Source organism: Blennius ocellaris (genome assembly GCF_963422515.1).
Source record: "Blennius ocellaris genome assembly, chromosome: 3".
NCBI lineage: Eukaryota > Metazoa > Chordata > Actinopteri > Blenniiformes > Blenniidae > Blennius > Blennius ocellaris.
This window is the reverse complement of record NC_137652.1, coordinates 21,388,521-21,530,098: the sequence shown is the minus strand read 5'-3', so window position 1 is coordinate 21,530,098 and position 141,578 is coordinate 21,388,521. Positions and strand designations below refer to the sequence as shown.

Sequence of the window (141,578 nt, the reverse complement as noted above, 5' to 3'; positions counted from 1 at the left end):
TAGTGTGACCTGCAGTAATGCAGTTCAAACTATGGCCCAGGAGCAATCCGCAGCCTGTGATTTATAGCTCATTGGCCCTGAGCAAATACCAGGCATTATGTAAATACTTCTGATTTGTATAACGAGCTTCGTTACACTACTTTAGTTTTGTGTATTGGGCCTTTTTGGGCGATCAAAAATCTGTACTGAACAAAACAAACCTCAATAAAATGTTCTCAGATTTTCACTCAGAATCACAAAACTGGTGTTATATTCATAACACATTTGTGGATCAAGGTGATGTAGAGGTTTTTCCACAAAGCCGTGGTTTTGTGTCCATCTCTGAGTGATGTTTGTGTGATTTCACTGGGTATTGAACTTTCCTCCCGCTCGTCCATAAACATTCTATTGAGGCTACTTGGTGACCCTAAATTACCTCAGGACGGTGGAGTTGAGCTCTGCTGCAGCAGCAGAGAACTGTGGGATTGAGCTGATTGAGCTGGGAGGGCACGCCGTCCTGGCGCCCATTAACTAATCACATCGCACCACTTACGTATCTGCAATATAATAATATACGCTGGCTGGACCAGGAGGGGCGACCGAGAGGAAGCTGAGCCTGCTCCAGCCGGATCCAGCCAGTCAAGTGTGCTGCACTGCAGCGCTGATTTTAATACTGTAAAGACCCGTGAGCTTGGAATGGCCATATACATCTGTACCCTGGGGACTCGGCAACGGAACGTTTTACAGTATGAACGTGTGCATGTCTGGTTCTGTTCGTCCTGTGCTGGAGGGCTGATCCGTCACCTGAATTCACTCGTCAGCTGCGATCGGCTTCAGTTCTCCACCACCCATTTCATGACGTTTTGCACATCACGAGAGTCAAATTAATAGCACTTGTCTAACTCGCCGTCCGTCAATATATTTTCATATTTTTCAGCTCTTTTCTAAATGAAGGTGACCTTTGGTGGAGCAGATTGCTGCTGGCTATGAGTGAGGACCAGATACACACTGGACGGATCTCAGTCCATCACAGGACAAACGCATAAAGAAATGCACACACACGTGAATTCAGACCTACGGGTCACTAATCAGCCTCAAATGCATGCTTTTCAGACTGTGGGAGTAATCTGTGTGTCCAGATTAAGCTCAGTCCCTCACAGGTAGAAGTCTGAAAACTCCACATAGAAAAATTCCATATCGTGAACTGAACCAGGGGGGGAAGAATGCTAACCACTCATCCACTCAACTACAACGGTTGAATTGTTTTGTCCTGCAGAGATACTGACGCTTGTGAGCTAATCAGCTAAAAAAAAAAAATTGTTCTGACTTGTAATTCCACCTTCCACCATCAGATGGTGTCATGAGCTACTGTAGCATTTAGTTAACCTCTGAATGCATACAAGCAGCAGTGCATGAATGGAACATTGAAATTGGCTGTTTAATAACTCATCCAAAAACATCGACGGATGTTTTGTGCTCAAAGAGCAGCTGAACTATCTCATCCACCGATAACATGAATGCAGCTGTTGTTGGAGTTGAAAGGTCACATCAAACCAATCAGGACTGAAGCGTCAGTCGCTGTCTATGACTGTGAGGTGAGGACAGTTTTAGCCATCAATCATCGCTCTCCTACCCGTGTTAGATCTTGACGCTCTCAATGCCGTAAACGTTGTAGCCCTCTTTATAGGTGGCGTAGTTTGGCTGGTGGCTGGGGGACAGCAGGTTGAAGTTGGGGGCGTGTTGAGGAGAAGACAGAGTGTGTGTGTAGTTTCCTGTGTGCTGGGGTGACGACAAGGTGTTGGCTGCCACCTTTACAACAAAAATAAAGTCATCGTTACAGTCGGCAGCCGCGTGTGTCGCTCTGATTCTTGGTTCAAGCGACAGCAGGAGGTGGAAAGCAAAGTGCAGAAGCCAAATCATATGTGTGTGCATTACAGCAGAAGGAGAGAGAGAGAGAGAGAGAGAGAGAGAGAGAGAGAGAGAGCAAGAGAGCGAGAGAGAGAGAGAGCAGCCTTGAGCCTCAATGGCATGTTGGAAAAGAAGATAATAGCAGTTGCTTAATGTGAGGTTGTGTTCACACTTGTGCGATTTCCAGAGGAGTGAGTTGGAAAAAAAAAAAGATCTCGTTTCAATTGAAAAACTAAACCAACTGCACATTTTTAATGGTTAGGATTCTGTATTTGTGTTTCAACAATATATCATTTCTTGTTATATTCCTTTACCCTACAATTCAGTCCTTTCAGATTTCCTGTCCTGTCCTTTTTTTCAGATTTTTCTGGGAGTATTTTTTTTGTGTATAGTATAGATTTATGCTTCTGCCTCACTCTGACTGGTCTGTTGCTGTGCAACATGTCTGTCCTGTCTTCTGTTTGATGATTGTAGACGTGTGTAAACTGCACTGTGTTCAATAAAATGACACGGAAATCCAATAAACTTATGTGCAAGTCCTTGTCTCTCTTTTTTCCCCCTCGCTGCTTTTCTTTACCATCAGTGTTAAATACATGTTAAATACATTTCCTTTTGCTTTTGGACTGAATGATAATAGAGCCTCCTTATGTCCTCATTTGGAAGTGGACCGGACTGCTAATTTTAGGACTTTGATGGCAGCGTTCGAGATTTAACTAATGATGCACAGCAGCTGCTCATCGAAGCTCACCTGCCAAGTGTGAACACACCCAGAGAGCGAAAACAGCATAGTCAGAGCACATGACGCCATAAATGTAAAAAAATGTAAAGTATTAGCATATTCCACACAACAGGAAGCACAACAAAAAAGCACAATAATAAGAAGATCCAAAGACATTTGAACACAACATCCTGGAGTGGATCCTGCATGTGCGCGTGTGTGTGTGTGTGTGTGTGTGTGTGTGTGTCTGCACTGGACACTTTAATGAAATAAAACCTAAGTGATCAGCTGCCGCCCATCTGGAGGCTGACAGAAAGGCGCGGTAAGCTGTGAAAAGTGAGTCTGAACTTGAAGCTTCCGGCTGAGGCACCATCTGCAACTTCAGCGAGCTGAAGAGAAACCAAACAAGTTCCCCCACATCCAGAAAAAGTAAGGCAACACAGGAGGCGAGCTGCTGGCTCCACACACTGACAGCCTGTTTCCTCCTCTGAAAGGTGTTTTAGAAACTATGTTCCTGTATGAAGGTATAATTCTGCTGAGACACTCAAAGAAATCACTACCAGATATTATTTGATTGTTGAAACGACGGTGGAATGTTGCGAAAAGCACTTTTTCAAGATTGCGATCGAATATTTTCACATGACTTTATGTTGCAGTGCTGGAAAAACATGCTGATTATGAAACCAGTGGAAGATTTTTTATCTACCAGATGTATGTATATATATTCACAGGATCCTGTGGTCGTTTATTTACAGTGGGAAGCTGCAGGTTTGTTTCATCAACATCACCAGGGACTGACCAGTCAGATTAGTTTAGTCGCTGAACATGGATTGTGTGAAGTCAGCGTGTTGCTAAATGACCCAGTAATTATAGCTAATTAACTGAAATTAATTCTTAAAGACTCCTTTCAGTCAGCAGCTTTCCTCAAGTTAACATTAGACAACCTGGATATACAAGTAAATCAATTAGAAATAGATTGGAACAATTTGAAAATCTAAACATTACTAAAAATCTGTTGGATGGTGTAAAACTGGCCAAAATCACATTGTATTTAAAGGTGATGATTGAAAAGAAAATCTGCAAATAGGCTAGAAATTCTCACTGAATGTCTTTAAAAAGCTTTCACATTCCTGTTTCCCACATGGTATCAAAGTTAGTTAAGAGTTAATAAATCTGTGAAGCAAGAGAAAATACTGGGTTTTAAGAGTAAATGCAATGAAAAGAAACTAAACTACTCTGGATGATGAAACATAAATTAAACATTCTCAGGTGACAATGTCACTGTTGAAAACGCATTAACCCGGAGGACAAAAGCACCCATGATTTTCAATGAGAATGACAAAATTGATTCTTCTCTGAACACTTTTTAACTCTGTCAGCTCATCTTAAAGGTCCCATACTATACAGTTCTATTACAAATTTCACAGAGGTGTCAGAGGGCCAACAGCATTGTATTCAAAGTGTATTTCCCCAAATCCAGCCTTGGTCTTGAATTCCAGGCAGTCAAACAGTCCCTCTAGTGAGTTCTGAGAACAGGCTGTTTCTGTGTCTGCGCGTTTACTCCTATTCCAGGCCCGTCTCAGGGAGAAAAATCAATGTTGCCAGGTCGGGCGGATTGCCACTCAGTTGGGCTTGTTTGGGAGCCTGTTTGTGTTTCCTTTTCCTTTTTGTTTATTTAGTGCAGTTATGTGTTTATGGTGTGTTTTATGGCTTTATTATGACTTTCTAAAGAAGTTGAGATCCAGGCTGGTATTTAGAGGTGGGTGGGTTTTTACGTTGTGTTTTGGCCTGAAAACAGCGAGTCAGATCTGGCAACCCTGAAAGATACAAGGCTTTCCGGTACCATGTGCCGATGTTTATGGTGGATTTATTGCTATGTCATGTAGAAATGCTGATTCAACCAGATTGAAACAGAATTTGAGCCAGAAGTAATCATTAGATTCCTCCTCTTTCTATCATTGGAGGGTTTTTATCTCCCTGCCTGAGGGTCAGAGTGAGTATCACTACCAGAGGGAGTGGTTATTTCCTTGCAGGACATCGTCACAATCTCTGATCATCTTGTATGAGCACACATTCACTCAAAAGTGGAGCAACAAGTGAGGGAGAAGACAGACTTTCTTCATTTCTGGGGCCTCAAATATAGGCTATGGGGACACAGATTACTGTTAGAAAACCATTAGGAAATTAATTGCATAATATGGAACCTTTAAAGGAAATCAGACTCTTTTAAGGCAATGACATCCCTTCGTTCCCCAGTTACAGTGTCTTCTTTGGTTTAGCCGCATTTTAACTTCTTTTTGTAGCTACATAGTTGACAATGATTTTCGTGGCCACGCAGTGACACAGTTCACCTCTGCAGAACTCACTTTGGGTTCGAACATCAGAGCAAATTCAAATCAATTTTCAGCCTCGTTCTTTATTAATGGTAGGTATTTTCTCCATAGTCCCTTAATCTTTTCACAGTAATATATCAATATTTTGAAAAACTTTACAATTTAATAGTTGCACTATTTATTTGCTGTCTTTCAATATTCTATTTGGGATCTTTGTATGATTAATTCATGTCTCCTCACCAGATTTGTTTTCCCACTTCTTTTTTCCTATTTTCAAAGCCTCTGATCGTGGACTGAGTGGTTGATTTACATGTTTCATATCTGCCATTAAAAAACAATACTCCATGTACAAACTGTCTTTCACATTTGCACTGTTTTTCGAGTTAAATAAGCTAAAACTAAAAACAGGATTGACTGTGTTGATTTAATAAATGTCGTGTTTCTCTTATGTGAATGTTGGGAGGAGCTTGTTCACGCAACATTTCTGCTTTGCATGCAACACTCAACTCAACCAACAATGTTCACTTCACACGGAGGAAAATACAATAGTACAACACATGGATTCTGGTTTGATTACCAATCACATCTCAATCTCATCACACAAAGTCACATTACAAACAACTTTTGGTGAGAGTATGTTAGAGATGCACAATGTTATCGAAACACACTCCAGTTTCTTCTAATCCATACTATATATAACAGTATTGATTTGTCGTATCGTGGCTCCTCCACACAGGGAACATGCTCGTCATAAGGACATTTACAAAAATACATTGTTGCATATCTAATCAGCCGAGAACAGCAGAGGTTAATATCGACAACATGCTCACATCCTTACCAGTGATGTCAGTGTGTTAAAACATGAGAAATCTAGACCCAGAATATGATAAAAACCAGAATCAGTCTTTAAAAAGATACCATACCTTCATTTTTTTGGCTTCAGCACGGCTCTTGTAGCAAAACTCTACGAGAGCCACCATCATGGCCAGACCCAGGCCTCCAACCAGGATGTAAAAGACTCCTGCTACATTACTAAGAGACAGAGCGCTGGTCTTCTCCTACACAAACACACACACATACACACACAAACAGTCAATGCAGTATTGCTGTCTTTTAAAGCTGGTCAGCTGCATGTATTGTTTTGTCTAACCCCCCCCCCCCCCTCCTAATAATAACAACATCTAAAAGACATTTCTGACATATTTCTATCTTCAGTATTTCATCAGTGATGTGCATGTTGTGGTTCTGTTGCTTTTACTAAAATCTCAGCTTTGTTGTAGAAGTTGAAAAAATGTAAGGATGCGCAAAAAAAAAAAAATACATAGAGACAAGAAGACATGATATTGTAATACTCACTGTATCTATATTTGATGTACATTGCTATTGTCATGTGATATGACCAAGTGACATCAATCAATCTCTGGATTTCTTCACACGTCTACAAGCTTTTAAATTGAGACTTGAGCTTACATGTTGTTACAACATGAGTTAACTGGATAGATGAAAATACCACTGATACAGTGAGGCTTGGCTTGGTTCCAGGAAGTTGAAGTCTTGTCCTTTTAATATATGCAGTTAACACAATGTGTGTGTTGGAAATTGATTTTCTTGAATAGTGATGAGTTAGCTATGTGACCCACAGATTAACGATGTACAGTATAACTCCAAACAGCAGGTTAAAGAAAGAAAAAAATAAATATCACGTCACCGTCCTTTGACTAAGAAACATGACGACTTTCTGAAATGCCTCCACAACACAGAATTCCTCAAACATGGATTTTGGACAAAATTCAAAATCAAAATGACATGTGCACACACATGCATACACACAAACACACACAGTGTTGGTGTAGTCTTTATTTAATAGCTAAACAACGTTCAAACTGTAAGTCAATAAGATATTTGTCCCCAGACTCATCTGACCTGAGCTCAGACTGAACAGAGAAGATCTAAAGACAGCACAGACACAGGCGAGTTGACGCAGTACATTTAAACACATTTAAAAACATTCAAAACATCCTGGCCGACATTGACATGTTTCAAGGATTCACACTGCTCAGTCGCTAAATACAGGGAATGAAACTAATAATTAGGCGTGACTTTCTTCTAGGAGTCATTGAGAGATAAGAAGATTTCACAACAGCCTTTTTTTTTAAAGTGTAAGCATAAAACTTTAAGTGGCTCTTCTACTAAAAGCCTGTGCAAGTAAAAATGGGCACAAACTTTCAGTGGAGAAGCTGCTGTTATTGATGGATGAAATGCATTTCCTCAACTGGCCAATCAAATCTACGTACGTCTCCTTGGGTCTTTCCCCCACTGTATTGACTTTGCACCAGATTACGTTCTTCCCCTGCATTTTTTAAATTCAGATTGATTTGCTGTAACACTTTGACACGTTCAATAACTCCCTCGGATTCCATATCATCACATTTGATTTCGTGCTGGCGGCAGCTCACTGCAAACTGAAGAAAACAAACACGGAAAACATTTTCTGCAGGCTCGTTTGAAAACGACTGTTTGCGCGTGATGTTACTCATCTTGTTATTCTTAATCGATCGCCTGCAAAACGCATGCAAACCAAAAGTTCCATACATTTACATGATGCATGGATATATTTGGATATTAGTAGATCAGACCTGATGTGTAGTTTATAAAACATCGCAAGGCCTTTAAGAGTTTTTTTTGCTTCTTAATATACGTATGCAATTAGTTATGCAAAAACTGAAAACCATCTGTAACCCAAGGTCTGCAAAAGGCAAGGCAGAGGTTTGCAAGCAGCAGTTTATTTAGTAACTGACATGTTGTTGCAGAAGTATAAACGATGTACCAGTGTCCTGATCCGTCTCATTAATCAGCGCTGAGACCAACATTAACCTGATGCTGCGCATCACAGCAGACCAGGCTTCTTACTTCCATGCTGGATTGGCCCCTCGTTCACATCTGGTAGTTAAAACATTATATGACACAGGCTTTATAACCTACACATCAGTGCAATACGGAATTTGCTGTGTAATTAACTCACTTATGATATTAATGGAGCTTAAAATCTGAAACCGAACTTGTGTGACATTAATTACCTACAACCAGACTAAAGTCCATCTATTTATCTTCTTTTCTATTTCCTATCCCTCTAATAACTTGATTAATTGCTGTTATGCTCTATGTGTCTATTTTGTGTTGTACATGAAGGATTGTGATGTGCTGTATGTGTTTTGTGTTGCACTCCATTGTAAACAGCACATGCTTCATCTATCAATAACTTAACATTAAAACAGTCACTGTTCTCACCTTTTACTTGAAACTATTCAGTTTTTTTTTAATGGGTCTTAATCATAAAAACAACAACAACAAATGTCATTTTTCATTGTGTCACTTATTATGGAGATTTTATACATGGGTCAAAAAAACTAAACATTTTTTGAGAGGTTAGTCACTTTGCCACACTTTAGTCTCCATTTCTTTGCCTTAATTTACTTTGATTAAACCATTTTGAGTAAACTTCTGACAGACAAACATTTGGACAGACGGACTGACACAAGTGACGATCCAACAGACATTTTAAGAAAAGACCTGAGTGAGCTGGTCTGTCCTCGGGACACTGTGGTCGGTGTGTTTTCCACCAGGACATGACATAAACTAGCGTGTACAATATGAGCTCCGCTGCATAAGCTTACCGTGCCAAAGCTAAATGTATGAACAGACAGTGTGTTGAATTCACTAACAGACATAAAACTAACCTTATTGGTGGAGTCCTTGAAGCCACACTCTCCTTTATCGTACCACCACTTGTTTTTCATCTTGTCTAGGGTCCCTTGCTCATTCAGTTTCAATACGGCAAGGTTTACTGGCACTCTTCAATGGGAATAACATAAATAACATCATTATCAATGTTATCTTATGTTATTAATGAGGCAGCGGTTCTCACACTCTGGTTCAGGGACCAAGAAAGGGATGGCCAGCGGCTCTTTTCTTCATCCGCCATTAATATTCTACATTAAAACTGAACGTTAAAGGGGATTTTTAGGAATGAGACCAAATTCAGTTTACAGGGTTCTGCACAGACTCTGGAGTCTGTCCAGTCTGGGTCCCTGTGTTTGGCCTCTGCGACAGAGAGTGAGAGGCGCTTCAGTGAAAAGCCGTTCTGCTTTGTCAGCAGCAGTACTCCTTCAGGCCAGAGCCGCAGATAAACAGAGTTTGGACAAACTCTTTATCCGCGGCTCTTCTCCTGCACTGTTGCTGCTATCTGGTGTGAGGTCACCTGACCCTGGTCTGGCCCTTAAATCTGCCCTAACCCTGACCTCAACCAAACAGGGGGCAACACATCGGGAAGAAGCAGCACAGGTTGCGACGCTACCTGCTTCACAGTTTTCATCAGCCTCCTCTCGATCTACTGCGTATGTGTGGGTGTGTGGGTGTGTGTGTGTGTGTGTTGGGCATTACCACTGCTGGAGTCTGTGCTCACATGCGGCGTTGTAACTGTGCTGCTTCTTGACATTTTTCACATTTCATAGCTCAGTTTGACCTTTGTGTTCTACGAATGCGTTTGTGTGTGCGTGTGTGTGCGCGCACGTGTGTGTGTGTGTGTGTGTGTGTATTAACCTTGCTCTCCCCTCCTCCGCTGCCGCATTCTCCCTTGTCATACCACCACTTGTTTTTCAGTTTGTCCAGCAGCCCCTGCTCGTTCAACTTTAACACCGCCAGGTTCACCGCATTTCTACATGAACACAGTGGCTGTTAGCAGTTCAGGCGTGGTCAGAGTCAGTCGTCCTGCTGGTGAGCACGTTAAGCAGCCTCACGTCTCAACATCAACACAATGCAAGCAGCCGCGAGGCGTCTCTGTCTGCGGGCAGCAGACTCCTGTTTCCAGAGTGTTAGTTAACATGCGATAATATCTATGCTCGGTCTGCACGACACACATGGAACTATGAGGGCTGAGATATTTACAAGTCTTACATGTACTTGTAGATCAGCAGGCACTGGGCTCTGGTAGCTGCTTGGAGTTTGTCAATAATGACACATGTCTCATCGGATCACTTCTGTCTTAAGTGTTATTAAAAAAAAAAGAAAAAGTGCTGGACCCTCCCCATTAAAGGCTGGGATTCCCCACATCCATCTCTGAAACATTCACAGTGAGGCCTGTCTGCTCGACACTCTAGACCTGATACAGGCACCAAACAGGCTCCTTTCCCATATTTTCCAGCATGACAACAAATTAAAAAATAAATCTGTATCTTAATGGGTTTTTTTATACAGAGAATTTGAGCAATCTTCATACGGTACAAAAAAACCAACTCACATAAATAAATTAAAATGACTTGCTGTTTTACTGAGTTTATCTCCAGGTGAAAAATCAAATATGCAAATATTGACTAAAATTAGATATCTTGTCGTTATTGAGTAAGCTTCCATTATTTTCATCAATCAATGATTACCTTTGACATGTGCAAATCTAACTTTGAGCACCTCTCAGATGCTCCTGGTAACATTTGACGCCTCAGAAAGAGTTTGGGATGTTAAGAACCTCAACAGACTATTAATCCTGTGCTACTTTGTAGAAATGGGAAAGCCAAGTTGTTCTCCATGACTTTCTTTGTAAAATGGCTTTCTATCAAGTTTGCAAGGTCAAATTGACTCAACAGATGTTTAAATTGTGACACAAAAGCTCCAGAATGTAAACAGGCACAAAATGAAACACTGTGCACAGTTTTTAAAATATCCAATATTTTGAAATAGTTTAGACTTCAAGAATTTAGATAAAGCAAAACTGTAAAACTGTCTTTATTTAACTGTTAAACTAGGAACACCAGTCCCTTTGAAAACTGCAATATTTGCAACTCAACAATATCCAAATGAACTTTCATATAGAATGCATCAACAAGACAGACCAGAAGTTGTTTATTTAAATATATATATATATATATATATATATATATATATATATATATATATATATATATATATATATATATATATATATATATATATATATATATATATAAAATATATATATATATATAAAAAAACATTCCTAATAGTTATCTTATGCTTTGCACCGATGCAATCCTGCCACTACTGGGATCATATATAGGCAAACACCTTATAATTTACCATCGCTGAAGCAAAGGACATTTGTCAATTTTTGTTTTTAAGCCTTAAGCAAGAACCAAAACTGAAGCTATGTTGTGTTTCCACAACAGATGGCTCATATACATTTCCCCCTGCTTGAAAACTAATAGAAATACATGTACCTTCCTTGTTGATGCTAACATATTTTAGCCCCAAATCATGAAGCTGATTAAATCACAGAAGAAAAGAGCTGAAAGTACTTCTGCTGGTTTTGTGATTTGCAGCGTCGAGACCGTCTATTATGACAAGTCATGTGAAAAACATCCACCAAAAGCCAAAGTTTTTGACCGCAATATACATAAATAAAGTCCTTGAGCTGCTCGACGGACTTTATTATCACGTAAAGTGTTTTTTAATAGACTCCCTCTCACATCTCCAGGGCAGAATTATAACGCCTTTCAGGTCATTTGCAGATGTTAAACTCAGAACGAGATTCGATGAGACATTTGAAAAGATTCCACAACTAGAACCAGACTTTATGAAATGCTATCAAAGCCCAGCCACATGAACATATAAATATAGCTCATCAGTTCCATTACAGCCAGAACTACCTGGCCTACATTGCACTCTGCTGCCACTATTCATTAAACTCTGTTGTAAACATTAGGATCCAGTGAACCTCCGCTCAGTAAATCCCTTCCAGGATGAATCAGCTGCTGGTGAAGATGAGGCTATTACCTTCAGATTGGTGTAATAGTCGGGATGATGGCAAATGATTGCGTGATTACATCAAGAGTAACTGGGAGTGTCCATTAAAAGAGCAGGAAGACGAGTCTGCATCTTATTTAATGAAGCAGACATTTAGCAGCCTTGTTGGTTGTCTTCCATCTCCACGACCATGTGGCAGTGTGATTCGCTACGCCTCATATCAGAGCGCCTTTTTAAACATCTCAAAGGGTTTGAAGCGTCTTAACTTGTGCTCGTTCTGAAAATACTCTTGATTTGTCCCACATGAGCAGCACAAGAGCGAAGTCAGACACTTGCTGGTGCTTGTGCACATATTTTCCCTGTTGAAAGTATTATAATTTAGGTTGCTGAGCAGCTCTTCTCCATCATCAAGAGCTTTCCTGCACACTTAAGTACAGTAGGAGGCTTTTATACAGTCTATCGAATCTGTGAAAAGCTAAGGTATTAGAAAAAAATTACATTGGACATATTAGCAGGGAAGTTGATTTTAGCAACATATTTGTGAAAAGTTGAGACAAGTACAAGAAAAAAAAAAGTCACGCAACACACATATCCCTCAACTAACTGTGATATTTGGTGGAAGGTTTTCCACTCAAGATTAAAGTTTTCTCAGCATAAACAAATAAACACGCGATGATGTTATCTGAAGAGTATCAGGGACGAGTCGGTGACTCTGGAAAATGGCGACATGCGTGGAAAAACTCCCAACTGCACTCAACTTAAGCCAATCGTGAATTTCAGGGCCTGTTTACACCTGGTGATCCAATCACATGTGACCAGTCCTGACACAGACTGTTTACACTTCTTTGTATCAGGCTTTTCAGGCTCACCACTTTGTGTTGTGTTGTGATTGTGTTGCTACCACTTCTGCAAACTGGCCTGGTTGTGCAGTTATGAGTAATCCAGTTTGTGCTGGACGGTATCGTCTGCTCAGCCCGCTATGAGGCTCTGGAGACGTCCAGGCAGGATGTCCAGGTTCTTTTCCACAGTTTTTTGGGGGGGAAATTGGAAAGTTTAAAGACTGTATAACTCAGACCAGTGCATTCTCCTAAACTGAATCACAGTGTGCAGTGATTACGGTTATGTGTGACGTATTTTCCAGCAACACCGTCGTCCTGGGACTCATTCACAAGGTGTGCTGTTCACACCTTCATTTGGCTTGGATTGTTTTCACGCTGCATGTTTGAGAGGAGACAAAGCTCATAGACAATGCCACGCAATAGAAACAGCCGAATCACTGACCAGAGAGAAATTAAAGTATGATGGAAAATTGATTGGTCCGGACTGGATTGGAAATCCCACCCCTTTAGCTAATGTCTGTTCGAGGGGCTGATTAGCTCATGGCTGTGTTTAGCCACAAACCACCCCGAGATATACTCTTCAGACCAGATATAAATGAGAGGCTTCCTCACTACCGCTTCCACACTACTTCACATCTGCCCACAATTTACTTTCCAAATGTAGCTTCTTTGGATTTGCCCCGATAGCTTTGTTGGTTTACTACCCAGAATGCACTGCGGTCTACGTCACGTCCTCCGGCTCCTTCTGACGGAAAGCCCGCTGATAGTCCCCGATGAATTCACCCTGTCCATGATAGATAACTCAGTTCATTTGCATGTGAACCGAGACCCACGTTCTGAAGCGGACCATAGCTCACGTCCCTGATGTGGATCAGACTCTAGGGGACCGTTCACACCGGCTCCGGTGAAGTGTGTGGCGTGAACGTGACATTAGTAAAATAACTTGCGACACTGCCTTGCTTCAAATGAAATGACACACAGTGGTAAACATGCACTTGTCCCAACTTTTTCCGTTGCTTGCACCAAGTTCTAAATATTAGAATTTCTCAAGTTTTATAAACGTTGGTTTTTCTTTAATCAAACATGGGATTCGAATGATTTGGACCTAATTTCTTTCCGTTTACATTGTCCCATGTTGATTGTAACTGGGGTTGTATACGTATGCAGGCCATATGTTTTAGTTAGATGTAAGAGCATTAATTATGCACTACTATTTAGATTGTGCAGCCTGATGAAGACCTTCACTGTGTGGCAGAATTAATTAGTTACATTCTCTAACTTGAGCTGAAAATCAGTTGAAACTAATACAAGTGCTTTGTCTTTGTGGCTCCTTCTCATCTCAGGAGTCTTTGAAATACGTATACTACATTTATCAATATCATCGATTTGTCGGTTAACTCTTGGAAAGGAAACGGAGACAATCCAGCAGCAAGGGCAATGATGTAATGGCAGGATGAGAAGGTGGTGGAACAGGTGTTAATGTGTTGAGGGGTGTTTGGTTCTTTTGTGTGTGGAGCAAACATCAAATCAACCTGATGTGTCATATTGTGGTGAATGGAGGGTAATGTCCTCGAAAGAATCCTGTATGTTATGTGATGTAAAAATGTAACTCACATCAGGTGTGGGCTCAGTTCACCCCAGATTTTAGTCAGCCGTGATAATTGCAACAGATTTGATCCCAGTTTTCATTATTACAATATGAACATTGCCAATTTCCCCAATGTGAAAAAGGATTTCAATTTTCCTTTCAGGGTCTGAACTGAACTCACCACTGACAAACATGTCAAGGATCATTTGCTTTGATTGAAAAAGGGGAACAAACCATACTATCATGCTAGGAGCAGAGACGTGAGAAGGAGGACTGTTTTTTTTCTTATCATTCAAACTGTACTTACGTTCAAATTAAGCCTTGTTTTTTTTGAAGTTGTAGAAACTGAGATATGTCTCTGGTTCTACCATGACTATATACAACAAAAGCAACCATACAGTAGATGTATCAAAGGTTTAACTTAAAGCTGCAATAAGCAATATTTTTTACTTCAATAAAGAACTGTGGATGGTAAAAAACGTCATCTTCTTCTTCTTTTTTTTTTAAAAGTTGCCAGGAGTTTGTAATTTGACAAACCCTTTGTCTATTTAAGAGCTCTTCCTGAGAGTGTATCTTTCATCTGAGTGATTGCAAAGAATAAAATAGAAGCAGTTTGCCTCTGAGCATTTTTAAACAAGTTCCCATCAAGATTTGTAATGCTGACCTATGGTGCTATATACATCAGTAAACAAAATGATCAATACTGCTGATATAACCATTTACATTTACAACAAAATATTATTTTTGTCTTGAACTGTCAGCACTGTTTAATGAAAGTTACATTGGTTATTAGAGAAAGATGCTCCATAATCTGGATATTAGCTGAAGTTACATCTGAAGTTTAGTGAAACAGTAACAGCTGCCCTTCATGGGAGACAACAGCTTCAGTAATGCTAAATGCTTCAAATTCTCTTATTACAAACTTTTTTTGTACAGGATAAAGTATCATATCAACTGTTTATGTTGCTCATTTCACACTCACGAGTTCATATTGGTGGGTATTAACGACTTGTTGTCAATTTAGTGTCACCGTTTTGTTTGAATATTGCTTAATGCAGCTTTAATGGCTAATTTAACAAACATACTGCAAACAGGATTAAACAGATTGTGCAGGATAAAGTGAACTTTTCAGAGTCAAATGACAAATACAGCAACACAGGAGAGGGAGAGAGAGAGAGAGAGAGAGAGAGAGAGAGAGAGAGAGAGAGAGAGAGAGAGAGAGAGAGAGAGAGAGAGAGAGAGAGAGAGAGAGAGAGACCATAGGGCAAACAAAAGCATAAAGCCATCTGCAGAGCGCTGGAAAGACACAGAAATGAGATACAAACTTGGTGACTAACAGCTCTTAACACACACACACACACACACACACACACACACACACACACACACACACACACACACACACACACACACACACACACACACACACACTCATAAATACACACTTTAAATCACAAAATAACAATCCCTTGATCCAGGTCTTAAAGAGCCAGGTCGTTACATTTGTAGAAAAACCTGGCGATAAATACTCCTCACTAGAAAAAAAAACGTGACTATAACTTTAAAAGAAGAGATGGCCAAGAATGTTTCACAGCCATCCTTGTATCATGATATCTCTTTTTTTTTTTAGACGAAAAGAGACGACATAATACCAACATTATCATGAATACAATGCATCCTGACAATATCTGACAAGTAATCTTTAAGACCTGAAATCAATTCAAGAGTCCCTCCCCCAATCGTCACGGCAACCACCACTAGCCGTTGGTCAGAGGTGGTAACCATGGAGAAAATACAAACCACGGAGATGATGTCATCAGGGTAGGTGGATTATTATAACAACGAATAAGCCGCCATGAACCATTCATCACACTCGCATACTGCAAGACCCAACTGGCACTGAGGCTTGGGACGGGACTACACACTCCCCATGATGGGCTGTTTTCAATGTCTGGCGACCACCTGAGTGCTGTCACAGGTGGTCGGCCAGCGTATCCCGATCTGTGGCTTCGGAGCACCGAGTGAGAGGAGGTCCGAATCCACTCGCCGAAGCACAAAGCAGTTACCAACGTGTGGGAGATAAGGAGTGTGCTAATGGGGAGAGGGACAGTATGCTAGGCAGCAGGTTAGTAGTGTGAATGGCACATGGCAGTGCAGGTTGGCTAGCATTGTTATACTGATCCACCCACCTTAATGGGGATCCTTTGGGCGTGGCGATGCCGTAGCCTTTGGAGTCCAGGTTCCCCCCCACTTTCATGGTGTCGCAGGGTTTCCTCTGCTCGATGTACTCGTTCATGGTGGACTCCAGCAGGTAGGCATACTTTCCTTTGGACTTCCTCACGCGCAGGACGCCCTCGGACGTCTTCTTGACGAAGACGGAGGGTTCTGCCGACTTCATGTACTGCCACATCTTGTCAAACAAGGCGATTTTAGAGCGCTGGAAAATAGATCAACACATGTCATGATGTAGTTCTTAGTTTGTGCATCTGAGCTACATTTCATCCATCTTCTAAAGTGTTTTCTCCGGTTCAAGGTTGCAAGGTGCTGGAACCAATTTGAGACGACTATGAGCATAGAACACAACCGCACACAATGACATTCACGTCTATCGCCAATTTTAAGTCAACAAGTGATCAGCTATACACATTTTGGACTGTGGGAGAAAACACAATTCAGAGAAAACCCATGCATGCACAAGGAGAACATGCAAACTTCACACACAGGCCTAGCGCAAATTCAAAGCCATGATTTTTCTCTGCCTTTCAACACCAGTGAATATATTCCACCGCTGTATGTAAGTATATTATGCTGAAGTAACATGCGCCATAGAGGGTTACACAGTGTACTGCCACTTATATATTCTCGGGTAGAATTTGAAGCATTTTTATTGAAAACACGAAATAAAAAATACACATAAAAAAACAGGATCTCAGCATCTTGTCGAGTTACATTATGCACTGCAGTTAGCATACTAACTAACCAATCACCTAGCTTTTGCAGTCTTGCAATACCAATGTAAGCCTCAAGGTGGTGTAGTGAGTGAATTTAGTGTCCTCAGTCAAACACAAAAAGACAAATCAGCTGGTGGCAACACTGGTAGATGGAACGATAAATGGAAAGCAAGATAAAGTGTGTCCGATTTCCTCTTGTAAACACTTGATGAGGTTGTACCTCATTGTTTTATAAACCTAATTAACATGCACACTACAATCTTGATATATCATTAGAATGTAGATTATGCAGGTCAATGCAGTTCCTAGTGAAGGTTCCAGTAACGGAGGCCATAGCTGTGTAACCAGATCAGAGACCAGAGGAACATACTTACATCCAGAGCTATAAAGAGACATGAACCGCCAACTACGAGCAGCCTTTACGCTGGGCTGAGGACAGACTAGACGCTGCAGTGAGTGCTCCAACTGACATTCAACAAATCTGGCACACAATAGCTCGAAGTCCTGAACAACTATAAGCATGCATATTAAGAAAGTTATAGATGTCCCCTGCAGACCCGAGGCCTCAAACAACACCAAATATGTTAACGAGTCCCAGAGGAACTCCATACCCTGAAGAACTCCTTGGTGGATCCAGAGTCCAGTGTCCCGTAGGCTATTTCTGTCTGTTTGGCCAGATCTTCAGCGCTCTCGATGGGAGAAACCATTCTCTCCACAGTCAGGAAGGCAGCCAGGTTGGCAGTGTATGACGAGATGATGATCAGAGTGAAAAACCACCACACGCCCCCCACTATACGTCCAGAAAGAGACCTGCACACCCACACACACACACACACACACACACGATCAGTTCTTAATGCAGCCCCATGGCTTCCATTACACGTTTATTTGCTAATCAATTAGTTCAGTATTTAAACTCGTCATAGTACTATTTTAATTTGATAATATTATTGACTGTTATGTATATCTTCTTTAAATGCTCAAAACACTAAAAGGATGAGACATGTGTTCAGTTGCTACTCAAATGATATGCATAATGTTTTTTACTCTTCTTACTCGTCCAAATAAATTGGGCTGTAGCCTGAACAACTCTAACTCCTCTGTGTAACATCTTGGCAACCGTTGCAGTGTTAAAACAATCTGGAGTGAACAGAAACAATAATTAACCTGCATTACTAACCTTGGTGATATATCGCAACCCTGTCGCATGAAAGCACCCAGTGAAAACCAAAGGGAGTTGAAGATGCCAAATTCATTGGTCGACTCTGTTGTCAGGGGCAAAGCTCCATCCTCTGGTTCCTCCAGTGTCCACTCATAGGGGCTGAACCTGGACACCTATAGCAGTGCAGCATGAACATGTCTCTTCATATGCAAACATATGGCTTCATGTGAAATTACACAAACTAAAGCAAAAATATTATCACAAATTGTAGGCGGAGGGACAAAACTGAACAGTGAGGAAGTAGGGCCCATATACGTTAAATACTCAGACAGATAAAAGCAAAGCCTTCTTTCAGTCTTCTGCATTCATCACGTGCAATATGGTACGCTTCCATGAAGACTGCAGATGCACAGCAGTGTAATACCACTGATGACCTGTGGGGGCCGGGTTGAGCAGTATTGCGCATGTGTGACCAGCGAAGGGAACAAAGAGAACAACAGAACTTGGGAGAGAGCGAATGTGTGCATGGATACAGGCATATTTACGATTACCTCATCTGGACATTGGGTCAAAGAAGCTAAAAAATGAGCACTGCCCTCTACAGGGCACAGAGGTCAACAACCATGCCAATGTAAGAGAGACACGGGACTATGAATGCACGACATCTACCAGTTTATAATTGTGCAGAAATGGACCCATGGTTTTTAATCAGTTTGATGGTACCACTTTGTACCACTAGGTGGTGCAGTGAGTCTTTTCTTAGACTAAGAAGACAAGAAGAAGCACTTGGTGCAGAGAGTAAACACAAGAGTGTTTGAAGCTTTTGTCTACCTTCCCACTGCTTTCCAGACATCTTTCAGCTCAGAATAGCTTTCCAGTCATTTCACAGTCTAAAAACACGTTTGATGCATCCAGTAAAGCTCCTTCTTAAGATAAATCTAAACATTAATCTGCATTTCATCCACAAGAACACCATAACATCATATATGACAACAACAGTATCTTTGGTCTTTCATTATGACGAACCACTGAAGAAAGTTTAGAATTCAGACGTTTGAACATATCTGGGATTTCTGTCTGTTATCGGGATTGACAAACCCAGACATCTGCAATCCTTAATGAGCGGTACTACAAAGCTCCTTATTAACTCAGCAATTCAACCAAGGTTTATCCCATTGGATCAATGTGCGCTTGCATAAAAGGGATGGGGTTTGCAGCATCTGGCCAATCGCAAACCCTGCAGAGCCGCTTATTTTACCCTAGAGGACCAGACTATAATTCTTCAAAAATATGAAGAAAACCAAACACATCATCCATTACAAAATGAGTGAGCAAAGAATTGACAGTGTGTCTACTTCGACCACGACTGCGTAAACACACTGAGAAACATAGACCAGGGCAGGTCAGTGCTTATGAACAGGCTCACTCACCAGAAAGAGAACCACGCTGACTCCAATGTAGGCAAACACAATACACATCCAGATCTCATAGGCCAGAGGGTCCAGGAAGGAGAAGACTCCTGGTTTGGATTTCTGTGGCTTCTTGATCATGATGGAGATGCCCAAAGACATGAAAGGCTTCGAGAAATCGATCACTTCTTCCCGAACGAGAGTGATGGTCAGGGGAGCGACTGCGATGTCTGCTTTCTGTAGGAGAATAAACAGAGTGAAACATGTTTGATCCAACTCTTATTGTTTGTGAGGCCTCTGGCAAAGTCAAGCTGAGTAGAAACTGAAAGGCAGAGATGAGGCTTCACCTGCTGCCAAATGGATTCAAAAACATGTTCTCTTATGAAATATTAAGCATGTTTATCACCACATCCTGAGGGAAACATGTTCTCTGCGCTGACTCTAATTATCCTGGCAGCACAAACACTCCTTTAAGAATGGATATTAAAATTCATTTAGATAATCAATAAACATAAATGAGTTGAGTTTCCAACAGATTATGTGGATGTTGATATTTGTCATCGCAGCACTGGGACACTTTGCAGACACTTCCACTGCACTTCCTCCGATAAGTGATATTCCCGACATGCACACGTTCCTCACAAAGGTTAAACTCGACGAGACAGTGCCTGTTTCTTACCCCGTAGACCAGCTCTCCAACCATTCCATTCCAGATCTTTGTTTCTGCATCTCTTGCTCCGTATTTCCCATCTCCCACAATCCTCAGCTGGTAGCGGATACCACAGTGCTTTGCGATCTCGGCGGCAAGGTCAACACAGTAACCTGACATCCGTTGAAAAAAACAAACCATCTTATTATAAGGAAGTGGAAAAAATGTTCCCAAAAGATTTAAACCTAAATATGCATCCAAATAAAATACCCATCCGGATTAAGCAGAAAATCACGACGTACCTTCATAACGATCATTGCCTACAAACTCCTCGGAATTCTTCTTCTGCATCACATATGGAGCTTCCTACACACACACACACACACACGCACACACATACACACACACACACACACACACACACACACACACACACACACACACACACACACACACACACACACACACACACACACACACACACACACACACACACACACACACACACACACACACACACACACGTAAAGCCTTTGCTTTAATAATAATCTCTTCCTTGTGTGGGATTCCGCCGTGGTGCTTACAGTGTGATTTATAACACAAGACAACCTTCACCACAACATGACTAGAAAATAACTTGTGGAGCATTTTGAAAAAAAATGTTGTTTGGCACCAAGATTATAAAACTTCCTCCACCAGCTTACAGTGACAAAAAAAATGAACAGAAAAGAAAAGAAAAATACAGAAATAAGCCTTTTGGGAGTAAACAGAAAGTAAAGAGAAATGTCGAGATAGAATGAAAAACAAAATACTTCACTTTTGTTTAAAGGTTTTTGAAATTCTTCCCAGAGGGCAGACGTTACAACAGTTCCCAGTTTACACTTCTGTTCTGCGCAGGGCTCATAAAGTATTTATTGTATTCCCAAGTCAAAGGTTTTCATAAAATCTAAGTTCTGTCCTCCGATTCCTTATCTTGAGAAGAACAGTGTTTTTTTTAATGGTCGCTCCAAATACCTTCAGTAAACCGTTGTTCAGCCATTTTTGTTAAAGCATTGAAGGATAAGTCAGTGCTCATCTTCTATTTGGATGAGCTGTTTGGGACAAGCTTTGTTTTAGCAGGTGCTGAACCAGCAACAAAAAAAAAAGCTATAGAAGAGAAATCCATTGAGCAGTACTGTAGGTTTCCCAGCAGAACGTTGCCCACAGCATCCCACCACAAGCTCACTCTCTTTCCATCATTCACCCTGGTGTCAGGTGCTCCACCCCCAACCCCCCCCCAGCTCTGTGATTGATGATCTGGCCACTTCTTTCAATTGCTCGGTGGTCCAGTTCAGAGGCTGAGGGTCGATGGAGGGGGAAACCTGACTGCTTCTTGTGCAACAGACTGTGATGAAACGTTTACTCTGAAACCTTCCTATCAGCACCCATCAGGACTTCTGCAGCAGTTTGAGCTGCTGGGGGATCACATCTGTTGGATCAGAGCAGACCGGCCAGCCTCCACTGCCCAAGTGCATCACTGATTCAACGCTGCACATGACCATTTCACTGTTTCAGCCCTTTTCCATCTTTGAACATTTTGATTAATAGTGACCTCTGGGGACTGCAGAGTGCTGCAGGAGAGTCTCCAGTCCAGTTTTCACCTGTTAGTGGTCCTATTTTTCTGACTGACTGATGTATGACCTTGTGCACAGTTTTAGTATAATTTCCTGATTTAAAAAAAAAAAAAATACAGTTACATACACTGCAGCTTTTTCATAAGGATTTTTGTTGTTGTTGTTGTGGGATTTATTTGAGCTTTGCACAACAAGGTACATTTATTTCTGGACACAATATTCTTCAGAAATATGTAGACCTTTCTATTGTTTATACCTGCGAACTGGTTTGTATCTATGAATGTTAAATGTTTGTAACTGCATTCCAGGAGTCAGACGAACTCTTGAAGGGCCACAATTTCTTTTTGGGAGCTCTTTGCTGAGCTGTTTTGCTTTATCTTGAAAATCAATGAAAGTGAAAGTGCGTTTGAAGGTTGAGCTTCAGAGCTGTTCAAGCCGGTGAAAGAAACAACCCATACAGTATATGTAAACCTCTGATGAACTGGACACAACGACAGACATACATCTCACCTCTGTGGAGACAGGTTCAATATGTTCACATGTTAGTAGTGCCTATTCTGTGTGATGTGTGATTAGAGGGCCCCGTGACCCCCTCCTCAATCTCCGATTTTCCAAAAGTCAGCGACAGTGAAACCAAATACAGACAGACACACCAGTCCTCACCAAAAACCAAAAGTCATGGGGCAGTTCCCCAGATCTTACATTCTACAAAGTGTCTTAATCTGGCTTTCTTTGACATGAGCAAATCTTATTTTGAAATCTTTGGCAACACACACCGGAGAGATTCAGGACGTCAGATAAGGAACTTAACCATGATACACTTCAGGAACGCTGTAAAACAGGCCCACAAGATTCATCTAATTAAGCCAGGAAAGATTTTTGTCGTTTTTTTTTTTTTTTTTACGTTCGAAAAAAAAACAGACAAGAAGCTGAACCTAATTTAACATGTAAATGTTTTAGGTTTGAAATATTATCTAACTTCTTTTAGCATTTTGCTTGCGTATGATAAGAAACAAGTGGATCCTTGCTTTACCAGTATAGTTGTAACGATGACCGTCTTGTTCTCCATGCCCATTGTGTCGTTCGGATAGAGGTCCGATTTGGTCACCACCATCTTATCCACTTCATTCCAATAGCCAATCTAAAAGAGTACACGCACATATTTATCACAGGTCATTTCACACAGCCGCGTGCCTACGTGTCCTTGGTCATGCTGCCGGTACCTTCACAGGCCCGTTATTCTTCAGCTCCATCACGGTCACAGAGTAATTGATCCTCTTCCCGTACTGGTCAAACTGGATGTTTCCAGTTAACCCATCGACACGCACCTAAAAACATACACAGGCACCCAAACATTAAACTCCACCCTACATGATAAAAATGGCAAAATAGACACAATAATCAGGGGGACTTGAAACAAACTGTCACTGATTTTCAGAAACTTGGAGGCTGATTTAGCAGAATGTCAATTGGCGTAATAAGCGTATGTTCATTATAATTGTGTATAATTTCAGTAAGCAGCCATAGATAAGAAAAGAAAAATCTGAAAACATTCGGGCAGGTTTGTGCATTTCAAAAGTTTCAAAAGGGGCAAAAGCTGTAATTTATATTTATATAGCAAATGTACTTGTTCACATATGTACATTCACTGTCAATAATCGCACAAATAACTCAAAATTAAGAAAACATCAGACTGTTTTTTTTCTGTAGTTTATTGGATGCCTGCTGTATGTAAAAGCCGTTACTTTAATAAGAGTCCAAAACATAACTGTCAGTAAAGTAATAATTTTAGCCATTTTAAATGTATTGAGGTCAATAATGTCATATTTCTCTACAACTAGAATTTAGAAAACAGTGCAGAGTTTGCTCAATAAATGAGAAAAATGACTGTGCTAATACATATTGCTGATAAGCAAACTGCACAAAACCTGCCAAAACAGTTTTTATTTCCAAGTCATGCAGCCCTATTTATGTATTATAACAATTTTGGCTGCAGTTATTACATCTGAAATAATTTTTTTTAAAAACTACTTCTAGAATGTTATTAGAACATTGGCTCAAATATAAAAATGAGTTTGATTACTCTGGATTACATGCAAAACTAGCCTGTATTCAACACAAATGTTAATCACTCTACACACACAACACTAAACACTGTATTCCCATTGCCTGTTACCAGATGAGAGCTGTGTGGCTGTAGCTACCTGTTTGAGGGCTCGTTCGATCTCCACCCCCTGAGCCCAGGGCACGGCGGGATTGGCAAGACAGTCCCCGCTGTTGCCACGACGACTCATGTCTATTCTTTGCTTGTGCAGGAAGCGGAAAGCCTCGGTCATGACATGGACCGCATCGTAAGTGAGCGCCGACGTGTACTGTGAGGCACAGAGACGTTCAAATCAATGTACAGTCCAGACAGGTTCTGTTGGATTTATTCTCTTGATAATTTAAAGTTTGGATCTTATTTTGTGAAAACATTCTGGGACTACCGACTGTAACCCTCAAGGCTAAATGTGCCTTAATGTGATTCATCATAAAAATCATTAAAATATTTAATAGCAATTAAGAACATTGCTGCGAATAAGATTCCAAAAATAGTGTATTGTGCATTTTCGTTTCTGAAAATGCTGAATTAAAAAAAACTACTACAATCATCAAAGTAGTTGACAGGTTATTCTAAACATTTTTTATTTATTTTTTTTTTACAAAAAAGTTCCTCTATGTATTTGTTTCTCACTGTAATCAAAGATTATACAATATGATGTACAAAAGCAGCTTTGTTGAGCGTAAACCAAGAACATATCCGTGGTGTGTTTGACATAAAAGCAAATATTGCAGGAGTCAAATGCTGCATTCGAGTCCCATTGTTGTTGGAAATGAAGGAAAAGACACAGAATCTATTTCTATGTTGTTCATGTTGCTTCGTTTGGTGAAAACGTCTACATTCTTAGGACGAGTTCTCGATAATTGCACTTATTTGTTTAAAATATCCTTCCCCTGAACAATCCAAGTAGTTTAAAATAGCCCGATATTTAAAGTTGGATGTTCACGTCTTACTCTGATCCGTGAATCAGCTCCAGGATACTCCTTCTCTTCCAAAGCCTCCCATCGCTGGTCGAACTTCGCCACCACAGGGTCGTCAAAGTCCACGATCTGGAAGCCCGACACATTCGCACCTCCATACTGGATCTTCGAGAGGTCGCCGTCCACAAAGCCCTGGAAAGAAGATCAGCAACAAAGAAACCCATGTCAGCTAAAAGCTTCTGGTTGTGTGTTGTTCTGGTTACTATCCAAAGGGACCCTTGGTGGTTTTATAATAGCGCCGGCCCCCGTTGGCCCCTCCCCAGAACTGCCACTGGGTGCAGAGTTCATGCCAAAAAAAAAATAAATAAATTGATTTGTCCCTGAGTCACAGAATATTTAAAGGATACTCGATCAATATTGATGAAACAGGTAGATGATCTGAACACAGTGCATTTTCTTATTGGAAAAATTAACTGATGTGCTAATGCATCTCAGCTAATTTGAACTCTTTGACCAAAACACACTGCTTTACCACTAATTGCTTGATCACAGGTAAAACTGATTCGGAATGATTTCTTCTCATAATGTCTGAAATGTTTCCCTGTTTATCACAGACTGACTGTGTTCTTATACGTTCTTGCTCTGCAGCAAGGTTATTAAAAAAACAGGTTTATAACCACATCAGAACTTGGAACTAAATATGAGCTGGATGAAGACTGATCAGTGGCGGGTTGACGACTCACCAAGTTTGCGATTATGTAGTGGTGTCCCTTCACATGGCGGCCAATGGTGATGACCTGATTGAGAGAACCAGCAGAGTCAACAACAAACCAGAATCTCCTTAAAAATCAGATTAACCGCTTTATTACTGTTTAAACCTGCTGTCATATAATATTATTATTTCCAGGACAGAGGATTTTTGTTGATGTTTTAAAGGTTTATTTGGCTCTAAAATAACTTTTATTCAATAAAACAACATTGGACATTTTGATGTTAAACTTTGGTGTGGATTTTATATGAAAAAAAACAGCTTGGAATATATAATAATTCTGTTAAACGTATTTAAATGGTAGATTTCACAGGGTCTGTTAGAGGGTGGATATGTAGCACTATAAAGGAATAAAATAAGCTTGTATTGCACGTTACACAATCTGATTGTTGTGAATTAGTTAGAGAAAAAAAAACCTGTTCACCTGTTCCATGATGTCTTTGACTTTGTCTTGCTCACAGTCCAGGATGATGCGTCGCTCCTTACGGAGCTCAAGGTCCTAAAACAAAGAAGTGCGAAATTCAAATTGAAAATATTTAAAGGGAGAAAAAAAATGGATTATACATTTATAATATTTTATTTGCCCTCCTGGCTCTTGCGCTTTATGAATATGTAATAAAACACTGAAAAAAAATTAAAACACAAGTGAAGACGCTGGACGTGAAGATCCTTGGCTGGTGTGGCTACATGTGGTCTGCGGTTGTGAGGCTGGTTGGCTGCACCGCAAAATGTTTTTTGGTCGAGAAATGGACATTCCGATGCTGTTTAACATCAGACTGCTTTTCAGAAAGCAGCATTTTATTATCCTGCACCTCTTCTGATCATTTGCTCCGTGATGCTAATGGAAAGCTCGCGTGACAGCAGGGGAAAGGTTGGGTAGAAGAACATCTTGTTAAAAGATATCCTGGCATTGTTTGGTATGAGTTTAAGCGTATTTCGATCATTTTTATCCACAGTGTATGGTCAGCCCATGTGTGTGCTCACGCTGCGTGTTGTTCTTCAGCTTGTAATGTGGAGAAAAATCTCTTCACGTTGATTTGGTTAGCAGCAGTTTGTGTTTTATCGCCTCTTCAGGCTCTGAATCTGGGTCAGTCATAGAGCGCTGCAACACTGTTGCCATGGAGATGATGGCGATGTGGTGCTTGCATGGTTTTACCCTCCGAAGCATGAGAGAGCGAGTAACATAAAGAGGACCTATTATGTCAGGTATGATGCTGTTGAGATTTATTCTTTGGTGTTTTGCACCAAAGTGACGGAACTCTAATTCCATAAAAGCTCTATCGTATAAAAACCATCAGAATATTGATGTCTGGGTTATTAAAGTTTTACTTATTCATTGTGCCTATTTAGTGTTGAAGCTGAGGTGTTTTATATAGTTTTTTTTGTAAATTTCGCGATTAAAGGAGGATTCACACTTTGTTCGAAGCAATGTAGGTCAGCGTTTGTAATAAAGAAATGCAAAAAATAATCGAAAAAGACCTTCAATGACCAAAACATGCCATGCACATACAAAGTTTGACCTCACACCGAAACAAAAGCAGTGAGAAGTGAAGTGCTTTTCGTGCGTTTGCGTATGAATGACCTGGAATAGGGAGCGGTACGCTTCGTCCTTCCGCTCGTCTTTAAGGTTTCCTACATTTATGGCTGTGACGACCCATTTCTTCTCTGCTGCAGTGTCCAGTATTACCTGGAGGGTGGAGAGACCTACGCACACAGACACACGCACACAGACACACGCACACAGAATGAAAAGGTTGAAAGCAGAGCGACACGCTATTTCTACAGGTTATTCTCTCCGAAAGCTTTTGAGTTTCTTATTGATTTTGACACATTTGTCATCAAGTTCAATCATCCAACAATATCCAGATCAGGCGCTGTGGCAAAAGTCTTGTTGAGTTCATATTCAATCATGACTTCCCAGAATCTCTGAAAACAGTGTCAGTGTAACAAAATACTGGCTTTTGTCACACGGACCAAAAGTAATCCCATTAAATATCGATCTCATTAAATTTGCACCATATATTCCTGTCAATCTGATTGTATTTGCACCATGCAATTGAAAATTACAATGGGATGGTAGGACTGGTGTCGTCCAGTTTATGATCCCATCACAGTCCATGTAAGCAGCACATTGGGTGACTTCCTACAGTCGGAGGTCTGGGAGCATGTCTGTGATGTTGGTTCGCCAGTGGTCCAGTGTTTTGCTTGAAAACTGAGTCAGATAAAGGAAGTGAGCATTGAAACCAACTGTAGCTTCAGACCTGAAGAGAAACACGTTTGTCTTGAAAGCTGAATCGGGAGAAGGTACGAAGTGGGACAGCACTTGGCAACAACCACACTGATGCTATGAGCATTACATAAAATTGTACGATCAATTTAATACATAGGCTTTTGACAGATCTGCAGGACTCTTTTGTCTTTCGAACTGGGATCAATGCCTGAATGTTGGTCAGTTTCATTTGAGTGTCTCAGTTCTGCTCAAGTGGATCAAAAGGAGGAAGCCAATGATTTCCAATGAGAGTCACTGCAGAATCTGAAGGAACTACTTCATTTACATGTTATTTTGAAGAATAAATTCAGCAATGAGAACAGGAATTAATATACATTCATGTGTGGAAAGAATCAAGATGACCAATCAAAATGGAGCAGTGATTACAGGACATTTGAGAAAAGAATTGAATGAAACCAACTGTTTTTCATTGACTGACAGAAGCTTTTACTTAATATTCACTGTGTGTCTGTATACATCGCTTCAAACCATAACACATCTATTGTTTTGACTTATAACTTAATTTATGGTTTGAATTTGTCTTCATTATTCTGTTTTTTGTTTTTTTTAAGTTTTCACAATATATACAAGATTTATACCATTTCGTTTCATTTTACCCAAAAATTTAAACTTAAATAATTACAGCAAATGGCAAATCCCACATTGTGAAATGATCCTGCTGATACATTTCTCACGTATGGCTTCAAGAAAAGGGGCGATAGGATGTCAATTATAGTTTAAATAATCAGACAATTTCATAATGGCATTTTTAATTTGATATTTAGAAATACGGTTGATCAAATGTTTCAGCTTGTCTTGCTGTTTGTTTTCACACAATGATTTATATCTATTTCACTGGGGTTTTTCAATGTAGAAATTAAAAGACACATTTTATGAGTCAATAAATCCGTCATAATATTACAAATATGAAGTGTGTGATAGAAGCAGGTGGTGGTCTCCCACTGCCAACATCCACACACAGCTGCTACTGAACCATGTCAGACTCATCATCCACTAAATCTCTGTCAGCGTAAACACATTATCAGTTTTCACACAGTGGCACTGTCAGCATTTGTCTGTTTTTATTAGCATTGGCTGTGCGAACATCAGCGCTCGTAATTATAATCACATTAGGAATTAGTAATGTTTCAATGGGCACTGGTGAGAATTGTGAACTTTAGCATTAGCTAAAGCCGTTGTCCTAATGTTCACCATATCAATAAACCTCCGGGTCCCTTATCCTGAACCAACACATTCCTGAACATCAATAGCATTACCAACTTTTTAGTTTCTTTAAAATGAATTATTATGAGTTAATAACAACTACAGGACACATAATATATTTGATAAAATTTTATATTTTTTTGCCGTACACTGGTGCCATGTGGTGATCAGGATGAGGCTACAGGATTGATAAAGCTTTCCAAGGCCTTCAGCAAGAAATGTAGCTGATGTTGACATTTTTTGACAATAGATTATGAAATATAGTGACACTTCAGTCAGTTTTATACTTTGCAACACATTTTTATGATATACAAATTATTACAAATAATTCCTTGTTGTGATTTCTAAGTTGAAAAAGTCATACTTGAAATATATTGTGCGTTGTATTTCCCAGTTTCCAAATATTGGATAGAGTGCCCTATTAAGCGCTTTAATGAGAGTTAGCTTCCCTTTCCAAGAGCTGGATCTGTCTGCATGTTGGTAGTTTATCTCAGCTGTTTTGCCACTATTTTTCATATTATAGAGCATGTTTATGTCACTTCATTTGTATTTTTTTTTCTTACATGCTCAAAATCAAATATCAAAATCAACAGTTTGCAACAATCAACCAAAGGTACTTCACCAAACAATCAATAAGTAACATCAGAACAATATCAATATAATGATGGTGAATGTCCCAAAAGGAGTAGGAACAAGTAGAACTTATTAAATCCCACCCCTTTTTTTCATATATACATAGCTTAACTTAAACATGTTAGAAGTATTATATCAATACTAATCCATCCATCCCTAGAAACGTGGCCAGTCCATCACAGACAGTCACACTCACACCTAATGTGTTATTTAGAGTCAACAACATGCAAACTGTAGAGAAACGCTACAAATACATGTGGAGGTAATGAGCTGAACTGTGCTGAAACTGAGTAAATGTATCACTGCCACACTGTAACAATACGTGTGTGTTCATCAAGACAGATTTATATGAGCGAGGTTAGTAAATGTAAATCCCACTACATCTTGGAAGAATTGACTCGTCATACCACCATGCTTTCTTCCCTTTCAAGAGGTTGTTTTTTTTTTTTTTTTTTTCCCCCAGCTACATGAAGGGGACTTTAAAAAATGCATGATTTCATGGTGCAATGTGCCACACAAACTGCTGCATATTAAACGGCATCGCTGCCCACAAACCAGACAGGTCGTTTGACTCCGACCGTTATCAAGCAGCGCCCGTGAAGAGCTCCTCACCTCTGTCACTGTCATATAGATAGGCAAACTTCTCCCACTTGTAGTATTCCACTAATGAGACAAGCGGCCCCTTGATGTCCGGCCTCATTTGGAGCACGAACTGATTCATTCCTTCTGCCGGGAAGGAAGGCGTGATGAAGGAGACGTGGAGCGTCTCGCAGAAGGACGTGATGGTGTTGACCGACTTCTTGTCGTAAAAGCCAAAAATGGCGTAGACGCCCCGGGAGAACTGGGAACAAACTAGGAGGGGGAAAAGAGAAGAGTTTTTAATAAAACTTTGAACAGAGAGGATCAAACTGCGTGACGGGCATTAATCGGGCAGGCTTCAGGTCAAATCCTGGGAGATGAAAGAGGGTGTGCGTTCCTCCGCTCGACACCTCTGATCATACTTACCTTTAGCTCTCTGTAATGACACTTAGGCTTTAATGCAGCGCAGGATCAGAATAATTCACTGTATGTCTGATTATGTGGTCTACTGTCTCGAAAGTCCTCCTTTTCTCAACCGAAAGCTGCGAGTCAGACAATCACCTAAACCAACGCCTTCTGTAAATCTGTCAATCCTGCCATGCAGCAAGAATATAACACAAACATCAGCAAATATTTCAGTCATCACTGGTTTCAGATTTTTGAGCTTTGGCTAAACTCCACTCCCTCAGTAACTGTTGCTAACATATTGAAATGGCAGTTGCCAGAGTAGAAATCACAACGCAACAGCCGCTGGACGGCCCAGTGCTTAGCCACCTAGCGCACGTGATTAGCGTGCCGACGTTGATCCCACCGGCTAACGTCTAGCGAGGTGGCTAGCTCCTCGCTGCTGGCATTATGTGATTGATATTATACAACTAGATTGCTGAGATTATACAAGACATGGTCTCACTTTGCAACAAATGTAGATGTCCTTGTTTAAAGTTGCGTTGAGCGTGTGTGTGGTCTGCCACAGCTCCATCCAGAGGAGACGGTTGTCCAGGTTTTGTTTGGGTTTTGGAAATGTGAGAAAGTAAACCTTGTTGTTTATCCTTTCAGGAATCCTTGTACTTACCAATGACCATTTCTCGTTTTACCATTATTTGCTTCTTAAATGACCCAAATAACCAGAAAACAACAAACGTGCCGGCTGTAATGCTTCTCTATGGAACCGAGAATGTTTGTCCCATTCCGGGCAGTTGGTCGTTGAATGTTATTGACTTGTTTGCATTTGGGGGTGGGGCTAAAGCCAAAGGTCAGTTAGCTGTAAAACATCTGTTACATCTTCTCTTAAGAAGAAGATTGTAAAAGTGTACAAACTGAATACATTTTTAGTGTTTCTGCTGGAATATTGTCCATCTACTGAGGTTTGTCAATTAATGCGTCTCAACCTTCACTCAGCCTGACATGGTGAAGATGTGAGACGATAACAAAGCTTGTCACCATGATGAGCTCAACAATCTGCTTCACTTCACTTATTGAAGCTTTTAAAGCTTCAGGAAGTTTCTGGAAGAATCTGGATACACAAAACAGGGAAGCGAAGTGTTAAATGCTTCAGTGAAAGAGACAGTTAAAGATTAAGATTAAAGGCCTCTAATGTGCTGTTATACACTCGATATATCCTGAGGCCAATGTTTGAAATAATTGAAAAAAAATGTTTTTGTTTAACCAGCATCGATAAACTTTGTGTACAAAGCAACGGTTTAGAACATTTGAAGAAGGAAGCAGAAGACAGAAGACATGATAATAAATCAAAACAATGATAAAGCTGTAGGACAAAGGCCTCGTCCCTCGTTTCATTCATTCATTACTGTTTCTACACAAATTTCCACATATTTGATATCTTCATACAGATTTCATGTTCATGTCTACCTTCACATGGCTTGTCTGTGGTGAGTTTTCACGGGCAGTTTGCTTCATTTAGCTGTTTTGTTACTGTATTTATTCCCTCGTTAACCACCTACAACATAAACAGTTGGGCCGTGGTCTTTGGGTCCTCCGATCACACTCCCTCATACAACTCAGGCCACTTAAATAGCATGGTGAAGTCAAAAAAATTAATTAATTCATTATATTACATTCTGTATAGTCAAACCAGATGTTATTCTCCTATCCTCCGTGTGGTTGGTCTCTACGTCTTTGTCTTGCGATGCATTCAGTCTTTGACCCACTTTTCACTTGTTCCCAGTTGCTCGTCTGGTTCGAGTTGAGGTTCGCTCACACGTCCACAAATGCATCGCTCTTACATTAAAATCACACCAAACATCTAGCCTTTGGTCCACTTATGCTACGTAAATAGGTCAAGCATGTTTTATATGTATTCATAGCTGCCTGACTTGCTCAAGGGCGATCATACGACATTTATGTTCTTTCCTATGTTAAGTCCTCGGGCTTGTCATTTGCAACTCAATGTTTCAGTTCATCCCTCACTCTAAGAGTTTGATTGTTTGATTTCTGACCAGGGAAGTGATGACTTTCTGTCAGGATTTACCTCCAGCACTCAGTATTTTTTTTCCCACTGTGCCACAGCATGGCTGCAGACTCAGACGACCTCCTGAAGCTAAAAGTATGAGGGCCAGTCTTTGTTTTCTTCAAAGTCCAGGATTTTGGCAGCACTGAAGATCTTTAAGTGCTGCAATCAAAATTAATTTAGCTCTGTCTGACGGGGAGCTCAGTGTGGTGTTCAGCACTTTTCAGATGTCACTGTTACCAGCACATTCAGTAACGAGAACTCAGTGCAACAAGTGATCTTTATTTTTGCTTCCTTTTTTCCTTTCCAGAAAAGGTGTTTCGGGCAAGCGGCGACCCAGAGGTTAGAGAGACGGACTTGGGATTGGACGTTCCAATCCCACAACAACAGTGAGTATTCATTGGACACACACAGGAAACTGCATTTGGTGCTTTGGCTCTTTAAATACTAATTGTACTTTGGTATATTGCCATAATTTCATTGCTCAGGCACATTCTAGGCCCTCCGCTATTTCTATCCAGCATTGGAATAAGCACAGATTAAAACCAGGTTGTAAGTCAGTGGGACAGTGTTTACTGGTTAATTTAAGGGAGTGATGGTGTGGATTCATGATGGCTCACTCAAGTCTGTAATAGTATATTCTGCAATTTTATGTAATGGCAAAATGTGAAATGTAAACGAACGTAATTTATACAGAACATTTTTACTGCTTCAGCAGTTTCAAAGTGCTTTCCACTCTGTCTCAGTCAGCCATTCACACACACACACACACACACACACACACACACACACACACACACACACACACACACACACACACACACACACACACACACACACACACACACACACGCACACACACACACACACACACACACACACACACACACACACACACACCTCCATTGGGAGCAACTTGGAGGGCAGAATCTTGCTCAAGGACACTTTGCCATATGGACAGCGTGAGAAGGAGGATCAAACCTACAACACTGTGGTTGGAAGAGGATCCGTTCGACTACCAAACTGTTGATCTACATTATAAAGCAGTGCAATCTGTGCAACTTCATGATTCAATGCAAAAAGGTGACAGTTGATGACACTGTCCTTTTCTTCATGTCCGACATGTTGACTGTCACACAAAATCAATGTATTCACGGTCCTGAACCACATTTCACTCGCTCACTCTTCCACTGTCTGATAACACACAACAGCATTGAACCGTGACGTAAGAAGCACCTTTAAATAAATCGCTAAAAGAAATCCTTCATGACAATAGTTACTTCTTTGAGAGGGTTATTTTCCCAATTACCAATAATACAAAGTGAGTATCACGTTTCCATTTGTCGTATTTTCACAATGTTTACAAAGCGTTATTAATATTATAGTGTTGGTGTGATGGATTGGCTGCTATTTGGGTTTGAAAAAAAATTACATTTGACACAAAATTATATTTTAAGAGATGACGCAAACATGTCAATGGCCAGTTGTAATAAAATGTTCTATTGCATGACAACGCAAGGAAGACAATGGAAGAAGACTGCGCGTTCAGCGTGGGACACACACATGCAGATCAAGTTTGTGCTCATTTCAACACTTCCAAACTTTAGCCGTTTGGAAGCCCAAAAAGTTTTTGTGTGTTGTCCTATTTCAGTTCTTTAATAATTTGCTGAAGAAGCAGGTCAACAAAAAAGGTGTTCATCTTTGGACTTCTCTTCACATTGCGTGAAGGCAGCGTGCAGGAGATGGCACAAAAATGGTGAAGTGGTCTACATATGGGAGGAGATATGGATACAATCGCAGATCGGTTTAGCTGCAACATCTTTCTATTTGTGGCTCTTTGTGCTGCTTCGCAGTGGCCTATTTACCCCACTAAAGGGCATTAAAAGAACATACGCTTGTCCTCCTTGCTTGAGGAGGGATCAGTGCTTTGTGGGCATACAGAAGAAATACTGTTATATTAAAGGGAAAGTCAACGGTTTTCAGGAGGTGTACTGAGGCCCAGGGCTGGTGGCTTGAGCCTCACTTTGCCTTCTCCGAGTCTTTGGGCAAGACAATGAAGCACAAACCGTTCTCAACTGTGTGTGGAAAGCTTGTGTTGCCATAATTGCTGTGTCATTCAGTGAATGTGATCAGTCATGTAAAAACCCGACGAGAATGTGAATGCTTGGGAATGTGATAAAAACGAACACCTCGTCTTCACCACGGGAAACTCAGAGTTATCGGGGAAACTCGTTTTTGAATGTCTTTGGACTGTAGATTTCCACTCAAGAAACATTAAGGCTTGTGCAGACTGCAATTTTAACAATCTTACAGGTTTACAGCGAGTCACACCATACGGCACAAATCTAATTACGTGAAGTTTGCCGTGAGCAGGTTGTACAATGAAAATATAAGCTGAATCACAGCCTTCGACGACATGATTCGATGTGATTGCACAAGAATAACACGTCATCCACCTAAACATGAATGAAGCCTCAAAACTTTCTTCATTTTTGGGGGGTCGTTTAGTGTGCGGCTCCACTGTATCCACAAAGTTTTTATCCCGGCTCCCAAGGTGGAAAGATTCTTTCATGGTTGTTAATCCCTCCTGCAGAGACTGCACATTGTTGTAAATAGTTCCTTCTCCTCATGTGCCTGTAAACAAACATGGCAGCACCGTAGTGGTACGACTAGCGGTTCGTCCACATTGGTAGTTTAGTAGTTGAGACTCTACACTGATAGCATCTAATTTGTCAACAGTCCAGGTTTTATTGATTTTGTTCCCGTTTATAGCGTATTTTTCTCTGCACACATCATGTGTGGTTTCATTACAAAAACCTGTGGCAGCGCCCCCTGTGGCCCAGCATACTAACGACATCGTTGTCATTGTGTCTGGTGCTGCAGTGGAAATGCACCACTTTTTTTTTTTTTTTAACGGATTAGGTGTTGTCATATGAAATTTTGTCGCGAAAACAAGGCCTTAAGCAGGTTGTCTTTTGTCCCAACACCCTGACGAATGGCCGTAATGAACCGGTCTCACAGTGCGACATCGGGCTAAAAATTTAGAGCCAAGACCAAATGTATGGCCACAATTCTCCGCTATCTTTTGTCTGAGACGGACGGAAATCACAGTCTGTAGTGGCCTTAAGGGGAAGTAAAAACTGGATAAATGGAAGCCCTCCAAGTTGATGATTGTTGTTGCTGCAATGAAAAGAGTGTTACCAGTACCTCACCATGCAGTCAGCAATCTATTTATATTCTATGTGTGGGCTCTAATGTGATTGAAGGTTGTAGTCCGAACTGAGATAGCTCTGTCAAATCTAACATTGGCCTAATGTGTCTTACACAAACTTTAACAAGCATTTCCTCCAATTAAAGAGGTGCAAGAGACACTTCGGCTGTCATGTGGAACTTTCATGTGCTCCTATAGACGAATGAAAACGCTGAGTGTTGCAGAGGACAGCTGAAGGTCTGTCGTGATTTGCGATAAAGAGACCTACAGGCAGCAGCAGCACAGTGACCACAGCTTTAATTTAACAAAGTCTGTGAGGGTAAAAGGACGCAACATCACTGAAGCTGCAGGGGGATCTGGACAGAAACATTCAGCCTCAGAAACACAAAATATAGCCACAATGTTTCAGAGAGGTTCACGTGGTTGTGTCTAAAGCAAGTTCCCCAATATCATAAAACACAAATTCTCAAAATGCTGCATGTTTGACTCCAGACTGAATTTCGACTGCTCCCCTCCTCATTTTGCAGCTGAAAGCCAACAGTTATATTTGCTAACCAGTCCGGTATGGAAAGAAAAGAAGGATTTCATGTGCAAGAAGAACACAATGCTCTTATCCATACAGACAATTGTCCATACAGACAATTCCTTCATTTAATGTCCTTACCAAACACAACCATTTAACACATTTTGTCTAAATAAAGTTGATGAAACTGTGTATTCAATTGTATCGCGCATTTCAGTGACAATTCAAAGTGACCCGGACCCAACAAGCAATCTCTGGTCTCCTTGGAATGCGAGGTCTCACAGAGGAAGAGGATGTGAAGTAGTCTGGTCCAATCAATGAGCCATGTTTCTTCTTTGCTTCCTCTGTGGTTAGTGTTTGGTTAGGGCAGCAGCGCCCCCAACGTACAGCTGTTGTAATTGCATGACATTTTTCCGGAGGTTTGATCCTGTCCGATATGAATCCACAGTAACCCTGTGATTAATCTGATTACAACTGTCATCATTTGTAATCAGATTAATCATTTATCTACTGTGCATCATCAGATGCACAAATGAATTGTTATTCAAAGGTCGACAAGCTTTCTATTCTCACTGTAGCTGCTGTACAAAATGTCCATGTTTTTCTGCAATGATTCACATATCTGTGAAGTAAATAAGATGCAGTTTGTAGCAGGAGTGTAGAGGGAGTCTCACTGCTTTCACAGTATAGTGCTCTTAAATAGCAAAACTCTGAGCCTCAGGCCATCATTACATCATGTTCAGACGAGGCTGCCTGTGTGTTTGTGTGTGTGTGTGTGTGTGTGTGTGTGTGTGTGTGTGTGTGTGTGTGTGTGCGGCCCCTTGTTCCTGTTGCTGCTACGCTTTGCTCAAATTAAACCAACAAAATCTCTGCAACGTTGAATACATAAATAAGTGAGGACACTTCTGATGATTCATGTAATTGTGTCAAAAAATGTCACCACACATAATACAATGAAAATGGTTCTACATGTAATTTTCAGAACGCTTCGAAGAGCCAATACAGGGGAACCAAAGAGCCACATGTGGGCCTCTGGTCTCAGGACAGATTAAAAGAGAAAACTTACAGCAGTTGGTGACAGCGAAGCTGTTGGCCACCTCCAGGTTGTCTATGTGTGGAGTCAGTCTGAAGTCTGCCATTCCAAACTGGACCATACCAACTCTGAAAGCACTGTATTCTTGATCTGCACCCCTGGGGAACAAACCACCTGAGAAGAACAAGCAGACAGAAGCAAAAAAGCTGTCGTCAAACAGAATATGGTTAAATGTACTACATCACATAAACTATTTGTTTCAAAGTGTGATTCTGTACTTTAGCAATCAATCGATTCACAGTTAGGCAACTGCTTCATGTGCTTTGTTCAAGATAATTGTGGAAAAGTTTCAATACAATAGAATGACAACAGTGTGTTTCGTCCAAAATGGTGGTTTATTTTCATGAGTCACCTGAAAAAAAGAAAGAATTAATGATCTGTTCTGTTGTTTCTGTGATGCGTCATAATTTGATGAAGCTTGAATAAGACATCAGGCAGAAGACCTTCGAAGAGCGGGAGTCACTTGTGTATTGTCGCTGCTCAAATCCCAACAGACAGTGAGGACAGTGATGCAATCGATGCGCCGCAAAGTGACAGAAATAGATCTGACACTGAAACATCTGCTTCAGTTTGTGCATTAAACCTCCAGAGCTGAGAAGTGCAGTGCTAATAAGACAATCTGCTGTAAATTCACAGATATTTGGAGACTTTTCTTATTGAAATCATATGATTAGAGATGGTTTCTGATGACGTGTAGAAAACACAGACTCCATAAACTTGAATAGCACAACCAAAATGGCTAAAATGGGGAAAATTTGCAAAAACCAGAAGATATGTGGGGAGAAAAAAAACTGCTAAAATAGCTTTGAGAAACCCTAAACGGACTGGGACGTTTAAAAGAAAGAAAGAAAGAAAAAACCTTAACAAACAAAACTGCGTAAAAAAGGCAAAATGGTTAAAACAGCAAAAATGTCAAAATTGTCTAAAATGCTGAAAAAGAAGGTAGAAACCTCTAAAATCAGGTACAAATTAGCTGAACCTGTAATGAAATGTTTACCATCCTAAATTGTAACTGAAACTTCATAAATGTGACATGAGATACAGTTTATATTCATATATAAAAACACAAAAATACATTAAACTCTACGAGTTGTGTTTGCCTCATTTTGTCAGTTAAATGTGTTTTATGGCTCCAGTTAAATTTGAATTTGGTGAGAAAAGTGTCTCCTCTACTCATAAAGCTGCAGACCTCTGGAATAGACCAACACCTGTTATATTAATCTGTTCAACCTATCCCCCCCCCCCCCCCCAAAGATCAAGTTGCTGAGATATTTACAGGCAATACAGTTAAAAGCTGCGTGATGACCCAGCAGATACTCACAAGGGACTCTGTTTACAATCCATCTTTTTTTTATTTTTTACTTCCCCACAATCTACATCACATGTGCATTGGAGAAGAAAAGGAAAGAAAAAAAAAAAAGATCCATTTTGTAACTGGAACCTTGGCTCAGCTGCAGTGGTGTGGTGGAGCTGGCAGAATGGGGTCAGTGTGTTTGCCCTGAGTGTTGAGGCTGAAGCCGAGGCAGCGAGGTCCAGTGTAGTCGCCTGCAGTGAAGCAGAATGATGTGACTGGCATGTCTTCACGTGTATCGCTGGAAACAAGGCCACTATTAATAATCGAACTGACCAACATCGTAGTCCTCCTGTTACACCAGCTCCTGCTGTCTGCTGTCAGACTCATCAATCATTTACTGTATTTCAAACCCTCAAAAAATTGTTTTTATATTAGATACCGAAACAAAAATGCTCAAGAAAGGAGCAGATAGAAGTGACACCAATATATTGTAGCTCCTTTTCCAATCATTTGCTCTGATTCTTACAGTTAACATACAATGATCCCCATTTTTGCCATTAGAAAATGTTGATTATTGTGTAAAACTTTTAATGAAGAAAACCAAAATCTAATCTTTAAATTGTTTTGTTTAATACAGATTTAACAGGAAAAATGCACGAGTCTGAAGGTCGATACTACGACTTGCGCAAACGATACCAATACATTGATTTTGCTTCAGAATCCATGACATTTCTTCCCAGCAGTTCGGCCACACAGTCGCATTAATGTCTGTGAACATGCAGCCCGATAAACGTGTGTTGTGGTAAATTAAATATGATCAAATGTGTGTGTTGGAACAGCTGTAAAAAGGAACACGGTCGAGCAATAAATCGATATCCTGCCACAACAAAAGCACAAAACCTGTGGAGGAGTTAATGAGTTTCTCATGACTTCAGCCAAAGTGTGTGAAAGCTTCAACAGTCAAGATGGTTCTGGTGTCTTTACACCATCTAAGGTATGAACCTCATACAATCATCGCCGATGAACAAGTGCGCACGCCCTCTAAATGTTCACATAAGCAAATCTAAACCCACACAGTCCCTGCACAGTGTGTGAGAGGAGCAGTAGTTTTAAAATGAAAATCCACTTCAGTCTGGTGTGAAGAGCCACAGCTCTGATATTCAGCCTCCTACTTCACACTGCAGTACAAATTCATCCTAAACACCATCTGCACACAACTGTTAAAAAGTCCCACATTCCACTTGTGCATCAACCGCTTTCTTATTTCTCAGTGGAAAATTATATTGTCGCATCAGCTGCATCCAGGCGCTTGTTTACACCACTTTCTAGAGTAAAAACATTCAGTTTTCTTTAGATTTTGGTTTGACATGACAAAAAAAAAAACCCAGAAATGGCTTCAAGCCTTTACTACACCTTCATCTGGATCACAGGTGGAGACAAAATCCATCACAGTTTAATGGAGCTTGAATGTTTACAAGGGATTATTCTTTGTGTGTTTGTGTGCGTGCAGGGATGGTTGTATAACAAACCCACAGCACCAACTAGTGGTCTGGCATGCAAATAATTTTTGATGACTTCACAAAACAAAAAGCAAAACTGTTGCAAATGTTTTTTTCTTTTCTAGTAAACAGGGCCTAAACAAGTGCCCCTTTGTCTTTCAGAGTGACGCTGCACAAAGACAAACTGGTAAACAACAGGTTCAAGAACGTGACGCACAGAAATCTTGTTGTTCCATAACAAACTGCTTCCTCACTTTGGTCTCGTGCTACTAGAGCAGAGTCATCGTCAGTCCACTGGGAAAAACCAGTACAGTGTAACTGTGGTGGGGATTGAACAGTGACTCCACGTCACCCAACGATCAGACTGGCTCTCCTTTGATTCATCCAAATGTTCAAATACAACCAGTCCTGTGTTCAACACTTGAATACATTCAAGTCCATTCATTCATATGTAAAAAGGCAAGTTTCCTTCTGGAAAGCTCACCAGTCCATCGCAGGGCAAACGGTGGTCACACACTCACACATACACGGGTGGATTGACTTTCAATGTTAAGGCTGGCAGTTTAACCTCCATCTCACCCTTCCCCTGCCTTGAAATGTCTTTGCTCAAGAGAATTACTAATGTTCAACTATCATTAATGGCAGCGAGCAGCTTTGTTATGTAAATGGCTCAGCAAAGACTGACGATGAAAAGATTGATGAAATGATGAATATAACAAAGTGAGAGAGGTTGATCGATCATCCCAGATACTCACGATTGACTGCCTTAGCTTTCTCAGGCTTCATTTACACTGAAACATTTTCAAATGAATGCTGCATTTTGGGCGTGCGTTTATACAACAATGGTGCTCGGAGCCAATGAGAAAAGGGAACCCCTCCAGAGTGTCATGACTCCCAGTCCATATTCTCCGGGGACTTGGTAGTTTTATTGTAATAACGATCCAACTTATTCGTCCGTCCATACGAATGTCCGTGAACTCTCAATGTTAATGTTTATAGCAGACTGGTCCACTGTGTGTAGATTCGGGAGCACTAGTTTTCCTTGTTTGGTCCTCTTTCAGGCAGCCTGGAGGTGAGAGCGGCTGACATGGGAATGGATATTTGTTGAACCCGTTGCCGACAGGTTTTCCACTGAGCGAGGCTCCTGACCTCCATCAGGTGCTGCACCACGTAACCCTCAGCTTCTAGCAACTCGGCTGCCATAAAGGAGCAGTTAACATACAAATTAACTGTGAACGGGGTGGCTTAAATGCAGAGAAGTAGAGTGTCCAACATAGCATAAAGGTACTATCCTTTCAGCTTGTACTTAACAGTTAAGCTGCCACCGAACAATTCAATTAAATGCACTTTAGTTCATGTGGTTGACTGTTGACAGTATTAGTGTTTGTCTGTTGTTCAGGCCACTGTTTATCCTCTGTCCATTTCATTGTGTCGCTTGTATAAAATATTGCGGTGTAAAAAAAAAAAAAAAATTCCAAGTCTACTTCTTTCTAGAATTTGCTGGTTATATAGGGGAGTCTGAGGAATCCCACAGCTTATTTTTAGACGTTTGGATTTCAAATTGACCTTCGAGGATTTACATGCATACCTACAGGAATTTGAGTCCTTCCTAAACCACAGTGATCGATGTTCATCACGACACCCGAACATTTGCTCGACAAGCACACGGACAGAGTTGTGGTTTGCTGACGAAGCTTTTCGGTCTTGATGTGACCCAAGAGATTTCTCAGGTTACTCAGGCGCTAGAAATATCTTGGCGCATCGGACAAACCGCTTCAGTTGCCCCCTCCCTGGTTTTGTCTGAGTTTTTGTTTGAGTTGAATAGATCAACCAATTCCTAAAAGGCTGGGGTCGGTATTTAAACGTAATAAAATTATTCATGCGATGGTTTGAGAACATCATGAACTGTACATTTTCTTTCACAGTAGAACCATAAACAACTCAAGGTCAGCTCATTTTCAATTCAGTAGCAGCAACATGTCTTAAAATGCTGTTTTTCGTCTTATAGCTTCCTGGAGCTTCTTGGAATCAATCAGTCTAAATATCTGAGGAGTGAAAAGACTGTCAGAGTTTTAGGCAATAAATGTTTTCGAGCTGCTCTACAGTATGTGAGGAAATCAAACGTCTCGGGAGAGTCGAAGTGTTTATGGAAGCAAACATCGATTTCAGATTTAATCTTACTTTTAATCTGGTGGTCCCTTTCCAGGTATTTGGTCTCTGTACATCGACTAAAGTGCGCCTTTTCTGTCTAATAACAAGCTGTCATAACCATGGATCAGTTTAATTAAAATTTTTATTCTTTGGTCCAAAGAAGACACTTTATTTCTTCTCCTTGGAGTTTCTTTAGGATCGTACGGTGAGCTGTGGGCTTGTTGTCATGAACTCATACATAGTTTTTTTATTTTTTATTGCAGTGCTGCCTGGGGGCACAGTACGGCGCTCAGTTGCATTAAATACTGACCTTTGGTCTGTTCTCTTGAGCACACGGAGTTCTCCAGACTCTGCTATGGACTGTTTTTTGTTTTTTATTTAATTTGATTGTTTCCCCATTCATTTCTCCCTGCGTTACCTTCAGAGAACTCCCTCAAGGACAATTCCTTTCACAGTCATGTTACTGTCTTTCTAAAGCAACTAATCTAATCCCATCTTAAGCAACACTGTAGGACTTGATGCCAACTACGTATCCCGGTGAGGTTAAGTCATAACTGCTTATTCACTGTATAATTATCCAAGACAATTTGTTAGTTAAATGCCTAACTCGGCTTTACAATTATTTTAAAATGACATGTCTCAATTTGAACCAGAACGATAATCTATTCCTGCTGGTATTACTCATAATAATGATTCAGCCCGCCAACCAAACCCATTGCATCTATTTTTATGTCATCCGAAAATCATGTCTGACTTCATCACATACGACTGGGATCCATCAAGCTGAGCTCAGGTGGGACAGTGGGCGGCTTAAGTCATGCAGACACAGCAATTTTTTATTAATCAGGTAGACTGCGTCAAAATGCACTGCAGCTTTTTGTTCAGGATTAATCCTCGCAGCTCTGCTCGCCGTGCTCGGGTCGTGTTGTTTGACGAACTGGCTGGTGACAGTGGGACTGCTGACGGTGAACAGAGAATCTGTGTGGATCGTTTATGTGACAAACTGAAGTACTGCTCTACACAAAGACACAAGTTGAACCCAGACGGCTCTTTAAAGACACGTCTTTCTAGACTTTTCCTGAGAACTCATTGGTTTGTATCGTGAGGTTGGGATCCCCTCGATAGCAACCTGAGTGTCATGCTGAATTGTTCCGAGTGAGGAAGAACCCCAAATGGTCTATTTAGTTTACATGGAGTTTAAATTTGGTGAGTTTTTTCAAAGACACACAAGTCTGGTCCAACTCTTCTAGACAAAAAAAAAAAATGACCGTTATAAAACCGTTTCTTCTGACTATGTGTTAATATATTTACAAATCTACCCTGCCTGCTATTGTTTAATGTTAAAATTAGATTGTTTTTTTTAATGTTAAACAAGAATTGATCTATAAAAATGAATGTATTTTTGTTTTTGAAGAGTTTCGGTCCCAAACTGCTGCAGATCACCTCTTAAAGTCTAGATAGAAACCAACGAATGCAGCAGGTGTTCAATTCCTCAGGGGCCGTATTAGAAATGGCCTACTTTATTGTGACATATGCTAATTGGGGTAAAATGCAGCAGGTACAGAAACACAAGTTTGAGCATCAGAAATGGATCAAAAATGGTTTGGATGTTGTGATGAGTCTCAAACAGCAGAATGTGCCTCTGCTCTCTGTTTTGGACACAGACACAGTTTTTATTTTCCTATTTTTGTGGATTATTGACACTTGGCAGGACTATGAATTAGTACATGAGCCCGACCAGCTGGTATCGTGTGCCCACCAAAAAGAACTAAGGTATCAGGAGACTGTAAAGAGCTTTCACAGAACGGTGACGTGACAGAACCTCATCACGAGGTGTTACTGTCTCTCAGGTAAACGCTCCCATGTGGGAAATGTACGGAACCCTAAATATAGACTCCCTCAGGGTTCGTGGCGAGTCACAACATTCTTCACTGATGCCTTCAAAATACTGAAAACTGCTGCCTGATGTAACATACTTTCGACCAAATGTATTAAAGTGTTATTCATGAAGGATAACTGCATGTCAGGGGTCTGGTGTAGGTGGGTTTGAGTACACGCCGCTTTCTGAACATAATGAGTCACAGTTGAGCGACTCGGTGTGCTGCAATTCAACTTAATTAAAATGTGAAAAAAAATCTCTCACTTCACTCATGATGCTACGTTTCAATGCACCAACTGGGAACACGTTTTGGTTTTTTTTCTCCAAATTATGGCTTTTAGTCTCACTAAATCACAATCCACCAGTTTCCAAACTGCAAAACTGTGATTTCAGCATTTCAAACCGTCTTCAGGTTAGATATATATAAAACCGGATTTTTGGCTTAAATGCAGCAAAAATAATGCAAACTGGAATGTTACTGCATTGTCTCTCCTTCAAGCAGGACGCTTCCATTTCAGTTTCTTCCTCTTCCCAAAATTTTTTTTAAAAAAATCAGCCACATCATCATTACAAGCAGCACAAGGATGAACTTGAATGTGGTGATTCAATATTAATTGCACAAAAGATTTTCGACAAATTATGATGTCCTGTTTTTGGATAATATATGCAGATTGCGACCTGCCAGACGAAGAACATTGAAGTTCACTGAAGTCTGGCTTTGTTGGTCTAGTGAAGGATTCTGTTCTTTTCATTTCTGTGTCATATGAATAACGTTAGAATATAACAATACATTTTTCATGCTGTTGCACAAAATGTGCCAACTGATGATTTGAAGTGTGAATCGTTAAGAGTTCATCTGTAGTTCAGTTTTTCTTTCTACGTATAGGTCTGAAGGTTCCTAGTTCCAGTTACTCATGAATCTATCATCTTATTATCATGTGCAAAGTTCACATGATTTTCCCGCTTGAGAGTAATTTTCATTAACGTTATCATATGACATGTGCATGTAAGCAGCACTTTCGGCTTTGTGAGTCACTTTGTTGATGATTATGTGTCGATTTTTTCCAAATTCTTTTGATACTACAAGAAAAAGGGGAAAAGCCCAGACAACCTGTCCATCCATACCTCTTATACAGAGCGGCAGAGAGCTGAGGCTGAACCTCGGCTGACGACGGAATAACACTGGTGGGCAGCAACATCGTCAATCATATCAAACAACCGATGGCTGTAAATTCTCATCCGCACATTTTGAAACAAATGCTTTAGTGAAGAGCAAAGTACAATTCCAATCATCCTATTTTGGTTTGGTTATTTTCAGACTGGGATGTAGTTCATTTATTTCCGAGTGCATTTTGAGCAAATGAGCATTTCCCAGTGAGATTTGTTCAGTTTGACAGATGGATTTCTTTCCCACTCACCAGCATCAATATTGCAACACAGCGCATGGGATTATGTGCAGCATAAAAAAAAAAAAAGCACTAGGGTAAGCAAGATTATATCATTCTGGTGGTTAAGAAAGTTGGATAGTTGAAATTCTAATGATCCATGTACCCAATTGCTCCCACTTTATTGAGGTCAGGGTTGTGCCACGGTGCTGGAGCCAAAACCCAGATAACAAAGGTTGAAGGCAGGTGACACCCTGACATTCACACGTTCACACTTGTGGGGTCACAGATTCACCCCACGTGCATGTTACTGGATTGAACGTGGAGAAAAACAAAGTAAACTCCACACAGAAACAGCTCAGCCTGGACTGGAACCCGAAAACATTCTGACAATGAAGGGATTAAAGATCCCCAAAGCCCTCTCTCTGAAGACGCGCATGGACCGAAACTGCCGGATCATAAATGTTAATGTGACGCCTGAGGCTGGGAATCGAACACGCCCTCTCGGAGGAGGCTGTCCTCATCATGCCTTGTTTGCCATCCAACATGAAATGGAGCGCAGGAAATCTGTGTGAAAAGCAGGATTTGAATAATCTTTGATTCGCCTGCCTTCAGCAGCAAGCCAACACATGTGCACACACACACACACACACACACACACACACACACACACACACACACACACACACACACACACACACACACACACACACACACACACACACATACACACACTGCACAGATCTGTCAGACGATCACACATGTAGGAACATATTAATATAAGAGATGAAGATGTTGACATGATGGTGCCACTGCAGCTGCAGCAGCAGCAGCAGGAAGAGGAGGAGGAGGAGGAGGAGGAGGAGGAGGAGGAGGAGGAGGAGGCCTCAGCAGCAGCAGCAGCAGGAGGAGGAGGAGGAGGAGGATGGAGGAGGATGGATGGAGGAGAATGGAGGTGAGCGGCCCTCAGCAGCAGGATCACGCACTGATGGAGGGAGGTGAATGGAAACAGAAGCACAACGGGACGACACTGTAAACACACGAATGGTTATGTGGAGAACGACAATAAAAGAGAAATTTAAAAAAAAAAACCCTGTTACCGATCTGGACGCTCGGAGATCCGCACAGCGCCTCGCGCCACAAGAGCGTCACCACAAATAGCAGCTTCATGGTCGCTGTTCGGCTCCACGCAACGCCACAGCAGCTCCTCTCCACCTCCTCCGTCACACGCGCTGCAGGCTCATGGCGGCGCTCCGTCGGCGTGGAGAAGCGGCTCGAGCGGCTCTGCAGATGCCCGGTACCGTGATGCGCGTGCCTCCGCTGCCACTGGACCCCGGGGCGCGCGCCGCGGACTGCCGAGGTGGAATACCGATGAAGCACGAGAACGAGCCGAGAGGAGCCGAGTGACGAGGAGAAGAAGAAGAAGGAGAGAGAGGGAGAGAGGGAGAGAGAGAGAGAAGGAGCGAGAGAGAGAGAGAGAGAGAGAGAGAGAGATTGATAGAGAGAGAGAGAGAGAGAGAGAGAGAGAGAGAGGGAGAGAGAGAGGGAGAGAGAGAGAGAGAGAGAGAGCAGCTGAAAATTGTTTGGTGCTTTTTTTCAAAGCCACATATGAGGACCGTTTATGAGGACCGTTTCCATGACAACGTTTCAAATGTCAACATCTGGTCGGTTAAAGATTATTGTGGCAGACACGTTAACAACGATGTAGTTAGGATGCCATATGCCACGAAACCCCTAATGCAACCACACATTCATGAGTCCAGGGAACAATATGCTCTGAGCGTTAACAAAACATTTAAACAGTTCCCCTGAAAGTGAAGAACGTTTGGCTGATGGGCGGGGCTGGGATACTCAGGATGGACCTGGTCATTTTAAAATAGTCTGAGATCTGTATAAGGTTTATGAAATGACAAAAAATGTGTCAGGCTACTGTAAAATAGGTGATGGTGTGAAGAATATCTATACCTTTTAAATGAAGACCTGTACTCCACAGTTGGACCTCTGTTCAATTTCAATGTTAAAAAAAAAACAAGTGCATGAAAACTGGCCTCCAACTGTTTGTTTGAATACAAACACCCTTGCTTCAATTCTTCATTCATCCTTCTGAACCTGAGTCATTACCAAGGAAGCAACGGAAATTCCACAACAAACGTCATTACGGTTTTTATAAGCACTTGTGTTTTTGACACTGAATTGACGCCATACAGGTTCAGCACCTTGGACAGCTCAATGCACAATCCCCAGGAAACAAAACAGCCGTCGAAATGATAATGGCGGCTAAATTGAATGAGTTTAATTTTGGAACTTTCTTAAACTGCCACATTCAGTGTGGGGAAGTTCCCCCGGATCAATTTTCCTTCTGATGTGCTGAATGAACACTGTATGTTGTTATCAGGTATTTTAATCCTGACAGCATCAACTTGCCAGACATACAAACTTTAGTGTTTATAATTTTTCTGTGTGTAGGAATTGACCAAAAGAAAAACAATGCAGTTCCTGTACTTTCCAAGTCACATTTCTGGTGAAAACACTGAGGCTGCGGTCTGTGGAAGCTTGTGGTTGTAGCGACTCCCTGCAGCTGTCACAAAGTGATGAGTGAATAAACATAGTCATCTTATTTCTTTCTAATCTAATCTAATCAAATTTTGCTTTACCTTTAATCTTCCAGCTCCATGAGGCAAATGTCAAATTTGAATGAGTTAAAGAAGGTCAGAAAATGGCTCATGACTGATTAAGAGAGCAAAACAGCTCAAATAGATAAACGCTTCTAACAGAAGATAAAACGGTTTAATTTTAAAATGTCTCAGCAAAAGGGTCTTTTTTTAAGCGTTTTTTAACGTTACTACCTTCAATAGCCTTGAGAAAACAAACAGCGATCTTTCAGCAGTTTTATACCCACAAATGAGAATAGAAGAGCTTTATTGTCATTACATGTCAAATATCATGAAAACACAGGAACTGCTCCCTTTTAAAATTAATGTAAAAGTAGGCAAATTGCACACATAAATTGAATTATAAGGTAACATGAACAGGATTACATGTGTTAAATGTTGTACAATGTTTAAAAAGGTTTGTTCAGGTTTTTTCAAATGTCTTTTTGAAATGTTCATTCTTTCCACAATTTATCTTTTACCTTCAAGACACACTTGAAGGTAAATATTCATGGACTATATATACATATATATATATATATATATATATATATATATATATATATATATATATATATATATATATATATATATATTCATTTTTCCTGGTTCCTGATGTCAAATGAGTTTGATACAGCTCTTATACGGTGACTAACTCCACCTACACACTCCACCAGCAGACCTCCACTCCTCCGCTGTGCCAAAAACATGAAAACACATTCAGGATAATAATATACATCATATGTTTCTACTCTGAGTCATCAGCCATTTCAAAGGTCTTTTTCAGGTGTGTTTTAAGAAAGATATAATTTGAGCATGTTATGAACATAGAAAGGAACAACAGGAGGGTGAAGATTCCCCTTTCATAGATATATCATTCCCCCACTACAAAACTAAACAATAAAAAAAAAAATGAACTGACTGATTTTTTTAGACGATTTTCAAATTAGCGGTGCTTTATGTCTATCTATCTATCTATCTATCTATCTATCTATCTATCTATCTATCTATCTATCTATCTATCTATCTATCTATCTATCTATCTATCTATCTATCTATCTATCTATCTATCTATCTATCTATCTATCCATCTATCTATCTATCTATCTATCTATCTATCTATCTATCTATCTATCTATCTATCTATCTATCTATCTATCTATCTATCTATCTAGTCTATCAATCTATCTATCTATCTCTCTATCTATCTGATAAACTGGTTGCATAGAAAGAGCTCTGAATTGCAACAATGCTTGTTTGTTTACAGTAATAATTAGAATTGTAATAACAATATCTGAACAGCAGATGTCTCTAAGCTGTCTGACAAAAACGATCATGCTTTGCATAACATAATTTTTGGAGTCAAAGGAGCTTTACCTTCTCACTGTTTTAGAACTAACATGGCTTCACATTGTATATATATATATATATATATATATATATACATATGAAGCTTGAAACAAAAACTATTTTATGATGCATTTCTGAAGTTTCACTTATAATCTTCGACATTTCATTACATTTTCTGCATTTCTGTACTTGATATAATAGTTTCATCCTTATAATCGAGTACTTTTTAGACAATTGTGACATTTTAGAATAGAATAGAATAGAATAGAATAGAATAGAAATACTGTATCAATCCCAGACAGAAACTCCTTTATGAAAGCATTGCTTTATGTAGAAACAATAGAAAGAAAGTTGAATATCAAATAAGACAGGATAAAAAAAGTCTTAGTGGTGACTAATTAAAGCATATTTTTTTAAACTAAATATTTTCTCACTTTCGCATTATATTCATTTTAGAATACTATCTAATTTGTTTTGCACAATGTTTCGGCTGCTCATCACAGTTTTTAAAAGTTCAACGGTTTTATCGTCCCTTTCATCCATTCATCACCAGCCTGCCTCGCTCCCTCATCTTTCCATCCTCCTCTATCTCTCCATCCCTGTCTCACCTCTCCCTCTTGTGTCTCTTCTCATTCAATCACTCTGAGCTATGGCCTCCGTTGCGTCCGCCCCTCGATCATCCATTCATCCTCTTCCTTTCCCCACCATGTTGTCGTCCCATTAATTCATTCTTTCAAATATGCCGTTCTCAGTTTCACATTAATACGAAAACATTTCTTCTGAAGTCTTTTGGTGCTGTAGGTTAGGTGCTGCAGTGAGGAGATCTTCTCTATGAGCTCATTAGATTGACTCGTGCTGAAGCCTGGACACAACTGAAACATCCAGGAGCAGCGCTGGAGACACTGATCTGAGGAGGGTGAATGATCAATTGAGTCACCGAGTCTCTTCCTTCCCAGAGGGCAAATAAGCAGCCAGAGCACGGTCTCACTGGATGATCCAGTCCTGAACGACTTCTTCGTATCAGGAAGTCTGATTCGACTCTTATTATGTAAGAAAGCATCATGACAAAAGTGACGAGCCCCTTTGCTTCTGCTCTTCCTCACTTGGTTTCCCGTCTCTTTTAAAGGAGTTTGACAACTTGTGGCCAGTGAAAATACAGGTGTAAAATCCAGAGACAAGGCTGATACTGCATATTCCTGAAAACCAGGACCGCTTGGAAGGTTTTAAAAGTATGTTTCCTACCTAAACTTCAACTAGACTTTGATTGACCGAAAACAGGTTTCGTGCTGTGATGAAAGATATAGTATGATTTAAAATGTACAACATAGTAGGAAACAAAGATTTTGTTTACAGGAACCAATGTGCTTTGTGTCAAATAAAGAGCCACGTCTTCTTACTAAAATGTAAGCAAACACTGCTTATATACTCTATAAAACAACCTGAAGAAACATTCCAATGTGCATTTTTTTAATTGTTTGTACTCATTATTTTCACGAGTGAGTCAAAAAAAAAAAGGTTTCCAAAAGACATGAAAACAAAGTGATAAAAAGAAACAATGCAGACCAACCATACCTACAAAGTGGTGGAAAATAAAATATCTACAACATTCAGATCAATAAATTCTGTTAGAATGAAAACTGTCACACGTCTTCTCCTGAGCAAAATAATCTTTTATTGCATCTTCCTGAAAAGAACTCATACATATTTTCTAGTGCTGGAAAGGCAAATGTGAAATATAGACCACAGAAATATTATTCCAGAAAAGAGCAGCGAACAAAGTTTAGCAGCTGGCAGAGAAGCTGTTGCTTAAAAACAGTTTGATATAAAGTCAGGAAAGATTCAGCAGCGAGCAAGAACACTTCAACATGCAGAGATCACGTCGAGGAATGCTCTTCAACATTTAGTTATTGTCTGACAAAAGCTCTGTAACACTTTAAGTTAGGAGGTAGAGATTGACCTCGACATGCATAAAACACTAATGTTGTGAACGATGGACTGTAAGGTGCTCTTAAAAGTCCATGACCTGAACAATAAGTGTTTTTCAAAATCTGCGACGGGACTTTCACAACCAATACAAAGTCTCACGAGCTTTGTTAAAGTACAGTGATCTCCATTTTTCCATCAAGCAGCAGCGCTGTCTGATCACAGTGGAAAGAGACACCGTTTATCAAGAGGGACCACTTTGTTCATCGATTTCTTAAGAAACTAGTGATTGTATTAAGTCGTGTTAACTAGTATTAACTGCTGTTAACTCGGGATCCTTCCATGATAAAGTTTGGCTATTTATCCCAAGTTAAAAAGTTGAAATCTATTTTAGTCAAACCCGATTTTCCTTCTGGAGGATCTTGAAGGGGAAAGTTCAGAAGTTGAAGAGGTGGAGCACCGCTCTGTAATAAGCTGATGCAGTTGCTGAAAATGTCAGCTTTTGACCGACTTTGTGGTAAATCGTTCTTGCGATTGTGATGAATGGGAATGAGTGCTGCAAGGTATATGATTTCTGCATGAGAACAGAAGTCATTTTGTTCTCCTTTTAACAACTATTACACCTCCCCTTTATTTGACCAAGGGCAGAGCATTGTGTATTTATCTTGGGAGAGGTCACTGTGCAAATGTATACATAGATTATAAATCAATGCATTCCATGATTTTTATTTCATTTCTTCAGGTCAGGTCCCAAATAGTTCATTAGATCTGATTTTGAATCTATTGCCCAGTTTTCACTTGGTATTTAAATGTAATCTGCATTACGATAATCTTTCTGAAAAAACACGTCACTTGAAGTTGAACTCCTTGATGATGCATTTGCAGCAGTTTCAAGTGCATATTATTAAGACTTGCTGCCATCATGACTGAATTTATATTGTCTTTTTAATACACTAAGACCACAGCAGCTGCAGCAGCATCAGTTCCTTGCTTTGTATCACGTGTGAGTAGCAGGTTATGTTTGCTTGTCAGTCAGAATCAAAAAGTTTTTACAGTATATGTGTGGTTGTTTGATTATTCCAGTGCAGTTTGAGCTTTTGGAAATAGGAATAGATTAAATGGCTGTTCACCTTTCATTTAAGCATTACATCAACACACCTTCAATAAAATAATATGTACAGTAAAATGCTTAAGTCACAATGAATCCATTGAGCCTCGTAAATCAAAAGTTATGTAAAGAAAAGACTGACAGGAACAAATGCTAAAACGACATGAAACATAAAAGAACTAGAACAATGTTTCTACAAGTCCTTCTTTTATTCTTCATACACAATTGAAGTCAGATATTTACATATGCTCATGCTGAAATGATAACTGTTTTTTTGTAATCTCCTCCACAGATTTAGATTAGATTAGATTATTCCAACAGTTAACACTTTCAAAGTGTCACTTTAATGTCCAGGGGAGTTTACACACATGCAGCTAACTGTGCCTTAAAACATTGTGCAAAACTCCATTAAAGTGGTTATTGACTTTAAAAATGTATCAATAATACACTTATTATTTAACAACAGTTACTATGGGTCATCATTAATAAGTTTACCTGTATTTCAGGTGATGCCTTTAAAGTCAGCACTGCTTTTCATTACCATGGAAAACTAAACAAATCAGCCAAGAAGTTATAATTAAGACCAAGAACTAAACACCTGGAATGTTTCACTGCTACCAACGATAGTGTGGAGGAACAAACACAATTCCTCACTGGAAGAGATGGTTAAAAGGTCTAAATACCAACAATGAAACAACTTATATATCAATCAAAGCTTCAAGGACTTTACGGGTAGTAGAAGCTCAAGTTTCAAACCCTAATACAAATAAGCTTTAATATAACAGGCAAAAACACACAGTCATAATGTTCTTGCTGTTTAACAAAATGTACAGGCCAACATGTAAAACTGGTTTGTGTCTGTTTACTTGGAACAAGGTGATTTTATCGTCTGATGTGCTTCATATGTGAGAAGTAATATATAAGAGCACAGGTGACGCGTTGGCTACAGATGGTTGCTACCACTCAAGTTGAATCTCTGGCAAGTTTCCATGGCGATATAGTCACACAACGAGTGTATTATATGTTGCCATATCGTATGGTATGTGAGATGTATCACCATATGCAGCACAGTGGCAAACTGCAGGTCAGCATGAAATGACCACGGAAATGTAGGTTGAAGTTTACAAGCCAAAGACACAATCATGGCAGCGGCAGCGTCGTAGTGTTGAAATGCTGCATTTACAAAATGACGAGCATCAAAATGAAGTCAAAATGAAATCGCCCACGAATAAACAGACAGACAAACAGGCAAACAAACAAACAAATAAATAAATTCTCCAAAAGATTTGCAGAATTGTAAAAAGTTCCATCCTCCTTTAAATGGAACCGTTTGGTTTTTGTAGCTCTGTCAGACCTAATGGTTCCTTATAACAGCAACTTAGCTTGAAAAGTCTGGGGCCTGAATTAAACTATTAAAAGGCCTTGCTGCCAAATTCTAACAGAGTGTACCCATATCAAATATTTGCCCCTTTCAAAAACTCCCAAACTTCTCAGAATGAAGCAGCGACACCTTCGCAAGTCAAGGATCAACAATAAGGACCTGAAAGCGTCAGACATGTGAGCATAACTTGTATGTAAACTTCTGACTTCAACTGCAGTTCGTTATCGTCGAGGTCTGTACCTTTTAACATAGAGCGTTAGCAGCAGTGCTCCTCTCTGTAGAAAGCTTTTGTTTCTAGTGCATAGCATAGACATATCGGTGTAACCACCGCGGGGTTCAGTTTACATGAAGCACATTGTCCTGTATGAGACGTACACATGCAGTGCCTACCTAATGCTCAGACTCAACGGGGACTCAAGCACACAGCTAAAAGGTTTTTTTTTTTCTTTTCTTTTACTTATGAGGATTTACAGTTGCTCCTGGGAACGCAGCGGTCTGTGCAGCTCTGTACACATGGCTCTGGAGTCTGGAGATCTGACTTCACCAGGACAGAGTTCGGCGTATGAATTGGCTTTGTTAGTGTCAGTTTATGGACGTCCAGTATCAGCGAGGGCCAGTTGGTTTGCGTGAGGAGATCCGACTCGCCGTCCAACTCTCTCCCTTTGTGGCCTCACAGGTAGACGGACCAGTACACCACGTTGAAGAAGAGGAAGGAGAAGGGGAAGAGGGCTCTTGCATATAGATCGATGCGTTTGGCAGCAGCAGGTATGACAGGCTTGGGCGGTGGCGGCTTCTTGTTGGTTTTGTTCTGGGACTTGTGGGCCCCCCTCACTTCAACTGGCTTACCGTAACAGTCAAAATTAGAAAGTTCAAAGTCTCGGGGTAAAGATCCCACGATGCTGAAGTCATTGGAGCGAAGGTCCGACTTGGAGGTGCAAACTTTCTTACAGCGGGTTTCGACCACCTGCTGCAAGACAGAGGTGAAGTTAGTAACTGAGAGAATCAGGCTTCCTAGAATTAAATCAGTTTGGACCTCAGATGTGTGCTTCTTACCTACATTATGTGCTATAGCACATAAATTCAGGTACAGGAAAGTCTATTAAACTGAGAGTACAATTTAATAGTCTGTGTGTAATTGTAAATGAGCAAAAGCCAGGAAATCAGCCGGAGCTGAAACTGATGAAACCGAGACTTTCCACCTCGCTGCAAGAACGCAGTTCTTAAATGACCTCTGAGCCCCACACTTATCACCCCCCCAGCATCACAAGAAAACTCATCCTCTGGAACGTTTCACTTTTGTTTGGTGAGCAAAAAGCTGTTTATTTAGATTTCATGATGTTCGTCAATCAGTCATTGAGTGTTGCTTTCACGAGCTTCATCTTGAAGCTCGCCAACGATTCTGCCAGAGAAAAACTCAATATCTGCCTTCAGCAGTTTATCGATGGTGAAGCTCAGTTCTGACTGATGGGTAGCTGCATGAGCTCATCCTCTACCGTCCACTGAACGGCAATAATGTTATGCCGGCAACAAAGACCTGGAGGCTTGACCCCGTCCAGAGTTTAAATAGATCTTTCGTTCAGCTAACGTCAACACAGACCTGTTTGATATTGGATTTGAATGTTTTTCTTAAATGTTCAAATCTGAGCTGACAACATCTACAGCTTAAGATCGGCATTCCCTCTACAATAAACTGCAAACATTAACTTCCTGCTTCATCCCACAGCAGCAGTGAACAGTCCATCTTTCTGTTCCAGTCAAGCTGAGTTTACCTGCAGAGTGTTGACATGTAGCGGCGTCCCACCAGTCCCGTTCACTGTGTTGTTGTTTTTATTGTTCGGGGTCTTTTTTCCTTCCTTCTCCTTTAAAGCCTTTTCCTTAGTGGCCATTTTCGCTTTCTCCTCTTCAATCAACCTGGGGCTGTTCAGTATCACCTACATGCACACGCACACACACACACACCCACACACACACATACAGGATGACAGTTTTTGAAAACGGACTCACTGCATTTGTTGCCTGGTGATGTAACTCCATCATATCAGGTGAGACATTCATCATCATTCCAGCTTCGCATGCTACTTCTCTCAATCTGCTCTCACAGAACAATGGAAGAGAAACAGCCTGAAATTGACAACACAATTATATAAATGGAGAAGAGGAATGGACGACGTGAGCTTTAGAAAATCCGGTAAACTCTGTGTGTTGACAAAGAAAGAAAGAGAATTACTGAAATTGTTATGCGCAAAAGCACTGGAGGTAAGGTGAGACTTGTCAACTGATCCATCATGGATTATTTTAAAAGCACTTTTCATAGAAGAAAGAAATGAAACACAAAGTGCATTTCAATTTCACAAAATTATTAAACTAACCCCGTCCCAGCCTCTGTACTTACAAAATCCAATGCATACACACAAACATACACAAACATACCTATACGCACAAAGCTTCACATACATATACACACATAGGACAATGTTATCCTGACCCTGTATGTTCATCAAAACACTGGAGCAGTACATACAACAGATTGAAACATAAAATGCAGATAATTAGAACATTAAAACCAAAACAGGAAAAGAAGAATGAGCAGACTGTAAACTAATAAAAAATAGTAGTGGACAATTATATTTCTTAAAAGCTTTACAAAACTATAATAATTATAACACAATTAAAAAATATAATTATTATATAAATACGTATAAGAAGGAAAAATTGATGAAGTGTTAAATGTGTTAATTTGGCGTTGTGTATGTGCGTCACACTGACCTGCACCACAGCGTACTCCACCAGGGATGAAAAGCCGAAGAGCAGACATGCAATGAGCCAGATATCGATGGCTTTCACGTAGGAAACCTTGGGCAGCTCTGAAGCCAACAGCATGCTCTCACTGGACAGAGAGAGAACCGATAGAATACCTGGAAAAGACAAATCAACACACAAACATTAGCAAATACTTCAGTTGGACAAACTACTTGTCATCACCTTTCGAACTGGCGTGCAATTTCAAATTAAATCAGGGATTGTCTGCTAATCTTTGATGACTATCAATGATTATGACGCCATTGTTGCAACTGCAATGATCTCGTCATCGATCATCAATATTTAGCTTTCGTCAAACTTGCTCAAAACCCTTCAGCTTGCACATGTCACTGTTTTCAATGCATTCATTCCGAAGACACAACATTGTCATGAAAATTATTGCTATTCACTTAATCAGTGGTCATGAAGTTGTGGCTGATTACTGTATGTGTTTTACACAAGTGTGCATCAATGCTATCAATGTACAATACTGCCGAAACTGTTGGTACACTGTAAAATGTTTAAAATAATTTTTTTAGATAGAAATATAAGGTTGTAAATCAATTGTAAATAAGGAGACACCTGTTTTAAACTGTTATGTTTGCAAATGGTTCCTCTTCGCATGGTTGAGTTCACACTTGGTATTTGTGGCAAAATCATTCTGTCAATGGATCATACTGATTACAAACATTTATTACATCTTTGTGGTGTAAGCATTAATATTTTTATGTATAGCTTACATGGTTTGTAAAGCATTATGTCCATTTTACAGAGCTTCTTCATTGTCTGGGCTCATACTAGTGCTTGTGACACTCACCCAGTGGCACCCTTGCAGCCGAGGCGTCCGGGTTGATCCAGAACGATAACCAGGACAAAACCACGATCAACAGAGTTGGAGCGTAAACGCCCATCAGGTAGAAACCGACTTGTCGCCGCAACGTAAAGATCACCTCAACGCAGGTGTAGTACCCTGGAACCAGGCGAAAAAAACGAAGAAGCTCAGAATCGTGCATCGTTTGCCCTGTGAAACTAAACTGCTGTGTTTTCTGGTGTTTCATTGATGTTTGGAAACCCTGCGGAGGAGAAGCCGACATGTCGTGGTTGTGACCTGCTGTGACCAGATTAACAGTAAAAATCGGGTGGCAGAGGATTGCGCTGACGGAAGTTTACAACATGAGTGAATTTTGCTCATCTTACCAGTTGATTACCTTCTGCAGTGTGTACACTTTGGGTCTAATAATCGTGGAGCAACATCATGTCCCATCACCTGTATAAATGTGACAACAGCCTTCAGCCCTGTGTAAAATATCGTGTGATTGTCTGCTGCACTTTCATTGGTTGTTAAGCAACTGTAGTATTGACACTCACATTTGATTAATGTCTGATAGAGTCAGAAGATTATCTCAAGTTATCTATAATTAGATATTTGGAGTCACAATGGATCGTGCTCATATTTCACTTCAAACCAATGTGGAGTAACAATCAGAGGAAACTGCATTTTATCATAATCACTGTCAAGGACTGTGTGGAGATCAAAGCTGTCGTTATTTGTTTCACCTGGAAACACTATGGTACTGAAGGTCAAAATTACAAGCATACAATTAGAGGATTTTCCAATATTTGAGAGACGTTAAACAGAAGAGGTTTATCATTTTTCGACAGGATGGAAGGGATGTTGGTGGATGTCCTCATTTAAAGTGATGCATCCTGACACTTAAATAAGTTGTCCTCCTTCATCTCATAATTTCAAGTCAACGATTCGTCAGTGAGGTGAAGTAATTACAGACGTAAATTAGTTTGAAGTCAAAGAGTGAACAGGAACCTCTCATCACTGCATCGGCCAAGGACAATTCACATCAGTGTCAGAGTTCCAACAATATTGTGTTCAAAGTGTATTTCCCCAAATCAAGCCTTGGTCCTGAATTTCATCCAGTTTAAAAGTCCCTCTAGTGGCTCTCTTGAGAACAGGCCGTTTCTGTGTCTGTCCACACCGACTCCAGGCCTGTCTCAGGGAGAGAAGGGCTGTCCGGTGTTTCAGATTAAGTGGGTTCCTTGTTAACTGGTGACCCTTTAGTGTCCCTTGTTGCTTCTAATAACAGACGTTAAAAACACGACAGAAATCCACAGCCGTCCTGATGAATGCCCCCGAACAGTATTTACAAGGAAGTTTCAAGTGTCGTACCTTTTGTCAGTCTTATTTTGATATGTTCTGCTAATCGCAGCAATGATGGATCCCATAGGAGGTTTGTCACCATTTACCAGGGAATGTGCTTACCTATGTTTACAATGGATTTATCGCTATGACTCATATAAACGCGGTCATTTAACCAGTTTGAAGCAGAATCTGACCTAGAAGGAGGCTTCTGACTTCAACTGTTTTTTCTTTTCTTTTTGTGTTGCTGTAAAAATTAGTGATGAAATATCTTTTACAGTAAACCTAATTTAATCTATTTCCATACTATTATGACCATTCTAGATGATGCTGTCTCGTTGGAACTCTTTACCCCTATATCTGTCACCAACTTCCATTCCAAAGATATTTTGTAACCGTCCTTCCCCTGGTTAATTAAGAAATATTTTATTCAACTAAAATGGTTTTGATGTTTTTATAATAACCTCTTTTAGTCAGAACGGTTCAAGTGATAAAAGATTTTACAGGTGGAGTTATATATTACTTGAGTTATTGTAACTGCTGTAAGCTTATCGACAAAACTGTCACTTATGGTTCGGTTCAGTTATTTGTTCTGATCCTTGATGTCTGTTTATTAAAGGTTCTTTCACTTTGTTGACACTCAAATGATTTTCACTGGAATTTGGGATTTCTGAAATTCATTCCAGTTTTATGGAGAAAGATGCTCCACAATCTGGATGTTCTTGATCCCTCCATTCATCCATCTACTTTCCTGATTAGTCCGCATGGGCTGGCGGTGACAATATGGAGAGAAGGAGCACAGATGCTCCTGTCCAATGCGACACCCTCCAGCGACCCTGAGCTGCTTCCAGACCATCTGAGACATGCAATCTCCTGGGTGTCCTCCAGCATTTATAGGTATATCGCACCGCCCCCACAGGCTTTGCCACCAAACACGCCTTTTACGACCCCGGTGACATCCCCCATCGAGATTGACATGAATTGCCCTGAAGCCTCCAGTCCTGCCTCCAGTGGGGGATGGGGTGGGGTGTGGATTCACACATCCTGCATCGTGAGCCTCATTTGAGGTCAGATGATTTCATCCCCCGATGAGCACATGATGGAGCAAGATGCCCCTCTTCCTACTTGAGCTACTTCTTTTGCTCTCCGCGCCCAATTCGATCTCCTTAACGCCTCCCATGCGAGTTACTGAGGCTCTGTATCTGAAACAATTGTTCTGCCTGTCGATAACTGGCAGCTCTACCCTCAGAGTTCCCAGAGACAATCAAACTCGCCCAGGGCGGAAAACAAGCCAGGTCCACCACTGCTTTGGCCATCTCTTCTCACCATATGAATATCCTTGTGTTCGAACATGATACTTATCATTCCGACGGGCACAGAAGCCTAACAGCAACTCGAAATGTTCTTGAAAGAAACACATTCATTAACCACTGACAAGAAAAAGAAGTTGCAAAACAGTGCAAACTTTGATGATTTTGCTAGTTTTCCTTTTTCCTGATCTGCTTTCTCTCGTGGCTTCGTGGTTCAGGTTGAGTTGTGTTTTCCCTATTCATGGATGTCTGTTCTCATTTTTTCCTCATGGCTCTATTGCTCGCCTCCCATTCCTCTACGTATGCATGTGCTCCGCTTGCTTACTGATCAATCACACCCCTGATTGTTACTGTTGTTACCTTGTGCTGCTGTGCTTTGTGGCCTGTCAATTTGCTGTGTTTGGATTTTTACATTTCACCCTGTCCTCACGTCTTTTACAAATTGAATCATTTTGGACTCTGCTTTTGGAGAGATCTTTTCTGTGGGCTTTTTTTTTTTTTTGCATCACATTATAGATCGCTGTTTGTTGCTGGATTCTTGTTCACACCGTGGGCCTTTGTGCACCCACAACACAGACAACATTACGAAAGGAAAGCAAATATTTATTTAAGGCTGGTAATGACTCACAGCTACTGTGGAGACTGGCTAATAGTAATGTTAATTACTTGCTTAATCTTTTATGTTGGGTAATGGGTAACAGAAATAGCATTACTAATTGAATATTAATGATCAGTTACACATTTCTGCTACAAGTACAGACACTACAGTAATTTACCATAATTATCTGACACGTCCCTGAAAGCACTTATTATTACATTGTTGATGTCATATGTATATCCAGTGAGGAAAAAGTATCACTGGAATGCATTACTCATTACGAACCAGTTCCTTGGTAGTACTTTGTGCAGTTTCCATATTTGATGTCCTCTTGTTTGATGTCAAACTGTGGCAGAGCGATCTCGTCCATTTGCACCGGGTCCGATTGCCACATGAACACCAGGTCGCTGGTGGTGTAGCCGACTGAAAGACAAAAATCAGCATCAACAACATCAGCATGTATTCATTTGAAAAGATATTTGCTAGGGATGTCCGATAATATCGGAGGGCCGATATTATCGCCCGATATTGACTTAAAAATTTTATATTTGGAAATATCGGTATCGGATTTTTACAACCGATAATGGAATTTCCGAGTCTCCTTGAACGCAGCATTGGACGTTTACGGGCGCGCGCTTGATGACGTTTAACAAAAACAAAGACAACATGCTAGACTCGTGGCTAAGAAGGAGAAGCCCGGTGAATGAAATGTCCGTGGAGGACTGGAGGCTCAACCAGACCCTCTTCCCTGCTGGTGCTCGTGTTACACGCAAGTACCTGACTGCACCCTGCACCAGTGTTGACAGTGAACCACTGTTCAGCACTGTTGCCCACATCATTGATGAGAAGAGAAATCGCATACATTGCGACAATGCTGAGATGCTTGTATTCATACAGGGAAATCTACCTCTTACACACGAGGACATGGGGAAAAGAAATAGACCAGTTATATGGACGAGTCAACTTCAGTCTTTGTTTTTGTTGCACTTTAAAGGAGGGCTGTTTTAATTTTGTGAGCATTTCTGTGCCTTTCTTGTTTATATTTGCACTATTTTGTTACTCTTAAAAGAGATTGAGCCCAGTTTGAGTATATTATTTGACAAGTTATGGCCAGTTATTCATTCATTGACTGTTTACAACTAATGGACTGAAGATATGCCTCTTCCTTTTTTTTTATATTGTCTGTGGTGTTGTTGAGTTTGTTGTTGAGGTTTCTCTCTAACACTAAATAAATATGGCACTTTTTTCCATAATTTAAGTTGTTGTTCTCTTATTTTTCTCAGTGTGTACATTTGGAAAGCCATGTTTGATTCACATATGCATCCAGTGGGGCATCACAGTAAAATTAGGCATAATGTGTTAATTCCACAGTAGGAGATATTTTATGTTGTTGTTACCTAACAGTTTTGATGTAAAAAGCCAGCATATATCGGTATCAGTGATATCGGTATCGGAAATTAAGAGTTGGACAATATCGGAATATCGGATATCGGTAGAAAAGCCAATATCGAGCATCCCTAATATTTGCTGGGTGTATTTTTGAATCATATCTAATTCTGTTGCATATTGTTTCAAACCTCGAAAAAACAAAGCCCAATAAACAAAAAAAGGTCAGATTCACAGAGTTCTTATCCAGTGTAGTTTGTACAACCAAAGAAAATATGTTAATGAACTTTGATTTACAGAAATATTGGGAATAACTAACAGTAAAATTGTTTTGCGTGGACGTTATCCGAAGTCTGCAGAGTTATTTAGAGTGCCACAGAGATTTTTAGGTAAGTGAAAATTCACAATAGTGATCTCACTGTTAAAGCATGAAGACATGGCAGCACCTTATGGAACGTGTACAATGAAAACACATGCCAATTATAATCAATATTTCAGAGTAATTTCCACCTGTAGGGTTTTTATTGGTAGGGTGTGTAAGTTTGAAATATTTATATCCATATTGTATCTTATATCCACTACAAGTGATTGATTCCTTTATATAAAAAAAAAAAAAAGATTTACTCCTGGTTGACCTCTGCAAAATAATTGAATATCACAAGGAGCCGGTCTTTTGAACGGCTCTTTGAAAGCAACGGCTCCTTTCGAAAAGCCATAAATACCACCTCCAGTGGAAGTGTTGTATGGGGGTGTAAACGTGTACTCACAGCTCTCCAGTTGCATCTTACACAGCTGTGTGTCCATTGGGAAAAGAGTCAGATCCAAAGGACACGACAGTGTCACTGAAAGCCTGCACACACACAGACAGACATATGCGAGGACAAAATGAGACAGACCAAAAATCCACACAGACCCAATTCACTTTTACCTGGTTACTTTTTTGGTTCGATGGTGAATACTTGATAATATCAGTGTCTGAGTGTAAATGATAAAAGATATCTTTAACGAGTTTAAAGTCAGAGTAAATTATTATCCCACACTGTACCATCAGACTTGACCTAAACTGTCCTTCAGTGGAGAATCACCGGATTGCCTTTGAACGAATGTTAAAGCCCAAGCTAAATTTGAAGAAAATCCCTTTCGGCTTTCTGGAGCCAACAAGTCGACAGGAAGAGGACAGATGGAGGGTTGGACAGCCTGGAAACATAACGTCTCCCCCTGCAGCTGTCGCCCGTTGTGAAAGAGTGGCAGCATACCGCATGCTGATCAAGACGTCTCCGTTCCTGAAGATGAAGAGCAGAATGTTGTCCTGCGTCACGTCGTGGAAGTTTGCATTTTTCTCATTGGCGAAGAAAAGGTCCGGTTTCCACAAACACTGGAACATCTTGGGATCAATCGTCAGTTTGTCGCTCTTGAAGTCGGTGGGCAGTCGCAGGCGAGGGTCGTTCCAGACCTGACGGAGGAAAATATTCACGCGGTAGTCCTGTAAGGAAAAAAAAACACCAAAAAAACCCATGACAGATGAGTGAGTTTAAACTCATACAATGTCACATCTGCTGATCCCACAGTTCCTCATATCTCAGTGCAAACTGCTGGTCAGTAACCCCCAGGGATGATGAATGTGCCCTTTCTAATGCGAGAAACCCAAAAAACAAGGTATTTTATATACTCTTTGGTTGTCTTTATATCATCATTCCCTCATCAGTAGATCATACAAAACACATAAAATAAATGCCTCTTAGAACAAGTCAAGAAAAAGAAGAAAAAATCCTCAGTGACAAGGCTTTATTTAAATATGTCAAAAAGATTGCTCCAAAAACTCCTTCTCCCCCCTGCTCCGCTCTCTAAAACTGTGTTTAATTTGGTGCCACATAAACAAAGTTGAATTGAATTGAAACAGTGCACCAATCAGGATTATCTAAGAATGCGTGTCGTAGTATGGAAAACCCAAGGTTTAATCCATGAAGTTACCTCAATAAGAGATAATCCAGAGTCGTCATATTGGCCTCTGAAGCAAAACCAAGGCTGGGCAGCTCTTGCAACATTTGACATTACATAACTTTGACGATGACGCTGTTTACTGAGCTCAATGGAACACAATCCATGTTGGGTTATTTGGCGGGATTTCAACCAGCCAAGAACGTTCAACAGTTTATAAAACCTGTGAAGGATTGAAGACAACAGCGGTGCGTTCTCATGAATGATAAAACTGTAAGTTAATGATCATTTACTTTATGTGAACCACAAAATAATTCATTTTCAACTTCTTTGGCAGCATTCGTACTTCCACACATGGACTGTGAGAGCACTTCCTGAATATCCAGCCTCACCTGCAGGCTACGGAGAGGAGGTTGTTTTTTTTTTTTTTACCCAGAAACAGAGCGTTTGTTGACACTGTGACAAACCAGGTGGATCCAGGCCAGGGGAACATCGCCATGGCCTCTCTGTGATCACATGACCTTCAGTACAGAAACAAGTTCGTGTCTGACCAGTTCACTGACGCTGTTCCACATTCATTCACTTGGTGTTCTGCATTGGTTCCTGTCGGGTTGCAGGGTCGAGGACAATGGAGGGGGATGAAGTTTGTATTCACTGGTGACACCTATTCTGCAGACGGGGAATAGGTGGACCAGTAGGGGGGATATCTGCACACACCACCTGCACACTGCGACGCCGACTGATCATTATACAGACTCAGCTACTTGTCATGCTCCTGCTGCTCTACCTCTGGGAAACGAGTGTGTGTGTGTGTGTGTGTGTGTGTGTGTGTGTGTGTGTGTGTGTGTGTGTGTGTGTGTGTGTGTGTGTGTGTGTGTGTGTGTGTGTGTGTGTGTGTCACCATAGTCGTCTCCTGGATGGATCCAAAGCTGTTGATGAAGATGTTCACCCTTGATTCCACTGGGATTCCTGTAATCACACAAAGCAAATTTGCTGTTTAACAGTTAAAACCAAAAAATCGTTGAAAACATCATGAAATGTGAGCGTCTGTCTCAGTTCATCCACGGCGTCTCTGTCAGCATCTCTGGGTTGATGAGGATCCGACTGAGTTCAGCTGGTGAACGACGTCAGTAAAGCAATTAGCTTGTACACATATGTCGGTGTTCAGTTCTTATTTTTGCTTACCTGTGAGTACGAGAATAAAGTTTAGAATTTTCTTTTATGTTTTCAAACACTGGATTTGTTTTTGGTCTCAATAGTTCTGAAGTTTGCTTGTGAGTCTTCCAGGCTCTCAGATCCAATAGAGGATTTTTATTACTACAAGAGTTGAGATCAAAACTTTACATGATTGCAAAACAGTGTTCATATTATCAAATATATTGCGTATTTTTTTGTTCCGGGCTGCGGTGGAGGTTTCCTTCTAAAGATAGTTTGGGTTGCAATGTTGTATGACAAATACAACGCAAATATAGTTTGACTGATTGATTCTGTTTTGTGAGCATCTTGATGACCGTGAGAGGTGCTGTGATATATTTAGAAAACCAGCAGTTCCCTTTGGGGCATCTATGAATATCACACCTGTATTGTACACATGATATATATTCCCTGTTCCAACATTTCCCCTGAGCCTCAGCTCTTACTCTCCGCTATGATTCAACCTCACTGACTGACCTGTGTTGTAGTTTTTCTATCAGACTTGCTGGAACCCCACGGCAAGGAAAAGAAACCACAGAGCTAAATGGTTTGATGTGTAGACAGTGTGCCTAACTGTAACAAATAAATTAAGTCTTAGACTCCATTTGCAAAATCCAATCACTTTTGCGTTTTCGTCACAGAAAGGTTTTGCATTTGCACTTTCATTTTTTGAAAACGATGGACGCAAAACGACAGAAACACTGAAAACGATGTAGTTTTCATGTTGGACCACTAGTGGGTGCTGTTACTTGTTTTTGTAATGAAACCACACACACTTGCACACCGATCAACAATATGCATAAATCATCAATAGGAGAACACAGACCTTGGAATGGACAGGCAACCAAGTTGGGTTGTTATTATGGTGACAGTCAAGTATGAAACTTTCAAGTCCCAGGAGAAATGGCCCGATTGTCCATCTACTGAGCATGTGAATAACGACTTGGAGATGGAGTTGGAGCATTTTCTAAAAGTTCCACCCTGGGGACACTTTTCAAAAACTTTCTATTTCAGTGGCTCTGACCATCATTGTTTTGTGAATAGACACCCAACACGCAATCAAAGTTGTCACTTGAAAATGTGATGACGTAATTAATCCAAAGTCAAGAAAAGAAAGAAAATCTAAAGTAAATCTGAAGTAATATCACCAATTTTTACCAGTTAAAAAGTAAATTAAAAAAATTTGGACATTTAAAGTCAGAGTTGATTGAGATCTTTTAAAAAAAATTATATTACAGGTTTTCTAACATCTGACCTGACTCCCATCAGCTCTCGATAAATGATCCTCTACTTTCCCAGGAATATTCTTAGTTGCACATTTTTCACTATAAAAGCCCTTTCGTAGGGTGGCTGGACATGTCTGCTCTTTGTGTCCTGCCTGGGGGCGTCCAGGGGATTTAAAATATTCATGAAAATGTTTTTCATTGTTTTTCTGGGGAGGCATGTATTAAATTGGCTGTCACTTTTCTCAGAATACCACAGCAACTTTGCGAACTAATCCCCCAGGAGCTGCCTTCAGGGTGGCTTGACCTCGATCACAACCACCTGAGCAGCACTGCTTCCACTCTGCCCAAAATATAACAAAGCACCAATACAAACTATTGTCCAGACAAATTAAAAAGGACTGAAGCGACTGTGTGCATGAAATATATTCACATGAATAACTGGCATTGAAAAAAAAAAAAAAAAACTTTAATTTTGTAGATACACAGGTATTATCTCTATTCTTACTCCATGTCACCAAATTTTTATATAATTTTGGACCACTGGTAGCCAAAAAGAGATTATTTTTCAGATATAATAAAGCTCATAATGTAAAATTTAAATAGCTTTTCTGGATTGGTGTGTTTGGCTCCAGAGTGATATTTCATTTTTCTATCCATACAAAGGAAAATATGTATAGAGATGAACAAATATCAAAATTAAAAGTGCCTCAAAGCAAAGTTTTTTTGGAGGAAAACAAAATATGATCACTGTTGTTCAGCGTTGTGCATTTAAGCTTTTGAGTATTTACCTATGAAATCTTGAAAGATCACAATTTAAGTGAAACAATCTAAGGGTGTTATGAGTTGTAACCAGACATGTATGTATATGTTTTTTTCCCCTATTATACTTACAGGTCTTGTATCGTACCATTTTTAAATTTCACAGAGGTGTCAGAGAACTAACAACATTGTATTCAGATTGTATTTTCCCAAATCCACCCTTGGTCCTGAATTCCAGCCAGTCTGAAGTCCCTCTTGTGGCTACGCCTACTCTATGCAGCTCTTGGGGAAGATCAGTGTTTCCAGATTGGCCAGGTTTCCTCCCAGTTGGGCTTCTTGGGTAACTTGTTTGTGTTTCGTCTTGTCTTTGTTTAATTAGTGCAGTTACGCGTTTATGGCGTGTGCTTTATTACGCATACATTAAGTTTTATGGTTTTAACTCAAGTTTCTACAGAGTTTGAGATCTGGGCTGGTGTTTATTGAGGTGGGTCGGTTTTACTTGCTGGAAACAGTGAGTCAGATCTGGCAACCCTGGAGAAGAGGCTTTCTGGTGCCATGTGCTAATGTTTACAGTGGATTTATCGCTATGACGTGTGCAAACATAATTTTTCAACCAGTTTGAAGCTGAATCTGACCCAGTAGGAGAGGCTGAAGAAGTTCAGACTCTGCGGCTGCAGGAGGATGTTTCAGAATGTTAGTTAAAAGTGTAGTGTGTCTGAATATGCCACTTCATTTTGTCGTATGTGTTGTTACAGTTACTACCAAGTAGCTAATGCTAGCTCTTGCTAACTGTCAGGCTAACTGCTACAGTTTATCATATTAAACTGAATTTATTCACTATATCAGTAACCTTTGTAAGTTTTTATCTCCTTATGGGATGATAAAGTGAGTATCCAATAACAGAGGGAGTGGTCATTTCCCTGCATGACATCATGAAGGGAAAATCTATTATTTTATACGAGCACACGTTCACTAAAAAGTGGCACAAGCAAGGGAAAAGACAAATTTTCTTCACTTTTGGGGCCTCAAACATAGGCTATAGGGACATAGATTACCATTAGGAAACCAATAAAAAGTGAATTTTGCATAATATGGGGCCTGAGTCACACAGGGAAACATGTATGAAGCAATACCACTGAAGCATTTCAGCCCCGTTATTATACATACATGTATGTATGCATATTAAGTGAACATATGTATAAGTGTGTGTGTGTGTGTGTGTGTGTGTGTGTGTGTGTGTGTGTGTGCGTGTGTGTGTGAGAGTGGAGGTGGGGGGGGGGGGGTTGAAGGACATCTGGCTGTAGCCTGAAGCGTCATTCAGTATTAACCGCTCATGCTCTTCATGCTCTTCCTGCTCTCCTTGTCTCCTTGTCCTCTTCAGATCTTTTCAAGTCTTCTTCTTCCTTTTCTAACTTCCGTCATTTTGCTTTTCTTTCTTTAATCATCCAGTGAATCCAGGAAATTATCTTCCATTGCAGTGGTGTTGCAGAGAGTGAAAACCATGACAAACCACTGCACTGTTTCCACATGCGGGACGTTTGCAAACCACCAGCAGAAACATCCCTCCAGCTTGTCTCAGTTTATTTTGAGGGAGAGTGAGCACAACCTTTGGTCTGAAGTCTATTCCCGCAGCAATAGCAAATCAAGATGGTTTGCACACAATTAGAAATGTATAAAGCTTTAAAAAACGATTAAAAACCCTCAAAGGTGATGAGCTAAGAATCAACGGTTGCATGGTTTGGGTGCATAACCTTCTTTTTTTCAGCATTTGTGTGGAAAAAAAAAAAAAAAAACAACCTCCTGAATAAATGAATGAATAAATGCATAGATTAAATAATGTGGAATGTGTCCAAGAAGAGAAGAGTGGTGGTATTAACAACAAATCCCAAAGCACAAAGACATCATGATGAGGTATTTAACTGACGCAGCCCGGTTTTCCAATCAAGGGGCATGAATGTAAAAAAAGACATCCCATCAAAATCTGTAAAATCATTTTTGAGCCTTACCTTGAAAGTTAGGCCTGATTCGCGGGTCATAGCTGACCATGAGACGGTTCAATATGTTGGAGGTGGAGTTAGCAGGAACCTGGGCCAAATCCTCTGCTGACAACTGGCTGTTAAACAGGAGGTTAAAAGAACAAGAACGAAGTTAAAAAGCAAACATGATCATGCTTCTTTTTCTTTTTTTTTTTTAAATAACAATTAGAACACAATCATAGTCAAAAGATAAGCACAGAGTATGTCCATTAACTCTTTGCATATTGCACTGACTTAAGTTCATTAATACTCCAGAGACAACCAGTTCTTACTTAACTCTGACACTTCCCATTGTTTCAAACCCTAAACTGGTCCAACTTCCTGACACGTCACCATGTGAATGTTACATGAACCTGCACTGTCACAATACAACAACAACAACCCCTGATGGATTTAGAAACCATAAAGACCTTATTTATTACTTTAAGTGGAAAACAGCAATCTATAATACACAATCCAGTGTTAACACTAAAGAAAACGGATCCTTTTTCATACAATTCTTAAAATAATGAATCTTTTCTCGTCACAAAGACATAATATGAAAGTTTGACGTCTCCATTTTCAGTTTGAAAACAAGTCTGATGTTTTTTTGTAACAAGTCCCTGAATTTACTATAAACTAGATGTATCAAAAACATTTCAGTTAAAGTTCCACATTCAGCCCAATTTCATCCTGAGTGGGCTGGACTGGTAAAACAGTACCAGAATAACTTTAAAATGCCAATTTAACAGGTGAACTTTTTAAAGTTTGCCTAATAAAATACTTTAACACTGTAAGCGCAAAAGCAACATCAAATGATGCTTCAATGCAATCATCTTGTTCTCACAAGGTCATTAAAAGCATTAGAATAATTATAACTCATGGCCATTATAGAAATGATGTCAGCGTCCGGTCTGATCTGGTTGTATTGATTTTTACATGAGTTCTGATGACATTCTATGGCGTATTGAGGACATTTTGACGGGTGGTCCTGATGGGATGGCCCGGCGAGAGTGGAGACGCCTCTCAGCCTCTTGGGAGGTCATGAGGTGGCTAATTGGCAAGAGTACGGATACTTCTTTCAATTTTGAAAAGTGCATTCATTGAGACTCGGTAATTGACTTGATCATTAACTTTTAGACTATGCATTTTTAAATATCGACTGGTTAACGTGCGGCTTAAAGGCATTTGTAGCGATGCAATTTCACTAGTTTCGCCTTGAATGTAGACAATTGCAAATATGAGCTCATTTATGTTGCATGAGAACATTTGGAGATTTATTACAAAGGGGAGTAATAGGGAGTTTCAACGGTCCTCACGAACAAATCTACAGGTAAATAATCTGTTTTTGTAAATCAATTTTAAAAAAACCCATAAAAACAAGTACTGCTTTAACAGCATCCATTGTCATCGAAAACTAAACACACAAACACGTGTCTGTAGAGACTACATGGTTTAAGTTTGGGGTACGTGGGTACCCAGTGGGCATGGAGCAACAATGAACAGGCTACAATCAACCCTAATGAACAAGCCCAGAGTTCCACATAGAGGTTAATTTATCTGTTTTTTCCTTTATGGGTCCTACTTCAGTCAATAATGGGAAATGTCTGCAGGCTGGGCAGCCCAGAGTGGTACCACATGGGTACCACGTAAATAAATAAATACTGCATGGAGCCCATTTGGACACTTCACATGGAGCCCGTAAGGAACCCGGACATAAACCCACATGAGGTCCATTTTCGAGTCCAGGTACGATCTGAATAGGCCTCATGCACAAACGTAGACATGCAAACGTAAAGAGTTTTTCCAAATCTCCACTTTGGGTGGAGTTTTTTTTTTTTTTTAGATATAATCATTTAAAGTGACTTGTACCTTCATTTATATGTAAATGAGAGGATGAAACACATTGAAATATCACTGTTTTGGCTTTGAATTAACGGGCCCTAAATGGGCCTTAAAAACATTGCAGTATTGGGGGTGAAGTAACCACGAGTGTAATAAAGCTCAACAATGTCATCATTTTGGACATTCAAATGTAATAACTTGCCAATAATGTAATAAAATATTTGAGCCAATAATATAATAATAGGTGTTGTTTTTTTTAAATATGTTATCAAATGATCAAAATGACATTACAAAGTCATTTCAAAATGCAATAGCTACAGTCAGCATCTGATTTTTACTGTCTTTTTGGCCATCTTTGTTCTGTCCTCTTTGGATGAGTGGCTTTGCCTAAAGCCAATATGGTTTTGGCCGTGTCTGAAAAATACCAGACTGAATGTTAAGCGTGAAGACATTTGAGCTTTCAAAGCACATAAGGATCTGATTGCTACTCACGACGGACAGACGACTTGCTTCCCTTTCTTTCCCTTCTTTGTGGATTTTCCTTCTTTGGCAGAGGAAAGTTGCCAACAGCAAAGCAGCAGCAGCAGCAGAATCACTGGCCTCAGTCCAGCAGCCATGGTGTCTGCAAAACACAGTCGAAAAACGAGTATTAAAACACATTATGTGTGATGCACAATTCAAGATGGCAGATTTACTCTCCTGGATGTTACTATTGTTCAGTTTTTAAAGCCGTGTGGTGGCTTTTTGAGCAGTCTGATCGTTCTGCGCTGATGTGCTCTTGTCCGATTGCGTTTACCCAACATTCCGTCACTGATAGATTGTACGAGTTGCTGTCCACCGCTTAAAATGGCTGCACTGTTGCAGGCATCATCAGTTTTGTACGAGGCCCCGGGGTGTTTGATTTGTGTATGCAGATGAGATTATTTCACTCCAGAGTCTCACGCTGAGACCATCCAGGATCCAGTGTTTGTATGGAAAAGAAAAAAAAAACCTCCACCTGCTGAGTATTTCCATCCAACCTGCCAGCAAACGTCACACACACAGTTCACCAAACCCCCGTTTAGGTCACCGAGTTCATGATTTCATCAAATCAGGACACTTCACTTAGCAAAGATACATTCAATAAAAAAAAAAACAGGTCAAATCTTCACAATTTGCTCTGGTCTTGGTATGATGTGCTCAATAAAACCAGCACAGATTCTCTCCTGCTGGATTTACAGTCAGAGAATCTGAAGGTTTAGAAACTTTACAGTGATCAATGTACACAGTCGCAGTAACAAGCTTCTGTGTGCTCATGGTTACTTCAGCAGGACACAGGAAGTACAACCACAGTGAGCTTGTTGTTCTCCGTCTCTGTCATTATCCCGTTCTTTCTTCCTGTCCTTTAACCCTACCACCAAAACAGCAAAAAGTCTCCACCACAGTCTGGCTCTGCAGGTTTCTTCCATAGCCAGAGTAGGTTTTCCACTGAGATCCATGTTTGCTCATGTTAAATCGTTGTTTTTATTTCTCTATAACGGTCTTCAGATGACTGTTATTGACGTGATATAAACCAAATGGAATTGAAGTGAGATGAATTGCAGGACACGTCCTGTGCTTTCACCCACTGTCCAAAAATGGATATACAAGTTTCAAAAATATGTTTACAACCATCAAAACTCACATTAAGACTCCGTGTTAACACTGAAATCAAACATCACAGCAAAAAAAAGGATAATTTGTTCTGTGGCATTTTGCTTTGGAGGTTTGACGAATGTCTTAATAAGTCAAAATACTGGACCGTCCGAAGAACCACTAAACGTTACATTAGCAAGTAAACTACAGCTCCAAATGCCGACAGAAAAATGAGAGGCGACTTTATGCATCCAGAGAGATTCAGCATGACAGTAATTTGTGACAATCCCTGTGATTACAGTCAATAAGTGGAGATGTGTTTCCCCTTATCCTCCAACCCACAGAGGACTCGTTCATATTCACTCCCACGTCTGAGCGGCCACTCGACTGAAAAAAAAAACGCCATAACTTTAGACCCTTTATGAGTGAATTTATACAGTGCGTCATCCAAACAGAAGAAAGCTGGTACTGAACAGCAAATAATGTAGAGAAGAGGGTTGCCTGTCTGTAGACCTGCATTATAGCAGAATTCTGTCTTGGAGCTCTTTTGTTTGTTCGATCGTTCCGTCGCTTGCTTGTTTGTTCATTTTATGTCCAACGTAAATAATAATAAAATAAAAACAAAAAATAATGAGTACAATGAATACACTGAAAATTGAAACCTATGTGCTCAAAAAGAACGTCGGAAGATGCGCGAGCTCATCAAACCCCCTTCAGTCGTGTGTGTGTTTTACCAAGCACATCCTCATAAATACCAAAAAAAAAAAAGTTTAAATAACCACAAAACAAAGACAACAACCAGCAAGTAAATAAACAGAATGTACAATTAAAAACAAAACGCAGATTTTTTCCATGACATTTGAAATGTCTTCCACTTTCTGCTGTGTCAGCTGGTGCTGAGGTTTCTGCTACAATCGTATTCTGCTCAGAGCGGGCAGAAGCTGAGATTTGACTCTCAAGACAAAATCAGATGTTTCGGCTTTTCTTTCGTCAGATTAGGACTTACCTCACAGATCATTTACATGTGAATTCAAACGGAACAAATCCAGTGAGGACTGCAGATATGGGAATATCTCTTGAATGAAAGTAGAATTTGGCTGGCCGGTTTTCTGTCGTCTCACAGTTCGAGCACCCCGGTTTGTTTCTGGCCCAAGGTTTTCTGATAGGAGTTTGCATGTTCTTCGTTTGCACATTTTTTTTTTTTTTTTCACGGCACCCTCAAGCTTCGTCACACTGTATGAAGGCATGCTTGACATTCACTGTGTCATTTCATGACTTTAAATTGGCCTCAGATGTTAACACCGTGGACACGTCCAGATAGATTGTTTTCAACAATGTCAGCTCTCTTTCAGTCATGGTTTTTAAGCTAACGCCTAAATCAGCAGGTTTTTTTTTTATGTGTTATTTGTGAAGTCGTCCAGTCGCTGTGACACAGGCCAACATGGCTTCTCACTCTGTGTGGTGATTGTCCATCACAAGCGTGAGGACTGCTGATTTTGCAGAGTGTTGTAGAGGAACCAGGTCTCCGACATGTCGTACAAGTACACAGTAATGTACGCAGTGCTGGGACAGACTCCAGGTTCTCCAGATCCTTACTCAGATAAAGTGTGTTTAAAAATGTGATTAAATAGATAGATATGTGCAATGATGGACACATATTCCATTCATTAATCTTTTGTATAATCAGGGTTTCATTAGAATAAATAGGGTTTCAGGGGGCTGGTGCCGATTCTATCTGCTCATGGGAGAAGGCAGGGTACACCCTGGACATGTCACATATGTACCAGGACGAAGACAGAGAGGAAACCTTTGAGTATTTTTTTTTTGGGGGGGGGGGGGGAACACAGAAAGAATCAAAACCAGACTCCGTCCAGGGATCATTTCCCTCTGAGGTGTGTTCGTTAACCACTGCGTCGCAGTGAGAATGGATTTTGTCACTGTAGTGAAAAACAGTTTGCACAGTGGTTGACTTTTCCCGCTTGGCCAGCAGATCCAATGGATATAATCGTTACTTCCAGACCCGGCGAATTTATTACTGTTCAAAAGTTGGACTGCCAGCCTCAGAAGACTGGTAATCATGTTGACCCTATGGATTATGTGACAGCGTTGGACCTTATTAAAAGGTGGTTGGTTGGTTCAGGTACTCTGAAGGCAAAGAAGATGCATTTGTGAGCCTCGGTGACTTTTTCTGTTACACCCTGCAGTGTCTGTAATTAGATTCTGACAGTTTGAAAGGTGACTTGCAGAGTTTGTATATGAGAGGCAGGCCAGGTGAATGAGCAGCTCTCTCTCTCTCTCTCGCTCTCTCTCTCTCTCTCTCTCTCTCTCTCTCTCTTTCTCTCTGGACCATCCTCCATTTTTGTTTGTACATTGTATGTTCTACAGTTTAGAGTACAGTTTGTATTAATGCCTGAAGCAAGAATCACGCCACAGCAACTAAAGTACTAATAATGATAACAACAACAACAACAAATACATTGAGACAAGAGTGAAAATGCAAAAACAAACAACAATTAAAAAAAAAAAGATTTCATCAAAACACACTGTTTAGATCTGGATGTAACATTAAAATAAAGAGGCACTAACATTTACAATGAGCTGTCGATCAAATCTCTAAGTGGAACAGCTTCGACGGTTGCAGCCTGCATACGCAGAGCAGGCACCTTTTTCAAAAGGAAAAAAAAAACAAAAACCTTTCAAACCTCCATACACCACGTAGGGATTTTAGCAGCCAACGACAACGACAAATGACTTTTGAGCGTGGGACTTTGAAATAGTTTGTATTTTTCGCCGGCCCGTTGATGAAGTCGCTTCGTTCACCGTGAGGAATGAGGTGGGGGGGAACACGCAGACCCGAGGGACGTTTATAGCCCGAATGCTCGGTGTGAAGCAGAAAACAGTTCAGGGTGTTTCCTGCTTCAGCCATTGTATGTGTATGACTGGTGCCGTCCTCTTCCTGATGGATGAAGCAGTGTAGAAGATGGATGAACGCACGTGTGAGAAACTGAGTGAGGTGCAGCCACATGGCCTTCCTTCGGGAATCTGCTTCTATTGTTATATACTTTGAGCCTCAATTCTCTCCTTTTCATTTAAAAAAAAAAAATGTGAAATTTGAACTGTGATTGCTGAAGGTCAAGTTCGTCTGTGGGAAGGACGGCGCATTGAACAAAATGTTACAATTCATCTGTGTCATTGATTAATGCTCTGCCTTTGCTTAGCATTTATGGGTGGAGGATTTTATGATTGCTTCCCGGCTGCTACATCTTCTCTCTGATTTATTAAGTCGTGCTGGCTGTCTCTCTCCCTCTCTCTCTAATTTCCCTTATTTCTTTACCCCTGATTCATTGAGAAGTGTCATCTGCTTGTATTAAAAAGCGGAGCGGTGCACGCTCCCTTCATCACCAGATTGGAGTCATGCACCTATTGTGAGCATTCTGTTTAATTATTATTAATTAGTTGTTGGTTTGTGAGACATTAGCAGTCCTTTTGGATGGAAATCCTATTTAAATTAGCTCAACCTTTCCCAGTCCTTGTACTCGGGAGCCGCTGCTGTGTTTGTCTGCAGCTTCAACACAGTGGATTTGAATGAATGGGTCATTATCAGGCTGCTGCAGACCTTCTCCTGCCTTTCTTTGGAGGAGCTGCGGCTCCAGCTTCATGATTTCCTGCTTTATTAATCTTTAACTCAACATAATGAAATTTGCTTTGAATTGCAGAAGACTACTGTCATCATGTATATTACACGATCCCTGAGTTAGAGGAATCCGTTTGTGGAATACACAATCATATTGTCTTAAATTATCCTCGGGTTTTGACTTCTCTGCAGTTCAAAAATGTCACCAGCTTTTTGTCTTTAAGAGCAATGATTTCAATACCACTCGAGAGATTATATAACACAACAAATACAGAAATCTAGTCAGTATCAGTGACAATAACCTAATTAGCTGAACTATCCACAATGACTAATGAGGGTCCGATAGCACCGAACACTAAGGTAATTAAAATGACAATCAATTTTTCAAGAGACTGGTAATATTTATTATAAAGGACCTTAACTTGTGAATTCTGTTTTTTAAGATCACTTCTAAAATGAAAAGAAATAAAAATCAGTCCCTCCTAACTGATTCACTTTCTTAATTAGAAGAAAAAAATGCATCCGAGTTTTAATAATCAGTACAACTGTTGGAAACACACACACACACACACACACACACACACACACACACACACACACACACACACACACACACACACACACACACACACACACACACACACACACACACACACACACACACACACACACACACACTTACACACTGCAGTAGCTGAGAGAAAGAAAAGGATTAAAGGACATCAGCACCGTATAATTGAATTGTTCTTTCAAATATGGACTTTGGTAGAAAAAGTAAGAGAACAAACAGACGGCTGTTTTTATTCTCAGCTTTCGAGGAGCTACTTCTCATAGTATGTTGCAATAATTGGGCAAGAAACAACAGCAAAGCCTCTCTAATATGGCGACAGATGTCCAAGGGAGCTGTTCCGCTCTGTTCGGCTGTGCTGCCTCACAGCTGTGAAGTCCAGTTGCAACAAAAGCAGGTCTGAAGGCTGGCATTACACGGCTTTTGTTCCGTGTGGAGTCTACAGATTCCTAACCTCCTTTTATGCTAAATGCTTCAAAAAAAAAAAAAAGCTAAATATGAACTTTGTTTCTGCTCTCATGTAATCACAGGAAAACTGCACCTTTGGATTTGAAAACAGTCAGTAATGGTGAATGATTCCAATATAAATAGCTTGTTTTGTTGTTGTTTTTTAAACCTTCAGTTGTCTCAAAGCACTTTTACACAATCAGTCACACACACACACACATACACACGCACACACACACACACACACACACACACACACACACACACACACACACACACACACACACACACACACACACACACACACGGCAATAGTGACAGCTGCCGTGAAAATCACTCTTCCATGATTGCAGCCAACGTCGGGTTGGATATTTAGCAAAAAAATAAAATAAAATAAACTTCAGCACTTCAAGCAGTAGAGGTGGCGACTGAACTGCCAAACATGACTCCAAAACAAGTGTCTCCACCACCTGAGCTGCAGTCACCCAAAATGTTGGTGTAACACCCTCACACACATTTCAGTACAACGTTTAGTCAAAACACCCACAAGTACAGTACGAGATGTTAAGTGCTGCAAAATAAAGAACATCTTTACAAGCATGCGATGGGCTTTGGTTGGCTGTGGCTGTCAATGGATATAACAACTTAGTGACATAAAGTACATATTTTTCATGGCATAGAACCTTAAAAAGAGCCCAACATTGTGTTAAGATACATCCCTCTGAAGGTAAATCGGCTTCGACAGAAGCGAACTACCTGGTGCCATGAAAAATACAAAGAGACATGTTATGTATCAGTGGTTCAACTGTGAGTGCGTGTGCTTTGTGTGGCGTCATCGCATGTACCGGAGTTTTCATGGCAGCTCATTAATTATGTTGACGAGTCAAGTCGCGTTGGCGATGAAGCGATGGTATATGTACATGCATTCTTCAGCACGGCAAAGATGACAGGCTTTCTTTGGTTTCCTCTCTCTGGTGTCCCGCAGCATGTGCAACATCGTTGTGCATAACTGCCGTCCTCTCATGTGCTGCGTTGCTGCACCTGTGCATGCGCCATCTTTTATTTTTAAACCAGCTGTTCCGGATTAGACACCTATTTTAAGATTAGACCTATAGAGCTTTCTAAGAGCTCTGAAGAAAAGGCCGGATTTAAAACTCTTTTAATTCATTCTTCCACGTTGATGAAAGAAGATGCATTACATTTTCCGATGTTCATTAAAATCAAAACACCATCACAGAAGGTGTCTCTCAGCAGGTAACCCCGGTGAAGCCAATATGCACATGTTTAAAACGGAAAGCAAAAAGAAAAATCCTGCTTATTTGAGACCTTTAAAGAAACAGCAAAGATACATGCAGAAAATAATGTGAAAATGATCTTTTCAAAAGAAAAAGTCGAACCATAAGAGGACCTTTCAGCTGGATATTGACTCTGAGAAACTATAATGAAAAAAAAAAAAAAAGTCATGAAGACTTAATGAAAAGGACCTTTATTTGAATCCGAGTGAAATGTCATTGAGAGATTTGAAATGGTTAGGACATGCCAGACAATCCTAGAAGATCTGGATATAAAAGTGTGTTATAAATCGACCATTGATTAAAAATGTTTTTTAAATCCTCTGCCAATTGATGGTTGACAATAAAAAGGGAGTGTATGTCAAATTGAGATGATCAGAATATTCTGTTGCGAATATATGATATCTGTTGAAATGCTGTTTAAATAAATGAACAAAAAATGTAAAATTTTCGATGTGGCGTTGTGGAGGACCATTAATCAAACTTGTCGGCATTGTCATTGGTGGCTCGTTCGAAAGCACAGAAGAACCGAGCAACAAACAACACCGAAGGGCACCAGAGCTCTCTGCTGTGCACATCTGAATGTTGATTAGTTTCATGTAAACTCTACCGCACTATTTATAATGCCGTCCCTGTCCCCTGGTTGCTGCATTGTATTGCACAGGTATCCTTGTGGGTAATTCAGAAGCAGCATCGTTCATTAAGATAAACTAGTGGGACAGGGGGACAGGAGAGGTGGCAGCGGGGGAGTGCAGAGTGTGTGTGTGGGTGTGTGTGGGGGGGGAGTACTGCGGCGCTAGACTACACTGTCAAGATGCGATGACACAGCTCGCTGACGCTGTTATAGTCACACGACACACACACACACACACACACACACACACACACACACACACACACACACACACACACACACACACACACACACACACACACACACACACACACACACACACACACACACACACACACACACACACACACACACAGCTCTCTGTCTGACAGCAGAGACACTGTACAAACTCATGTACATGCAGGAGAGTGCAGGCACAGGTACACAGGCTCAATAAGGCACATGCAGGCTCACAAGGACAGGACGACAGTAAAAAGCCCTCTGAGGTGACATGATCTACTACTCACTGTTTTGCTCCATGTCTGTCTTGCCTCTCCCCCCCCCCTCTGCACACAATTCTCCCCAACACTGCAGCTTCAAAAACACAGAGCGAGACACTGAGCATCGCTCCGCTTCTTACCTCTTGTTGGTGTTTTCATCGGTTCTGCTGCATTAGAGAGAGTCGCCGGTTAGTCACTGTGATGCTGTTCCAGCTGGAGCCAGACTGCATGTCCTGCCTCTCTCCTCCTCTCTCGTCCTCTCTGCTCTGCTGTCCGGTGTGTGTTGCTTTATCTGCACTGCTCCCACACTGGATTCCAAGTTCTGCCTCTGCCTGCCCAGAGGGAAGGAGCATGGGACTGTTAGTGACTTTACAGCTCATTAGTAGGCTGCGTGTTACAAATCAGTTTACTGAGCTGTGCCACATGAAGCCACAGAACAAGGTAGGTATTTACAGCTGTAATAATTATAGTAGTAATGAAAAAATATCCATCATTCCATCTGTTTTATTGCTTTTGTAAGTGGAATCATGGATGAGAGGCTGTTTTTTTTATTTTTTTTATTTTACAAACCCCACAACCTTTAACATTAAAAAGTACACACATGTCCATGCAGCTTCTCCATCCATCCGCTCCAGGGTGTCAAGGATTGTGACAAACCCCAAAACAGACTCCTGCACAGGGAAAGGAGTTCAACGTGTTTATTTTGAAAGTCTAATGGCAGAAATATTAAAATTAGCAATCCAAAAGGTAATCCATGAAAACAGGCTATAGGGAGAAAACAGTGGGAGTCCAAAAACACAAGGAATGTTGGGGGATGTCATGACGTGAACGTACAAAGACTATCTGGCAACGGACATATGAGGGGAAGGTGTTTAAAAAAAAACAAAAAACTGTGAAGGGGGAAGACACGGGTGAGACACATGCAACATAATCAGAGGAGTGAGCATCGAAGGCAAGGAGACAAGTGAGCATTGAAATAAACCAGGAAGAGACAAACAGTTAAAGAGACATTACACAGACGAAGACCCGACAGTTAAAAAATAGTGGACTGTTTGCTCAAAGCTATCTGAAATATGTGTAAAGTAGAACCTCAGACAAGGGAACTCCATAAACGTGGACACCCTGTACTGAGTGGACAAATCGTTGTGCATGGCCACGTTTTTCACCCCATAATAAAGCGGACACCCCCCCCTGCGGTGCAGTGCTGCTCTGACTCCTCTTAGGCCTACGACAACGAATAGTAGTGGTCCACAAAACTTTCTTCACTTTTGGGGGGGTCCGTTTACATGGCACCAGTGTGCAGATGCACTTAGCTTTTATATCGGCTCCCAAGGTGGAAAGATTCTTTCGCCTGTTACTGCGCATGCGCATCGCTCCCCCTCCCTCCTGCTCATGCAGTTGTAAACAAACATGGCGGCCCGTGGCGATATGACTCGCGGTCTGTATTCTAGTTTTATCATCCATATCAGTAGTTTAATAGTTGAGACTCACCCCTGATAGCATCCGATGCGTCTTCAGTCCGCGTGGATGTCGGGTGGGCTCCATTTTCTTCACGTTTATACTGTATTGTTCTCTGCACCACTTCAGTGCAGTTTCATTACAAAATCAACCAACAGCGCCCTCCTGTTGCCCGGCGTACTAACTACATCACTTTCACTTTACACCAGGGGGTCAAGGTCCTTGTACCTTCCGGCCATTCGATCTTCCTTTTGATGTCGGGAATGGGAAATAGGAAACGGGATTTGATATTAGTAAAAACAAAACAAAAAAACACTTGGAAATTGAAAAATCGAAAAAACGGAATTGAGGTCATTTCCCATTTCCTATTGTGTGTTATATTGTTTCACAAAATTTGAGAAATAAATCTTTTCTATCTTATTATAAAGAAGAAGCAGATGGGTTCACATTCTAAATCTTTAGTTCTTGATGGAGGTTTGAGGGTGTCTTTGTTTTCTACTGCATTACTCACATCAGCAGGTGTCTAATGTGTTTTGTGTTTTGTTCCAGTCGCTGGCTCAGACCCGGCATCGTTGGCTGGATTTTCAGTCTGGACTCCAATGACTTTTTCTGATGCCATTAGCCAGAGATTCACTCCCCCACCCCCAACAGTGCTCAGAGTATTATACAACTGTATTTAAAACACACTGGAGATATAGTTAAACAAAATTATATTATTATACATATATATTATTAATAATCACATCTTTAAGGCAAAAAAAAGTGCAATATTAAGATAAGTGGCCAGATCACATGTTATAGTCATGTCACGCTATGGAAAATAAAATAGACAAAACACTTTTTATTTTCCTAATTATTGTGTATATTTGAGTTCATAGACATGTATATTGATGGTGAGCAGCTTTTTTTTTTTTTTTTTTTACGTTCAATTGGATTGAAGGAGAATACACATTCGGCAGATTGTTTTTGAAGATCTGTGCCTCCCCCATAAACAGCTTTCCTGAAACAAAGAAAAGGTAGAGGAAAAGAACGACTTCGATTTCACTTTTGAATTGTTTTGCCTGACAACAGGCCTTAATGTTACTCGTGTCCTGATGCTGCCTTCTACTGGTAAGTGACTGTAATAGCAAGTGAGTAATGACGGCTGGTACAGTGAAGTAATCCTTAAATATTTCAAACAAAAGGGAAAAAAATAATTCAAGACATTGTTTAATTCAAGATCATTAAGCAACATTAAGACCAGACATTCAGGATCAATAAGCACAGCCCTGTAGAGTTTCAGCATGGATGCCATTGCAACATTACAATTGATATTTTATTTCTTAAATAATGAGTTTTTGTCGTTCCCTGATCAGACAGTTGAAATGCGACGGGTGGGCGAAAAGGCCTGCTTCAAGTATCAATCTAATGAAATCTTAAAATGTTTTACAATGAACTGGCTCATTGAGTAGGGATAAATTATTTTCTGCGAGAACGTCATGGAGCTGGTGGAAAGATCATCTTTCATTAAATCTGCAGAGACTCTAGCTCCACCACATCATCATCATCATAACTGGCCGTTTTGGTCTTGTCCAGTTCTTTTGGGTCACGTTCAGTTAGTAGTGACAGAAAAACATGATTTTGCACTAAACTTGGAAAAGTGCAAAGTACTTTTATTTGAAGGATCCTTCTTGTGTGTGCAAGTGAATTATGATATATCTGGAACTTTGTGGAAAAACAAGATGTTAACCACTGATGCACGCGTAGTATACAAGGAATACAAGCTTCAGTCTGGATGCTTAGAAAAGGCCCTTGTTGTTCGGAATTTGTTGCAGAACATGGTCTCACATGCAAACCATCTTTTTTCCCACTCAATGCCGCTTCTTAAACCTGGATGAGCTCAGATGCTAAAACCATGTACCTCGTATTCCTGCCCTTGCAATCTCGACTTCTTCGCTTTTGTGAAAGTATTGACGAACTTGGCAGCGATCTTGTTTGGCTTTAAGTTAAAAAAAATCAAACTGTCACACCAGTAAAGTTTCTCCCACAATCTTTAATTGCATCAGGGTGGAAACATGAAAGACCACAAAGCTCTGCACTGACACCCAATAAAACGGCGGTGTTGCGAACACTCTTGTGCGGACGCTAGGATGAAACCAGGAGTAAGTGAGGAGCCCACAGTGTACAGCACTGATACAGCCACAGCATGTCGTGACCGCTCGGAGCCTCGCTTGGATGGTCTCACGACAGCCGGACCGCTACAGGCCGGACATCGTGAAAATAAATATGCAACCCAAACAATGATGTCACAAACATATCAAAGTATATTCATCATCCGAGAAGAGCAGACACGTGGATCATGTTTTGCTTGAAGCCCATCCGTCACAGCCGGCTTTGTTTTCTTACAGTATGTACAGAATGGACGTGTGTATCACAGAGGTTAGGGTGCGTCTTGCTAAATGTACACTGTCTATATTTATATATGGCGTCTATCGATAGAGGTAATCGGCTTGTATGTTGGCAGCGATTTCAGCCTCCCACTTGTCGCCGTTGTTGAGCAGCTTCTCCTTGTTGTAGAGCAGCTCTTCGTGGGTTTCGGTGGAAAACTCAAAGTTCGGACCCTGTAGAATGAAGGCAGGAAAACAGAAGCTGGGGTCAAGTCGTCAAGAGCGATATTGTCATATGATCGATGTCACCGACACGGAAAACTCCTGGTGCTGTGAGGTTTGTGTGCAAAGTTTATGCAAATAAGAGAATCTGATCTGATAAATGCTTGTTGGACTTCAGCAGTGGTAAAGGAAGAGGATGCTCAGTGGTGTATTTACCACCACAGAAGAAGTGCAGTCGTTCTGCTCTGTGCTCCCGTCGCCGCCAGAAGCAGCTTGCTGCTCCGTATTAACAGACAATATGTCTGTTTTTTGATCGCAGCTCAGATACGTTACGCGCATCGTGATATCATGTAAAAAAAAACTAAACTCAGTGAATGTATTAACAAGACACAGACCTCTACGATGGCGTCCACAGGACAAGCCTCCTGACAGAAGCCACAGTAGATACATTTGGTCATGTCGATGTCGTAGCGGGTTGTTCTCCTGCTGCCGTCAGAACGAGTCTCGGCCTCGATGGAGATCGCCTGCCAACGCACGTCCAGGAAGGATTAGGAACTATCATTAATGTGCCGACTTCTTCTAAGGAAATCAAATGAAGCTCAACAACACATCGTCATGGCTCACTGCATGTATATGGTGTTTGGGGGTACATACCTGAGCGGGGCAGATCGCTTCACACAGCTTGCAGGCGATGCAGCGCTCCTCTCCTGAGGGATACCTGTTGAAACGTCATTACACAAACCGTTACGGGTTGCTATGGAGCTCGCTCACTGCAACCAGAGGGCTTTTCAAAATTCAGCCCTGAATTATTTAAACAGATAATAATCACAGATGAAAATCCCAAGGGATCCAAATCAGCGGTATTTTTCAACAGCAGAAATCAAACGACTGGCTGTCGAGGGGAAAAATGAGGACTACGACTTCAAATCCTGGAACGAGTTAATCTTCAGAATAATCACAATGAGGAATGTTGGAGTGAAGTATCGTTTCACTGTTTAAAAATCATCATTTATTTTTCAAACGTAAAACACAGCAGCTCGGTTCAAGAAGTGGAGACGGTTAAAAAGCCAATAGAAAAGCAACGGGCACATACATGAAGAGGTTCAGTACAACAATATGGACAAAGGGAGCTTCTTGGACAGTCTGAGAATTGTTTGTGTTAGCAATGCCACACCAATCAGCTTTCATATTTCTCATATGATGAGGGGAAATTACATTAAAAAAATGTTTATGCTACTGTGAAGTTCACATAAGCCATGTTAGAGCCACATTTCTATATGCAAACGCAGCTTCAAAGAAACAAGTGATCCACCAGAAATATCTCCTAGGAAGGGCTCCGATCATCATCATCCCTCAACCAGATGCGTTGATGTCACATCTGTCAAACCTATGAAACTTGACAATGACATTATTTTGTTAGATAAAGTGACTTGTTTCTGAGTCAGACAGGCTCAAGGCAAAGCAGAACATGCCAGAAGCCTGTCTGAGTTTGTTTAAAACTCTGAAGGTTGTTCAACGCGTGCACTATGTTGCCAAAAGTATTTGCGCAACAATCCAAATAACTGAATTCAGATTTTCCCAAATCGCTTCCATGGCCACAGGTGGATAAAATGAAGCACCCCAGAAAGCAGACTATTCCTACATACATTAGTGAAGGAACGTGTCGCTCCCAGGAGCTCAGTGAATTCCAGGTTGCTATGATGTAGCATTAGTAGCACTATAATGGAGTTAAACGATTGGGAAGAAAGACAACTCAGCCATAAAGTCATGGGCCAGGAAAAAAAATCACAGAGCGGGGTCAGTGGATGCTGAGAGATGCTCCAGAGCTTCATGGAGGCAGGCCTGTTAAAAGCAAACAGCTTTCATAGGAATCCAGGTTAAGATCCCTCGGAGATCAAACTCAGAAGTCTCTATGCTTTTGCATCGCCAAAAAATCTGCAGCGTCAGTGAGACTTTTTTGTTAAATGTTTTAACATACAAGGATTGCAACATAACCCCAAACACTTCTTTCAAGTTTTGTTTTTAGTACTTTTGGCTACAATAATAATAAAAAAAAAAAATCAGTCAACAAACATGTGACTTGTGACCAACCCCACCTGCGCAGAGCATGCTCTCCCCTGAAGCGAGGTGACAGTGGTCCCTTCTCAAATGGGTAGTTGATGGTCGCTGGCTCTCTGAACAAGTAGCTCATGGTCATTCCCAGACCTGTGATGAGTCACAGAAACATTCCTTTACATCGCTAAACCAGTAACTGAATGACATTGAGTCCTCAGAATGACAGGAAAAGTAAAACATATTTTACAGATTATCACAATGTATGTGTGTGTGTGTGTGTGTGTGTGTGTGTGTGTGTGTTGACCTCTGAAGAGCTCTGTCCACAGCAGAGTCTGTGCAGCTCGGTCTGTGATGGACTTCATGTCTGTTGGGATCTCCTGGGCATTGACATACTCTGTACAATGAGAACAACAAATGTTTATTAAAATGTAGTATCGTCTTCACTTGTAATAAGCTCTCACTCACGCCCACTGGTACACATATGAACAATCAACGTTTACGAACACAGGCAGAGAACTTACTGAATCCTTCTCTTTGTGCAGACACACTGAAGGACCTCACAAGATTCGGGCTGGCCATTAATGTGCCTGCAATAAACACAATTTAGAAGCATATTATATTAGAAAAAAAAAAAACCCAATCACAAACAGTAATAACACATGCAAGTTCAAAACATTACCGCAAACACACCACATGGATTGACATTCTGCTATTATTAGCTCAAATGTGTGTTCACGTGTACATGTGTTTATCTACTACAACAAAATCACAAAAGAGTAGTAAAACGAAAGCAAAACTTCTCATTCAGCGCATATCACGTAAAACATACCTGGCCTTGAGGCAGAGTACAGTAAACGCAATGTTGCAGCCATGATGTCGTAGAAACTGAGAGGGCACACCTGCAAAACAACACAATGAGATTTATCACTCAAAAAGCAACGAAGAGATGTTTCATGGCTTAGAACACACGTGTCGAACTCTGGTCCTCGAGGGCCGCAGCCCTGCACGATTTGGATGTGTCCCTGTTTCCACACAGCTGATTCCAATGAGCAGCTTGTTTTCTGGCTTTGTGCTGAACTTGGTGATGAAGCATCAGAACATTCAGTGGGAGACAGGGAAAACATGCAGGGCTTCGGCCCTCGAGGATCTGAGTTTGACACCCCTGGCTTAGAAGAATATTTCCTCATGATTCCATCACCAAATCATCAGCAAATTGAAACCTCAACATGCCTGGACACTACAGAGTCAAACGCAAGGCAGAAAAATGTGCAATCCAAAGTAGATCAGTGTAACACTAGAGCATGCCGACATTCTCTAAAATAACTAGTGGACAAAGAAACAGTAATATGTTAGAATGCGGTGTATTTAACCTGCTTGAGTGTAAAACTGTACTAAACTTGCCGTTTCAACCTGCTTTATCAAGGGAGGAATGAAGCAGTCAGACCAAACTGAGGCTCCATGTTGTGTGTTTGGTGTACTCCACTCGAAGTAGAACATCAACGACCCTATTGCTGTGTGATAAAACTTCTTTCAAACTTCTACTGTTCAGTTCAACTCCACCGCGAGGGCCTCAGAAGCGATCTTACAGTCTTTTTTTAATCCATTGCAATGTAAGTGTATCAGGATCTGGTTAAAAGTGTAGCTCGGTAAATTCTTTGGATTTCAGCACAGAGAACTGTGACTTCCCTGAATGCTGTCGCATGTCCATCACTTGTGATGTAAACTCTTAATGTCACCGCTGACCTGACATTGTTGAAGTCCTCAGCGCACAGAGAGAACACGACACACACTATCTACTCCTCCGGCCACCAGACCACGACATGTACGTGAAGAAAGAGTAGAGCACTGGATAAATGAGACTCCCTTTGCAGTTCAGAGGTTTGTTGCTAAGCTAAGCTAGCACAGGGTGTCAAGGACTTCCAGCACAAAGGTCGCTTGAGGTGAACTAAACGCTGCAGCAGCTTTACTACGACCACACTTGCTTTATAATAAGTGTGTTGATTAACGGGATGTAAACGTCTTTTTTAAGAAGCCATTTAATCAGAAATAATCATCTTTAAACTTACCGAAATGTCGCTATTTGGCCTTCTTAACCAGAACAGCGGCAGTGGCTCAGCGTGGACCAGAAGTGTTGCGACGTGATGACGTCGCGACGGAGAGCCAAGCAGGTCAAAATTAATTGGCGTTTGCTAAATCGTTGTCCAAAATACAACAATTCCTTCGTTTTATAATAAACATTTATTTTTTTGTTGTTATTCAAAGGAAATTGAACGGATGGTTCCAGACGACACATTTTCAGTCAATCCAGTTATTACAACAATGCAATTGTATAATATTGGTTGAAATATACTGCTGCTTTTTTATATTAAACATATTTCCACCAGTCATTTCTTTTTACTTGAGGAAATTAAATCAGTTTTAAGTGGTACTGAGTGCATTTAATTATACATGTTTCTTCATATTTTATCATGGAAATGTAAAGAACTGAGAGAATAGAAGAGAATTTCTTGTATTGGAGACATGGAATGCTTAATGTTGTTCTGATGGTTTTTCTAATCAAGTCATCAATTATGATGGTGGAATGTTTAATTTGTGCTATATTGTTGTTTAAAATAATTAAACAAAAATGTGCACCCTTGCATTTTTTGACTATTTTATAATTCATGCTTCATTAATCATCCATAAAATACACAGTGGGAGTATTTTCTACCATTAAACTATACACAACATCGTATTGTGACAAAACTGTGTCGATTGTTATGCCTGGGTTCATAACCATAGTAAAAACTGTTCAATTATCATCTTGTATTTCTTATAAATGAAGTATAATGTTCTGTAAATTAATTAAATCAAAGCAAACTGAACAAAACAGGATTTAAATATATGTTACTGTGTTGGAAACAAATTCAATAAACAGGTAAAAAAAACAAACATTTGGTGGTCATTATACATCTCTTATTTTAAAAGCAGTTAAAACAGGCCTTGTCAATCCGACCTGTGAGGACTTGGGAGCTGTACTACTGGAGTTAAGTCAAGCATGTGAGTTTTAATTGAAACTCATTTGCTCCATTGGTTTTGTTGCCACTCTGATCTGAGCTCTTCTACAAACTGCCAGGTAATCATTGTATCAGGCTGTGGACTGAGTGCTCACAGTAAAAGTAAGTGAACATTTAATTTCTATGAAATTCATGGGAGACGGTTGTTACTATCGGTTGTTACGGTTGTTGCTATCTTATTGATAGAGCCCTCCTCGTTACTGTCATTTAATTTTCTTACAATTTGTTTTAACTATTGGTCTGAATGTTGTTATCATACTCATCTTTTTAATATGGATAATATAAAAAAAAATATTTTTTATCACAAAATTCAAGGATATACGGGGGTTGTAGGTAGGTATTGCGCAAGAGGTAACTCAGTGTTATTTGTGTGCTAGTGAGTGAGCGCTTCAATGCGACTGTGTTCAGTGAACGTCCGTGGTCGGAGGCAGAGAAGTGGCTTTTGGTGACAGTGTTGGGAATAGAGATGATCATGGGAATTGTTGGAAACATCCTGGTTCTACTCATCAAAGTCATGGTAAGATGGCAAAGTGGTTCTCTCTATTGTTAAAATGAGCTAAATAGATTAGGTCTGAAGAATAATTATACTTGTTTAAATGAAGATTGGTTCTAAATGTGGTCCACAAAGACGGATGAGAAAAACATAAGCATTGGAAGAGAGACTGTTCTAAAGTGATGAAGATGATTCTTTTTTAAACATGCTGATAAAAAAAACAAGTGTCTCAGGTGAAATTGCGTTTTTTTTTTTTGTATCTTCTGCTTCTAGTGTCAAGGTCAATTCTGCTGCCGTTACTGGCTTCCATTTCTCAGCCTCACCTTGACAGATTTAGGTAAAACAGACACTCACGCCAACAGCAGTATAAGATTATACGCTTTGTGTTCATCATTTCAAGTGATGCTTCTTTTCTAACACATTCACCATGTTGTTTGGTGTGTGATCTGTTTGTCATAAGTTAATGTCTCTGACAACATGCCACTGTTGTCTAGGCTGCTCTCTGCTCATTATCTCTGGCTCCATGCTGGCAATCCTGACAGGAGGTCAGAGGTCACCGTGGTGTGAGGTGGTCAGTCTGCTGAAGTTTGCCTTCATCACCTCTTCTATCGGGAGCATAGGTACAACACAGGGATTGCCTCTTGTTCTCAGTGCTGCACAATATCCCCAAATTATAGCTGAAGGCCTAATATTCCGAATGAAGAATAATTATATTCAGAATAAATCCACCGCACATGCAGAATTTCACGACAAAACATGACAATCTCATCATGCTTTGCATCAAAACACTCAGAGGTTTTGTTGTTTTTCCTCCCAGCGGTCCTCACGGTGCAGCGTCTGATTGGCACAGCCTCCACCAGAAGCTCCCTCTTTGTTGTCATGGTGACATGGTGCATGGCTTCCTGGGTGACAGGGGTGATTTTTGGGAGTGTTCCTGTTGTCTACGCCTGGATCAGGTACATTCACTTACAACTTGCAGTTACTGCTTTTGTGTGCACTCATTGATCCTTCTTGTTAGATTTCAATTTTATAATAACCACGAACCAGATTGATCGATACAAACGGCTTCCATCTTTATTTCCCTTCTCCTCCTCCTCCTTTTCTTTTTCTCCCCCGACTACACTTGTACACTTGTTATCAAACAGCGCCCACCAGTGGCACAACACCATAACGAGCTGACAACATTTACATGAGCAGAATACAAAATCTGAACACAACACTCCTGCATTGATTTCTTCCAGGTACGATCCTGCAGAAATGCTCTGCGCCGTGTTCTGGGAGAGCAGTTACTCAGACATGCTGGTTTACATACTCTGTGCTTTCTGCATATGCATCTTCCTTCCTTTCCTCCTCATGTTTGGCTGCTCTGTGCTGTCAATCACTGGCTGCCACAATGACAGGTAAACCAAATGATAAAGATGATGAATATGTCATGGGTGAAATTGAAATCTGGAGGAATTTGAAAAAAACAAACAAAAAAACAACGATCAATCAATGTTTCAGCAAGACATTCAGTTCTCCATTAAGGGTTAGTTTTGAGATTAAACCACAGACATTCAACAATAAAGTCCCTGTATATATTATTAAAAAAAAGAACTCCTTTTTTATTTAAATCAAATTTAGTCGTGTGAAATGCTATGTTTTCAAATACATTATAGGATGATTCCATTTATAGAAAAACTCAAATGTATATGTTAGGGGTATTATATGGAAATTAAGATTATATGCATCAATTTTCTGTCTCTTCTGTGTTTTAGAGCTGAAGAGGCAGATCTTTCTGAAGTGTCTCACCTGTTGGTGGCCTTTTACATTGCTTGTTACACTCCATTTTTTGTATCAGAGGTACATGAATACAAGATTACAAATCGATCATCTCATGCGATTAGAAAAGCCAGAAAAGAGCATAATGCCTACATATTCTGAGTGAGATTATTTTCTTTGTCTCCATGCACGCACCAGCTGATCCTGCTGGGTCGGGTGGACCTGTCCCCTGCACCTGATTGGTTAAGGACGCTGTCGTCAGTGATGTCGTACCTGAACTGTGGTCTGAACCCTCTGATCTACTGCTTCCATCATGACTTTCGGGAGGCCGCCCTCGCCTTGCTGTGGACAAAAAGAAAAGCACTCTCAGAGCCTGTTCTCACTGCGGTCACTAAAGTGGAACTTTAAATGTCACAGGTTATCCTGATACGTTAGCTTCTGTTTATTTCAAACATTATGAGAATTTGATTGCTTTTGTTCCAGCGGTACAATTGTCCAATGACTGTATCAATCAAAATTTGATTTAAATATTTAAATGTAACCCAGTAAACCCATATGAAATACTGATACCTCTTCAAGTGCAATACTTTTGCTTGAAATAGATCTACACCAGCATGCATAATGTTGTGCAGTCCCCCTATAGAATAGCAGAGATCTCAAACTGCCTGAACTCCACACGCCCTTGAGGGTACCCTTTGTTTTGGTCAAACTCTTGGTAGCATATTCTTTAGATATCGTGAGCCTGAAAGTTGGACTCTTATTGACTGTACTTCTTTGCCCAAAACATTTCACAGATGCTCAGTTGTTTTGGGAATTTGGAGGCTGACTTAATACCTTGAATCCATCATTGTGCTCCTCATATCATTCCTGAACCAGCTCAGCTTTGTGGCAGGGAGGATTATCCTATAAAAAGAAGACACTGTCATCAGGAAATACTGCTTACGTTAAAAGATGTATTTTTGTCAACAAATATTATTAAGTTATGCATAGCATGTGTCAAATTACAATCACATCAAAGGCATGACCCAAGGTTTTGCAGCAGAACACTACTCCGAGCATTACACCATCTTCCGTTTTATTTTCTCGAAAGGATATTCTCCTGCCATCTCCTCTAAAGGTCAGTACACCCGTCTTCCCCCATTGACACGAATCTTTGTTCTGATGCTTATGTAATAATCATCTGGAAAAGCAGCCTCTGAGAGCATTGTGACTGTGTATAGTCACATTAACATGTGGCATCTTGTTATCAGAGGTTTTTCAGGAGATGGACATCTGGTACCAATGAGCTTGAGCCACCTTGATTTTTGTTTCCCGAATACTCTCTCTAGAACCGCTACAGGCCGAGAATAAAGAAGGCAGATATTAATAGCTGGAACCTTATCTGTGAGTTTAAAACAACAAGCACCCTTTGCAAGTCAGTCACTAACAAACACATGTAATCCATAATGTCATTCCTCCATATGGACCATTTTACCTTTATGAACCAGATTTCCACATTTTATTCCTTCCTTGGACTGACTATTGTCACATTAACAACATACTTGATCTTCAAGTGTCAGTGATAATCCTGTTCTGTCTTATCGATGGATTCAGTAAAACAGAGCAAATTGATATGTTCGTCATCTGTAGAATATGTACAAAATATTAGTACAATTCAAATAATCTGAGACCAACTCCTTATACCCTGCTTAAATAATGATTAGCACTTCTGCTGGACAGAGAAGACCCCAGTTGTATTCTGGGATGTTGGCATGGCTTTTCTGGCTCCAGTCTCTAATTCAAGGAGGTATGTTCGGTTAATCAGGGTGTTAATCATTTGCCCGAATGTGTGGATATTATTGTCCTTCATCCTGTGTTGGATAATATCATGGGAAAGTTCATTTTCAATCTTGAAAACAATTTTCAGCACAAAAGTTCACTGGGATTTGTCCTGGCCACTCCAGCAACTTTTACCACAAGATTGATGGATTCACTCATAAACTCGACTAAACCCCAAAAATTAAAAAGAAACTGGCCATAAGTATTTGATATTAACATTTGTTTTTTTTAATTCTCATACACATGAAGAAGCATTCTGCTGATGCCAAAAACTGTCATTATAACATCCTGAGAAAGAGACATTTAATGATTTACTCTCCTTCTTAAGACCCCAATGTAAATCTAATCCTACCCCATCTCAAATACCCAACGGTCACATTTTAAAAGTATGCTTCTGTATTGAAAAACATATAGTTTTACAAATGTAAATATACACTTTATTATTGAAGGACCTACAGCAGTCAGTTAGAAGAAAACCTCTGTGGGCTTTTCAACAGATCTTTTGTGGTCCGTCACAGTTTCTGGTCTCGTGTCTTGTGTGTGAGCGACGTCAGGAAACAGAAGCTGAAGTGAAACTGCAGCACGTCGCACACTTTGGACCAGAAGTGTCCGGTGAACCGCTGGAACAGCTGGAAGCGAACCAGCCAGTGATCCAGCAGCTTCAGCACAACGAAGCCCGCACACGACACCACCGCCAGCAGGAGATATCCCCGCGTGCGTCTGTCGCCGTGCGTCACCTGCACGCGCAGCCCTTTGTACACTGCGAGGGCGACGTGTAAACCCAGCGCCACCTCGAAACCCCGCTCGTGCACCAGCGCCAGGCCGTAGCTGAGGACGGAGGCCAGCTCGAGCACGGCGACGTGCGATACACCCAACTTATCCGGGAGTCGCTCGATAAGCCCGATCCACGCAGGGACCCACGCAAAGATCGGGAGCGTGAACCACTGGTCGAGCACAGCGGGAGCGCGCCTCAACTCCGCCAGGCGCGTCCACTGCACCGGGGCGTAGAAGATGGCCATGAGGGCGAAGACCTCCCTCATGTAGCGGCACTGTTCCGGTTCTCTGGCGCCGCCGTGGCCCCGCAGCCAGTACAGGCCCATGCAGACGTAGGCCAGGTTTATCAGGCAGTTACAGGGCATCGCCAGGAAGGCGGGCAGGTATTCGACTCGTCTCTCTGCGTAATGCGTGTACGTCAGGTCCACCGCGACCTCCTCGAACAGGCGCGTGTTTGCCACGGCGACGCAAAGCGCAAAGGGCAGCGACACGTGAAGCAAAGCTCTCCTCATCGCTGCCGAATTGTCATTCACACTGTGGGAAGGGACGCGACTGAACCCACGGAGTCCGTCAGGTTTTCTGCCCAGAGCGAACGCTGATGTTGTTTTTCCGGGTTTCAGAATCACGTGGTGGCAAACAGGCTTTTGATTGGCTGGTGTGTTCTGATCGCGCCTCCTACTATTGACCTTCGGCAGGCAAAAAGAAATACAGCACAACGATCGACGTAAACGGGATACCATAATAATAATAATAATAACGATGGGAAATGTGAAGGAAAATATGTCTGAATATTTTTGTTATTCTCCATAATGTCTTCAGCACCACAAACATCACCTCTAACACATGACCAAGGGTCGACACTTGAAAATAAAACAGATCATTGCCACGTTTTCTTTGAAGAAAATACTGTTTTAAAGTGTTTACTCACAGTTAGTGGGAGGTGTGACTCAATTATGGGTTAATGAAGAACCATACCTTAATTCAACCTATTTTGTCCTTTTTAAAAAATAAATTTCTGCACTTTTGGGGGTCACCATAATATATCACATCTTCACTTTCATACACCCGCTGCAGTTTGCACTGTACATTTCATCGGAGTGTTGATTTTTGTTTGTTTGTGCTTCATAAACTATAGTTTTCCCTATTTGTTTTTTGTTTTTTTTCGGGGGGGGGGGGGGGGGGGGTTGTCTGTGTTTTTGTTCTGTGTATGGCATCTTGTGCCTAATTATAATTGTTTTCATGTTCATAGATCATTGTGGACAGTCACTAAATTTTTCTGACTGGGTCATTTTTACGTACACAATAATCATATGTTTTCAATAACAATCCTCAATACAGATATGGGTATGATAAGTGCTAGCATCAGCAAATACACTCAAATGACAAACAAAAGCAACAGACCTCATCTGTTATATTAAGTTCTTAAGACATTTCTAACAAGTAATTACATATGGCAAAACAATTATTTCCTCTTCTGAGGACAACTGGCCTCTGCAGGGTTTGATGACACGTCATCTGGTTCCGACACTTAAAAAAAAAAAAAAAACATAAAAATAGTAGCACTTAGCAACATTTTTGACTAGGAATACAGTGAAATACTTTTAATGTTTGATTTCTTATACTTTAAATTTGTAAATGTGAATGACTTGCTTCAAACTTTAACTTTCAAGGATATATATATATATATATATATATTTAAATGGTGTTGGTTCTGACATCAGATTTAAACTGGGCTTTTTATATGAAGGACTCTCTGGTTGTTCGTGTGCGAGGATTTCGCTCGATGCGAATGTTTATGTCCTCTGCTTATGTCTCGCGTCGAAGAGAAACGTCCTCCTCAGTGAGAGCTGCTGATTGGAGGAAAGTTGATTCTCAGTGTCTCTGACGCTAAGCGCGGGTCAATTTGCTGGAAGCGGCTTCTCATTGGTGCGTCACGGACTGGCTCGCGCTCTCCGCCCTTTATAATACAGACTTTGTCCACGGACCACTATAGTTTCTTTGAGATTAGTCTCGATAAACATCCGTACAAAATGAGTGGCAGAGGAAAGACCGGCGGCAAAGCCAGAGCGAAGGCCAAGACCCGCTCGTCTCGTGCGGGACTCCAGTTCCCGGTGGGTCGTGTTCACAGGCTGCTGCGTAAAGGAAACTACGCTCAGCGTGTGGGAGCCGGAGCTCCCGTGTACCTGGCGGCGGTGCTGGAGTACCTGACCGCTGAGATCCTGGAGCTGGCTGGAAACGCTGCCCGCGACAACAAGAAGACCAGAATCATCCCCCGTCACCTGCAGCTGGCGGTGCGCAACGACGAGGAGCTCAACAAGCTGCTGGGCGGAGTGACCATCGCTCAGGGCGGCGTGCTGCCCAACATCCAGGCTGTGCTGCTGCCCAAGAAGACCGAGAAGACTGCAAAGTCCAAGTAAAGCAGCCCTTAACCAACAAACAAAAAAGGCTCTTTTAAGAGCCACTCACGTCTCACTAAGATCAACAAATCCTGTCCAAACACTGGTTAATAGAACCCTTAGTGTGATCAGATTGACCATCTTGAGCACATTGATGCGACGTTGGTATATTGATGCTGGGTGTGAGCAATTGTTTTCCTGTAGATCAATATAAAACAAGTAGAAATATCACTTTGATACTTGCTCCTTATCTGACTGATTTAATAAAACATCACCAGTTTCTCTCAGTTGAAAGTGTTGTAGTATGTAATAACTGCTACTAATGACGGAAGTTGCATAAGTTTCTTTTATGTTTACTTCAGGTTAATTATCCATACGACGGGTTGAATAGAGAGGAATACGTCCATCTCAGGGACACATAAAAGACAATTTGTTTTATTCAACGTTGAACAGTACAAGTACTGAGACAGAACTGAGGTTAATAGTGGCGACCTATCAGAAAAGACCTCACATACACTCCGCCCCTGTCTTCTCATACGTCCTCAGTTATGTTATAAATATGCCTGTCCGAGCCACAGTGGGTTCATTCATTATTTCTTCGGAGACAAGCGAAAATGAGCGGCAGAGGAAAGGGAGGAAAAGGACTGGGCAAAGGAGGCGCTAAGCGTCACCGTAAAGTCCTCCGTGATAACATCCAGGGAATCACCAAGCCCGCTATCCGCCGTCTGGCTCGCCGCGGTGGAGTCAAGCGGATCTCCGGTCTCATCTACGAGGAGACCCGCGGTGTGTTGAAGGTGTTCCTGGAGAACGTCATCCGTGACGCCGTCACCTACACCGAGCACGCCAAGAGGAAGACCGTGACCGCCATGGATGTGGTGTATGCTCTCAAGAGGCAGGGACGTACTCTGTACGGCTTCGGAGGCTAGACTGCTGCTGCAGCCTTACAACCAACAAAGGCCCTTTTCAGGGCCACCCACACTCCTGAAAGAGATCATTCTAGAATTGTCCTAGTTTTGAGTCTTAATTACCTATGTATAGTGACAGTTATGTGACAGTTATGTTGACAATTCAAGTGATCACAATGCTTGGAAGCCATCTTAACAGTCAACCTATCTAATGCTGGGGAGTGTTTTAGTTTAGACATTTATTATTTATCACAGCTGACGTCAGAAATCAGAGTAAAAACAAATTACTCTGATTTCTGACGTCAGCTGCTCATTTACCGTACAACGAATCGTCAAAGTTCCTTAATCCGCCAATTCTGCGCAGCATATCGAATACTGGGAACTGTTTTAATTACTTTGTTTATACATTGTTGTACTGGAGGATTGTCAGTTGAGTTTGATCTAATGAAGATTGACTGAACATAATCACACTAAAACTTCTTTGGTCACATGGCAGCAAATAAACAGCCACTGACATCAACTAGTATGTTAAATGTCAGGGTCAAAAGATGATATAGCAGACGCTGCTATTTAATTCATGTCATGCTTTGTAGGCTAAACTGCTGCATGGGTGCAATGAACAAAGGCTCTTTTTAGGGCCGCCCATACTCCTAGAAGATAATTGATTTGGTCTTTTAAGTATGTTGTGTATTCAAATGATCAATAGTGACTTAACTTTAATATATGTATGAATGAGCCAATAGATGGCTTAATGTTATGGTGGAGCGTTTGTCCTTTATTGCAAATCTGTCAAGTCTAATGTACATTTGATTACATTTAAACATCCGTTGCATGGCAACAACCACCTGCAAACATGGCTTTCAAAGTTGGTCTTCCCACATTGTGTCATTATTGATCAATGTACACACAATTCCTTTAAAACTGATTTAGTTTCGCTGCGTGCTCTCACCCCAACCAGAACAGAAGAAATTATCCACCTCTGATCCTGCCTTCTGCAGGGTTTTGTTTCTGTTGATGGAGAGTTCTTACTTTCCATGGTTGCTCATGTGGAATTACTTTTCTGTGCTTTGAAATCATTGTATTGTATTTTGTGTATAAAGTTGAATTGAAAGAAGAAAAAACAAACCTAATCATTGATACATGTATCAAATCTATCACTACTATTGGATGTTTCACCAAAGTCAGGCCCTCACACAGTAGTACATGTATTGCAGGTGACAGATACAGGGTTCCATCTTGAGATATGATTTAGAGCTGCCTTTGGTGCTGATCTTAGAAATTTAGTAGTTCTTCAAATGGTAACCCTTTATACAAGGATCAGCATTACTTATATAAAGATCTAGTTTTCACTGTGTAGAATGATGTGTGGACAGATTTTATTTTTTTATTGTGCTCAGAAGAAATTAAAAGGGAACAGGTTTGGACAGAACCATGCAAATTAATGTTGACATTGAAGGACCTGCATATTTTGTATGTGTTTCATTTGGTTCTGACAACTCAAGATATTTACTTTAGCAAATGTAAAAAAACAAAACAATAACCATGATCAATAATGCACATATTCAAGTTGCATTTGGTACATCTACATACTTTGGGGGGCGAATTATTAATGCTACACTTAAAAATCAGACATTAATGTTTTTTTCTCACAGGTGCAAAATATGTAGTGATTAACTGTATTCTTACATTTGTTACAGAGCTGAGAGAAAATTAGATGAATGATGTGAAAAATGGATTTTAAGAGACTTTCGAACATTCAATATCTATCAGATGTGTATTTTCATCTACAAATTAATTTACAGAAACCAAGATCTTCCTGACACTTTCAAATATGTCTTTACTTTCTCATATAAGGTTCAATCATTTCTTACAAGACACAATAACAATACATATGTAGTCTTTAGTCTACAGTATGCATTTTTCTATCATTGTTTTGGGGATTTGCAGTGATTACTTTTGTTTCCATTGTCTCGCCATTGATGAGGATCTGTGCTCTGCCTCCTACATCCTTTTCTTTTACTTTCTTTCCAATTGAACAATTATTCTGGTGCCTTTCTCTCATTTTTTTCCAAGTATATTTGCTATCCATATAAATATGAATTGTTTGTGATACTTAAAAAGGGTGGAAGTCTTCTTGCACCTTTATTGTAAACGTGAGTTAAGTAAATAAACTAAACTAAACTGAGCATGAGGGAAGAAATGAACTGACTGTAAAAACTCACCATCATCTCAAAAAAAATAAATAAATCAACACGCTACGAATGGATTCCAAAATCAAAAGTTGATTTTGATGTTATACTGTGACTTAATTCCATTGTTTCCCTGTCTAAATGAAATGTTTAAAGTACTAATATGAGTGAGATCCCCTCACAGCTGATGTCAGAAACGAGCTGGCTGCGCTCTGCTTCCGCCTCCATCAGTGTGTTTGCTGCTCCTACAAAATCCTCATTTTATCACAAAATTCTCATCAGCAGTGGAAAGTTTCTGCTCGGACTCTGTGGAAAAGCGTGTGCTGAAGCTGTAAAGTGTGTTTTGGTGGATATTTGCTGCGTGTGAAGGTATTTTCTTGTAGAAAAGAGAGGGACAAGTCGCTGGGCAACGCTGAGTTCCGGGCTGAATGTGTGACTTTTGAAGGCTCCAGTAACGAATTGCAGAGATTGTGAGAAGTGAATGTGAGCTGAACATGAAGAGACAGCAGTCCGCTGTGGGATCCTTCACTTTCAGGGAGCAGCGATGCTCACAAAGTCATTAGAAACTCTTTATTCTCCGCACAGAAAACACAAGTGACGCCGTTCAGCCTGCACACCGGAGCCGCGCGCTGGGTTGAGTCTCCACGGTTCTCATGGTGTGTTTAAGTCCCGCCTGCTGCTCGGAGATTTTCATCTGAACTCAGACTCTCGTTCCTTCTCGACTAGAAACCTCAGATTGTTATTTGGAAGAATGACAGAAGAAGCTCCAGCCGCCGCTGCCGCTCCGGCAAAGCCGAAGGCCGCCAAGAAGAAGGCCGCCCCGAAGAAGGCCGGCCCCAGTTTGAGCGAGCTCATCGTCCTGGCTGTTGCCGCTTCCAAGGAGCGGAACGGCATGTCGTTGGCCGCCCTCAAGAAGGCTCTGGCTGCCGGAGGCTACGATGTGGAAAAGAACAAGTTCCGCGTCAAGACCGCCGTCAAGAGCCTGGTGACCAAGGAGACTCTGGTCCAGACCAAGGGGACCGGGGCCTCCGGCTCCTTCAAGATGAACAAGAAGGCCGACACCAAGGCCGCGAAGCCCGCAAAGAAAGCGGCTCCTACAGCCAAGAAACCCGCCGCAGCGAAAAAGCCCAAGGAAGCAGCCAAGAAGACCGCAGCTGCTAAGAAGTCTCCCAAGAAGGCCAAGAAACCCGCAGCGGCCAAGAAACCCGCAGCCAAGAGCCCCAAGAGGGCCGCCAAGAGCCCCAAGAAGGTGACTAAGAAGAAGGCCCCAGCAGCCAAGAAAGCACCTGCAGCCAAGAAAGCACCCGCAGCCAAGAAAGCACCTGCAGCCAAGAAAGCCCCCGCAAAGAAGGCTGCTAAACCCAAAGCCAAGAAGACGGCAGCCAAGAAGTGAGCTCTCACTGTCAACAAACACTCCGCAAAGGCTCTTCTAAGAGCCACCACAGCTTCAGTAAAGAGATCAGTCCTCATCACTATTCCTTCACTGCACAAACATTGTTCACTACATTCATCTCTTCAGGGTCTCAACTCGTTTAAGGCTTAAAAATAGCTTGCAAATTAAAATAGAATGTAACACAGTAAAGTGCTTTAAATCCGTCCTCCCATTGCCATTGTACATACATATAAAATATAAATACATCTCAAGGGACAAAAACGTATTGAACATGCATGAACTTTCTCTACAAACTTTGATCCAGCTTTTCTGGCAGGCTGGTGCATAACTGGAAAGCAGCCTGACTTTCCGTTCTTGGGGAACACATTACTTCTAGCCATTACATTAAGCAGAGCAAATATAAAGTGAAATAAAAAACAACTTGGATTATAAGATTTGACACTTTCACTGTCCTTAGGAAACAGGGGGATGTTTTTATAACCATTAGTGTTTATGAACTTCCACAAGTCACTTTTATATCCTGAAAGAGACTTAAATCAAATTTATCTGAATAGTTTACAGGCCAAATCAATATATTTCTAAATGGACACTTATCTGATTTCACTGCAAACAAGTCAAATCTATTTTTTTTATTTCCAGACAAAACAAACATTGAAGATTTCAACTGTTCTGAAGTAAAGTCCTTGTCCAGAAAGTTTTTCTTGAACAAACAGTCCAGTGTAGTTGGTGCTCGTCACACAGCAGCAGAGGGAGAAGCGCTCTCACTTCATGCGGCACTTTCAAATGACTGTCCTCCAATCAGCAGCTCAGTCTCAGCTGGGGGCTTCTCCCCGCGACGCTGCTGACCAATCAGAGAGAGTGACGTCACCGTGTCCCAGCTGGTCTCGGTACTTAAATGCAGCGAGTCTCCGCTCTTTCTCCACTTGACTTTACACAGCGAGAGCAGGAACAATGGCTCGTACCAAGCAGACCGCCCGTAAGTCCACTGGAGGCAAAGCTCCCAGGAAGCAGCTGGCCACCAAGGCTGCCCGCAAGAGCGCCCCGGCCACCGGCGGAGTGAAGAAGCCTCACCGTTACAGGCCCGGTACCGTGGCTCTGCGAGAGATCCGTCGCTACCAGAAATCCACCGAGCTGCTGATCCGCAAGCTGCCCTTCCAGCGCCTGGTGCGAGAGATCGCTCAGGACTTCAAGACCGACCTGCGCTTCCAGAGCTCTGCTGTCATGGCTCTGCAGGAGGCCAGCGAGGCTTACCTGGTGGGCCTGTTCGAGGACACCAACCTGTGCGCCATCCACGCCAAGAGGGTGACCATCATGCCCAAAGACATCCAGCTGGCCCGCCGCATCCGTGGAGAGAGAGCTTAAAGTTCAGTCTGCTGTTCCACCAACCACCACAACGGCTCTTTTAAGAGCCTCCACACTTTTTAGAGAGATGCTTCCTTACGATTTGTCTTTCAATTGCCTGTTAATACAACTTATTTTTTCTATAAACACGTGTTGAACTCTGGTCCTCAAGGACAACAGGCCTCTACGTTTAAATGTGTCCTGCTTCAACACCACTGACTAATGAGCAGCTCGTTTTCTGACTAATGAGGTTAAGAGACGTTGAAAACGTGCAAAGCTTCAGTCCAGGATCTGCATTTGACACCCCTGCTCTATAATTCATCACAGTATGACACTTCCCCTATTTGTCCACCAGGAGGTACATATCGCACTTTAACTTTACAGAAATGCAATCCTAGTTTATTTTGTCAATTTTCAAATATCTGGAAATGTAAAACTTTAAGCACCATATTAACTCCATATTTTGTTAAATATATTAATTTCCCGTTGAACAATTGACATTTAATTCAAATATTTAAAGGACCATTCATGCACAAACTGTCAAGATTCATCAGCATGTTTTCTAGATCGTTTGGATTAGCAGGACAACAAATGCTTGTTATTTTCTCTGACCTCTTGGTCACATTCCGAATGATTCTGAAAATGTTTTCTATTTTAAATGTAATATGAAAATTCAGCCTTTATTTCTCGTTTTTTCTTTAAAAAAAAAAAAAAAACTTCAGGAAACTTTCTGCAGAATGGAAACAGATTACAGGTCACCTCTTACATTGAGCATCTGACGATAGTAAAACTGCTATTTTATTGACCTTTTTCACAAATCCTCCCTGAATTTATTATATTCCTTCTCAAATTGACTCGGCTGAATTATTTATCTATGAATTTGTCATAAACATGACCATTTTCAACAACTGGCGCGCAGAATAACGGACGAGGGAACATTTCCATGGCAACAAGAAACTCCTCCGACCATGAGACGAGCTGAACCAATCACCACTGGGAGACAGCACAGTGATTTTTACATGCAGGAGCTATAAGAGCAGTCCCTCTGACGTCACGAGGCCATTCGTCGCTGCAAAGTGCCGGAGAATTAAGATGCCTGACACTACCAAGTCTGCGCCCAAGAAGGGCTCCAAGAAAGCCGTGAGCAAGACCACCGGCAAAGGAGGCAAGAAGAGGAGAAAGGCCAGGAAGGAGAGCTACGCCATCTACGTGTACAAGGTGCTGAAGCAGGTCCACCCCGACACCGGCATCTCGTCCAAGGCCATGAGCATCATGAACTCGTTCGTCAACGACATCTTCGAGCGCATCGCCTCCGAGGCGTCTCGCCTGGCTCACTACAACAAGCGCTCCACCATCACTTCCAGGGAGATCCAGACCGCCGTGCGGCTCCTGCTGCCCGGTGAGCTGGCCAAGCACGCTGTGTCTGAGGGCACCAAGGCCGTCACCAAGTACACCAGCTCCAAGTAGACTATCTGCTGCTGCTCAAACCCAACGGCTCTTCTAAGAGCCACCCAATTCTTCTGGAGAGATTCCTTGACTGGTTGAACACTTTAGTTACACGATTTTAACTGAATCCAGATCTAAAGTCACTGATACCTGTTTGTTAATGTTCAGCAATGAAGTCAGTCACATATTTATAAACAATGTGAGTACCGACACTCAATGTTCATCATTTAATCTGTTTGCGTCAAGCTATTCTCAATATGCGTCTCTGATTCATCTGAAACATGTCAGAGGGAATTGAACATGTACAAACTGCTCAACTCAATGAAACAAGGACACGATCAAAGGCTACATATTAAACTAATGAAATATAACCTGAGGCGACAAAATGTCTTTGAAGATGGTTTGAGAGGAAGATTTATCTTTTGTGTTTATCTTGTAAAGAGTTCTACTTATGGGAGCTTCTTTTTCACTGATTAACCTTGAATCCATGTTTAAATGTTATGATTTATTTAAAAAAATCAAGTTATGATCTATTTAAATACACGTGGATAAACTTGAACACGTGTTAAAATATGGTTTGAGTCATGTGATCGGAAATATTTTATTTTTAATTGAATTTAACTGTCTCTACTATCGTCTGACCAGTCAGACCCTCACAACCCCCTCCTCAGTGAGAGCTGCTGATTGGAGGAAAGGTCATTCTCAGTGTCTCTGACGCTGAGCGCGTGTGACTCTGCTGGAAGCGGCTTCTCATTGGTGCGTCATGGACCGGCTCGCGCTCTCCTCCCTATATAAGACAGAATTTGCCCACGCAGCACCACAGTTTCACTGAGGTTCAACTTAACGAGCATCTCGACAACATGAGCGGCAGAGGAAAGACCGGCGGCAAAGCCAGAGCGAAGGCCAAGACCCGCTCGTCTCGTGCGGGACTCCAGTTCCCGGTGGGTCGTGTTCACAGACTGCTGCGTAAAGGAAACTACGCTCAGCGTGTGGGAGCCGGAGCTCCTGTGTACCTGGCGGCGGTGCTGGAGTACCTGACCGCTGAGATCCTGGAGCTGGCTGGAAACGCTGCCCGCGACAACAAGAAGACCAGAATCATCCCCCGTCACCTGCAGCTGGCGGTGCGCAACGACGAGGAGCTCAACAAACTGCTGGGCGGAGTGACCATCGCTCAGGGCGGCGTGCTGCCCAACATCCAGGCTGTGCTGCTGCCCAAGAAGACCGAGAAGACGGCCAAGTCCAAGTAAAGCAGCCCTTAACCAGCAAACACAAAGGCTCTTTTAAGAGCCACCCACGTCTCACAAAGTGCAACAAATCCTAACTCTTTTAAATCTCAAATGTTTACACAGTTTTGCCTTTACACACCTGATATCACTGGGAGGCACTGTGTACATTATTACAAATGTAATTAATGGTTCATAGTAATGGCAGTCTAGCCTGATTGTCTGACTGTTTGCAGACTTGCCATTGTTAATGAAATGGCACATTGTCTAGAACACCGTGGTTTCATTATAAAAGCAACAAACATCACCCAGTAGACACTGAAATGGGCAAAACTACACTTCGGTTTCTGCTCTTGCCATATAAATCCAGATCATTTGTAAAACTTCCCCATGACGAGTATGCATTAACTTCATTGTCATGTGAAACATCGCAGTGCAAGCCACACCATTAAAAGATAAAACATTGTAGGAACGGCTTGAGAACATCCTGAGTACGAATAATCACTTTGAAAATATTTCACATGTCAAAGTATTCCTGGAAAAAACACAAACAATGGTTTCTTGGTTTAAAACGTGCATTTTCATCCAAATAAAAGACAAAACATTAAGGGATTATGTGCCTTATTTCCACAAATGATCGTCTTTGCCGTCCACACCTGAACTCTTTGTGGATGATTGACCAAAAGTGGCACGTTTTACATGAACCAACTTTCTCTGAGGACTGCCTCGTTTTGTGTCAACGGAGATGCTTTGCTAGTCAATTGTGGCAAGAATCTTACAAAAAAAAACCCTCTGTATAATTTTAGCAATTCAGCACTATTTGCAACATTTTCACATTAAGGCGTCACAAGTTAATTGTGTCGAGAAACCCTCCCTGCTGATCCACTTGGTGTCCATCAGGAGGCAGCGGCCCAATAACTTTCCCCTCTTGCCCACAACACCACAGAGGAAATTGGTCACGTGTATATGACCAACTGTCTTCTCCTACGTCCTCCTATGTGATGTATATAGGCGTGTCGGCGCTGCAGAGAATTCATTCGGTATTTGTATTTGTGAGACTTGAAGATGAGCGGCAGAGGAAAGGGAGGAAAAGGACTGGGCAAAGGAGGCGCTAAGCGTCACCGTAAAGTCCTCCGTGATAACATCCAGGGAATCACCAAGCCCGCTATCCGCCGTCTGGCTCGCCGCGGTGGAGTCAAGCGGATCTCCGGTCTCATCTACGAGGAGACCCGCGGTGTGTTGAAGGTGTTCCTGGAGAACGTCATCCGTGACGCCGTCACCTACACCGAGCACGCCAAGAGGAAGACCGTGACCGCCATGGATGTGGTGTATGCTCTCAAGAGGCAGGGACGTACTCTGTACGGCTTCGGAGGCTAAACTGCTGCTGCAGCCTTACAACCAACAAAGGTCCTTTTCAGGGCCACCCACACTCCTTAAAGAGATCATTCTAAAATTGTACTGGCTTTATCAGTATTAATTACCTTTGTATAGTGACCCGTTATGTTGACAATTCAAGTGATCATAATTACTACATGCTTTATATCATTAATAAACCACCTAACCGTCACACTCATTAAAGATGCAACTTTGTTTTCACTTGAAAGTTAGTGTCTAAAACGAGTTCATGCTCTGACGTCACTGCTCATTTGTTGCTACAAAGTTACAACCAAGCTCCCTGAGCCCGTCAAGTCGGCAGCATAGCTAATACTGGGAAGGGTTTAAATTAATTTGTTTATTTATTTTGGTTTAAATATTCTCTCCCCTTTGTGGGACTGAAGGAATTTCTCATTTAGTTTGAAAAAACGTAACTGAACTTAATCACGTAGCAAATAAACATCCACTTACATCAACTAGTATGTTAATGCCGATGGTCAAAAGATATGGTGAATGCCTGTGAAATGTTTGCTTCATGAAGGGTTGATGAAACATGAACATAGAACACCTGGACGTATTTAATGCTATACAATGGTTTACACTTGTTTTTACTTTATACTGAAACCCCCTTTTAACTGCACTTGTTTACATTCAAACTTAACTCAAAGCCAATAAACCTAGTTTGACTTGTTAGTTGATCATGAGTTTGAAAGTCTCCACATTATGTGCCCGTGACATACGTTTCCTTTTATCTGAACTCCTGAGTGTTTTCTGAACATGTGAACACACTGAAGCACTGACTGACCCAGATCCCAGCTCACTTTTAAAACAAAACCCCTTCTGCTTTGCTGAGAAACACTCCACTGATGCTTCACATACATATTATCTTCAATATTTCATTCGATTTCTCCTTAAATTTCCCGCTTCTTTAAACAAACGGTGAGTTGGCGGGCTGTCTAACGGTCAGTCCCACAAAAAACGACTCCAACCAGGAGGAATTGAACCAATCACAGACAGGGGACAGCACAGCCTGCTCTGTCTGCAGCCTCTATAAGAAGGGGTCTCGCCGCCAACTGATCACCGTACTGATTTGTGAAGAATCAAGATGCCTGAACCCGCCAAGTCTGCGCCCAAGAAGGGCTCCAAGAAAGCCGTGAGCAAGACCACCGGCAAAGGAGGCAAGAAGAGGAGAAAGACCAGGAAGGAGAGCTACGCCATCTACGTGTACAAGGTGCTGAAGCAGGTCCACCCCGACACCGGCATCTCGTCCAAGGCCATGAGCATCATGAACTCGTTCGTTAATGACATCTTTGAGCGCATCGCCTCCGAGGCGTCTCGTCTGGCTCACTACAACAAGCGCTCCACCATCTCTTCCAGGGAGATCCAGACCGCCGTGCGGCTCCTGCTGCCCGGTGAGCTGGCCAAGCACGCTGTGTCTGAGGGCACCAAGGCCGTCACCAAGTACACCAGCTCCAAGTAGACCATCTGCTGATGAAAACCAACGGCTCTTTTAAGAGCCATCCAATTCTTCTGGAGAGATTCCTTTATTGTATTAGATGGACTTGCCAAAATGTATAGTTTGACACATTGATCTGATAAGCTATGTACACAGTATGCCCATGTCAACTGGACTCTATGCTTCACATTAAAAATTAAACTACATGAATCTTCAAAACTGCGTACTCCCTCTAATGTCAATGTGCCTGTGTCTTATGTTGTCACTTTGTAATGCACTGTTGTAAATGAGATGGGCATTCAATGGGTTCAAAAAAATACAATTCTTAGGAGTCATGGACGTTACATATAATTATACTTTTATAACTCGCTACAGACACTACTCACAAAAAGTTAAGGATATTTGGCTTTCAGGTGAAACTTATGCAAAAGTTAACAATAATGGTGGGTACACCACAACAAAAAATGTCAACGTCTCAATAACTGGTCATGTGCCCTTGAGCATCAATTACAGCTTGACAACGACGTCTCATGCTGTTCACAAGTCAACTTATTGTCTGCTGAGGCATGGCATCCCACTCTTCTTGAAGGGCAGCCCTCAGGTCATTGAGGGTCTCAGGTGCAGTTTTGAGCCTCTACATGGCGACTCAGCTGATCCCACAGGTTTTCAATGGGATTCAGGTCTGCAGAAAGTGCAGGCCATTCCATTTGAGGTACATCAGCCTCCAACAGCCATTCCCTGATGATGCGACCTCGGTGAGCTGGAGCATTGTTGTCCATGAAGATGAAATTAGGCCTGTGTTGTTCATGAAGGGGTACAATCACTGGCTTAATGATATTATTCAGGTAGTATGGGCTTGTCGCTGTACCATTCACAAAGTGTAGGGCAGTTCTGTGCCGACTGGACACACCTGCCCACACTGCAACACCGCCGCCACCAAAAGCTCGTCTGGTGACAACAGTGGCTGATGCATAGCGCTCTCCTTGACGTCTCCAACATCGTTGGCGGTCATCATTTCTGCTCAACATGAATCGACTTTCATCAGAGAACAGCACTGAGGCCAACTGGTGACTCGTCCATGACGCCTGTGCCTGGTGGTGTGGTCAGGTACCCTTGCAGGTCGTCTAGCACGCAGACCACGCTGATGTAAACGGTTTCAAATGGTCTGACGTGACAATTGGGTGCCTCTCACCTCCCTTAAAGGTGCCTGGAGTTGAGTGGCATTCATCATCCGGTTTCTCAGGGCATTGTTCACAATGTAGCGGTCATCAGCATGGGATGTGGCCAAAGGACGTCCACTTCTACACCTTTCTGTGACTCTTCCAGTCTCTCGGTATCTCTGTTGCAACCTGCTGATGACACTCTGTGACACTCTAAGCTCAGTGGCCACTTCCGTCTGAGAACGTCCTGTTTGAAGTATCACAATGGCGAGGTACTGTTGATCCATTGTTAGGTGTCGTCTTGGTCTCGTGATGTCAAAATGTGAACAGCATGATGAGGACGACTGTTTAAACACCAGCTCTAATTGAACCAGGACATTTATTGGTCGATTCAAGGATCAAACACCTGTTGTGAATTTTGCCGTTAAGCTCCTTGTTAGAGAACAGCAACTTGTGCAAAAAGTACTAAAACATTTAATAGTTGGACATGTGTATTCAAAAGCTTAGAGAAGGTCACATTAAGTTCACCTGTAAAGGTTTGAATGCATTTTAGGCTTGTCCTGAAATTTCACCCAAAAGCCTAACTCTTTGTGAGTAGTGTATAACACAATGATTACACCATATTCAACTCACTTTATGGAAAGTTGGGGCTCTACCCATTAGTGATGAGAAACCAGACTCCTTGAACGGACTCACGGGTTTTTGAGTCGTTCATCCAAGTGAATGGGTTGTCTGAATCATTTGAGTCATTTGATTCAGTTGCGTATGTGCACTATTTCCACCCGCTCCTGAACCCGGAGGCTCAGCTGAACTGCGACATGAACCACGGGGGAGAATCATGTATCCATAGTAAAATTGGGAAACATTTCTGAGGAAAATAAACAATAAGTACACATTAGTTTTTAGTGGTCCTGGTCTCCTTATTCTAGATTATGTGTGTTGTTTCTGAGGTTTAGTTGAATCAGAAAATAAATTAGATAAATGATTAAACTGAATAGATACCTGGCATCCAGAATGGCAGATATACAGTATATATTAATATATACATATGATTTTATAGTTTTTCTTTCCTTCCAACATTCTGATTTTCTTTATTTACTAGTATCAATAAATAATGTGACGTAGATAGGGCAGAACTAAGTATAGGGGACAATATTAAATGTAACACAATACATGCTACAGTGGTATTTTAACATTGTTTATTGTGTATTTATCCATGTATTATTCATGTATTTATCTCTACAGCTTTGTGAAACAAACAATGTGGGGTTTTTTTCTCCGCCGTCACTCAGAAACTTTCTGAGCGGAGCGCCGCTGCAGATTTTCAGGTGAAGGAGGGGCGGAGGGCTCACCGCTCACCACTCATGAGGTGAACAACACAGCGGAAGTGCTACTGGCCGATTCAGTGAATGATTCTTTCGAGTTTCAAGGTGACTCGGGCATGCGAGCTGAATGACGGAAACGAGGTGAGTCGGTCATTTGTGCTGAACTTGACCGACAACTGACTCGAGCTGCTGAAAGAACGTATGTGAATTTAAGGAGCCGGAAGCTGCTGTGTTAGCAGCTAGCGTCAGCGGCTCGGCTACGAGCTGCTTTTAGCAGCTCTTGTACCATTACAGCTGCTTTTCTCACAGGGCGACTAAAGTGAGTAATGGAGTTAGACGAGCTGCAGAACAGTGACACTTATATTTTCCTCTCTGCAGCTGGAGGCTGTAGCAAGAATGACTCAGTGAACGAGTTAATGAACATGAAAACTCGTGAGTCACCATTCAGTAAAGTGACTCGCGGATTTTGAACAATTCGTTCAAATTCGATCATCACTACTACCCATAAAACAGCCACTGTTCATTTCTAAAAAAAAAAAAAAAAAAAAAGGGCTCTGAAAACAAAATATATTAGATATAGGGATTTATCAAATGTAAGTCACGAAAATGCAATGATTTAGTCGATTATAGCATTCTTTAGGTTTAGCACAAAGCCAATAAATAACACTGCGAATGAACATCCAAGAAAGGTTGGAAAAAAAACTGCTTTATTCTGTTTTATGTACTTGAGTGTTTTTATGGACCCGCAACAGCACCCTCCCGTATTAACTACATTGTTTTCAGTGTCAACTGCTGCAGTGCCAACACACTATGCTTCTTTGACGTGGGTTTAGGTGTTGTCACATGAAACCCTGTCATGGAGACGAGGCCTTAGTGTACCCTGTTCAAAAAGCACTAGGAAGGAATCACTGAGGGGTGCAACCAAAACGCAGGACACAGCAGGTGGAGAAACCAAAGCTCTTTTGTTTGAACAGAGGAAAACCGAGGTGGGATTCAATGGAGCTCAATGGAACTGTACATGCTGTCCAGGGAAAACATTGTGTTCTGAGTTCATGTTGAGTCCCTTCAAATAGCAGTAAGTCAACCACCATGATGTTTCAGTTCAAATTTAAATAATTACCCATGCTTCAAAATGGCGTGTGTGATCCAGAACACATGTTGGCTGACCAGTATGTAGTCAGCCAACATGGCAATCTTTTGTTTTCCTGCAGAATTGCCTCTGGTCGTTGATTTGGGCTTTATAAAGTGGGATAATGGCTTTCACTTTCAATCAGCTGTCAGGAAGCTTTGTGGCCACAATTGTAGTCCATAGTATTCATTTATGATCGTTACGAGAGCTGTATTAGCATAAAGGAATCTCTCCAGAAGAATTGGGTGGCTCTTAAAAGAGCCGTTGGTTTTGAGCAGCAGCAGATAGTCTACTTGGAGCTGGTGTACTTGGTGACAGCCTTGGTGCCCTCAGACACAGCGTGCTTGGCCAGCTCACCGGGCAGCAGGAGCCGCACGGCGGTCTGGATCTCCCTGGAAGAGATGGTGGAGCGCTTGTTGTAGTGAGCCAGACGAGACGCCTCGGAGGCGATGCGCTCAAAGATGTCATTAACGAACGAGTTCATGATGCTCATGGCCTTGGACGAGATGCCGGTGTCGGGGTGGACCTGCTTCAGCACCTTGTACACGTAGATGGCGTAGCTCTCCTTCCTGGTCTTTCTCCTCTTCTTGCCTCCTTTGCCGGTGGTCTTGCTCACGGCTTTCTTGGAGCCCTTCTTGGGCGCAGACTTGGCGGGTTCAGGCATCTTGATTCTTCACAAATCAGTACGGTGATCAGTTGGCGGCGAGACCCCTTCTTATAGAGGCTGCAGACAGAGCAGGCTGTGCTGTCCCCTGTCTGTGATTGGTTCAATTCCTCCTGGTTGGAGTCGTTTTTTGTGGGACTGACCGTTAGACAGCCCGCCAACTCACCGTTTGTTTAAAGAAGCGGGAAATTTAAGGAGAAATCGAATGAAATATTGAAGATAATATGTATGTGAAGCATCAGTGGAGTGTTTCTCAGCAAAGCAGAAGGGGTTTTGTTTTAAAAGTGAGCTGGGATCTGGGTCAGTCAGTGCTTCAGTGTGTTCACATGTTCAGAAAACACTCAGGAGTTCAGATAAAAGGAAACGTATGTCACGGGCACATAATGTGGAGACTTTCAAACTCATGATCAACTAACAAGTCAAACTAGGTTTATTGGCTTTGAGTTAAGTTTGAATGTAAACAAGTGCAGTTAAAAGGGGGTTTCAGTATAAAGTAAAAACAAGTGTAAACCATTGTATAGCATTAAATACGTCCAGGTGTTCTATGTTCATGTTTCATCAACCCTTCATGAAGCAAACATTTCACAGGCATTCACCATATCTTTTGACCATCGGCATTAACATACTAGTTGATGTAAGTGGATGTTTATTTGCTACGTGATTAAGTTCAGTTACGTTTTTTCAAACTAAATGAGAAATTCCTTCAGTCCCACAAAGGGGAGAGAATATTTAAACCAAAATAAATAAACAAATTAATTTAAACCCTTCCCAGTATTAGCTATGCTGCCGACTTGACGGGCTCAGGGAGCTTGGTTGTAACTTTGTAGCAACAAATGAGCAGTGACGTCAGAGCATGAACTCGTTTTAGACACTAACTTTCAAGTGAAAACAAAGTTGCATCTTTAATGAGTGTGACGGTTAGGTGGTTTATTAATGATATAAAGCATGTAGTAATTATGATCACTTGAATTGTCAACATAACGGGTCACTATACAAAGGTAATTAATACTGATAAAGCCAGTACAATTTTAGAATGATCTCTTTAAGGAGTGTGGGTGGCCCTGAAAAGGACCTTTGTTGGTTGTAAGGCTGCAGCAGCAGTTTAGCCTCCGAAGCCGTACAGAGTACGTCCCTGCCTCTTGAGAGCATACACCACATCCATGGCGGTCACGGTCTTCCTCTTGGCGTGCTCGGTGTAGGTGACGGCGTCACGGATGACGTTCTCCAGGAACACCTTCAACACACCGCGGGTCTCCTCGTAGATGAGACCGGAGATCCGCTTGACTCCACCGCGGCGAGCCAGACGGCGGATAGCGGGCTTGGTGATTCCCTGGATGTTATCACGGAGGACTTTACGGTGACGCTTAGCGCCTCCTTTGCCCAGTCCTTTTCCTCCCTTTCCTCTGCCGCTCATCTTCAAGTCTCACAAATACAAATACCGAATGAATTCTCTGCAGCGCCGACACGCCTATATACATCACATAGGAGGACGTAGGAGAAGACAGTTGGTCATATACACGTGACCAATTTCCTCTGTGGTGTTGTGGGCAAGAGGGGAAAGTTATTGGGCCGCTGCCTCCTGATGGACACCAAGTGGATCAGCAGGGAGGGTTTCTCGACACAATTAACTTGTGACGCCTTAATGTGAAAATGTTGCAAATAGTGCTGAATTGCTAAAATTATACAGAGGGTTTTTTTTTGTAAGATTCTTGCCACAATTGACTAGCAAAGCATCTCCGTTGACACAAAACGAGGCAGTCCTCAGAGAAAGTTGGTTCATGTAAAACGTGCCACTTTTGGTCAATCATCCACAAAGAGTTCAGGTGTGGACGGCAAAGACGATCATTTGTGGAAATAAGGCACATAATCCCTTAATGTTTTGTCTTTTATTTGGATGAAAATGCACGTTTTAAACCAAGAAACCATTGTTTGTGTTTTTTCCAGGAATACTTTGACATGTGAAATATTTTCAAAGTGATTATTCGTACTCAGGATGTTCTCAAGCCGTTCCTACAATGTTTTATCTTTTAATGGTGTGGCTTGCACTGCGATGTTTCACATGACAATGAAGTTAATGCATACTCGTCATGGGGAAGTTTTACAAATGATCTGGATTTATATGGCAAGAGCAGAAACCGAAGTGTAGTTTTGCCCATTTCAGTGTCTACTGGGTGATGTTTGTTGCTTTTATAATGAAACCACGGTGTTCTAGACAATGTGCCATTTCATTAACAATGGCAAGTCTGCAAACAGTCAGACAATCAGGCTAGACTGCCATTACTATGAACCATTAATTACATTTGTAATAATGTACACAGTGCCTCCCAGTGATATCAGGTGTGTAAAGGCAAAACTGTGTAAACATTTGAGATTTAAAAGAGTTAGGATTTGTTGCACTTTGTGAGACGTGGGTGGCTCTTAAAAGAGCCTTTGTGTTTGCTGGTTAAGGGCTGCTTTACTTGGACTTGGCCGTCTTCTCGGTCTTCTTGGGCAGCAGCACAGCCTGGATGTTGGGCAGCACGCCGCCCTGAGCGATGGTCACTCCGCCCAGCAGTTTGTTGAGCTCCTCGTCGTTGCGCACCGCCAGCTGCAGGTGACGGGGGATGATTCTGGTCTTCTTGTTGTCGCGGGCAGCGTTTCCAGCCAGCTCCAGGATCTCAGCGGTCAGGTACTCCAGCACCGCCGCCAGGTACACAGGAGCTCCGGCTCCCACACGCTGAGCGTAGTTTCCTTTACGCAGCAGTCTGTGAACACGACCCACCGGGAACTGGAGTCCCGCACGAGACGAGCGGGTCTTGGCCTTCGCTCTGGCTTTGCCGCCGGTCTTTCCTCTGCCGCTCATGTTGTCGAGATGCTCGTTAAGTTGAACCTCAGTGAAACTGTGGTGCTGCGTGGGCAAATTCTGTCTTATATAGGGAGGAGAGCGCGAGCCGGTCCATGACGCACCAATGAGAAGCCGCTTCCAGCAGAGTCACACGCGCTCAGCGTCAGAGACACTGAGAATGACCTTTCCTCCAATCAGCAGCTCTCACTGAGGAGGGGGTTGTGAGGGTCTGACTGGTCAGACGATAGTAGAGACAGTTAAATTCAATTAAAAATAAAATATTTCCGATCACATGACTCAAACCATATTTTAACACGTGTTCAAGTTTATCCACGTGTATTTAAATAGATCATAACTTGATTTTTTTAAATAAATCATAACATTTAAACATGGATTCAAGGTTAATCAGTGAAAAAGAAGCTCCCATAAGTAGAACTCTTTACAAGATAAACACAAAAGATAAATCTTCCTCTCAAACCATCTTCAAAGACATTTTGTTGCCTCAGGTTATATTTCATTAGTTTAATATGTAGCCTTTGATCGTGTCCTTGTTTCATTGAGTTGAGCAGTTTGTACATGTTCAATTCCCTCTGACATGTTTCAGATGAATCAGAGACGCATATTGAGAATAGCTTGACGCAAACAGATTAAATGATGAACATTGAGTGTCGGTACTCACATTGTTTATAAATATGTGACTGACTTCATTGCTGAACATTAACAAACAGGTATCAGTGACTTTAGATCTGGATTCAGTTAAAATCGTGTAACTAAAGTGTTCAACCAGTCAAGGAATCTCTCCAGAAGAATTGGGTGGCTCTTAGAAGAGCCGTTGGGTTTGAGCAGCAGCAGATAGTCTACTTGGAGCTGGTGTACTTGGTGACGGCCTTGGTGCCCTCAGACACAGCGTGCTTGGCCAGCTCACCGGGCAGCAGGAGCCGCACGGCGGTCTGGATCTCCCTGGAAGTGATGGTGGAGCGCTTGTTGTAGTGAGCCAGGCGAGACGCCTCGGAGGCGATGCGCTCGAAGATGTCGTTGACGAACGAGTTCATGATGCTCATGGCCTTGGACGAGATGCCGGTGTCGGGGTGGACCTGCTTCAGCACCTTGTACACGTAGATGGCGTAGCTCTCCTTCCTGGCCTTTCTCCTCTTCTTGCCTCCTTTGCCGGTGGTCTTGCTCACGGCTTTCTTGGAGCCCTTCTTGGGCGCAGACTTGGTAGTGTCAGGCATCTTAATTCTCCGGCACTTTGCAGCAACGAATGGCCTCGTGACGTCAGAGGGACTGCTCTTATAGCTCCTGCATGTAAAAATCACTGTGCTGTCTCCCAGTGGTGATTGGTTCAGCTCGTCTCATGGTCGGAGGAGTTTCTTGTTGCCATGGAAATGTTCCCTCGTCCGTTATTCTGCGCGCCAGTTGTTGAAAATGGTCATGTTTATGACAAATTCATAGATAAACAATTCAGCCGAGTCAATTTGAGAAGGAATATAATAAATTCAGGGAGGATTTGTGAAAAAGGTCAATAAAATAGCAGTTTTACTATCGTCAGATGCTCAATGTAAGAGGTGACCTGTAATCTGTTTCCATTCTGCAGAAAGTTTCCTGAAGTTTTTTTTTTTTTTTTAAAGAAAAAACGAGAAATAAAGGCTGAATTTTCATATTACATTTAAAATAGAAAACATTTTCAGAATCATTCGGAATGTGACCAAGAGGTCAGAGAAAATAACAAGCATTTGTTGTCCTGCTAATCCAAACGATCTAGAAAACATGCTGATGAATCTTGACAGTTTGTGCATGAATGGTCCTTTAAATATTTGAATTAAATGTCAATTGTTCAACGGGAAATTAATATATTTAACAAAATATGGAGTTAATATGGTGCTTAAAGTTTTACATTTCCAGATATTTGAAAATTGACAAAATAAACTAGGATTGCATTTCTGTAAAGTTAAAGTGCGATATGTACCTCCTGGTGGACAAATAGGGGAAGTGTCATACTGTGATGAATTATAGAGCAGGGGTGTCAAATGCAGATCCTGGACTGAAGCTTTGCACGTTTTCAACGTCTCTTAACCTCATTAGTCAGAAAACGAGCTGCTCATTAGTCAGTGGTGTTGAAGCAGGACACATTTAAACGTAGAGGCCTGTTGTCCTTGAGGACCAGAGTTCAACACGTGTTTATAGAAAAAATAAGTTGTATTAACAGGCAATTGAAAGACAAATCGTAAGGAAGCATCTCTCTAAAAAGTGTGGAGGCTCTTAAAAGAGCCGTTGTGGTGGTTGGTGGAACAGCAGACTGAACTTTAAGCTCTCTCTCCACGGATGCGGCGGGCCAGCTGGATGTCTTTGGGCATGATGGTCACCCTCTTGGCGTGGATGGCGCACAGGTTGGTGTCCTCGAACAGGCCCACCAGGTAAGCCTCGCTGGCCTCCTGCAGAGCCATGACAGCAGAGCTCTGGAAGCGCAGGTCGGTCTTGAAGTCCTGAGCGATCTCTCGCACCAGGCGCTGGAAGGGCAGCTTGCGGATCAGCAGCTCGGTGGATTTCTGGTAGCGACGGATCTCTCGCAGAGCCACGGTACCGGGCCTGTAACGGTGAGGCTTCTTCACTCCGCCGGTGGCCGGGGCGCTCTTGCGGGCAGCCTTGGTGGCCAGCTGCTTCCTGGGAGCTTTGCCTCCAGTGGACTTACGGGCGGTCTGCTTGGTACGAGCCATTGTTCCTGCTCTCGCTGTGTAAAGACAAGTGGAGAAAGAGCGGAGACTCGCTGCATTTAAGCACCGGGACCAGCTGGGACACGATGACGTCACTCTCTCTGATTGGTCAGCAGCGTTGCGGGGAGAAGCCCCCAGCTGAGACTGAGCTGCTGATTGGAGGACAATCATTTGAAAGTGCCGCGTGAAGTGAGAGCGGTTCTCCCTCTGCTGCTGTGTGACGAGCACTAACTACACTGGACTGTTCAAGAAAACTTTCTGGACAATGACTTTACTTCAGAACAGTTGAAATCTTCTTGTTTGTTTTGTCTAGAAATAAAAAATATATATGACTTGTTTGTAGTGTAATCCGATAAGTGTCCATTGAGAAATATATTGATTTGGCCTATAAACTGTATTCAGCTAAATTGGATTTCTTTATTTTTTGAGGATACAAGTGACTTGTGGAAGTTTATAGACAAATGTAATAAAAACATCCCCCTGTCTCATAAGGACAGTGAAAGTGTCAAAACTTAAAATCTAAGTCTGTTATTCCATTTTATACTCGCTCTGCTTAATGCAATGGCTAGAAGTAATGTTTCCCTCAAGCACGGACAGTCAGTCTGCTTTCCAGTTATGCACCAGATTTATGAACCAGCCTGCCAGAGAAGCTGAAGGTTGCAGAGAAAGTTCAAAGCGTTACTTGTGTCCCTTGCTATGCATTTATATTTTATATGTATGAACTATGGCAATGGGAGGACGGATTTAAAGGCACTTTGCTGCTACATTCTGTTTAATTTGCAAGATGTTTTTAAGCCTTAAACGAGTTGAGACCCAGCAGAGATGAATGTAGTGAACAATGTTTGTGCAGTGAAGGAATAGTGATGAGGACTGATCTCTTTACTGAAGCTGTGGTGGCTCTTAGAAGAGCCTTTGCGGAGTGTTTGTTGACAGTGAGAGCTCACTTCTTCTTGGCTGCCGTCTTCTTGGCTTTGGGTTTAGCAGCCTTCTTTGCGGGGGCTTTCTTGGCTGCAGGTGCTTTCTTGGCTGCGGGGACCTTCTTCTTAGTCACCTTCTTGGGGCTCTTGGCGGCCCTCTTGGGGCTCTTGGCTGCGGGTTTCTTGGCCGCTGCGGGTTTCTTGGCCTTCTTGGGAGACTTCTTAGCAGCTGCGATCTTCTTGGCTGCTGCCTTGGGCTTTTTAGCTGCGGCGGGTTTCTTGGCGGCGGGTTTCTTGGCTGTAGGAGCCGCTTTCTTTGCGGGCTTCGCGGCCTTGGTGTCGGCCTTCTTGTTCATCTTGAAGGAGCCGGAGGCCCCGGTCCCCTTGGTCTGGACCAGAGTCTCCTTGGTCACCATGCTCTTGATGGCGGTCCTGACGCGGACCTTGTTCTTTTCCACGTCGTAGCCTCCGGCAGCCAGAGCCTTCTTGAGGGCGGCCAACGACATGCCGTTCCGCTCGTTGGAAGCGGTAACAGCCTGGACGATGAGCTCGCGCACGCTGGGGCCGGCCTTCTTCGGGGCGGCCTTCTTCTTGGCGGCCTTCGGCTTTGCCGGAGCGGCAGCGGCTGCGGCGGCTGGAGCTTCTTCTGTCATTCTTCCAAATAACGAGCTGAGGTTTCTAGTCGAGAAGCAACGAGAGTCTGAGTTCAGATGGAAATCTCCGAGCAGCAGGCGGGACTTAAACACATCATGAGAACCGTGGAGACTCAACCCAGCGAGCGGCTCCGGTGTGCAGGCTGAACGGCGTCACTTGTGTTTTCTGTGCGGAGAATAAAGAGTTTCTAATGACTTTGTGAGCATCGCTGCTCCCTGAAAGTGAAGGAGTCCACAGCGGACTGCTGTCTCTTCATGTTCAGCTCACATTCACTTCTCACAATCTCTGCAATTCGTTACTGGAGCCTTCAAAAGTCACACATTCAGCCCGGAACTCAGCGCTGCCCAGCGACTTGTCCCTCTCTTTTCAACAAGAAAATACCTTCACACGCAGCAAATATCCACCAAAACACACTTTACAGCTTCAGCACATGCTTTTCCACAGAGTCCGAGTAGAAACTTTCCACTGCTGATGAGAATTTTGTGATAAAATGAGGATTTTGTAGGAGCAGCAAACACACTGATGGAGGCGGAAGCAGAGCGCAGCCAGCTCGTTTCTGACATCAGCTGTGAGGGGATCTCACTCATATTAGTACTTTAAACATCAAAATATTTTATTTGCCAGTGAAATAAAATCGAAATGAATGTCACAATTTTGTTAACTTGATCATTTCAAGACACTTACATGAAATACGTTTCATTAGTTTTTTTTAAGAAATGAAGTTGGTTATTTTGAAGTTCATGACGTTCTCTAAGTGAATGAATTCATTTATTTGTGTTTTATGTTGTTTGTCATTTTGTTTTGATGAAGGTGAGATCTCATAATCGACATTCGTTCATTTCTTCTCTGACATTGTGACGTGTATTTCTTAAAATTATGTTTTCATATCATTCATTTAATCTCCGCTTCCTAAGATGACACATGAGACTTTCATTTAATCAATACATCTTTGACATAGAGTCAAAAGAGTTTAAAAAAAATCCAGATACACATGAAAGTTAAAAAAAACACCAACTTCTGCAAATTGTAATATATAGCTCAAATGATAAATCCATTTTTTTTAAATTACAATTTTATTTTATGAAAATATATTTACACGACTCACATTGGATGTGAGCATAGTCGTGGACACGGAAGACAGGAGCATGTATTTTCAACCTTCAGTTTACTTTAAATCATTTTAATTTGGTTGATTTCTTCTTCGTGTGGTTGAAGGGGAAGCTTCACATAAAAACCCTTCACCAAGTGTGTCCAACAAAAACTGATAAAAAGTATAATGTTATAGATGGGCCTGACAGCCCGGCCAAAAATACACCCAGATAAAAATGAAAACTACAAACAGGACAGCCAAGCCAAAAATCAAATGAACAAAGACAAAACACCATTACCACAGAAAATCTATGGAGTACCTGATAAATAAATGTGTACTATATATTAAATATTAGTACTTGGTGTAATGGGAATTAACATTTTGCAAGTTATCGTTGATTCATGCATGTTTGTGTTGTTCGCTGCTTTATGCCTGCCAGGCCACGAGTCATTGTACCTTGTACATATGAGAAGATATTTTAACGGCGCTGCTCTGAGATGTCTTCAAGGTCTCTGGCCTTCGGGCTGGAGGAATATCTTATCTTATAGCAGTGTTTTTCAACCTTTTTGAGCCAAGGGACACTTTTTTATTTGGAAAAATCTCGAGGCACACCATCACCCAAAAATGTTAAACTCTGTAGCCTATATTAACAATATAAAGTCATTCTCATCAAAGTTGTATCAACAGGAATCAAATATATACAGAAAAAAAAGTGTTTCCCAATTTCTTTTTTTAATTTTTACTCACTCAGTGTGAAACCTGGACCTGTTTGGATGAAGAGCTGATATCCTGGTTAGCATTCTTCCTTTTCAAAAACTTCTCCATCACTGTCACTGACAGTACTTTGATACAAGATGGGAGCAGCGCAAGTGGTGGAGATTAACCAGGCTGACGTCTGTTAAGTTTAGATTTCACTGGCAACGTTCTGTGCTGCCATCTATTGGCGAAGAGTATTTATACATGAATACTCTGCACTCTGCTCTCACAGCTGACAGCGGCTGTGAGAGCAAATGTTTTTTTAGAAAAAAATGTGAAATTGTATAATTTCCCACAGCACACCTGACTATATTTCGCGGCAACACCAGTGTGCCGCGGCACAGTCGTTGAAAAACACTGTCTTATAGCATTCCTACCTTCTCAGCTCACATAGAAGCATACTTACACACACACAGACACACACACCAGTGGTAACCTTGCTTTGTTGTATCGTGGAATGAGAATGTAACCGCCGACTTCAACATTATGAATAAAAACGGGCAACGGAGGGAAGAACTTCGCAGACTGATGAACAAGCTGTGAGGTGACTTCACCCTCTGCCCTTGCGCAAGAATCTTGATTGTTGTGACTATTATTGCTCTCGATACTGGGGTTGTCTCTTTTCTATCATTCTAGCAGGTTTTTCACCTAACAGTACCATAGAAAGCGCTTAATGTTTCATTTCTATTTGTCAGTCACCAGGAAAAATGTGCTTGTGATAACAGGAAGTTGTGTAAACGCACCTGAAAGCAAGTTCCACTGTCGGATAATAATGCGACAAGAAGAGTGGAGGATTTATCATAGGAGTGTTCTTCGCCTCTGATTACTGACTTAAAGAAAGCAGAATCTTGAAACAGGCTTCCTGATGCACATCGTGGCCTCAGGATTGAGAAGACAGCATACATCATCTTATCACTGTCACGTTTCTCACTGATTGGTGAGTGACTTCATTCGTTTATGTTTATTTGCCCATCTGAGGTATTATAACAAAACAAATTACAACAATACTAGTAACAAGTTCATTTATATGGACATTTTTATACTTCAAATACAACGAACCACAATCAAAGCCAATAAATGAATGACATGAGAGAACAGAAACAACTGCAGCGTTGAAGCAACAATTGTGGTATTCAAACTGTCAATCTCTCCCTGTATTTCTGTGTCTTTCAGTGTGCGTGTAAATAATTAGATAGTTGGTTTTGCACTTCCTTTTTTGGTTTTACACTCAAGAGTGCTTTTTATGTGACCCTCAACACAAGCTTTAAAAAATGCCAGGCTTAAGTTATTACTACAACCAGGTTGACAAAGACTAATAATAACAATAATGATAATAACAACAACAATAATAGTAATAATGGTAACATCACCTAAAACATCTGCAATTAAAACAACTTTTACTGACAGTGCAAAAAAAAAAGCCACAGCTGTTCCTGCCCTTGGTTTGGCATGCTGGTCATATTTTGGTCCTCTTACCGGGTTCCCTACTCACAGGTTCTACTGTATTAATTTCAATCACTAAAATGTTCAAAACCAACTTGACAGTATTTTTTTTTAGCAGATTATCAATTGATTGGGTATATTTGAGTTTATTTAGGTGTATTTATTTGGAACAATGACCAAGCAACGGACACTAAATGCCACCAAAATTACAATAAATTGAATCAAATGATTGCACTGTTGGTCGTGTCACTGCAGTGTGCTTCGGCACAGTCCAAATGGTGCCATCTGCTGGATATTTTTATGTACTACATTTGAGGGACGGGCTTCACTTGAACACTAATAATCAGCGATACTCTCCACATTTCTCACTCACAATACATGAAAAAATAACTAATTTGAACAATGTCCCAATGTCCATGCGTATCAGATGTGTTTTTGCCGGACAAAAACCGAAGACCAACACCTGCTGATTTGTTGTTCCTTTGTATTTTCGACTCAACAGAATGAATGAAGATGTCTAAATACTGTGAAGATGATACGAACGGGACAGTTTAAAGCTTTGGTCGGCTCATATCTGCTTTTCATAGTTTCTTAGTTGTTATCTGAGAGGCCGCATGAACGCAGATCGCCTCACTTCAATATCTGACATTGGTATGGTTTTACCACTGTAAAACCACCATTTGGTGGCGCTTGTGTACCAAAGAGATCTCAACTAATAAAAAACACTGAGGAAGAAAAACTCTGCCCCTGTCTTCTCCTACGTCCTCCAATGTGATGTATATAGGCGTGTCGGCGCTGCATCGAACTCATTCGATTTTCCTACTGAGAGACTTGAAGATGAGCGGCAGAGGAAAGGGAGGAAAAGGACTGGGCAAAGGAGGCGCTAAGCGTCACCGTAAAGTCCTCCGTGATAACATCCAGGGAATCACCAAGCCCGCTATCCGCCGTCTGGCTCGCCGCGGTGGAGTCAAGCGGATCTCCGGTCTCATCTACGAGGAGACCCGCGGTGTGTTGAAGGTGTTCCTGGAGAACGTAATCCGTGACGCCGTCACCTACACCGAGCACGCCAAGAGGAAGACCGTGACCGCCATGGATGTGGTGTATGCTCTCAAGAGGCAGGGACGTACTCTGTACGGCTTCGGAGGCTAAACTGCTGCTGCAGCCTTACAACCAACAAAGGTCCTTTTCAGGGCCACCCACACTCCTGAAAGAGATCATTCTAGAATTTGACTGGTTTTGAGTCTTAATTACCATTGCCGTGACCGTTATGTTGACAATTCAAGTGATTATAATGACTACATGCTTAGATACATGAATAAACCATCTAGCCGTCACACTCATTCAAGATGCAACTTTGTTTTCACTTAAAATCTCTGCTTAGCAGGATGTGACGTCAGCTGCTCATTTGTTGCTACAAAGTATCAGAATCCATATGAGCAACACATCTAATACTGGGGAGCGTTTTAGTTTATGGTTTATACATTTATTTTGGTTTCTACATGCTTGTATACATGAATAAACTATATAACCGTCACACTCATGAAGATGCAACTTTTTACTTGAAAGTTCGTGTCTAAAACGAGCTCATGCTCTGACGTCATTGCTCATTTGTTGCTAAAAAGTAACAACCAAGCTCCCTGCGCCCGTCAAGTCGGCACCATAGCTTATACTGGGGAGTGTTTAAATTACTTTTGTTCATTTATTTTGGTTTATACATTCTCTCCCCTTTGAGGGACTGAAGGAATTTCTCATTCAGTTTGAAGAAGAAACGTAACTTAACTTAATCACGTAGCAAATAAACAGCCACTTGCATCAATTAGTATGTTAATGCCGATGGTCAAAAGATATGGTAAATCCCTGTTTGTGGAATGATTGCTTCATGAAGGGTTGATGAAACATGAACATAGAACATCTGGACGTATTTAATGCTATACAATGGTTTACACTTCTTTTTACTTTATACTGAACCCCCCTTTTAACTGGGCCACCCACTTATCTGTAGAGTTCGTTCCCTCTGATTTTAACGTGTAACTCTTTATCATGAACCCAGGACTAGTACAAAATGTTAGTTTTAAGGTTAAAATCTGAAGATTTGTCACAACGTATTCACATCTATTGCTTGGATGCCATAGTTGCTGCAATCCAGACCCACAACGATATTTAGTGGAAAGAACAACCTTTTATAATTTGCTGAATATAGTGGCAGCAAGAAAATATGAAGATGGAAATTGACAGCGAAGTCCCATTGATTACACAGGGGACTTATTGTACTGTGTGTGTGGCATCAATCAACTCACACCCTTTATTCCAGGCCGGTCTCTTGGACTGTGACCTTTGCTGTCAGTCTTTTCATACACTGCCAAAAAAAATAAAGAATACAAATAAATCCAAGATCTCAATGAGAAATTAGTTGGAAATATTTATTCAATATATAGTGTTGAAAATTATCAAATAAATTGTCCCATCGCAATATGGATTTGGATTCATGTTCAAAATTAAAGTGGCAACTGTCTGATTCAACGTCAAGTGAAAATTCCTCGAGACAAGTCAAACTGAGCCACATAAGTGTGTGTATGGCCTCCCTACAACGCCTGGGCATGCTTCCAATGAGGAGGTCGATGTTCTCCCAGACCTGGACTAAAAGCATCGGTCAACTCCTGGACAGTCTGTGGTGCAACGGGTGGTTGGTGGATGGAACGAGACACGATGTCCCAGATGTGCTCAATTGTATTCAGGTCTGGGGAACGGGCGGGCCACTCCATAGCATCAATACCTTCATCAAGGAAGAGCTGCTGACACACTTCAGCCACATGAGGCCTGGCGTTGTCCTGCATCAGAAAGAACCCAGGAACCACTGCAGCGGCATCTGGTGTCACAGTGGGTCTGACGATCTCATCCCGGTACCGAATTGCTGTCATGGTACCTCTGGTGAGCACATGGAGGGCTGTGGGGCTATCTTAAGTAATGCCTTCCCACACCATTACTGACCCACTGCCAAACCGCTCATGCTTGGAGGGTGTTGCTGCAGCAGAACGTTCTCCATGGCGCCGGAGGATGTTGCTGGTCGAATGACAATTGTATTGAATTTGTGTTTGCATTGCAGTGAAATTTGTGACATGCATGTACAAGAAAAAAACATACTGAGGGATTTTATTCAAATGCATGTACTCATTTTGGAAAAATACATTTTATTATTTCTTTCATCATGTTGAATCGATTTTTTTTTTCACTTTTTAAACAGGCTAATAGTCTCCTCATACTACATACAAACCAAGAGCTTTATCTGAGCTCCGTGTCAATTGAGTATTTTGTCAGATTATCAACTGAGTGGGTTTATTTCCTATTAAGTGTATTTATTGGAACAATGACCAAGCAACGGACACTAAATGCCACCAGAAGTGCAATAAATTGAATCAAATTTGGTTGGTCGTGTGGTGTGTCACTGCTTCAGCAGTCCAAATGGTGCCATCTGCTGGATAGTTTTATGTACTACATTTGAGGGACGGGCTTTACTTGAACACTCAGGATCAGCGATACTCTCCATATTTTTCACTCACTGGTTTTATTCTTCCTGATTTATATTAAAACTCGTCCTTCTTTTCAATATATTTCAAGCTTTAACACTAGTAGTTGTGAGTTTTTTCAGGTAGCTGTCTTTGGTGAGTTTTCATTCCACCCAGTGGAAACAATAGAAGTCTCACAAAGTGAATGCTCTTTCAACACGTCAGCTTTATTTCACTCACTAAAAATAATTCAGAGATAAAGTCCATTCTGCTCACTTTCCTTGCATTTCCTTGTATTTCCAGTCACGTGAAGTCACATGGCACTTACACAACCGAATGACTCAGTTAACAAATGAACCAATCACAGATAAGAGGCAGCGCAGCATGATTTGCATGAGGCCTGCTTAAGACTCCCACACTGCAGCATTACAACACCAAAAAATCAACATGCCTGATATAGCCAAGTCTGCGGCCAAGAAGGGCTCCAAGAAAGCCGTGAGCAAGACCGCCACCAAGGGAGGCAAGAAGAGGAGAAAGACCAGGAAGGAGAGCTACGCCATCTACGTGTACAAGGTGCTGAAGCAGGTCCACCCCGACACCGGCATCTCGTCCAAGGCCATGAGCATCATGAACTCGTTCGTCAACGACATCTTCGAGCGCATCGCCTCCGAGGCGTCTCGTCTGGCTCACTACAACAAGCGCTCCACCATCACTTCCAGGGAGATCCAGACCGCCGTGCGTCTCCTGCTGCCCGGTGAGCTGGCCAAGCACGCTGTGTCTGAGGGCACCAAGGCCGTCACCAAGTACACCAGCTCCAAGTAGACTATCTGCTGATCAAAACCAACGGCTCTTTTAAGAGCCACACAATTCTTCTGGAGATCAGTTGTCTGCTGAGGTTCTTAATGGTAGTTGTAGTTTATTCTGTAAACTTATTTTGTCAATGTGACAACATCATCCTTATAATTTGTGACTGAAGGGGTTAGCCTGTGAGTAAGTGAAATTACTGTTGCAAAGTATGGGTTCTTCACTGAATATCTATAGCCTTCACTCTTCTGGTAACTGGTTTTCTGTTAAAGTAGGGCCCAGAAGAAACTTAATTTTTTTTATTCCACAATCTGAGACATCCATGCATTCCACACCATTTAATCCAAATTAAACCTATAATCTTTGGTATCTGCCTGGGCTTGTCACTTTTGCCTTTCACACACGTCAGGGGGGGGTGGGGTGTGCACCTTTATACTTCTACCTACATTCCCCAGAATGCTTCATTCTTAAAGACAAATACTTAATACAATTTTGTCATCACTGAGGTTTTAACACATGCTGCAGAGGTCTAGCAGTATGACTGGGTTTGCCATGTTGGATGTCTCATGACAGTAAACAGTTGCACTTGAGGCATTATTTGGTCAGATAACAAAATATTGGCATGTTGTGTAGCTGTATGTTGCACTAAGAAACAGGAAACCAGTCCAGACCTCTCAGTTTATTGTTTCCCTGCTGACCCGAAGACATGGATTGCAGCTGTGAGGAGGACAGGCTGCGAGACAGCTAAGTAGTCTGGACCCTCTGTTTGTTTCTGTGTGGACAGTTTTTAATGGTTCAATCACAGAAGTTTGTCCCTCCTGTTTCCTTCTCCAGACTGGTCGGGAGACTAACTCCCCTGCTTAACAGCAGTCGGGAAGCTTGACACAGGACTGGGTTTCATGCTCGGCATCTGTAGCATTTATTTCCCATTAACTCTATACATGTACAGCTCTTTCCATCTAAGCTAGACCTGCTTCGATTAAAAAGTAATTCATCACTCCTTACTGCTGTTTAATGATGGTGTTTACGTGGGATTATTTGTGTTTAACGCAACCTAGGATGTTCAAAATGGTGGATCAATTATTTATGATATCACTTCATCACGTGGGTGAAAAAGCCCAATAGTATTGAAAAAGGCTTCAGCACTGGAAGCTTTTCAACATAGTCCTCTTCAGTGGCATCTGCTGGCCAAAGGTATGAACAGCAGCTTAAATCAACTTCTCCATTCTGGTTGCCCACTACAGAGTTGAGTTGCAGCTTTGGTTTAAAATCATGTGACAGTTCTGTCTAATATCAGGCTGTTGTTGTGGTTCTATGAACAGTTTTGGGGTGAAAAAATAATATGTTTACATGATTATTCAACAATTTTGATTAATAAACTTTAGTTGGAATCATTAACAAATCAAACTGAGGCCACATCCACACCAGGCAAAACGGATCTTTTATCTCCCCAAGGTTCTCAAAATAAAATGCCGCCCAAACGTCACTATGAACATGGCTTCAGGGCATGTGGTACACATGCCAGGCCTTTAGGGGCACTGTGACTCACCAAACACAACAAAAATGCAGAAGAACACAGACCACATAGAAATTTAGAAGTAAATGCCTGCTCATAAACCTCTATATAACTTTGAGTTCTACAGGTCTACCACCTGGGGGTTGTGAACGGCACGAACCAGGGTTTTAGAATTTCCCTACTCTGGGACCCATTTTCAAAAAAATCCCATTTTTGTGCTTCTAAAACACAGACTCATGTGGATGATTGACCAAATACAGCTTGTTTAGGTTAGGTAATCCGCAAGCTTGTGTGTTTATTTTGCTCCTTTGTTTGTTAGGAAATGGTATGATTTTTTGGTTTATTTTTAGGGACCATCCACAGTCTTATCTCCCTACCAAAGAATAAACAAGTGAAACAGACTGGTCTTAAAGTTAAAGCTCACTCATATCCAGCCCAATACCTTCTAACTGTTTGAATCAATGAAACTGGCTCCGCCCCTCTGATCCAAGTTCTGCCACCTGTTGACGTCATCATACCTCCTTATGTACCGTGTTTGGCCAACCAGGTCGTAGAGATGGCACAGCTCTATAGTTGGCAGAAAGAAGCACATAGAAAACACACACACAAATATGATGCACTTGTAACAAATTGTTAATGTACTTTTAAGATTATATGGGCCAGGTTCATTTATGTGGGCATCATTTTTTTGTTGTTCTGTTATCGCTGCATTTTGCATCGTTTTTGTGTCTATTTGCAAATCTTAACCACAATCTGACCAGAATCAGCCTCAAAACCTCAAATGAATGACTCAGTTTTGGGATTAAAAGCCAAACTATAGTGTTCAAGAAATGTATATAAACAACCAATACAAAGCACAAGAGGTTACATGTAAAGTGCAGTTCACACTTCTTTAAGGATATTTTTTTAACCTACCAAGTTGCACATCCAATTGAGTTAAACCCTCTGAGGGTGATGCAATCTGCTGCTTCTTCTACGTGAGGTGAAACGTCTCAGTGGAGAGAGATTCCAGCTCCATATGCTGGTTTAATCCGCCCAGGTGGTCCTGTCTGCTTCTATTAGCGGAGGCTCAGAGCTGCATCAGAAAGTACAAGGCGAACAATGTAATGATCCCAAATTTCCAAACATATGCAAGAAAAATTCAACCCCAACATACTTTGCAACTGACAGCCTGATCTTAAGCTGATCTGCGAAGGAAAAACATGTTTCTATCCGTGCAGGTTGATCTTGTAAAGTTGGTCAGGAGGATCAGAGAGCCGATAATCAACAGAACCTGATCCTGATTAACCCTTCATCAAACCCTGCCTTCATCTGTCAGGAGAGTCGGAGCTGTGAAAGACTTTTACTCGGGAGGCAGGAACGTTCTCTGGTGGCTTCCTTTTACAGCTGCAGCTCAAAAAAAAAGCTTCGTCAGTTATTTCTTCCCACTTAATAAACATTTAGGTTGTGTGTTTATGTCTTCATGAAAAGCACACGAAAGAATTAAAGATTCTGTACTTGGTTTATATGCCTTATGAGTGGCAAACTTTTAGGCTTTTTGGTTCCTGTGTGATAAATCCAAAATAGGCAGAAGTCTGAATTAATTTATGGATAAAGAAAACATTTGCATTGTGTGCTTTATGTGTATTTTATTAAACTTTGTTATTTACCACAAAATATCAATTTGACTTCATTAAAGACAAAATTATTCAATACAAGTGTAATAAACTTTTAATCAAGGCTTCAGAGCTTGTCCCATGTTTAGAGACTGCAGTCAAAATATCAATAAATACACAAATAAATACATAAATAAACAAATAAATACATATCCTATCCAAACTAACAATTAAAGTACTACAGTGAGTATATAAAAGTGACAAATGTAAAGAGATGTTCTTTGTAGCCATCAAGGCAACTCAGACGGGCGAGGGTCACTCGATAGGGACAAAGCCAGTTTCCAATCAGCTTTGAGTGCAGACACTCACACAATGCTTGGTGTGAATCCTAGAAGCTCTGTTTATCCTCAGCCACAGATTTATTCTGTCAGTCTCTCTCTCTCTTTACAGCCGTACGCGAGTTGCAGCAACGGGAAGAAAACGGGTCAATTGTTGAGCTGGTGTACAACCTGTCAGATTGTTTGACTTCTTGTCAACCGTTTGACCTCGATCTGGAACCTGTTGCGTCGCTCCACTCGATGATAATCCCCACCCATCTGGCACCTTCCGTCAGCAGGTCAACGCGGCGTTTGCTCGCAGGTGTGTAGTCGTTTATTTGAATTCACAGCTCTGCTCTCCCATCAGACAGTTGATCTTCTTCCACCAAGTCGCAGAGAGGCTCTTGATCTTATCGGGAGTCTTCTTCCTGAGGGTGAGCCGTGGCTCCGGGACACTGCTACTGTCCATCTGCTGGATGCTGGCCAAGATGGCCGCGTCAAAGGCGTCCTTCAGGTTCTTCTGGGTCAGGGCCGAGCACTCGGCAAATCCAGCTGCCCCGAGGTCTCGTGCGAGCTGGCGACCGTCTTCGGTGCCAACCGGCCGTTCCTGGTTCTGCGCCAGATCGATCAGTACCTGGACGTCTTCCCTCAGGTCCAGCTGGGTGCCGACCAGGACCAGGGGTGCTCCGGGACAGTGCTGGCGAATCTCGGCGACCCATTTGTTGGTGAGGTTACGGAAGGAGCAGGGGCGCACCACGCTGTAGCAGAGAAGAAAGACGTCGGCGTTTTTGTAGCACAGCGGCCGAATTCGCTCCAACTCGTCCTGCATGAATAAGGAAAACAAACAACTGCTCTGAATCGAAATAAAGCAATCAAAATGATGCAGAATTGCAGGTTTCCATGCTGAATGAAGCCGACTATTACTAGATGGCAGGAAACACCCTGACCCAGGACTCTTAATCTCAACTGAAGTGGAGGCCACTGCAGGAACCGCCATCACACGGTCGTCTCATTTCTCATTATGTCCTACTTCATGTCAGTCAATCCAAAGTGGAATCTGTGACCGGTTCCGAGGGATCTGAGACTTCACCTGCTCGGTGGATTCAAAGAAGGGCTGTATTGTGACTTGGAGTAGCCGAGGGAAATTGCCCTTTACTTTTATTTTTGGAGAGACTTTGGTTTCATTGTTATTAAGTCGGTGTTCAGACTGGTGACCTGCCTGTCTTATGGAAAAGAAAAAAAAATGGTTGGGAGGCCTCCGTGTTATAGCCATTCACCAAAAGAGGGCGATGGAGCACAAGATCGACGAAAAAGCCGTGAAACACACACAGGTTTCACTCCAGCAGGGGACGATGTACACTATAGGGGGGGCGGGCAAGTGAAGAACTAAGATCAGGCACTAGAAGCAGCCTGCAGGGGCCACACGACACTGAACAAAGCAACTTTTAACGTAAACACCTGTTGAACTGATAACTACTCGTCTGACTTACGTTGATTGATCCATCAACCAGCCCCCATTTCTATCAAGTATGAAAACAGAAGATGAGTCTAAAACAACATATTCAGTACCTGCTGCATGCATGACGGAGAGGGAAAGTGTGTCTCACCTGTCCAGCCATGTCGCAGAGCTGCACGCGCACTGGTTTCCCGTCAACGACCACCATCACTAAACACGTCACAAACAGTTAATGGAGGAGCGTTTCTTGTACAGTAATAACAGTTTCATCTACTATTCCAATCGTGGCTATAGAAAGACATGACTGGACTACTTGAGTGAAAAGGGAGAGAGAGTCATATTTTGAGCGTAAAACGTGCGCGCGACGCTCATAATGAGCCGTTACCTGTGAAATTGTCAAACGCGGTGGGAACATATTCCGTCGGGTATCCGTTCGTGGTGTAGCTGACGACGAGGCTGGTCTTACCCACCGCTCCGTCCCCCACCAGGACGCAGTTCACCTTGCGCTCAGGCGCGGATCCGGAACGCCGCCTCTTGACGCTCAGGGGGAAGTCCCGATTCTTCACGCGCCTCGGCGGCGGCAGCGGCACCGGGGCGAAGTCTCCTCCGCACACCGGGTCCGACACACGGCGAGACTTCTGCGGCTTCCCGATGTCCTGCGGGAGCATGGCGGTGCGGGTGTGGGCAGGGCGGGAAAAGCGACGCGGGTTTTTGTTGAGCGCTGTGGCGGTTCAGACTCGTTGGAGACGCCGCGCTGCTGCTGCTGCTGCTGCTGTTGGCTCCGTCGTCCTCCGACGCATCTCGACTTTCTTCAGTCAGCTTGTCGAGTGCAGCCCGAAACCGCGCCGACGGCCAAGTGTTTTGTGTGTGTTTTCGCTGGAGCCGGGGCAGAGCTTTTCCACGCAAAGTGGCACAGCCGCTCAGCAGGAGCTCCTGATTGGCATTCTGACCGTGTCTGCGGCGGCCGCGCGTCCTAAGAGGCTTAACGCGCACTGCGCCATATGAAGCTCTGCAGCTTTCCAAGTGAAATCAACTCAGCTTACTGAAATACCTTGATCCCAGCTGGCAAAATCTGCAATATGGCCCCTTCTTTAGCCAATTAAAATGCGGGAATCCAAGTTGAAATCGTACTGATATAAACGCTTTGATTCAAATAATAATAATAATAAAATATACAGCAATGAAAACGTTTACAGCAGTTTAATACCACACAACGTACTAAACAGGGTTATTTTCCAAGTGAATTTAAAGTCTGCTCTTTTTCTTTGTATATCTGAGTAAGATACACATATATAACGCTTTTTTTTATTATTATGATTAATTATTCCTACCTTCGGTTCAGTCAGACAACCTCACATGTTACAGTCGTCATCAGACAGCTGCTCAGTAATTCTATCAGTGGTTAGCACTCTCCTCACAGTGAGAGGTCATCCCTGGTGTGGTTCTTGACCAGGCATGCAGTGCCAAATAAACAAAATAAGAAGAACAGACATCAAACATGTCTTCCTTTGGATGAATAGATTGTGGAGTGACAGGATAAGTGATGCTTTTTGGTATAGTTTCCAGCAATCGTCGATGTTATCGGCTGATACCAAACTCTCTGTGGAGTTTGCACATCCCTCTTGTGCTTATGTGTTTCCTCTCACAGTTGAGACATATTTGAGGCTCTGACTCCACATTGCCTGCAGGAGTGAACGTGAGCAAAAGGGTTGCCAGCCTGTCTGAGGTGTAGCATGCAGAGATCAGCTCCAGAACCATGTGGCCTTCAGTTTGGTTGAAGTGGCGAAAAAGATGAATAGACCGGTGCTAAAGTATCCCGACGCCTCCCAGTGGAGAGCTCAAGCCCAGAAGTGCGAATTGAATAAAAAGGGGGTTTGTATTCAAATACATGAATCATCATTTAACAGAGAGAGAGAGAGAGAGAGAGAGAGAGAGAGAGAGAGAGAGAGAGAGAGAGAGAGAGAGAGAGAGAGAGAGAGAGAGAGAGAGAGAGAGAGAGAGAGAGAGAGAGAGAGAGAGAGAGAGAGAGAGAGCCTGGAGCTAAACACAGATTTAAAATCAAAAGAAGGAACGAGGAACGAGTGGGCTGGAGTCAGAACAGTGGTGAGAAAAATAACTCAAGCAATCAGACAATAAGTCATCTGGCTGTGGGAGGACACACACACACACACACACACACACACACACACACACACACACACACACACACACACACACACACACCACAGCTTGGATATAACCCACAACCTGTTTGATGTGATGCCAACCACTTTACCACCTAAACATGTTAAATGCTTCTTATTGTGGTGTACAGATGCTCTGAAAGCGGAGCCAGCTCAGCAGCTCTGACACATGATGAGAGAAGAAGTGAGGCGTGTGTGTGTGTGTGTGTGTGTGTGTGTGTGTGTGTGTGTGTGTGTGTGTGTGTGTGTGTGTGTGTGTGTGTGTGTGTGTGTGTGTGTGTGTGTGTGTGTGTGTGTGTGTGTGTGTGTGTGTGTGTGTGTGTGTGTGTGTGTGTGTGTGTGGTGGATTGGGCTGCTGTGCCTTAAACAGCAACTAAAAACATCAGCAGTGAGTGGGTGCAGCCCTTGGATCCACAGACACACTCCGGCTGCAGGATGTTTATCCACAAATACTCGGGCTGTGGTCAGGCGGCTGGATGAGGCAACAGTTCACCTCATCTCCTGGACAAGCGTCAATGATCCGAAAGGAAACTGAAACCTCTTTTGAATTCTCTCTTTTCCACTAATGATCTGACTTCACTGATGTTAATGAGACACACTTTGTAGACACGAGTCTAAATTCAGAGGAGAAAATGTTGGATTATGGCGTCCGTCCCCACGTGGTTCAAAACCCTGCCCACATTTTAACCCTACTTTCTGTGGTGGGGCCGCCTGACAGAGTTGGGCCTGGGTGCGCTTTGCTGTACCATATAACCTCCTGCTCCCGGGGTGATCTGATTATTTGCAGTTTTATATTGTGGAACCGTGACTTTTGTATGCACAGCAGCTGTGACGCATCAGCAGCATGAAATGAAGATTAGTATAGCTTAGCTTTAGTTAGCATTTTGAATGTTGGTATTTAATCTCACATGGCTGCTGCTTCTTTATGTCATCAGTTCATGAATGTGTTTCTTTTCAGAAACACTAAACATCCAGATTATAGAGAATCTTCCTCCCACTAGCTGAGGCAAAACTAATGATGTTAAAAAGCTCTTAATAGCATTTCACAAAAATCTGCATTTTATTTTGACCCCTTTGACAAGTTGTTTGTGAAGTCAACCTTTAGCAAAACCCGGAACAGAGCTAATGCTAACTGCAGTGAAAATATCTCCATTCGGGATACGACAAACAAAATTGTGTGTATTTTTTACATTTTTTTATTGTGATCTGATTATTTTCAGTTCTGTATTGTAAACATTTGGCAACAACTTCTGTTACCCACTTGAAACAGAGCAAATGCTAACTGAATCACACATCTCTGAGCTCTACCCATTATAAATCTAATCTATTGTCTGTCAGCATGATCATTGTTTAAGGTTTATGTCTTTGATCAGACTCAAACACCAAATTTTACAAACTTTGAATGTTCATAAGAGCAAAATAGACGCGAAAACAGGAAATGGAGTAGTTAAAGATCGCACTGAAATAACATTTTAAAGGTACGGTTTCTGAAAGCTTTCTTCAAGAGCAACTTCTGAAGATTTTGACTTACTTCTGCCATCTAATGCACACAAGTTGTATTACTGAAATCCTGAATACAGAACCTTTAATCCATAGCATGTACATTAAAACACTTTTATACAGAGTAATTTAACCATCTTCTGCTCGTTAAGACTATTTCAGGGCTCAAATTTGTTTAGTTATGTTTAGTTTTGAAACCATTTTAAAACAATTGATACTATTTATGGATAATGGAATATTGAAGAATTTATAACTTCAGATTTCACAACCAACAACTAAAAAAAAAAACTCCAAATGGAAGGAAATTGTCACTTGGTGCCCTAGTTAAGCTTTCACAATCTGGTTTTGCATAATATTCTGAAAATTAACGAGTGTAATTTTCAATAATACTAAAATGTCAAAGAAACAATAAAAAAAAATGGGGGGAAAAAAACATATGGTCACTTAACTGCCAGTCTATGCTTTTGATTTTTATAAATGTTCCTCCTTTTAACCCTCAGACATTTAATTTACTGCCCTCTCAAGCAGAGTGGGGCGTTATGAGGCCCATGGACCAAACGTGGCTCTGTGGTTGTCTTCGACCGGACAAAACATGAAAAGAACTGATGCATCAGAACCAGGTGCCACTCGGCTCTTTAAAATATATCAATATTCAGCAGAACTGAATTAGATTTATGGTTCAATCCTTCGTAGCATCACTCGTTTCCCAAATTGACCCCTTAGGAAATATAATAGCTTCTCTAATAGCTTCTCTTAAAAAAAAAAAAAAATCCTTTAGCTCTTTGATAAAATGCCAAGCTTTTTCTCGTCTTAATGATTTTCAAAACAAATGTTAAACAAAATATTGAATCCAACAAAGCTAGAAAAGCTCTGACATTTCCCTAGAAGTTGGAGGAAGTGGGCATTCTTGTCCTGAACGACTCCAGAAGGACACAGGGCTTTATTAGAAAAAAAATAATAATTTGAGACCCAAACACTAAAGCATGAAACCAGTACCCGCAAAGAAAAAAAAAAGACAATCCCAAAACGGACAAAAAATATCCCGAATGATGCCCAAGAGTTCCATTTTCTATGAAGACGTGCACGCTGAATGCACACACACTGTTTGTAATTTTCTTACGGAGAACAGAAAATGGTGCGTAACCAGGCGCTGACGTCGCTGCGTAACGGGATTAGCAAAGAGTCAGTGAGAAACCACCAACTCTGTGAATGGAGACATGAGAGGCTCCAGAAGCTGGCACAGCACCCGACAACTCATAAACCCATCAACACACACACACACACACACACACACACACACACACACAAAGCTGCTATTCTCCTCATGTACAAACAGCCCCCTTCCTCCGCCAACATCTGATAAACTAGACACCTAATCAGAATCTTTGGGGACCCCGGGGCCTCCTTTTGGAGTATACAGACCAGGCAAATACATTAACTCAATTTAGAGTTTGGGATTAAGGGTACACCCTCCCACCCCCCTCCTCGGTTATAAAACACACACTGAAGCAAACAAAAACACACACACACACACACACACACACACCATCATCCATCCTCCTCTCTCTTTCCTCATCTCTCTTTTTGACAGGATCAGCTGAGCGCTACATTCTCTTCTTCTTCTCCTTCTTGCCTCCCTCTCTCTTTCCCTCTCTCTCTCCCTCTCCCGCTCTCCCTCGGGGGGCCGGGGTGCTCGGACTCTATAGTTATGGGCCGGGGCCATCTGTCACCGTGCGCATTCACGCAGCCACCAGAAGGCCGCAACATGTGCAGATTTAAATGGAGAACCCAACTTTCCCAGGACACACAGGCTTGACCCCGGCAGCCGCGGCTACCCCTCCTCCTCCTCCTCCTCCTCCTCCTCCTCCTCCTCCTCCTCCTCCTCCTCCTCCTCCTCCTCCTCCTCCTCCCCCTCCTCCTCCTCTTCCTCCTCCTCAACCTCCACTCTCCTCCATCCCAGGACCGTCTCCACCGCCTCCCCTCCCAAATAAAAGTCCCCACCCACCTGCCACACCCTCCTCCACCGACAGCACCAAGAAATACTGTCTGTATGTGAATCAGTGAAATAGAAAGCCCCCCCCCACCACCACCACCACCACCCCACAGCCCACCCCAAAAACACCATCCCCTCACCCCAAATCTCCAATGCACCAATCAACCCCCAGGCACTGCAATAAGTGTTTGTGCGCTTGTATTGTGATGGCTGAGGAGCACAAGCACCTTCTTTACACAGCAGCTGATGCTGGTGTGTGTGTGTGTGTGTGTGTGTGTGTGTGTGTGTGTGTGTGTGTGTGTGTGTGTGTGTGTGTGTGTGTGTGTGTGTGTGTGTGTGTGTGTGTGTGTGTGTGTGTGTGTGTGTGTGTGTGTGTGTGTGTGTGTGTGTGTGTGGGAAGGGGGGATGAGGGCATGTGAGAAAGGGAGAGATCAGCTGATTGGTAAAACTGATTGTGGAGGAGAGGGAGACCATGTGTGTGTGCATGCAGTGTGTTTTTTGTAGATGGATGGATGGGTGTGTGTGTGTATCTGTGTGTGGGGGGGTGGGGGGGGGGGGGGGTAGTAAGGGTAACAGGATTGGTCTTGTCTGTGGGACCCATGGGGAGGACAATGGGAGCGGCGGGGGTGGGGCGAGTGTCACACGCTTTTGCTTTGTGGCTCGGTCAACAGGCGTGTGCCACGGGTGTCGTCTCGCCTCCCCTCGCCTGCTGTCCGACTCTGAGGAGGTGGGGGGAAGGAGGTGGGGGCCAGGGCCCGGCGACCATGAGAAACCGGGGCCCCAGGCCCTTTAATGAGGGGCGTGCTGTTTCTTATCAAAGATGGACAAGCCATCATTACAATCATCATTAGAAGCTGCACAATGGAGCATGCCTCCCTCAGCCATGGATGGGAAAATCCTCCAACTGAGGACGGCGGGAGCTGGGGGGGGGGGGGGGGGGGGGGGTGAATGAGAGAGAAGAATAGAAAAAAAAAAAGCACAAAAAAAGTCTGTGGATGTATCAATTTAGTAGATGTGCAACAGAAATGTCTGGTGAGGCAGCATGGCTCGTCGGGTGCGACTGCAACAGTTTTCAATCAGCTGGACATGTTGGATCTTTCAGATGGACTCAGATGGATTTATACCGAAGCTACATGAAACTAGCATTTCCTCTCGGGGAGGCTTTTCACAAAGCATTTAAACACTATAAATGACAGGGGAGGTGTCTGTCTCAACCCAAAAAAACTTAAAACGGTTGCTGAGAATATCAAAAATGTACAGTTTCTTTACAGATAAAAGAAGTAGAGGAATTCTTTATTTTTTTGAAGGAAGATTAACATGTTTCTACCAGTGAGATTAGATTTAGCAGGTTTTTAGATTATCCATGGTGGAGGCTGCACCAGTTAGAAAACAAAGCCCAAAAAAAAGTTTCAGTACCAGTTCAACAACATGTGGTTAAGCTCTGTTCCCTTCAGAAGACAAACTATTGGTGCAAGTATAAAGACACATTTTCAGCTCCTCAATTGCACTTTTTTTTTTAGCTCAACTTTTCTATTTCATTCACATTTTTAAAGCAGTTTAAACCCAGGAGAAAAAACTAGATATTCATTGTATTTGTATTGGAAACAAAATTCTCTACTTCACTAACTTTAGCATTTTGCTTCAGATTCAGTCCTGTTTTTCTGAGTTAAACAAAATTTGAGACGTTTCAAAATAACTGCCACTTTGGTTTTAGCAGCTTCGTTCATTCAATTGCCAACTGGCCAGGGATGTTTTGATCCTCCCGTTTGTCCTCAACATAATAAAGACATCTGATATTCTGCGTCGTTCTTGTGTTTCGTGCTCTTTTAGCAGCTGTATACCTTGTGGCTCTGCTCTTTGATTGTCACCGTTTATAGTTTAGGAGTGAATCTACAACGCCACAATGTTTTTTTTTGTTGTTTTTTTTTTTTTTTTATCTCTTTTGGGCTGCAACACACCATCTTTGAATCACTGCTTTAGTTCCACACCAGTTGCACTGAGTTGTGATGAACTAAAGGATTCATGAAGAAGTTTCCAGATTATGTGTAAACTTCCCAAGCGGTTTAATTACATTCACATCCTTTAGTTGTTGGGATGCAGGAGTCTGCAACCTGCAGCTCTCGAGCCACATGAGCCCATTTTTTTGTTTGATGTTTACACAGCAACGTTCTGAAAACGATGTCTGTTCACACAGAAATGCTGAAAACAATGGCAGCCACTACCGGGTACTGATGTTTGTTTTTGTAATGAAACCACACCTGGTGAGATGTTTTTTTTGTTTTTTTAAAGTGTGTTTTTAGTGGCTCCAAGTGCCGTTTTTGTGTAAAACACATGGAAAGTTTCCGTCTTCACTTGAAAACATTGCGAAAGGAGTCATGATTAAAGATTAAAGAGAGTTCATTCATAAACAGTCATACATCCTTTTGTCTCTATTTCTTATGGAAGTGCTTTAAGGTTTTCTGATCACACATTTTAAAATGAATACGGTTTTATAGTTTCCGTGAATAGTGCATTGGGGAAACAGTGAATTGTTGTTCCAGGAAAGTTTTTTTTTTTTTTTTGCCTATAAATGAATCAGAATCAATCACTAGTTTAATGTAACGATCAAACTTTTTAATCCTCTCAAGAGACTTTTGGCTCACTTGGTAAGTTTGAGTTTGTATTTTTCTTTACTTGCTAAATAATTGAAGCCTTTGTACACCGACTGAATAGATGAAGCTGCATGATTGATTTGATGTGCAGCGGTCCATTACTTTTTAATTGTAAAAGTTTCAGTGACTTCATGGATTGAGATTGTCTCAGCAAGAGGAAGAAATGTTGGTCAAATACGATGACACAGGTATCTCTGGTGCCAAATTTAAAATAATGAGTATTTTTCTCTTAAATATTTCAGATTCAACATGGAACATACAACAAAACATACAAACAAAACAAAACATTTTTTTCATGCAATGCTCCGAACCGTTGTCAGGAAAGTGAAGGAATGCAAACTTTTAAATTGGACAAACTCTCATATTATCATCTATCAGAAATACTCTCCTGTGATGTAGGGAGCTGTTGAACTTGTCTCAGAATGTGTGTGTTCTTACTATTTTATGAATACTGTGACTACATGTGGTGTAAAAACTGCAGCAAAGACACAAAACATACGTATGCGTTCATGTGGATATATGAGGCGGATTAAACTAAAAGTGTTTTGCTATGTTTACATCAACTATCAGTAGGTTGTATATTTTCATGTATTCTATGGTTGTCATAAGTCATTATTGTTAATTTGAAAGAAACAGGAAGAAATGAGTAAGCTCCAAATATAGGCCATTTTTGATGTTGACGTATTTTATCAGCAGGTTTTAGTCAGAAAACTTTTAAACGCCACTAAAGTTGCATTATATGAAAAGTTGCAGGTTTTCTGAAGCGGCGAAGCAGGATTTTGCTGGACTGACATGCTAGTTAATGTTTGACAGATTAACTTCAGTCCTCCTGCTCGACTCTTTATGAACATCTTGATTGAAACTGTGATCAGAGCTTGAACGTGTTTAAAGGCAGTCTTCTGATATTACAGGTTTGATTCTGCAGACAAGGAAAAGAGGAACTGTGAAGGATTGTACATCACTGAAGTCAATAGAAAGGCCGAAGTGAGTTGTCCCAGAGAACATTGCGTTCTCCCATCTTTGCTCAAGCTGCCTTTATCTTTTCAGAATCGACTATGGAGGGCAGTAAATTTTGTACGGGCAGCACAAAAAAACGATGACGCCTCGTCCTTCTTGGCTCTGATTTATGCAGGTTACCGTGTCGTGCACTGTAACCCGGCCCCGAATTTGTCATCATTAATGTGCGTCCGAAAAACGTGTTGCTCTTGCGTGGCCTTTCTCGGGAGAGCCCTCCAAAGTGTTTTTAATGCTCTCCGCTGGCCCCTGTGGCCGCGGCCGCAGGGAGCTTTGTCACGGTGCCGAAGGTGGAGGGGAGGAGGTGTGTGAGCGTGTGGGGGTGTTTGTGGGAGGGTGGAGGGGCATGACGCTGCAGCAGTGGCAGCTGGCGGCCCAGCTTGCAGGGGCCATCTTCTCACAATGGAGAGCCTTCCCCCTGGGG

At 41.7% G+C, this 141,578-nt stretch overlaps 22 protein-coding genes across 25 annotated transcripts in view; 11 read left to right on the top strand and 11 right to left on the bottom strand.

The window, feature by feature from the left end:
• Window positions 1-47,090, bottom strand: part of LOC308146811 (glutamate receptor 2-like) — a gene marked incomplete at both ends in the record, with an annotated part of 50,937 nt that extends 3,847 nt beyond the window's left edge. The window contains 19 exons of one of the 3 annotated variants that reach the window (XM_080518739.1): window positions 1,618-1,788; window positions 5,862-5,996; window positions 9,538-9,652; window positions 16,329-16,576; window positions 17,702-17,900; window positions 18,271-18,425; window positions 19,683-19,898; window positions 20,341-20,483; window positions 20,613-20,676; window positions 22,957-23,064; window positions 23,147-23,251; window positions 24,128-24,295; window positions 24,978-25,136; window positions 25,688-25,741; window positions 26,138-26,212; window positions 27,296-27,417; window positions 30,452-30,691; window positions 37,686-37,826; window positions 47,021-47,090. In XM_080518739.1, the coding sequence (XP_080374865.1) occupies window positions 1,618-1,788; window positions 5,862-5,996; window positions 9,538-9,652; window positions 16,329-16,576; window positions 17,702-17,900; window positions 18,271-18,425; window positions 19,683-19,898; window positions 20,341-20,483; window positions 20,613-20,676; window positions 22,957-23,064; window positions 23,147-23,251; window positions 24,128-24,295; window positions 24,978-25,136; window positions 25,688-25,741; window positions 26,138-26,212; window positions 27,296-27,417; window positions 30,452-30,691; window positions 37,686-37,826; window positions 47,021-47,090 (2,688 nt within the window). Of the gene's footprint in view, window positions 1-1,617; window positions 1,789-5,861; window positions 5,997-8,675; window positions 8,791-9,537; window positions 9,653-16,328; window positions 16,577-17,701; window positions 17,901-18,270; window positions 18,426-19,682; window positions 19,899-20,340; window positions 20,484-20,612; window positions 20,677-22,956; window positions 23,065-23,146; window positions 23,252-24,127; window positions 24,296-24,977; window positions 25,137-25,687; window positions 25,742-26,137; window positions 26,213-27,295; window positions 27,418-30,451; window positions 30,692-37,685; window positions 37,827-47,020 lie in introns of those variants that run through there. The other 2 variants (XM_080518740.1, XM_080518741.1) reach the window with 2 other exon arrangements.
• Window positions 47,091-53,158: 6,068 nt separating this feature from the next.
• LOC308147365 (glycine receptor subunit beta-like) lies at window positions 53,159-80,471 on the bottom strand. 2 transcript variants are annotated; one of them, XM_080519484.1, is made up of 11 exons: window positions 80,364-80,471; window positions 72,048-72,177; window positions 69,702-69,808; window positions 65,418-65,485; window positions 63,835-64,061; window positions 63,346-63,428; window positions 61,478-61,615; window positions 57,950-58,102; window positions 57,100-57,248; window positions 56,103-56,264; window positions 53,159-55,300 (listed from the first exon to the last, which is right to left on the bottom strand). In XM_080519484.1, exons 1-11 carry the CDS (start codon window positions 80,380-80,382, stop codon window positions 55,004-55,006), a joined length of 1,533 nt encoding a protein of 510 aa, XP_080375610.1. In that variant the 5' UTR covers window positions 80,383-80,471; the 3' UTR covers window positions 53,159-55,003. The 2 variants fall into 2 exon arrangements, with proteins under 2 accessions (XP_080375610.1, XP_080375611.1); XM_080519485.1 differs by having other exon boundaries at window positions 53,159-55,297.
• A 3,222-nt stretch (window positions 80,472-83,693) lies between these two features.
• On the bottom strand, window positions 83,694-88,472 carry ndufs8a (NADH:ubiquinone oxidoreductase core subunit S8a). The gene is made up of 8 exons (XM_080520788.1): window positions 88,391-88,472; window positions 87,154-87,223; window positions 86,846-86,911; window positions 86,629-86,718; window positions 86,366-86,474; window positions 84,924-84,987; window positions 84,665-84,793; window positions 83,694-84,281 (listed from the first exon to the last, which is right to left on the bottom strand). Exons 2-8 carry the CDS (start codon window positions 87,194-87,196, stop codon window positions 84,150-84,152), a joined length of 633 nt encoding a protein of 210 aa, XP_080376914.1. The 5' UTR covers window positions 87,197-87,223; window positions 88,391-88,472; the 3' UTR covers window positions 83,694-84,149.
• Window positions 87,551-92,042, top strand: LOC308144807 (uncharacterized protein; the record flags this gene model as incomplete). The annotated part of the gene is made up of 8 exons (XM_080516037.1): window positions 87,551-87,602; window positions 89,758-89,897; window positions 90,147-90,210; window positions 90,368-90,493; window positions 90,691-90,829; window positions 91,115-91,273; window positions 91,631-91,715; window positions 91,833-92,042. 8 exons carry the CDS (start codon window positions 87,551-87,553, stop codon window positions 92,040-92,042), a joined length of 975 nt encoding a protein of 324 aa, XP_080372163.1.
• A 1,657-nt stretch (window positions 92,043-93,699) lies between these two features.
• tmem187 (transmembrane protein 187) lies at window positions 93,700-94,800 on the bottom strand. Its single transcript, XM_080520717.1, has one exon. The coding sequence runs from the start codon at window positions 94,736-94,738 to the stop codon at window positions 93,965-93,967; it is 774 nt and encodes a 257-aa protein (XP_080376843.1). The 5' UTR covers window positions 94,739-94,800; the 3' UTR covers window positions 93,700-93,964.
• A 1,456-nt stretch (window positions 94,801-96,256) lies between these two features.
• Window positions 96,257-96,643, top strand: LOC308149175 (histone H2A; the record flags this gene model as incomplete). Its single annotated transcript, XM_080520845.1, has 1 exon — window positions 96,257-96,643. The coding sequence occupies one exon, from the start codon at window positions 96,257-96,259 to the stop codon at window positions 96,641-96,643; it is 387 nt and encodes a 128-aa protein (XP_080376971.1).
• Window positions 96,644-97,236: 593 nt separating this feature from the next.
• LOC308146240 (histone H4) lies at window positions 97,237-97,548 on the top strand (the record flags this gene model as incomplete). Its single annotated transcript, XM_080517965.1, has 1 exon — window positions 97,237-97,548. The coding sequence occupies one exon, from the start codon at window positions 97,237-97,239 to the stop codon at window positions 97,546-97,548; it is 312 nt and encodes a 103-aa protein (XP_080374091.1).
• Window positions 97,549-100,467: 2,919 nt separating this feature from the next.
• LOC308146225 (histone H1-like) lies at window positions 100,468-101,109 on the top strand (the record flags this gene model as incomplete). The annotated part of the gene is made up of 1 exon (XM_080517943.1): window positions 100,468-101,109. The coding sequence occupies one exon, from the start codon at window positions 100,468-100,470 to the stop codon at window positions 101,107-101,109; it is 642 nt and encodes a 213-aa protein (XP_080374069.1).
• Window positions 101,110-102,060: 951 nt separating this feature from the next.
• LOC308149202 (histone H3.2) lies at window positions 102,061-102,471 on the top strand (the record flags this gene model as incomplete). The annotated part of the gene is made up of 1 exon (XM_080520875.1): window positions 102,061-102,471. The coding sequence occupies one exon, from the start codon at window positions 102,061-102,063 to the stop codon at window positions 102,469-102,471; it is 411 nt and encodes a 136-aa protein (XP_080377001.1).
• Window positions 102,472-103,542: 1,071 nt separating this feature from the next.
• LOC308147946 (histone H2B-like) lies at window positions 103,543-104,058 on the top strand (the record flags this gene model as incomplete). The annotated part of the gene is made up of 1 exon (XM_080520218.1): window positions 103,543-104,058. The coding sequence occupies one exon, from the start codon at window positions 103,543-103,545 to the stop codon at window positions 103,915-103,917; it is 375 nt and encodes a 124-aa protein (XP_080376344.1). The 3' UTR covers window positions 103,918-104,058.
• Window positions 104,059-104,671: 613 nt separating this feature from the next.
• Window positions 104,672-105,643, top strand: LOC308128592 (histone H2A). The gene has a single exon (XM_080494212.1). The coding sequence runs from the start codon at window positions 104,757-104,759 to the stop codon at window positions 105,141-105,143; it is 387 nt and encodes a 128-aa protein (XP_080350338.1). The 5' UTR covers window positions 104,672-104,756; the 3' UTR covers window positions 105,144-105,643.
• Window positions 105,644-106,184: 541 nt separating this feature from the next.
• LOC308149148 (histone H4) lies at window positions 106,185-106,496 on the top strand (the record flags this gene model as incomplete). Its single annotated transcript, XM_080520819.1, has 1 exon — window positions 106,185-106,496. One exon carries the CDS (start codon window positions 106,185-106,187, stop codon window positions 106,494-106,496), a length of 312 nt encoding a protein of 103 aa, XP_080376945.1.
• Window positions 106,497-107,593: 1,097 nt separating this feature from the next.
• LOC308128646 (histone H2B 1/2-like) lies at window positions 107,594-108,143 on the top strand. Its single transcript, XM_080494280.1, has one exon. The coding sequence runs from the start codon at window positions 107,599-107,601 to the stop codon at window positions 107,971-107,973; it is 375 nt and encodes a 124-aa protein (XP_080350406.1). The 5' UTR covers window positions 107,594-107,598; the 3' UTR covers window positions 107,974-108,143.
• Window positions 108,144-111,757: 3,614 nt separating this feature from the next.
• Window positions 111,758-112,232, bottom strand: LOC308147743 (histone H2B 1/2-like). The gene has a single exon (XM_080520068.1). The coding sequence runs from the start codon at window positions 112,225-112,227 to the stop codon at window positions 111,853-111,855; it is 375 nt and encodes a 124-aa protein (XP_080376194.1). The 5' UTR covers window positions 112,228-112,232; the 3' UTR covers window positions 111,758-111,852.
• A 1,097-nt stretch (window positions 112,233-113,329) lies between these two features.
• Window positions 113,330-113,641, bottom strand: LOC308149220 (histone H4; the record flags this gene model as incomplete). Its single annotated transcript, XM_080520897.1, has 1 exon — window positions 113,330-113,641. The coding sequence occupies one exon, from the start codon at window positions 113,639-113,641 to the stop codon at window positions 113,330-113,332; it is 312 nt and encodes a 103-aa protein (XP_080377023.1).
• Window positions 113,642-114,182: 541 nt separating this feature from the next.
• LOC308128669 (histone H2A) lies at window positions 114,183-115,154 on the bottom strand. The gene has a single exon (XM_080494320.1). The coding sequence runs from the start codon at window positions 115,067-115,069 to the stop codon at window positions 114,683-114,685; it is 387 nt and encodes a 128-aa protein (XP_080350446.1). The 5' UTR covers window positions 115,070-115,154; the 3' UTR covers window positions 114,183-114,682.
• Window positions 115,155-115,767: 613 nt separating this feature from the next.
• Window positions 115,768-116,283, bottom strand: LOC308146232 (histone H2B-like; the record flags this gene model as incomplete). The annotated part of the gene is made up of 1 exon (XM_080517952.1): window positions 115,768-116,283. One exon carries the CDS (start codon window positions 116,281-116,283, stop codon window positions 115,909-115,911), a length of 375 nt encoding a protein of 124 aa, XP_080374078.1. The 3' UTR covers window positions 115,768-115,908.
• A 1,071-nt stretch (window positions 116,284-117,354) lies between these two features.
• LOC308149130 (histone H3.2) lies at window positions 117,355-117,765 on the bottom strand (the record flags this gene model as incomplete). The annotated part of the gene is made up of 1 exon (XM_080520798.1): window positions 117,355-117,765. The coding sequence occupies one exon, from the start codon at window positions 117,763-117,765 to the stop codon at window positions 117,355-117,357; it is 411 nt and encodes a 136-aa protein (XP_080376924.1).
• Window positions 117,766-118,702: 937 nt separating this feature from the next.
• Window positions 118,703-119,332, bottom strand: LOC308148857 (histone H1-like; the record flags this gene model as incomplete). Its single annotated transcript, XM_080520389.1, has 1 exon — window positions 118,703-119,332. The coding sequence occupies one exon, from the start codon at window positions 119,330-119,332 to the stop codon at window positions 118,703-118,705; it is 630 nt and encodes a 209-aa protein (XP_080376515.1).
• A 4,127-nt stretch (window positions 119,333-123,459) lies between these two features.
• LOC308128578 (histone H4) lies at window positions 123,460-123,771 on the top strand (the record flags this gene model as incomplete). The annotated part of the gene is made up of 1 exon (XM_080494188.1): window positions 123,460-123,771. The coding sequence occupies one exon, from the start codon at window positions 123,460-123,462 to the stop codon at window positions 123,769-123,771; it is 312 nt and encodes a 103-aa protein (XP_080350314.1).
• Window positions 123,772-126,572: 2,801 nt separating this feature from the next.
• LOC308148865 (histone H2B 1/2-like) lies at window positions 126,573-126,947 on the top strand (the record flags this gene model as incomplete). The annotated part of the gene is made up of 1 exon (XM_080520404.1): window positions 126,573-126,947. The coding sequence occupies one exon, from the start codon at window positions 126,573-126,575 to the stop codon at window positions 126,945-126,947; it is 375 nt and encodes a 124-aa protein (XP_080376530.1).
• Window positions 126,948-130,691: 3,744 nt separating this feature from the next.
• Window positions 130,692-132,481, bottom strand: LOC308149379 (rho-related GTP-binding protein RhoU-like; the record flags this gene model as incomplete). The annotated part of the gene is made up of 4 exons (XM_080521099.1): window positions 130,692-131,180; window positions 131,848-131,877; window positions 131,965-132,023; window positions 132,199-132,481. The coding sequence occupies 4 exons, from the start codon at window positions 132,479-132,481 to the stop codon at window positions 130,692-130,694; spliced, it is 861 nt and encodes a 286-aa protein (XP_080377225.1).
• Window positions 132,482-141,578: the final 9,097 nt, after the last annotated feature.

Excerpts from the sequence above, each read along its gene's own strand:
- LOC308128669 (XM_080494320.1), bottom strand. The coding sequence starts at position 115,069 with ATGAGCGGCAGAGGAAAGACCGGCGGCAAAGCCAGAGCGAAGGCCAAG.
- tmem187 (XM_080520717.1), bottom strand. The coding sequence starts at position 94,738 with ATGAGGAGAGCTTTGCTTCACGTGTCGCTGCCCTTTGCGCTTTGCGTC.
- LOC308128646 (XM_080494280.1), top strand. The coding sequence starts at position 107,599 with ATGCCTGAACCCGCCAAGTCTGCGCCCAAGAAGGGCTCCAAGAAAGCC.
- LOC308128592 (XM_080494212.1), top strand. The coding sequence starts at position 104,757 with ATGAGCGGCAGAGGAAAGACCGGCGGCAAAGCCAGAGCGAAGGCCAAG.
- LOC308147365 (XM_080519484.1), bottom strand. Across the intron at positions 65,486-69,701 it reads AATCAGGCCTAACTTTCAAG|GAATCCCAGTGGAATCAAGG; the intron begins GTAAGGCTCAAA and ends GTGTGATTACAG. Across the intron at positions 63,429-63,834 it reads GACGTCTTGATCAGCATGCG|GCTTTCAGTGACACTGTCGT; the intron begins GTATGCTGCCAC and ends GTGTGTGTGCAG.
- ndufs8a (XM_080520788.1), bottom strand. The coding sequence starts at position 87,196 with ATGGCTGCAACATTGCGTTTACTGTACTCTGCCTCAAGGCCAG. Across the intron at positions 86,475-86,628 it reads GTGGACAGAGCTCTTCAGAG|GTCTGGGAATGACCATGAGC; the intron begins GTCAACACACAC and ends GACTCATCACAG. Across the intron at positions 84,794-84,923 it reads AAGCGATCTGCCCCGCTCAG|GCGATCTCCATCGAGGCCGA; the intron begins GTATGTACCCCC and ends GTGCGTTGGCAG.
- LOC308147743 (XM_080520068.1), bottom strand. The coding sequence starts at position 112,227 with ATGCCTGAACCCGCCAAGTCTGCGCCCAAGAAGGGCTCCAAGAAAGCC.